The sequence below is a fragment of the Rosa rugosa genome, chromosome 5, assembly GCF_958449725.1.
Source record: "Rosa rugosa chromosome 5, drRosRugo1.1, whole genome shotgun sequence".
Taxonomy (NCBI): domain Eukaryota; kingdom Viridiplantae; phylum Streptophyta; class Magnoliopsida; order Rosales; family Rosaceae; genus Rosa; species Rosa rugosa.
In genome coordinates, this window is record NC_084824.1 from 8,765,586 (window position 1) to 8,902,646 (window position 137,061).

The following is a 137,061-nucleotide window of genomic DNA, read 5'->3' on the forward strand; positions in this document are numbered from 1 at the left end:
TGGATATGTTATATATATGTTCTTATTTTTTATCAGCAATTTACTTATATTAATTGAAATCATTTTTATGATAAATTTTTTTTTTTTCGGCTATAAAAAAAAAAAAAAAAAAAATCCCAACTGCTATATGTGTAAAAAAATAAAAATAAAAATTCCCAACGGCTATATGTGTAAAAAAAATAATAATAAAAAAATCACCCAACGGCTAGTTGCTGACGTCATGACATGTCACCCAACGGCTAGGTGATCCATTTGGCCCTAAGGGCTAAAGGGCTACTTTGAAGGCTAAATTTGCCCATCTCTTTAGCCTTTTAGCCATCAATTTTAACACTTTGGCCCTAAGTTGTTTGCGTGGGAGACCAAAAGGGCTAAAAAAATAGGTTTTTAGCCCTTTATGTAGTTGGGTTGGAGATGGCCCTACTTAGCCTCTATTAATGAATTCTTGTTTCGGCTATTTAATTTGTTAAAGTGGGAAGATCAAAATTTTAATGATCTGACAAAGATGCCCCTAAAAAAGGAATTGGTAGTTTTTCTAGGAACAATTCTTAGGTTCACCACTTCACCCCTAGGGTGAATGAGCATATTCACCCCCATTGTCGATTAACATATTTTTACTTAATAAATTTATAATCCAACGGTCTATATCTTAAATTATCCTTTAAAGATCATCTCTGTAAAAAATCAATCGAATCGGAAATCATTTAATTATCTAATTGAATCAAACAAATGGATGGTTGTAACAACACTTACTTCTACTATGATGAACCGTCCATGTATTTCATAGAAATGAATAACTAAAAAGTCTTCAATTTGATTGATTTTTTACAGAGCTAATATTTATATTACGTTATACAACATGAATGGTTGGATTAGAAAATTATAAAGTTATTATGCGTTAATCGCAAGAGAGGGTGAATGAGTTCATTCACCCTATGGGTGAACCTAAGAATTGTTCTTTTTCTAGAACTTTAGAAAGTAGAAACCAGAAAGAAACGGGCATAATTGATCTCACTGTTACAGTGTTACTGCCTCTCTTCGCGCCAAATGGCGGCAGAAACTTACAACTGTTTGTTCTCTCCCCTGCGTCACACTCACTCACCCATCCATTAAATTTCTTTTGTTCTTTTTCACTTTCACGAATGAAAGGATGCCATTCTTCCTTGCTTTATCTCTGTAATCTGTAATCTGTAATCTGTAATCTCCGGAAGCCCTTCTTCCACTCATGTGTCAAATTAAACACAATCCACATTTCCACACCGGAACTATTTGATTGATCTCCATCTCACTTAATTTTTTTTTTTTTTGATTTCCTCTACTTCTTAACCCAACTGGGTGTTGCATGCATGCATTGTCTTCAGCCATGGTTTTAAAGAAACTAGAGCAGTTTTTCTCACCAAAAAGAAACTTAATTTCTGGGTTTGTTTTGGGAATTGGAGTCTCTCTCATTGTACTAATTTTTGTGAGCAACTCCTTAAAGAGTAGTAGTCCTACTCCTACAGTAGAGGAACAGGGGTTTTATATTGTTTCTGTAAATTCCTCTTTTGTTTCAACTACTGCACATTCCATTGCCCCAGAATTGCAGAGTTCTACTGGAGAATCAAATGAGTCTGTAATTGCATTAATAGACGAAAAATTTGTGGAGGGCAATGAGAATGGTACGATGGTCTTCGAGAAGGCCCAGTTGGGAAATATTACAGAGGAAGTTGACGATAGAATAAGCTTTTGGGTTGAAGAAGAAGGTGTCCAACTGAAAGATGATAGCTTTGATTCATATGGGGAAGGAAGTGTTCTAGGGATTGCCCAGTTGGGGAATGTTACAGAGCAAGTGAAAGGTGAAAGCTTAGGGATTGAAGAAGGAAGTGTTCGACAAAAAGATGGCAACTTTGATTCAAACGGTGAAGGAGGGATTGCCCATTTGGGGAATTCCTCTCAGATTTTGGAATTTGGAAGATTGCATGGTGCAGGTGGGAAAGCAACGGGGAAATCAAGCGTTGCTGGCAAAGAGGAAAACGTTGAAGCTTGTTTGAAAAACAATTCTAGGAGTGGGAATGGCATGGTCACAGAAGATGTAAAAAATGAAATTATTGGCTTTGATTCTCAAACTTGGGAAATGCAGAGTGATGATGACTCTGATCAGAAATGTGATATTTATGATGGTAAATGGGTAAGGGATGATTCAATGCCATACTATCCTGGAGGTTCTTGTCCGCACATTGATAGGGATTTTAATTGTCACCTCAATCGGAGGCCGGACGATGAGTTTTTAAAATGGAAATGGCAGCCATATGGGTGCGACATCTCAAGGTAAATTGCATTTTCAACTTGATGCTTTTGCTGATTGTGAGAGCTAAAACATAAATTTACAGTGTTTTTTGTTTTGGTGAAGCATAAAGTGGTTGCATTTATTAAATTAATAGTAAATGAGTCTTCTAGCTAGGCTGGGTTCCAAATCCCTTTTAAAAAAAAAAAAAAAGTGGTTGAGCTGCACAGTATGTGTGTATGAAAAATTGTATAATTTTGAAATCACGTTAATATTGGGGGAGTGTATTCCATGCACCGTCAGTAAAGCATGCATAGTGCAAGGATGAATAAGACACGCATGTATAACATGACAAAACTACGTACATGTACGTATTGTTCGGATAATAAGTTAATTTCATGAAAACGTGTGTGATAATTAACATGTTTAATTACGCGTACAAAACTTCTTCTTTTTTGTTTGCGGGAAAATATGTCATTATGTCATTGGTTGAGTATATGATTGTTCAGTGAAACATGCATAGTCAAAAATGAACGGGACATGTATAATATGACAAAACTATGCACATATATTATTTGAAAAACGTGTTAAATTCATGAACAAGTGTGTGATAATTAACATGTGTTTAATTACGTGTAAAAAATACAAAAATATTTTTGAAAAATACGTCATATCGTGTATTATTCAAATATGATATGAAAATGTACTACTAAGCGTTAAGTGATACTATATGTTGCTTTTTGAAAATTGAGTATATGTTACCTCTGTGATTCTCAGTCTGAATGCAACTGATTTTCTGGAGAGGTTGAGGGGAAAGAGGCTGGTTTTTGTGGGAGATTCGCTGAATAGGAACATGTGGGAGTCTCTGGTGTGCATTCTACGCCACACCGTCCGACACAAGAATAGAGTTTATGAGCTTTCAGGAAAGTCGCAATTTAAGAAGAGGGGCATTTATTCATTCAAGTTTGAGGCAAGTCTCCAGTTTGATCTCAAGCAATATATACATATATACTATTCTTTTGGTTGAAAATCTCTAAATGTCCACGCATTGCTGCACTTGTAGGAATACGATTGTTTTGTGGAATATGTTGGTTCACCATTCCTTGTTAGGCAATCATCATTCGCCGGTAAAGAGACCTTGAGGTTGGATTTGATGGACCAGACCACATCGAAGTATCGTGATGCTGATATTATAGTTTTCAACACTGCCCACTGGTGGAATTACTGGAAAACAGCTAGAGGGTTAGTGCTTTTTTATTCTTTCCTTGAGTTTCTGATTATAGCCCTACTTTAAATCACGTCATTTTTGGTGGTCTAACAGACTACACTATTACCAAGAAGGCAACTATGTGCACCCAAGGCTAAAGGCTCTTGAAGCATACAAGAGAGCTCTCACCACTTGGGCTAGATGGGTGGACATGAACATCAATCCCAACCGGACTCGGGTTTTCTTCCGAGGATATGCATATACCCATTACAGGTACAGAAATGTGTTTAGTTGTCACATTTATGCGCTTCTTATCGTTAAATTTTCAGTTTTGCTCTTACCTAATAGGAATAATTGGAAGAACAAGTTTGTGAAAGTGTTTGATGTAATTGCAGTAATGGGCAATGGAACTCAGGAGGACATTGCCACAAAGAAACAGAACCAATCTTTAACGAAGCTCATTTATCGAAGTATCCTTCGAAAATGAGAACTGTAGAGTCTGTACTTCAAGGAATGAAAACTCCGGTGACGTATTTAAACATAAGTAGGCTTACTGATTACAGAAAAGATGCCCACCCTTCCATTTACAGAATGGAATACAAGACAAAAGAAGAAGAAATTGCTGCTGAACGATCTCAGGATTGCAACCATTGGTGCTTGCCGGGGGTTCCGGATACTTGGAACGAATTGCTATATGCTTCGCTTTTGAAGGACGGATGGGAATCAGGGCAAAAATGAACTATCTTTACCAACATATAACTGCTCGCCAGAAAAAAATTTAGGGGAGTGAAAATTCACACTCTTTTATGTAATCTACACTTCCTTAATTCACTAGTTATATTAAATATTTCCAGGGCGATTGGTTACATTTGTGATATGAGCGCATATGATCATTCAGCTCAATTTCAGGGACTTAGGGAAAAAGTTTGCCATTCCAAGACCCACTTGTCCAATACTATCCGATTAGACCCATTAGCAAGAAAATTAATGGTTTCATTTTGTTCAATCTCGAGAGAAAAAAAAATTGAGACGAAATCACCTGTCTCAGTTTTCTATCTCAATCATGTCCCCATGTTGTGATTGCACTACAAGAGAAAATGTCATCAGCGACAACTTAAAGTTGTTGTAAAAAGTCTAAATTTCTCGCTTAATTGAAAATGTGACAACTTTGGGTTGTCGCAATCAGTTGTCGCCTAATGTGTTTTACTGATTGTCAAAAGCGACGAAATTACACGGTTGTCACTTTTTCAATATGCGACGCAATTAGTTCATTGCATATTACAAACTATGAGACACACATGTGTGTTACAAAAAACTATATGCGAGACTTTATATTTGTTACTATTTTTAATATACGATGATTCGTTTACATTGCATGTTCCATCTGCGGGGCTTGTATGTTTGTCGCATTTGAAATATGCGACGCAATTCGGTCATCGCATATATGAATATGTGACACATATACATTTGTTGTAGATACTTACATGTGAGACTTTTTGTTTGTCTCGTATAATTTCGTCAAGGAATCAATTGCGTTGCATATTGAAAATGCGACAACTGTGTAATTTCGTCACTTTTGACAATCAGTAAAACACATTAAGCGACAACTAATTGTGACAATCCAAAGTCGTCGCATTTTCAATTAAGCGAGAAATTTAGACTGTTTACGACAACTTTAGGTTGTCGCTCATATCTTTATAAAGATATGCAATATCAGCATAGTTGTCGAAAATATAAAATGGAAGATTAAATATTTGTTGAAAAAAATAATAGGCGAGGTCACATATAATGTTGCATATACTTATTTACAACATATGCAAAACAATTATCGTTTGTTGCAAATGATCTTTGATGAGGCTAGTTGTTTGTCTCATTTAACAATTATTTATTTAAAAATTTCAAAATAATTTTAATATTTGAAAACAAAAATTAATTTATTAATAATATTCTATAAATATTAATATTCAAAGACTTATTAAATCATAAACCAAAAAAAGGCTACAAATATTTTACCCAAAAATAATATACCTAAAATAAAAAAGAAAAAGAAAAATAGTTTACTAAGACTAGCTAAAACCTAAACCAAATATTACTGAAACCCACTTTGTGAATCACAAGTCTTCATCTTCATCAAATGTCTCATCTTTCAAATTGTCTGCATTGTTTCGGACACCATCTTCATCTCTTAGCTATCCTCCAAGCATGTTAAATAAAAGGCATAGCTCCGCCACGATTCGTACTCTTCTCTTTCGGCCCAACTTACGCTGCATTACCAATTTCTTTTGCTCAATATAGAACATGACACTTCTATGGAGATTTTGAAACCTATCAACCAAATAACATGTTCAGGACCATGATATAAGATGTTCTGGACTATTTCTAGTACAGGGACAAAAAAAAAAATACTACGGTCTAGTTTTTCATTACAAAAAGAATACGACAATCAACTTCCAATCAAGCGTCAATACCTCCCAAAAGATTTTAATCGCCAAGGTCCCCTCAGATTGACCACCAGTGTATTGTGTGTTCTTTCTAAAGTCATCAAAATTTATGTCATTGTTCCATCCGAAAGCATTTATTTATATTGTTTGGGTCAAAAGTACAGAAATTTGAAAGGAAAAGTAACTTTGAGAGGGACTTACCTGATTTAATTCCCCGGCATTAAACAATTTTAGCCAAGATGGTGATATCAGATCAGTTACTACATAGAATGCATTTGAAAATAGAAAAATCTGCAATTCAACATTGAAAAAAGCACAATTCTTCAGCAATCAGAAAAATAAGAAATAAAAGGGTGACCTTGGTGTTCAATTAGGAGTATTTTCAAATGTTAAAGAGTATTCAATACAAACCTGTCAGATTAAGGTTATAAACAGCAGTTACATGGAAGTACTGCAATTTGTTCTTCCTGGTCACACTAACATCCTTTCCACCAGGCTTGAGCTTAATAACATGTCATTTTCCAAATGACTTTCAGTTCCTATAAAGTCCAGATAGAGTTCTTCAACATCACCATCATAATGTTGCCAAGTGATAACTGATAACCACATAAACAATTCGGGCCTATTAACAGCCTCCTTTAGACCAAACATGGGCAAGAACTAAATAGCTCAAAAATCAGAGTAAATACCTTTCCTCCACTACGGAAAAGCTCTCGAAGATGATGAGATTGTCCATGATCGAATATCACTGCAGATAGCTATTGGGCTTTTCACAGGCTGCAACACAAAAACCAAAATGGTTAACTAAACCTTAAAACAATGTCAAAAGCATGATGTGATCAAAACCTATACGGTGCAAATGAAAGAAAAACATGAATGCAGCCATCCAAAACACACACAAAAAAAAGATCATGCATATTCTGTATGTCATGATCCACTCGATTTAGATATCGAAATGAAAAACAGCCAACAACATCCATTATTTAAAGCAAAAACATGTATTCAAGATAAACAAAACACCAAGAGACCAAAATTCAACTAGCGACAAATATATCTAGCAAAATATATAAGACAACCTTAAAGCTTTAACTGAACACCAGAACACTCAAGGAAACAAAAGAAAACTACATGTACACTTTCCAGTAATCCTTAATAGGAAACATGAATACTTTCCAGTAATTAATCCTTTAGTTTGTGATTTAAGCAACTCAAAGCTCTTGTTAACAATATCAATGCATATGCTCTAGTTAACTATTGTACTTTATAAAGTAAAGAACTGTGAAAAGATTCTGTCTGTCAGTAAAAAAATTGATATTCTGAAACACAACATTTACCTTATGAAGTATGAGCTGAATAGCTGGATCATGAAGTTTAGACTAGAGGCTGCATCATACCATGTATATTGAATCAAAACTAAAGGTCCATGTAACTTACTGGGAACCAGAAATCATACAAGTCCAAAACAAGATCCAAGGTATATCTAGTAAAAATTTGAAGCAGTAATTATATGAGAGGAATAGGAGGAATATGAAACAAGAGGCTACAACCTTTAAAGCCATCGATACAGCTGTTGCAGTAGTGCATCAGCATACACATTTCCAGATGTATGTCTTGTCTTTGCATGTTGGGACGGTACCCAAGAAATTTGACATGAGCATAGTATATAATAGAATTCACATTGCAGAGAAATGGAACAAGAAAGCAAAGAAAAATGAGCAATTACTTGATAAAAGATAGAGAGGGAGGGTAATTGGAGTAAACTAAGGTTGAGTGCCTAGTTTGAGCAGAAACGTTTCGGTAGTTACTGCCGCGGCAAAACAGAAGACGTCCGGCCCACCGTTTGCAAGGGCGAGGAGCGTGATGGCGGCTGACTTGATACACATTTACGCAAGCGTACGTATCATTGTCAAGATAGGGAAATATTATGCCCAAAGTTTATCGTACCACGGGGATTAGTGGCTAACCCACAATCCTTGGGTAATCGGAAATAAAGACACTTAGCAAATAAAGAAAAGAAAAAGAAAATAAACAAAAATGTTAATCTAAGGCACCAAGCCTTAGCAATGCTCGGCTTTGATTTTCACCAAAGCCTAATCAAAACTAAGAGCTTAGTGGTGGATATAAACAAATGAGTCGAAAATTGTAGGAAGTTTTGAATTGTGAATTAACTAAACTAAACGCAACCAAAAAGTAAATTAAATAACTAATTAACGAACTAGAAAATTAAATTTGGGTTTTCAAATTAATGGGAACATGGGAGTGTTGGATGATTCACACTAACTCTCTTGCAAATATCGATGCCAATTTCACAAATGCATGCATTTTGTAACGTCCCGTCCTCAATTTACCATTTTATTAGTCATTTGGACGGTAAATGACGATTACTTTCACTTTTTACTTTGTTGAATACTTTTAGTGGCCCTAAAAGTTGACTTTTTGTTCGGGTCAAAATTTGAGAAACTTTTCTTCACAAAATTTGAGATACTTTGTTGATTTTCACCAAAGCCTAATCAAAACTAAGAGCTTAGTGGTGGATATAAACAAATGAGTCGAAAATTGTAGGAAGTTTTGAATTGTGAATTAACTAAACTAAACGCAACCAAAAAGTAAATTAAATAACTAATTAACGAACTAGAAAATTAAATTTGGGTTTTCAAATTAATGGGAACATGGGAGTGTTGGATGATTCACACTAACTCTCTTGCAAATATCGATGCCAATTTCACAAATGCATGCATTTTGTAACGTCCCGTCCTCAATTTACCATTTTATTAGTCATTTGGACGGTAAATGACGATTACTTTCACTTTTTACTTTGTTGAATACTTTTAGTGGCCCTAAAAGTTGACTTTTTGTTCGGGTCAAAATTTGAGAAACTTTTCTTCACAAAAGTTGTAGAGGACATTAAACCGAGTCTGCGCATATGTGGTACGCTTAAATCGGAGTTCGTATGCAAAATTTATGGTTCAAATACCAAAATTTACTGTTTATAATAACTTGCTATATATAGAGAAAGTATTGTGGTAAGTTTCCATATTTTTCTAGAAACTTACCGAGCTCTCCTTTCTCCTCTCCACTCCCCATCGCGTTTTTTTTTCTGGGGTCTTCTTTGTCCGGCCATATCTTCCTCCACAGGCCTCCAATCGACTTGATTCCAAAAGCAATTTTTCTCACCTTGACGTCGTCTATAACTTCTCAGAAGACATCGAGGTGAAAATCGAACTGTGGAGGGCGCTGTAAGGCCGAGAAGCTGCACAGCTCGAGCTGGAAATCACCTCCCTTCACCGGCTGATATCTTCCGATTCCGGCAACCTGCAGTGATAAACCTTAGTCCATTGGAAGCGCCTTGGGACGTAGATGATGCTCCCCGAAGCTTTTGCCGAGATTTGAAGCGTGGAGGAAGAATCGACGGTTTGAAGTTGGAGGTTACTATTCACAATTCGGGTTCAACCTTCCCCTTAATTGTTGAGGTACTTCCGCTCATTTTCTAACTTGGTCACAGTTGAAATAATTAATGGGTGTGTTGAGAAGGTGCTACTGCCAAATTTTGGTGGCCATTGGAGTTGGTGGCAATGGCGGCGGCGCCGCCACTGTGGGCGGCGGTAGCGGCGGCTAGAGTAGCTTTTTAATTTCAATTTCTGGCTAGTTAAATGTTATAATTATCATAGAGCTTATATATGAAGTTTGGTAATTTTTGGAGAAACTTGGAATTAATTATGAATTTTGAAGTTTAGGGTTTCGATTATCGAATTACGAGAATCCGACCGTCGGATATCTCTTGGTTCTGCCTTAGAACCTTTAAATTAACGAATTGGTATTAGTGGTATAATTTGGGCTGAATCCGAGGAGAATGGGAGATGTAATTATGAGGATTTGATTTTAGGAATCGCATTAAATTGTTGAATAATTATTCACGGAATATAATCGTGTACAGGATGTCGTACCGAGCTCTGGCTCGATGAAGGAACTCGTATACGTGATCATCGGAATAGTACTGTGAGTGGACTTTTGTTTTTAAGTAAATGATGCATGCATTTATTCTTTGATTATGCTCTAATTATTTATCATTTTACATTTCGAGCATGTGATTTGATTTCGGAGATGGATTTCGTTTTATCTCATATAATTACTTTCGATAATGATTCGTTTCTGAAGTTGCTTATGATTTATAATTTTATTTGACGAATTATTTATTTCCGAGGTGATTTCCGGAATTTTACTTTTTAGTTATATTCCTATTCATGGATTTGAGATTTTTGGAAAGGTTTTCGAAATGGGATTTCGATGGAATTATTTTCTTGTTTATTTATTTGATCCTTGGTTTTGGCATTGGGAATGCCTTAGCAATAATGTCGGTTTGAGAACTTTGATTATTTGAAGATTTTATGGCGTGCGGGGTCACGTCATTGGACTATGCTTATTTTCTTTTATTTACTTTTGAATTTGAGTTTATCTTGGCGTGTGGGACACGTCATTGGAAATTCTTTTACGAGAGATGGGGAAGCCTTATGTATTTATGAATTTACTTGGTTTTCAGATTTTCTGTTGCCATACTTTGGGTGACTATTATCATTGCTAGCATTGATCTTCTTCCTTTGTGGCGAGGTGATGGGATCACCGAAGCCCTCCGCCTTTGTGGCGCTGGTTACTGTCTCTGTGACAGTAATTCTCAAGCCCAGTATCCTATCGCTACACATAGTGGCGTAAGGGTATATTACGGGAGTACTTTAGCCTGGGAGGCTATCACCCGAGCCTGGGAGGCTCACTCGTATGGCTATCGTCTTCCCCTACTCATTATACTATTTTCGACTAGCGGGGCTAGTTCGATTTATTTTAGCCAGCGGGGCTGGTTTTATTTCCTTGAGTATCAGAGTTTCAACATTTTCTTTTAATCGTTTGTGACTAGCGGGGCTAGTCGGTTTTCATGAGCGGAACTCCTCTTATTTTATTTTCACTAATCATTGCATGCATCGGGAATATTTTTTTTTAAGAAATAAATGTGGGAAAGTATAAAATCCATTTGGTTTAAAATTGTTTATTTTTGTCCACTCACGCTAACGTTTTTACGTACTTTCCCCTGGGCCCTTCGATTCTCAAATGCCCAGTTTGCAGGCGAAATTAGATGAGGTCGGGCGTACATGGAGTCGAGGCATAGCCAACAGCATTGCTTCCGCGTACTCATTCTATTCCTGTGTTCTTTGTTACCTAATGGAATAGTATTGCTCTGATAACTTGTGAAATTAATCTTATAATGTGGGTTGAGACTGTTATTTGTGAAATTGGAGTTGTGTTTTTGGGAGCAGGTGGCTCCAGGAGAATAAGGATGAATGTTTTAGAAGTGTAAATGTTTTCCTACAGGTTTTGGGTAGCCTACTTTTAGGGGAAGTTCCGCCAAATTTTTGGTAAAATTTCTTCTAAAGTGGGCCCCGCAGGGCCACTTCGGATTTCGGGGTGAAATCCGGAGCGGGTCCTGTCTCATTTCCTATGTGTCGAGTCCCGTATCTAGTACCGGTTAAGGCTACTAAACCAATTATCCCTTCGGTGTATTGATTATGCCGGTTAAGGCCACAATCAACTCTCTAATTTGGGCATTACGCCGGTTAAGGCCGCAATATCCAAAATTAGAGGCCTAGAGAGCAAGATAATAGAGACTCAAGTAAGCTTAGCTACAATTAAGCTAGCTAATGGTTACCACACTTAAATCCTAGATGCAACAATACCAATAAGTTGTCAATTTATCAATCCATTCATCACAATTGCCCACAACATAATTTCAAATGGTGACAAAGCCTAGAAACATGCTTCTAAGGACCAATAAATTCGGATTTAAAGCATACACAATGAAAATTGCATTTATTAAAATTAAAGCATAAATATTTATACAAGATGAGTTAAGGCTTCACAACCCTAACTCCTAAAATTGAACTACTCACTATCTATAGTCAATTACATCATCAATAGCAAATAAATTATGGAATAGATAATAAGGAAGAGAGGGGAGAGTTAGCTTGGTCACTTCTAGCTATGAGCTAGTATGAACCAAGCAATTTCTTCACCCAACTATCCAAAATAGAGGTGTTATGCTCTTGATGATGATTCCCTTGAAGCCTTGAGTGAGTCCTTCTAAATTCCCAAAATAAAATATAAAGAAAAGAGGAAAAAAATGGAGGAAGAAGATGGGAAAAGAGAGCAGCCCAAAGGGCTGCCTCTGTTTTGGTGTTGCGGCTGTTTTGGGGTTCAGGTCAGAGAGAGAATAGGGTGAGGTATATATATGGCTGGGAATATGGAAATGTGTGGTCGGCTTCGTCGTGAAAAGGAGAAGCGATAGGTCATGCTGCCGTGTCCGCAGCAGATTGGTTTCAAAGAAAAGAAAAGAAGACAACGGGCTGGCATGCTGGCGCGTGAGAGTGTAGGATGATTATGGACTGCCACGTGTCATCTATGAGTGGCTAAACATAATTAAACAAATAATTGTTTAATTGCTGCATGGCTCTTCACGTGATGATGCTCTCATAATTAAACCTCTATTAATTAATCATTATCCAATGATTAATTAATGAAAAGAACAATTAATTAACAGAAATTCTTCTTTTCATCATTTCTTCATTATTTGCTCCGATTTCGCACCATATTCTTTTGATATCTGTGACTCCGCTTATTTCCTACAAAATAAATAAATTGGATTAATTACATAATAATTTACTTGAGGATTAACTTATGTATAATGTTTTAGATACAATTACATGCATAAAAATGCGTGTAATCAGCGGCCATGGATGGCGTGAGGTTGAGGGCGCTTGGTGGTGATGGAGACAGAGAGAGGTAAAAAAGAAAACGGCAGAGTCTCTAGATTAGAGTCTGAAGTTTAATTAGGTTTTCTTTTTCTTTTTTTTTAGATAGAAAGTTAGGTTTATCTTCTCTTTACTTAGGCCTCATCAAAAAGCCCGCGGGCCAAGTGGGCCGATGGAGCTCGTCGGACCGGAGGGCTAAAAGACCGCCATAGGCCCGGCCCGGTGGGTAGAGGGCCGGGCTTGGTTTAGGGGTTTGAAACCCGGCCCGCCAAAAGCCCGCTAGGCCCGGCCCGTAAAAGCCCGTAAACTATTATATATATATACAACGCTTCTCCACTGCGGACGTCCGCAGTTTTTCTTAGGTACGAATTTTAGGTTTTGACCCACTTTTCGATCATATTTACACATCTTAACCGTTCAGTTTTTAGGTCCTAATGTATAGATCACCTCTGCAAAATTTCAGCCAAATTGGTGATCTATACATTAGGACCTAAAAACTGAACGGTTAAGATGTGAAAATATGATCGAAAAGTTGGTATAATGCCTATCCCTATAAAAGACCAAAAAAATGAATCCCTCACTAGAAGGGCCCTGTATATATATATATATATATGTGTGTGTGTGTGTGTGTGTGTGTGTGTGTGTGTGTGTTTTACAAATTCATATAGACACACACACACATATTTATCTTATGTCCACGGACATCCATCGATGAATTATTTACAAACGTGATGTAAAAAAATAAGCAAGTTTTGTGGTCATCACGCCATCGGTCAACCAAGAAAACATGCAAGTGACTACAGTTGACCAATCCGATCGGGTTCGAAACTATGGTGAAATTGCCTAAATTTCGCCTCACTCAAATCTATCTTGAGAGATTTTACCATGAGACATTTTTTCCAAACAGATTGTGTTGCCTCTCTATTAGGCCATTTCCTGACCAGAAACCATTCTTAAATTTTACAACTCCACATAACCTTCATATTTCATAATGTATGTTTCTCTATGAATAATAGAGTAACTTTTTTATTTTTTTCTCTTCTCACATTTTACAGATATTTCTTTATTTTATCGGGATATAATCTAATAATATATCGGAGATATTTGACGATATCGGAGAAATTTCAGAGAAACAGTGAAAGATAAAATATTTTTCCTCTATGATATATCAGTCCCTCCAAAAAATAATATATTGGAGATTCTGTAGATATTTTAATCCCTTGCTCCATACCTATTTATTTGATCAATTTATTTCATTTATACAAGAAAATGATGATTTTGTACTCGTTATTGATCCTCAATAAAATTTTGGACTTTCCCCTAAAATAAATAAAAGTTTACTAGAATTAGAATCATAATCCAATAAGAAATACATTATCTAATCAAACTAGTCTAAGTAAAATAATTGGAAAGAAAATTTTTACATTGACAAGAAAATACAAACAATATGCTATGAAGTTCTAATCGCATCACAAACAATAAACGACAATTCGTTCTAATACAATAGGTCAGGCGTGGGGTTGAGCCTCCCAGCTTAGCTGGGTTCCAAACCCCTTAAAAAAAAAACTGACAATTCATATAAATCGTCGCCTAATTGGTTTTTAGCGAGAAAGTTTAAGTTGTCACATAATCATTAAGCGACAATCCATAGAAATCGTCGCCTAATTGGTCTTTTGTGAGAAAATTAAAGTTGTCACATAAACTTTAACCGACAACTCGTACAAGTAGTTGTCTAATTGGTTTTCAGCGAGAAAGTTCAAGTTGTCACATAATCATTAAGTGACAACCTGTAGAAATCGTCGTTTAATTGGTCTTTTGCAAGAAAATTAAAGTTGTTACATAAACATTAACCGACAACCTGTAGAAGTCGTCGCCTAATTGGTCTTTTACAAGAAAATTAAAGTTGTCACATAAACATTAACCGAGAACTGATAGAAATCGTCGCCTAATTAGTTTTTAGTGAGGAATTTCAAGTTGTCACATAAACATTAAGCGACAACTCGTTGAGGTCGTCGCCTAATTGGCCTTTTGTGAGAAAATTAAAGTTGTCACATAAACATTAACTGACAACTCGTAGAAGTCGTCGCTTAATTGGTCTTTTGCGAGAAAATTAAAACTGTCACATAAACATTAACCGACAACTGATATAAATCGTCGGCTTATTAGTTTTTAGCGAGGAATTTCAAGTTGTCACATAAACATTAAGCGACAATTCGTTGAGGTTGTCGCCTAATTGGCCTTTTGTGAGAAAATTAAAGTTGTCATATAAACATTAACCGATAACTAGCAGAAATCGTCGCCAAATTAGTTTTCAGCGAAAAAGTTTAAGTTGTCATATAAACATTAAGCGACAACCTGTTAAAAATGTTGCCTAAGTGATTTTCAGCAAGGAAGTTAGGCCATCTCCAATAAGAGGGCTATATGGTAACCTATAGCCCTTTTTGCTATAATATGGGCTCCAACAAGAGAAGGGCCAAAGGTGAAGAGGGGGGTGGAGAGGGCTAAACATAGCCCTATGGCTTGCCCTTTAGCCCTTGGTGGGACCCACGGAAATCAGCCCAATTAAGGGGTGTGGTGCAATGCATGGTTTGATCCAATGACCAATAATAGATAACCGTTGCAATCCAACGGTATGTAATTAAGCATAATGTAATATAATATATATATATATATATATATATATATATATATATATATATTTTATATGTCATTTGATAAAGATGAATTTTAGTTATATAAATTAGTTTCTTTTAAGTGCATGTATTTTTTAATTTATTTATTTTGTATCATGTTAATGAAGTTTATGTAATATTTTATTTATGTAATATTTTGTATCATTCAATCGGGAATCTACATATTTGCTTCCGAAATGGCACGTGACAAGAAAAATCTATTCAAAAATGTTATCAATAATACAACATAAATACCTCATCCAAATATACATCTTAAAAATTAATTTTTTCCTCAACAATTAATTTTAGTCTAAATTATAATATTATTAAAATAAAATAAAATCATACAAATTGAAAAACATAATGTAAAATCATAAAATACTTGAAAGGGCTAAAATTTAGCCCTCCCTTACTGGAGATGATTCACTTGTTCATGAATAAACAATAATATTTATGGGGGCTAAATTATAGCTCTGGACCCAATATAGCCCCTCCTTACTGGAGATGGCCTTAAGGTTGTCACATAAACATTAACCGACAACTCACAGAAATTGTCGCTAAATTAGTTTTTAGTGACAAAAATCTAGTTATCACATAAAAATTTAGTGACAATCTGCAGAAATTGTCGCAAAATTAATCTTTTACGAGGAAATTAAAGTTGTTACATAAATATTAACCGACAATTGGTAGAAATTGTCGCCTAATTGACATTTTGCAAGGAATTGAGTGTCGCATAATGTCATATGGGCGACAACTTTCGATTTCTCGCAAATACCTACTTTATGCGACAAATTGGTTGTCGCTAATGGGATCATGTGTGACAACTGAAATTTCCTTGTATTTGCCAAGCTTTTGCGACGAATTTTGGGTTGTCACAATGAAATTCCTCGCTCTTGCTATTTTCTCTTGTAGTGTTGGTTCTCATGGATTAAAAAAACATTTCCCTAATCTTTTGTTCTATTTTTTAATCCATGAGAACCAATCACAACATGGGGACATGATAGGGATAGAAAAACTGAGGACAGGTTTCACCCCAAAAAAATTCCAGGTACTGGATTTTATGTGTGCTTTTCCAAGGGAGGGAGGAGGAGTTTCTGGTCTGTAAGCTGATAACAAAGTTGCCTTTGTCAAGAAGCATAACTGTGGTGGAATTGGACACCGATATACGTCTAATACTTTGACCAAAGGAAGTTTCCATTTTCAAGGAATTTAAATTGTGCAGAAATTGGTTCGAAAACGGTTTCGTTTTTATTTGCTAATAAATATATGACTGTTTCATTGGGTATGTGTGTTTACCAAATGCTTGTGTAATAGCTTCAAGAGTTACCAGGTTAGCAGAAACCCGGTTAAAATTTACGACTTGGAGATGTGATCTTGGGTCCCCAACGCCATTGAGATCTGAGCTATGAAGCTGATGAACTATAACACAAGCACATGAACAAACTCTGGACCAAGATAGGACTAGGGAAGACGAAGCAAAGGTGATGAAGTAGTGTTAGCTCAGTGGTTAGAGCGCCCACAATCTAGGATCCAGGTCATGGATTCGAGTCACCATGGGATATGAGTGAAATCATTTGATCTTTTAAAAAAAAGAAAAAAAAATGATGGGACTAGGGAAGACGAAGCAAAATAGATTGGCTGTGAGGGTCATTTGGAAATTTTCACCTAATTAGTGGGATAAAGGAGTGTAGTTTGTTCATTCTAAAAAAAAAAAGGAGTGTAGTTTGTAAAAGGAGAGTACTTCCCAAAATTTACTCTTGATATAAATACTCGAGGTTTAGGCTCTATGTCCCCTTCGCAGTATAATCCTTCTAGCAATAATAACATTTGATGGGGCTTCTTTCCCCTTAAAAAAAAAAAAAAAAAAAAACTGACAAATTATCTCTCTTGTAAAAAACAATGTGTTTTGTTGTCACATTGTGAGGTTGTAGAATGTTGTTTATGCAAGGTGAACATCTGTATATGCATTTTTGGTTCAAAAGACACCAAAAATGCAATGTACGTCATTCAATTTTACTTGCAATTTTTTGAATTGACGTTATATATCTTATATAATTAAGCTAATTCTTGAGGAAATTGTTAAATTTTTGAACTACCATATATGCCTTCATATAATATAGGTATTAATAAATAAATTATTTCTAGATGAGGATGAGATAGTTAATTGACTATATCATATTTCAAAAAATTGCAAACCTCCCACGAAAAAAGAAGAAATTTCCCTAAAATCAAGAAAGATAACTTTTTTTAATTTAAAAAAATTAAAATAAAAGCCAATTGACATGTGCGAAGCACATGTTAAGTGGCTAGTATTTAATTAATTAGAATTCGAATTCATTGACATAATTGGTGGTTTTATAAAACGAACTGTAGGATTATAGAGTGGTTCTAGTTGGACCTCTAAATTTGATATTTGGACCTCCAATTTTTTTCAGTTATTAATTGACTTTGTCAACTTATATGAAAAGACAAATAAGGACAAAGAGAGAAAAATGAAAAATTAAGTAAGTAAATAAATAAATACTCTTCTTACCTCCTCCAACCAAATATAACATTCAATTTAACTTTTTTTCCCAATATTTCCTTATATTGTCTATATAGTTTTATAATTTACTTAAAACAATTAAGTAAAAATAATAATTTCTATACATGACCTATCATTTATTACAAAGGTAAATTCAAAACAATCTTATTTGAAATTTTCTTAAACTAAATTAATTGAATATTATGATATAGTTATTACTCGATCTTCCAACCCAATACCCTTGAAATCATTCTTTTAGCAAATTCAAAGGGGTTCCAACAACATATCAAGATCGAGAACCAACCATTTGATTAATTTTGGTGGAGGAGAGACATACTCACAAGAGAGCAATGTCATGTGATTTTGATTCATTTTTCTTCTCATGGTTGAAGATAGAGATAAAAAGTAGAATAACAGATTGTTGTATCTCATGTTCAAGGGCATTTTGGTAAAAATAAGGAGGTCTACTTAGCTTTTCAAGTATTCTAAAAAATAAATTAGAGGTGTACTAAGTATGGGAGGTCCAAATAGCAAATTTGGAGGTCCAACTAGTAAATTTGGAGGTCCAACTAGAACCATCCTTATATCTTTGATAAAAACAAAAAAAACAAAAAAAAAAACTGTAGGATTATAAAAGTAAAAGATGAGGCTACGTTAATCACAAATATTGAAATGAACCTATCCTGCTTGATCCGCGAACCTAATAAGTCATTCTAGTTATTGACTTTTTGTGTTTAGAGATTTGGAAAGCCTTATTTCCTTGTAAACCAAATAGAACAGACCAACCCAAAATGGAGTAACATGAGCAGAAGCCCAAATTCAACTAAGCCGAGCTTCAAATGGCCACATGAGACTCGCAATTCATAACAAAGGACAGGAAAAAGGGATGGGAGAAATTCTACTTTAGAGCCGGAATGGCTAATGGAGTCAATCTTTCGCTAATGTTAGTAAACTTGTCGTAATACTAATGGATGGGTTAAATATTTAATATGAAAAATATAAATCCTATCTTAGACAGCTTAACATCAATGCTACTTCCACTGTCTGTTAATTTGACTTCTTGAATAAACTATCTTTTATTTATTTTCTTAAAAGCAATGATTAATCATGCAGCAGTGCAGCACTTATCACAGACGAGCATTGTAGCTATATAATAAAGGGATTATACTCTGAAATATCTTAGGGTTATCAGATAGAAAATAATGGCAACTTTTATATATTTATATGATAAAGATAACATTCCATTTTTGTCTCTTAAATTGGCTTTAGAAAAACGAATACTTTTCCCCCAAAATAGTTAAGGGAATCCTGCATTCTTTTGACCAGAAACAATCCCTTTCTCAGCTGGCTTTGGTAAAAATCCGATCGTGTGACTCAGAATGCTCTGAGCTTAGGTGCAGCTTCTTTTTCTTTTCGGTTAGAATTATAGCTCACTGTTCATACCAATCCTAACCAAATTAAAGCTTCTCAATTTAATTTAAAGTATTTAAAAATTAAAACTATGGTTTGATGATAAAAGAAGTGCAACTACAGAAAAATCTTCTTCTATATATCTTTGACTAATGGAGATCCGTGTCAACCCAGGTCAGCCTTCACCTCAGCCACTGACAATCATGAATTCTTCTTTAATTGACTGGCCAAAATGAAAACGAGAGCTCTAGGTTTCAATTATTTTTAATATAAAGTGATATAATTTAGTAAGCAAATTTGATGATTCAATTATTCCTCAAAATTATATTTCACAGAATTTCAAACGCAAACAATTATATCACCCAGTCGACAAACGTTGTTATTAGTTACATGTCAAATCGTAACAAACTGCAAGCACCAAGATTTGGTATCATTGATCTTGATAAAATGCTCCATAGATAAAGCTCCCTTAGGTGTTGCCCGTTTTTAATGTGGGACTAGGTAATCCACTGTGTTAAAAAAAGTCAATTAGTAAACAATACGGGATTGAGGTGTGCATTTTATCATGTTTAAATGTTTAATCGGGCATCTTTTGAAAATGACTTGAAATTCTACATGAATATATGATTAAGTAACACGTTTAATCGTTTGACTCGATAGATCATCAAAATAACTTTCTGAAAAGCATCGATCATTTAGGATTGTGGTTCTCCTACGTTTTGGCTGATTATTAATTATCTGGAAATTGATTATAATCCAAACTTTAGGGTGCTCGGTTAAAGTAGTAACACTTGTCATTCCTTAGGTCAAGTTCTTATTTTTATACTTTCTATTGTTATATTACCTTCGACTATAATTCATAGGTCCTTTGTCAAACATTGATCACGTACATATAATATTCTCTTGGTCAAATATATTCAAACTCTTAAATCACACGGACTCACAAGCATTACATACCCGCAGCACAAGATGGAGACCTTTTCCTAAAACTATGGAATAAACGGGTTTATATGAAAATTTTATAATATTTGGGAGTATTGAAATGCTGGTGTTGAAAATTTTTAGATTTACAAATTATTTTGCGATGTTTCTCATTATGAACTAATCTCTACAGAGAACTGAAAAATAAACTTTGAGTTTGTCTAGTAATTTTGATCTTAAGAAGACGTTATGTTATCATTGTTTTTCTGGTTTCAGGGAGTGAAAAATATGAGTACTATAAGTTCAACTGTTCATGACGATTGTTTTCTCTCTCGGTGGATCTAAAGCCTGTTAAGCAGTAAGATAACTTAACCCTGTGCCTGTGTAGCCACCAAGCAAGATAGGTTAGAAAGAGGGGGATGTTATTGAGAGTTCACTTGGGGTAAATGGGTAATACAAATCACCCATTGGATTCTCTGAAAGTTTCTTTCATTTTTAACTTTACTACTCAGGTCTCAGGGAGAGGAGGCTCTCCTTTCCTGTCACTTTTTTCTCCGAGATGATCGATCAATCAATCAATCAAATCAAACATCAAAAATATAATAATAGCTAGGAAGCAAAACGAACAGTTCGTTTACCAATGAGCTTGGTCCACGATACTCGAGATTGAAACTCCGTGATACTAAGTTACTAACAACGAGCTTCAGACAAAGTTTGATTCAAACATGAAACAAAATTATATATTCGTATGAGATTAAGGAAGCAAATTAATCACACACGTACTATTGAAGTTGGAACTTTGCCCCCTCTGGTCCTCTTCTAGGTCTAATTGTTGGCCTCTGCAGGGGTGGACATACTCCACAGTATGCGTAAGTAACTTATGTACGCACATATACAGTATATTTACCCCCGTTCTGTATTTTTCTCTTTTTTATTTTACATTATTACTCACCACTATTCATCTCTTATATGTTTTTATGGCAGTGAGATTTGAACACATAATTTATATAAATTACATAATATTAGTTATTCCAAATAAATAACATATCACAGATCACTGTATTTTGCGTTGTATCTTTATTGACCAGTCAAATTAGCTCGAATTTCAGGGCCTACTACGTATTCTAGTCAAAAGCAAACGTTGTATATACACACGCCTAGACATATCAAATTGGCTTTTGTCCACTGGACCTGTAGACAGTAGTGCCATTAATCGCGGACCATCCTCATAGAAGAGAAGATAGTTGGCCTTTGAGGAGACACAGAATGACCCCCTTTATCTTATCCTTTTCTTTCTTATGCCCATCTTTATTTCATTCAGATCGATCATTGGTTGATTTGGTTCTTGAAGCCTAACAAAACCGATGACTTGTATCCATAATGAACTAGGTAGTTCCTTTTTTCAGTTACCAGCAACTGCGGATTGCTCTAGTTAAGCTAATAAGTCTTTTCATGTATAATTCTTCAAAATTTTACTGTATCCCCTGGGTTTTTCATTTTTACCATTTCAGGAGAAATTACTGCCACAGCTCCAGTTAATTATCGGAAATTAAGATTAATTGGCTAATTGCCATGCATATCGGTCAGGTGGGTTACTCACTTACTCTATTGAAAAGGACAGCGTGCCCTTCACGTGTGAGAGTCCCACAGGTGATGGCCGCCTCTCTCAATCCATGACCTACCAACTAGAATTCGTTTTGACTACATTAAACACACACCATCGTCATTACCATTGTTAAGTTAATTATCAACAACAGTAATACAGTACTAATGTAGAAAAAGATAATTACAATTTAGTAAACTATACGACTCGTTAGAAGATCTAGAAGGAGATCTATCAGTTTGAGAAATTAATTAGTACTTTTGAATGAGAAAGTTTTGAGAGACGAGTTTGTAATGAAACTAATATGTTTTACTTGTTCGGTTCTCAACTAGCCACACAAATTATTCATTAAGTTTATAACTGGAAGCACATCCAGCTAAAAGCACATTTAAGGAAATAAATTGCTTTCTTGACCTAGTTTAGAACCTTGCAACTTACAAAGTTACAAGGGATGACTGCGTGCAGTATATAACTTAGCGTAGGCTTTTGATCTTAATTAATAATGCCGTTTTGCTGTAATTAAACACCCATTAATAAGAAAAGGAAAGAAAAAAGACAAAAGAAAACAAAGGTGGAAAAAAGAGGGATGATTAGCTATATATATCAAGTTTATCCGACAAATACAATCACACCCTCCAAGAACACTTGCAGTTACTCCTGCAACTCCAATTCCATCTCAGTTAAAAATTCAATTTCTAAGATAACTTGATTGAAAAAAAAAAAACCAAATAGTTTCAACAGGTTTAAATTTATATTGTTTATTGTTGGCTTTTATTCTTTTCCGAGAAGCAGAGATAGAGAGTGAAGATAACCTTGTGTACCTTCTTCATGGAGGAAATGTACGGATTGCAATCAGCGGTGGACTACGGGGATAAGTCGACGGACTACGCCGACAAGGCCCTTATGACGCCGGAGAACCTGATCCTACCGATGGATTACCAGAGCCTGCTCTCCTCCGGAGCTTTCCGCGACCATAGGGTCCCGATGATGTTCGGATCCGACGCCGGCGACTTGTACTCGGCCATATCCTCCGTGCCGGAGTTTCGGCGCGGAGAGGAAGATGTTTTTGGAGCCATCAAAGCCAAAATTGCTTCCCATCCAAGCTACCCTAGACTCATTGAGGCCTACATCGATTGCCAGAAGGTGAAACCAAACCGTCCATGGTTGATTCAACTATTCTGTTTGAGCTCGAAAACGGATTAGACGCTTTTGTTTGGTTCATTTCTGTTAATCATTAAACGCCGACTCAGTGAGTCAGTACTGACTTGTACATATTGATGACAGATACTCTGTGAATGTTGTTGTTTGTTCTAGGTAGGAGCGCCTCCGGAAATAGCGAGCTTCTTGGAGGAAATCCGCCGAGAAAATGACCTTTATAAACGAGAAAGAGACGCTGCTATGTCCACGTGTTTAGGAGCCGATCCCGAGCTCGATGAGTTCATGGTAAGTAGATAATGGTCCCCCCCAGCTTCACTTCTCTCTCTCTCTTCACTTTTTAGATTTTGGGCGTTTAGTCTCTGCTAGATTTCTTATATTTTATCATGTAGGAAACCTACTGCGATATGCTGGTCAAGTACAAATCAGATCTAGCAAGGCCTTTTGATGAAGCCACCACGTTCTTGAACAAGATTGAAACGCAACTCAGCAATCTCTGCATTCGAACTCTCTCCGGTCAGTCTCTCTCTCTCTCTCTATTTTTTTCTTATGTGACGTCATCGATCGCTGTGAGCCGGAGTCTCTCCGGCGGCCACTGTTGCATGTTTTGTTCTATGTTGATGACGCACAATATGGTTAGGTGAGGCTCATGCCCCACCAGGCCATGTCACAGGATTTAATAAGCAGCAGCTAGCTATATATGCCGCGGCTGGTTTTTTCTTGGCTAAGATTAACCTTAGTGAAGGTACTTGCATGTTATTCTTCTGAGTTCTGAGAACACAAAACATACCCGCGGAATAATTATCTTTTTATCATGATAATAGGGGCCTGGCAATAATGAGACACGAAACAAAAGCGAACAAAACCCTAGAAACTGATGATACAGACCCTTCATTGACATACATACACATTTCCAAACTTTATTACTCTCTAAAACGGTACCCGGAATTCTAATCTGGAAAATGCTTTATTAGGAGAACACGTTATCCTTCGCCTGCATTCTCATTTATCTCTCTCTCTCTCTCTCTTCTCTCGTGTATATCGATATATATGTAAAAAAGGTTCAGGTTGTGGAGTACTGGAGGACTTTATTACAGTATTCATATCTTTCTTTCAGTTGTCTTTGGTGTGATGATCAGGCTACCTTGGTACTACGTTTAGTTGAGTTGTCCGTACCCACTATGGTTTTTACTGACGGTGCAAATGACTAACACTTATAAGATAATCTCGACCATTGATATTTATAATTAATATTTTTATTAATAACTTAAGAGTATATTTAATATAATCTAACTATTCATTTATGTCGGTGCAAGTGCACGTCGGTGCACTGAATCCTCATCTTTTTATCTTTACTTATCGAAAATGCACGCCATAGGAGAACTAGATTGAAAGTAAAAACTTTTCTTTTGAATAAGAGATTCTGATTTGACGTTTCAGAGATAGCTAGATCTGCTGCAGATATGACATCTTAAATAGTTGCTTTGATTGGTTCGATACAGTGACATTTCAAATAGTAAATGTTCCATGAACTTAGTTTATCAGTATTCTTCAGATTAATGCTGATTATTGGGGAAGATGGATGTTTCTTCTTTTTGTTTTCCTAAGCATGAATTATAATCTATCCAGGTTTAGAATTTTAGTTCATCTGGGTGAATTTTTAAGTAGGTTGGATGATCTTTTTGTTTCCATAGTTCATTAATGCCTGTTTTTGAGTCATATATTTCTAATAGCTTGAGTGATGACCACTTGCATATAGATTCACGTTCGTTTATTAATTCACGTTCTTTTATTAATGTGCTAGATTAAATGTATGCATTTTGCATTGCCTGAATGTGATTGAAGATGATCTAACAAATTGGTGGCAAGTATGAGGTTGATTTCCAAACAATTCTTTTAGACCAAGCTTCTCAGTTAAGGTAGCAGTTTGACTGTATAACTATTGGCTTAAATGTTTAGGGGAAAGTAAATAAATATTATCCATGTTAAGTATTGTAGATATTTTGAAAAAAAATTGATCATATAGCTTATAGTAAATAGTTTTAGCTTCTTTTCATTAATAATTTATAGTAGGCAAATGAAAAAGTTTTCTAATTCCATCCAATGAAAACCCTTTTTTTTTTTGGGCCAATAATGACAAACCTAATTACAGAATGTAAATAGTATGTAGTTTATGTTTTGTAGTCTTTTGACCTTATTTAGCCTCAAAAATATAAACTAGTTACTTCACATTTCTGATTTCAGTATTTCACACTACATGCATGATATTTTTTGTGCCATTACTGTGATGTAAAGGTAATAGCTAGGTTTATATTGGATGATATTGAATATAGCTGTTGGATGTTAATAATTATTTTTTTTGTGATCTTCACGTTTGGTGATGGGAAGCAATCATGTGTAGGCTCGATCCTTTATTGATTCTCATTAATTTTTCAAGTTCCAAGGTACATGTGTAGTACATATGGTGGTTTCTGATATGTCATAGGAAATTGTCCAACTAGTATCCGGCTTCTTTCCAGCATTATAATATTGGAATGCTACATTCATATATATCTTCTTGAAATTTGTTTTCGATCTAAATTAGATAAAATAATTTCTACTAGTTTAGTGGAAATTATTTTATGCACCAACGGTGCAAATGATCCAACACTTATAAGGGAGTGTATTCCATGCATGGGTACTTGCAATATGAATGAATGTAATTTTTTTGATATTAAAATATATAAAGGAGTAGATTAGATGAGTGGCTGTTATTTTTTTAGAGATTAAAATAACTGACAGTGCACTTGCACTGTCGGTGCATACAATCCTCTTCCATCTTGCTGATGCCTAATTGCGTGTGTATATGATTTACTGCTGAATTCTCTGTCTGTTATATGTGTAATAGCCCAGCAGCAGATGTAGACTCGGTACATATCCCATTTGTAGATGATAAAATACAGTTGCTTTTGTTAATTCATTACCTCTTTTAGCAAAGATCTGGACATTTAGGCATCTCAGTTGAGAGAAAAGCTTCATTTGCATATGTAGGCGTGGGGTGGAGTGGGGGATGTAACTGCCATGCATGCGAATAGCAGCTTTAGCTAGCCAGGATGATATAATTAATTAGAATAACATTATCTCTCTGGTAAAAGGTTATCGTAATGCTGGTTGGCAACTGTTATTTGTTATTTGAATGGAATTACAGAATACTTTTCCAGTGATCAGTGATGTGTTTTCCATATTTAATTAGGCCTCGTGTCTACTGCTGCATCAATCGGTTCACCGTAATCCTTTTTGTCTAACTAGGGTTCTTTAATGTACTGACCCTAATTTTTAAAATAGAGAGAGATCGAGGAGAGAACATTCTTTAAGCAACAGCATGCGACCATAGCACACGTCCCACTTGGAATGTTATGGTGGTTTAGAGGAGAGATAATATTTGGCATATATTCACGTGCTATGGTGGTTCAGGTGATCATCTGGTTTGCTGCAAAGTGTTCTTTGTTTCCTTTTCAAGCATAGCGTTTTGAAGCAAATCTTTCTTAATCTGTATATATTATTCTCTTGGTCTTGGTTACTGTGTGAGGAGAACTTCTTTGAATAACTTGGAACAGTTCCTGATCTATTGATTCCAGTTACTAGCTAGCGATCTCTTCTTCTACCTCTAGTTTTATATATAGTTTTGAGTAATCAACCTCTCGATTGAATACCATAGCAAAAGATTTATGATTGATTTAATAATTTAATTTAACCCATGTATTCTGATATAGTATTTCATATGGTGTCAATTACATAATATTGTTTTATTCATAAACCATAAATATTATGCAAGTAAAAGATGCGCTATGGTACCAGCAATTATTCATTTCACATTTCTTGTGAAACAGTCGAACATAATATGCGCTTCTGTGTCTTATGGTTGTGTTCATTTCTTGTTTTATATCCCAATCTGGGCGCACGGCCTTTATAGTTACATATGAATATGAAACTAGTTTGGCTTGTATACCATAAACGTTAGCTAGCTAGCGAGGCATTTATTTCTTCCACATGCATTTGTCTTGTTATCATGGTTTTCATAAGCTAGCTAGGGTTCAGTTCAAATTATTGCTGCCAAACTCGGCCGTGGTGGTGATGGAGTTCGTTAGGGGCATTATGGGAACTTGGAGAAAATACCTAAACACACAGTGCTGCTGGAGATGGAGATAAGAGAGAGAGAGAGATGTAGAGAACTTTTAAGAGAGAGAATGAACTTTATAGAAAGCCAATCCAATTCAATCAAATCGAAGCCCGGGTTGAGCGGGTGGTCGAATTTTTCTCCCACACACAAATTCACATGGACTCCCGCAGTTTCCGCTGCATGTCTTCCCAGCTTTTCTGTAATAACTAATGAGCAAAGCAATGTCGTCTTCAGTCTTCACCATGCGCTTGGTGCCGCTGAAGTACTTGTGTCCATGGCGTCTTCCTTGTGCTTTCTCTGTGGGTCGTTCCCCTTTTGATTATTGCACCACACGTGTCTCTCTTTACTACTCGTTCCTGCGGGTGCACTCGGGTCCTACATGCTGTCCTTCTTTCATTGATATGATATTAGGGTTTAGGAAGGAGCTAATCGGCTTATCAGGGAGAGAGGCTTTGCATAACCAGGCTTACTACTAGTGATATATGGGGTTGGGCGGTGGGACTTCGTATCTGTACCTAGAGACTGGCTTATTGTGGTGGTTGTGGGGTTGTGTGTGTCAATTTGGATTTGATGGATGGGCTCTACCAAGTCTTGTCCACTCTCGGTCAGTCTCTGACGCAATCAATACTACCACTCTTCTGGCTGGTCTACACTTTAGTGTGTTCTAGAAAAGAGTTCCGGGTCAGGCTTCGGGTCTCCGGAAACTTGCATGGTATTTTGGAGTATTAAAATTTCAAAGTCTGCAATTGTCAAAATACGCTCGTTGAATAGATTTACCGAGGACTTGGTTGTGTTCTCATTGAGCTTTCATGCATGTGTTTCAATTTTGATTAAAGACCTGTACACTGATATTAACAACTCCCTAATTAATTGCATAATGGATTATATAGAGATTCATTTCAGTTCAGAGGGTGGATGATCCTCAACTTTGTTATGATAAAAACGTTGATAGGATGCGGATACTGAGTTTATGTTGAAACTGAATGCTGTTCATCACATGTGTATCTTCGATTCCCGTGCCAGAAATTCTCACAATGTACGTCAAAATGTGAGAAAATACTGATATATTTTTAATCACTTTTCCAATGCTGTATTTGGTCAGATGAAGGTGCTGTGTCATCAGAGGAGGAGTTCAGCGGAGGCGAATTAGAGGTACAAGAAGCTCAAGCAAGGGGAGAAGATCGAGATCTCAAAAATAGGCTTTTCCGTAAGTTTGGCAGTCATATTGGCACCTTGAAGCTGGAATTCTCCAAGAAGAAGAAGAAGGGAAAGCTTCCGAAGGAAGCAAGACAAGCGTTACTTCATTGGTGGAATGTTCACTATAAATGGCCATACCCGACGGTACTACTTCATTATCTCGAACGGTCTTATATACAACCAGTGATAGAGAAGATGTACTCGATATGTGTCACACTCATATTCATAGCTGTCGCTTTACATTGCAATTCATGACAAAATGTAACAATCAACATAACCTGTACTCTCTCGTTCATGCATTCAGGAGGCTGATAAGATTGCACTGGCGGAATCAACGGGGCTCGATCAGAGGCAAATCAACAACTGGTTCATCAATCAGCGGAAACGTCATTGGAGACCATCTGAAAACATGCAATTTGCCGTCATGGATAACCTTTCTGGACCATTCTTTGCCGACGATTGAGGTGGTACTTGTATACATGTATTCGCAAATGCTTCACCTCATGAATTATGATCATAATCTATTTATGCTACAAATAGTCTGTCCTACCTTAATTCAGTGTACATGATGATCTGAAAATGTAAACTATTTACCGACATTGATCTCCGTCCTCAACATCAATAGGGGAAAACGTCTGATAATTATTGTAATTTGCTATATCACCAATTAAGGTTGAAGATAATGAAACGCTTACCGTGTCATTGTCTACCAATTTTCAAGCTCTATGTAACTAATTTCTACTACTATAAATGGAAATCAAAGTTTAGTGTCAAAGGCTTAACCAAAATTTGGTAGTTTACAATACCCTTTCAAAAAAAAAAGTAAGGAAAAATGTTCATTTATAACTTCACTTGCACAAACATCTTATAAATTTGTCAACTTACTTAATAAATTACATATTTTTTACCTTAATATCCAATTAAGTTTTTTTTTTTATTGTTTTTATTTATTTTTGTGGACAATTTTGGAGAGAGAGAAGTAATCGAAGATTTCGCCGGAATCTGGTGACTGGCTGCAGAACTTTTTTGAAAATCTCGCCGAATGTCCCAAAAGAGGCCGTCAGTGATCTCATAGGTCACTTGAGAGGTTATTGGAGACTTTTATTGCCCCCTAATAAAAATTTCAATGACTTATAAGATCTTCGACACCTCTTTAGGGACCTCCGACGACCGATAATTGAAGTCCGGTGATCGGTGACCGATGATCGGTGTCCGTTTTTATTGTCCCCCAATAATACCGTATAAACTTTTATTGCCCCCCTCCCATAAAACCCAATAAACTTTTATTGAACCCTCAATAAAAATTTATTGGATTTTATTGGGGGTAATAAAAATCTCCGGTGACCTATAAGATTTCTGATGACCTCTTTGGAGATCTCCAGTATGAGCCCTGAGAAAATTTTAAGGACTTAAGACGAGATTAATTTTATTTTCCGATAAGTGATAACGATACTCGCTGAATTTTCTGAAAAACATTACGGAAATGAATCTTCAATTTGTTGACTCGAGTGTAACGTATGCATCACGACGAGTTCGTGGTAATTTTCGTGGAAATTTTCGGACGTCGGAACTATTTGTTACAAATTTTGGAAGTCGGGAATTAAGAAATTCATTATGATGAAAGGAAATTCATTTCGGTGTGATCTAGGCCGTCGGTTTATCCACCGCTTGATCTACGGCGTCCATTTAAAATCTATTTTAGCCTATATAATGATCGAGATTAGACGAACGGCCCAGAACGTTCGGGAGGAAGTGAGAGCTGGAGACCCGTTTCTCGAACCCGGAAGCCGCAAAGAAGGCCCGGCCGGAAATCTTCCTCCGACGAGCGGCGCACAGGTCTCATTCAACTCCTCTCGACGTCGCGATCAATTCTATGGCTTGGGTTTCCACCGACGAGCTCCAACGAAGCCAAATGGAAGCCGAGAAATTTCTACGGTTTCAGCGATTCTTCTGCATTTTCCGGCGATGACGACATGCAAGGTAAGGAAATTAGTCTTCTCATTGAGCTCTACGTTCTGGTATAACTTTTTTCGACTTCGATTGAGTTTTGAGGAATTGTGTTTTGAGTATAATTCGTCCACCGCCGTGTACAACTGTTCAGATTACAGATTTAAATTTCCTTTGGTCATTTCGATCTTCAGTTGGAATTCTGGGCTTGAGTTAATCCTAGAATATATCTTAAATGCAGAATGGTCGTGGTGGTGAGAATCCTAGAAGCGAGCTATCTCTGTGAATGGGAAACAGAATAGCTATTATTGCTGCTGTGCTTGACAATATCAAACTCGTTGTTGCCATGATAGTCACAGACATTGCCTTTGGGGTATTGAATTGAAGCGAGGGGTGAGAGTACATTATTATCAAGAATTTTCAATAAAGGTAATAGTCTCAGACTACACATTGGTTTGATATGTAATTGTTAAGTAGACGAGATTGAGTTGGACGCTATTAATCATTTAGCTTGGAGTTGTGAATTTGATCTACGATTAATTGTATAATTGGAATCAAATACCCAGTACATGCATAATTGCATTTGGTCTGTGACTATCCACTGTTAGTGGAATTCATGGTTTGAGTACCAAGTTTTTTTTTTTTTGGCTAAAATATGAACCGAAAACAGAAGAAGGGAGGACATTGCCCATATCCCTAGCCAAAAAACAGAAAAGCTAAAGAGGTTCTAACCTCTAGTCGATCAACAGATTAAAAGCGACGTCAAGAAAACTACAATTCAAATGAACCGAAAACAGAAGAAGGGAGGACATTGCCCATATCCCTAGCCAAAAAACAGAAAAGCTAAAGAGGTTCTAACCTCTAGTCGATCAACAGATTAAAAGCGACGTCAAGAAAACTACAATTCAAATAAACCGAAAACAGAAGAAGGGAGGACATTGCCCATACCCCTTCAAAAATTGGGAAGACCAAGTGAATCTCGTCGACAAAGATCCAGAAGAAAATGAGGAGTCTCATTCCACCACACCAAGCCTGATGATGACAAACCAACATTAGCAAGCGCATCTGCCACCTGATTTCCCTCTCTAAAAATATAAGAAGATTTAAATTGCATTTGCAAGATACGGTGCAAACAATTATCCCAAACAACACGGAACCTCCATGGAACAAGATGGGGTGCACGAAAGAAATTAAGTACCATAGCTGAATCCTAGAAATTCCTTAGTATCAAGTATAAACTTGAGGTATGTCTTGGAAATGGAGTCACTCTAGTAATGGTTGTCAACATACAACGAAGGTGCTGGGTTTTAAATATATGTCGTCAAGGTGAGTTGGGTGTTTGGGTTAATTGTAAAGTTTGAATTCGAAACATATATGGGTACTGAGTAATAAAGAGAAAGGCCAAATTTAAGCAAGTGGTTTTCTGGGCATAAGTTGCTTTTGGTAATTTAAAGCAAGAAAATGGTGTCCAAAGTAGTCAAGTATGAGGAGATACATATATTTTATCTTGTCGTTGATCAAAAGGAAGTTATCTTGAAAATACTCAATATTTGGGTGTCCATAGTAATTGGAAGAACTACACCCAACGAGAAAACTAATGTACTTTCTTGACATTGATCTAATGGAATTGGTTGCCTTTTGATAAGAGTTATTGGTCGGAAGTGCTGATCGGTTATTTTTATGCCAACAATTTTCCTACTACCGATTTGAATGTCAATTGTAGAATAAGGAAGTAGGGTCTCCCGCAGAGGACTTATGGAACTAATTGTAAGACTTTCAGAGTTTAAGAGTTGATTGTGAAGTTTGTGAATACAATTGAAAGTAAATAACAAATAATGAAATTGCTTAAGGTTGAGAATCAATAGAGAAGCAGAAGTCAGGGAATGTATCCACCACCAATCAATCAAGTATGCAAACCATGTCTAACCTAGTCTTATTTACCTAAGGATGAAGATGCTCAAGTTAACCCAACGCCTGAATTAACCTATTGTTTTTCCTTACTTGTATGCTAGGTGAGAGACGCTCTACACCTAACCTATTTCCTAAAATGCAACCTAGGTTGACGGAACTCTAGATTTAACACTTAGAAATCATTAAGATTAAGAAAAACGAGACATCACAAGACATCATGAGTACGACGCGTCTCAATTAATCTAGGAACCTAATCACTCACCTTATAGACGATTTACTACTCTAGAACTTTCAACGGAACCCTCTTAAAAGGAACAGGCAATGATCATTCATAGCAATAGAATCCTAAACATGCAATCTAAGTTGGCCACCAAAGAAAGCATATAAAGAAATCATCAATGTAAAAATAGTGATTAAGTTCTCATCCATTGAATAAACAAAAACTAATTAAATGTCATAGCATGACATACAATCATGATTGGGGCTTCAACATGCCCTAACTACTTAGAATTTAGTTGCACATGGTTTGAATTGGAAGCACAAAAGAATTCATAAGCAAAGTAAAACAGAAAAACCCTAAAAATCAAGTTGGAAAAGTCGTCAGAACGACTGGTCGGCGGGATCTGCCGACTGGTCGGTGGATGGCTGATCTGCTTTCTTCTGCTCGGGTTTCTTGCTTGATTCTCGCGCGTAAGAGTCTTTTCGTTAGCTTTTCTAGCCTTTTTATAGTGCTCTTGAGTCCTCCTTCATTCCTTTTTTGGTTTGAGAGTCCTTAACGTGTAGAGAATATCAACTTCTTAATTCTCTGATTGAATTAGGATTTCTCCACATCACTTTGTCCAATGAGAATTCGTCATGTCATCATCAATATCTCTGCGAATATCTCCATAATTTTCTGCAATATCTCCATGGATTGGGCTTCTCGTTCCGTCAAGGTCTTCTGCTTGGGCTAGGACTTCAAGCTTTTCCTTATTTGCGCATCTTTCCTCAATATTATCTTCTTTTTGTATATTTGCTCCGAAAAACCTAATAAACACAAAAATAAATAAATAAAGAGAAAATAGAATAAACTAACAAAAATTAATATAGGGATTAACCATATACATGTCGCATAAAATGCTCCTATCAAGTGCTAACACTCTAGTACTGTCGGACTAGGACTCCAGTTACCCAGAACGTGAGATGAGGCGGTGTTGGCCTAGGAAAGCGAATGGAGTTAAAGCCGCGGTATTTCAGGTAGGGGATTATGGACATGCCTCAGTTAGTGGTTTTCTATTTTATAATGTGTATGTATGAGTCATTTTATTTTAAGTTGCAAGATACTTTAGTGCACCTAATTATGCTAGCAAATGAGTATGTTGTGATGGCTTGAGAGCGAAGGGTGGCACTAACTTCTTTGGGTTCGATCCCCTTAACCTCCGGAGGGTTAGCTACACCGGTCGGACGGTGCTTTCGATTGTAATGACGACCCAGTTCCGTGTGTGTAGCTAGGTAACGGACACTCTTGCTACGCTTATCTGGTTATTACTTTATTTGAGGTAAGGTCGTGTAGTTGGTCTATAGGACCGGCCATCATGTTTGTTTTTCAGACTCTGGTGCATTAGTGTTGGATTTCTTAAAGAAAGTTTTCTTATAAATGATTTTCACTACTCGCCGGTACTTATTTTTAAGTTAGTTTTCAAACCTAGTTGGGTAGAGTCTTATTGAGCAGCGATGACGAAAGCTCACGCCTATAATAGTTTGTGGATGCGAGTACTGTGTGCGAAGACAGGACAGCTGGACGAACGTTGAGTGTGGCCTAGTCACTTGATTCCTTAAATTGTGTCATTGCCGGAGTTTGTTCCGCGTGACAGGTTTTTCGATTTTCCCTAGTTTTGCATAACTCATTTGACAAGATCTGAATTGTGCGTAAATTGTATCTCTTTTGAAATCTTGGACTTTCGACTATGAACCGGATCTATATTCGTGTATTGCTCTTTCTGGTTTTGAATGACCGGTTCTTGTTTCAATAGAACTTTAACATTTCAAAAAGGCTTTTCACCTCATTTAAAGTAAAAGCTTTCTTTACCCAAAATTTGGTAATTCAATTACCAAAGTATCCAAATTTTATTTATTTTGCCTTGTGGCTTTTAGGATCTAAGTTAAGAATATCTTAGCTTGGGTTCTAAGAGTTCGCGACACTGTAATGACTTCGATTTGGTGAGGTGCAAATTGAGGCGTTACATCCAGCAATCACCGACGGCGGGTGACGGGAGTTCGGCGTAAGGTTTTATTACCCCTTAGTATAAATTTATTGAGTTTTATTGGGAGTAATAAAAGTCTCCGGCGTTCTCTTTGGTGACTTATAAGAACTCCAACCTCTTTGGGGACCTCCGACAACCTCCTGTGACGGGAGTCCGTTGTCCGATTTTATTCCCCCCCCCCCCAATAAAAATTTATTCGGTTTTATTGGGGATAATAAAAGTCTCCATCGATCTCTATGGTGACCTAGAAAATCTTCGACGACCTCTTTGGGGACCTCCTGCAATCTCCGAATTCCTTTTTTGTCGAAGTCTCCAATGACTTTTTAATTATTCAGAGGCCAAACTTGCGGTTTACTTTTAAATGGGTAAGTGGACACACAAATCTTTTAGTAGAGTAAGTGGGCATTTGTTTTGGGCATTTGGTCAAGAGCCTTAAAAATAAAAGCTCATAATGAATTATGTAAAATTGCTATTATGGTAAAATAAATTAAATACACAAAGATCATAAAATGAGAAGAAAACTCTCACGTTATCTAGGAATAACATGTGCGATGCACAGGTATGAGACTAGTTATTAATAGAATAAAGAAGATTGATCTTGGTACGAGTAAGTCCACCTGTTAGGTCTCTGGGTCTTAACACTGTTCACCTTATTATTATTATTTTTATTTTATTTTTTATTTTTTTATGTTTGTTTTCACTAGTTGGGTTTGGTTGATGTTTGCTTCCACCCGTTGGGTTATTTCTCTTGGTCATGACAATGTGCATTTAATATTCAAATAATTTATTCAGTGTATTTGATATAAATATATATGATGTCAATAAATACTAATAATGAATATTTAGGAAAATCTACTGACAAATTCATCAAATATTTTAGAAGAAAGAAAAGGCACCCAATTTTTTATTTTCATTTTTTTGGCTAGAAATTTATAGTAATTGTTTTTACAATTTCTTTTGGAATTTTTTTTTTTCAATTAGTTTATAACCATTGGAACAGAGTTTTCTACAAGACAGATTTTCAGCGGATTATTTTGAAAAAATGGAAGAGATCTACGGCCTAGATCTTTAGACTGTTGGAATTCAAATTCCAAGAACCCAACGTCTCGCTGACACGTGTACATGACCGTTGATGTTGCTATGTGAAAAACAACTCAACTGCAGACTGATCGCCTTGTGTCACTCCCTCCTGCATTGATGAGGTAATGAAATGCTTAAGAGTAGATATATTCTCTTTCCCTTAGAAATGCACTACATTACCCATATTTCTCTAACATGGACATATCTGTTGATACATGTTAATATTTAAGTGCTAATATATCCGTAATAACTGATTAGTTGTTAGCTTAGTGGTTAGGACATCTACTACCTAAAATCGAGGTCATGAGTTCAAGTCATCATGGAGGTAGGAGTGAAATATTTTTACCCTAAAAATTTCCTCAGTTCCTCAGTAATGTGAGAGACGATAATATGAACAAATTATGGGAGTAAAAACCGAGCGCAAAACTCTATTTTAGTCTTATAAGACATCCTACAGCAATGAATACATTGTACTCCTAAACCAATTGATCAATGATTGCAACTGCAATAAACGGTTTTGGGTTTACTTTGGAGAATATCTGTAATGGGCTAGCCCAGAGTGCACACTCGCGTTGGGCTTTTATAAAACATCTCGGGTTTCCTTATCGGAACACTAAACCTCTCGGGTCTATCTTTTCGTTCTTGTGCTTCTGCGCTTCTGCTTCAGCTTCACCAGCAATGGCTTCGCTCCAGCTTTACCTTCCATTCTCCACCGGTCCATCTCTACCCAATTTCCGGTTCAGACGCATTCCGGTCCGATCCTCCAGCGAGCGACAGGCTCTCTTCAACCGCATTGCCCCTGTCTACGACAGCGTACGGTTTTGCTCCTGTTCCTTCAGTTGTTGTTTGTAAACATTAACGTTATTAAAAACCTGTTTCTTTTTTCTGTTTTTAGTTAAATGATTTGCTGAGCTTGGGTCAGCACAGAATCTGGAAAAGAATGGCTGTGTCATGGAGTGGGTAAAGTTATATACTTTCTCTCATTTTGTTCAATGTGATCATCTCATTTTTTTTTTTGTCACCTAAGTTTCAATTTTTGTTTTGTTTTTGGAATTTTGGGTATTACAGTGCAAAAATGGGTGATAGTGTATTGGATTTGTGCTGTGGAAGTGGGGATATAGCGTTTCTGTTGTCTGAGAAAGTTGAGGTCAATGGCAAGGTTTGTTATATGTGCTATACAATTATGTTACTAGAGTTTAATTTGTTAAAGATGGTAACTTTGTTTGAGTCTCAAGTTAAAGATGGTGACTTTATCCTTGGCAGGTGATTGGTTTGGATTTTTCAAAAAAGCAGTTATCGGTTGCGTCTTCCCGGCAGAAGGTGAAGTCCAAAGCCTGCTACATGAACATTGAGTGAGCACTGGTAAATCTATTGGTGGATCAACTATTATAGTTTGGAATCTAATTCAGGATTTTGAAAATGTACCCTTAAAAGGATTCCATATAAATCACATCAATGCCCATAATTAACAATGTTTTGCAATTGCGTATTAAGGTGGGTTGAAGGTGATGCACTTGATTTGCCATTTTCTAATGGTCAATTTGATGCTATAACTATGGGTTATGGGCTGCGAAATGTAGTAGACAAACATAAGGCAATGCAGGAAATTTTTAGAGTTTTGAAAGCAGGTTTTGTTCTCTCCCTTTCTCACTCCAATGGCATTGAAGTTCTAGGTTGTTTAAGATATCTAATTCGGCTTTGGCTTTACAGGCTCAAGAGTGTCCATCCTTGATTTTAATAAGAGTACCAACCCAGTAACTGCCTCATTTCAGGTACTCTGAACTTGATACAATAATCCTTTGCGTTTTAAACTTTTAATACTTATAAATTTTTTTATCATATATATTGTATTGACAATTTAGACGTGCTGAATGTTTCTACTTTCGCTAGGAAATGATGATTGACAATGTTGTTGTCCCTGTGGCTTCTGGTTTTGGCCTTGAAGAGGATTACAAATACTTAAGGAGATCAATCAGGGAATTTTTGACAGGTGCGTTTTCCTTGGTTTGCATCTAGCATCATGCTTTTACCAGAATTTTAGGCATCTGCATCTGAAATTGTTTCTGTTAGTTGACTCTCTTTGTCCTAGGCATTTAGGCTTGGTTTAATAACTAGTTGAGTAGATTAAGAAATTTCTGTGAATACAGGGGAGGAGTTGGAGAAGCTCGCTTTAGATGTAGGTTTTTCTGATGCGAGATATTATGAGATTGGTGGAGGCCTTATGGGGAACTTGGTAGCCACCCGCTGAGTTTCATGCTCTCTTTTATATTTCAAAATTGTGTTTTGTTGAAGATGATGCATGTGTCTTCATAAATAAGAAAGTTCTTAGGCTTCAAACATCTCTTCACTTCACTTGTTCTCTTATTGTACCAATCTTTAAAACCATGATTAATGTTCAATGTTACTTCGAAGAAATGAGAAAGAAGAAAATGGACAAAAATATTGATATATTTGGAAATCTGAGCCAACCATTCTGAATATATTTACAAATCCTCAAATGCCATTTGCACTTTATTCACAGTGCATAAAAAATATGGCTTCAGATTACAAATTTAGATCCCTTCAAAATGCCTGCAAGAAGCTGAGCGAAGTGCTTGCAAGGTGTAAGCACTGCTGTAATGGTGTTAGTGTGTAAACATTTCACCTCTTATTGTCATCACCTGGGATAGAAAGAACTATGTGTAACACTAGCAACTGAACCAGAACCATCTGCATTTGGGTAACATGGGTTGTCGTATGTGTCATTTAGTTCCATGGTCTTTTCATCTATGAAAGGTGGATTGCTGGGTGCAGGAAGGTTCTCCTCTTTCTTTGTTAGCATCTGTAATGCCTTTGACATTGTTGGTCGTAATGTAGGGATCTCTTGGGTGCATAACAGTCCTATTTGTACCACTCTCAATATTTCATCCTTAACTTTGTCACCGTTGACATTCTGCAACATCAAATTTGGGTCGTATAGTTCCTCCACAGTGCCTGCTTGAAAGTGCCTCCATGTCTATTTAACCAAATTACACAGCAACAACAAAGTAAGAGGATGAAACTACAGAATCTGCTTCGTAAAGTAATAATTTGTGAACCCTTACAATTGTAACTAGGCTGTCTGAGTACTCTGCAGATTTGCTTCTGTTGTTCTGCCTCCCAGTTATGATTTCCATTATCAGTACTCCAAAACTGTAGACATCTGCTTTTTCTGTCAACTGGCCATGAGCTAGGTACTCCGGAGCCATGTATCCCCTGAGCGTCCATAAAAGAAATGATTATGACTTAACTTACAACCTTCACTGTAACATCGGAAATGTGTTAGCATACTTACAATGTTCCTGCAATAGCTGTGCTAATGTGACTCTTATCTTCCTCGAAGGACCTAGCTAACCCAAAATCGGCAATCTTAGCACGAAGCCGTGAATCCAAAAGGATGTTACTGGCTTTTATGTCTCTGTGAATGATCCTTGTTTTAGAGTTGTCATGAAGATAGACTAAACCTTCTGCTGTTCCCGTAATGATCTCATATCTCTTCTCCCAGTTCAGTGTTTTGCCTCTTTGTTCATCTGCTAAAAGTGAAATAAAATCCAACATTTAAAACCGGGCGCAACTCAAACTCATGCTTAAACATGAAAGTGAAGTAAATTACCGAAAATGAAGCGGTCAAGACTCTTGTTGGCTAGGTATTCATAGACCAGAAGGCTTTCTGGTCCTGAGCAACTGCAACCCAACAATCTAACCAAGTTTTTGTGTTCCACGCTGCTTATAATGTTGATTTCATTATAGAAATCTGCTGCTCTATGCCTATTGTTAAAGAAAAGCCTCTTTACTGCAATCTCTCTCCCATCAGGCAAAACTCCCTGCAAAGATGAAACTAACCAATTAGTTTCTTTCTGCAATCACAGTAACATGTTGTGTTCCAGTGCAAAGCATATGGAGAAAAGCTAACCTTATAAACTGTTCCGAAACCTCCTTGTCCAAGCTTGTTGGCACTGCCAAAAGATTCTGTGGCCTTTTCAATTGTGGAGTACTTAAAGTTTAAGCTACTGTCATTGAGGGTTTTCGCCATCTTTTCTGCATCATTGGAACCTAAGAAAAGAACCCGTGAAAAAATACAATATGAAAACATTGCAGAATTACTACTACTTGCTCATGAGGGGATGGGGTTGGGTATTAACCTTATTCATATTCAATTGTAGGAGAAAAGATTTTTACCTCTTCTTTTCTTTTGTATATATCTGTGCTTCCAGATATAAAATCCAATAACTCCTCCAACTACCAAAACAACCAGGGAACTGACAACTGAGACCACTATCACAATAATGGTACCTGCAAAATTCATATATGCAAATTCATGATCAAGCCAAACTTTACTACCAATTTATGTAGAAGAAAAGCAGAGTATAGTAAATTAGTAATTCATTTACCTCTAGAACTCCCACTTCCCAATTCCTTGTTGAGAAAATCTGTATCAGAGTACCTCATGAAGCAGCCAGTGTTTAATGCCCTCCCCTCAGACCAAGGCAAGCAACCCAATACTGATTCAGAAGCATTTTCCAAACATTGTCTGCAAGAACTCTCATTCAAACTCCTCCAACAATCACTCAGAACATAAACTGTTTCATTCACAGTCCCACTAACACCCACCTGAGCCCTTGCATACCCTCTGTTGCTCGGCGCAGATTGAACAATACTCATCACAGCCTGCCTAGCTGAAGCTTCAAACAACGAACTCTTTCTAGTTGTGTTCCCACACACAGCCGTGTCGTTTGGTCCTCTAAACTCCTCATAAAAGCTGTAATTTTCAGACCTCATGAAGCACCCGTCAAGGAAAATCCGACCCCCGTTATAAGGGTAGCATTTAGGTAGCACTGTACGTGCCTCGGCGTAACACAGCACACAGTCTTGTAGAGAAAGATCTCCATAGCATTGAGCCAGGCCATAGTTAATATCAGGACCTGAACCAGTGACTGCCACTCCGTACCCAGAAGCTGTCATTTGCCCACTGATGTTTGCCATTGTAGCAACGAAATTCGGAACAAAGACAGTGGAGTTGTGCTCAAGTTGATTGCCACAGGTTACTTGGACTGTTTGTGTTCTTGGATCTGCCAGAGCTATTTCTGGCAATAGCAGGATATTGATGAGAGAAATGAATAACTTGATGGAGTTCTTCATCATTTTTGGTGATGAATGGAAACTTTGGTCAAGTTGTCAGCTATCTCCAATTTATATGATGAGGCTGTTTGACAAGGAATAAAACATTTTAGTGATGCTTGAACTAAATTGTTTATGGGGACAGGTGAACATTATTGGGTAGGCAGAGCATATGAACAACCAAACCAGCAAAGCAATTCAGACATTTCAGGATACAAATATCAAGTTAAACCTTCACTCTTGGATTCACTTCGACATTTCCAATCCAAATTTGGATCTTGAAGCATAGAAATAGAGGGTTTTGCTCAAATAACCGAAATTAAGGGGGAGAATTGTTATCTAGGCACCGGCTTTAAAGTTTGATTGGGTGGTTGGTGGACTGTCCTGGATAACCAATTCCAAAGTCAAAAAGGGTGGACTAATTGGCTATGTTGTTTGCACGCGTAAAAATGGTTACAGACCCAAGCTTTGATGTGGGTTCATACTATCACAGCAAACTAAGAAGAAGAATCGTATGAGATTGGAAGTAAGGGGGAAATGAAGAAACATCTACCTGTACGAGTAGTCAGATTAAGTTTAAAAGAAATGACTTTTTGATAGAAAATTGAGATTGTTTGGTTGGAAAGAACAATGTAATTTATCATGAAAAAAATGCCTTCATACTTTTATTGAGAAAATAATATGTGAGTTTTTTTTTTATCAGATAAACAATTCAAATGCTACAACTAGTCTTTCGTATTACTAGAAAATAAAAGAAAATACACGAAAAGAATTGTATTGAAATTTTTTTTCGACGTTAAGTCAGACTTAATTTACAATGGATTTGTATCTTTCGTATACGTATCATGATATAGTTTGTCTGCATTCGTAGGATGTCGACTAAACGAATGTGAAATTGAAGACTCCAGAAGAATGTGCAGTTTTTTAAAACTATAAATCTACAATGATCCAAGATTCCAAGCCCCCATAAATATATATCCAACAATATCAGACCCCAGCATTCAATACCAAACCATGAGGTCATGCCCACCACTGCCACCAAAATCCAAAGGTCAAGGACTAAATATTTAAATGTTAAGCATCTAGGCTCTAGCTAAGGTAGGATGCAGGGTATCAAAGTATGGCAAAGAAACAGAAAAAGGCAGCTTCTACTTGTCTAAGAAGCACCGTTAAGATAGCTCTGTAACCACATATAGGTTGAAGACGATCACTCACTGCAGGTAGCTAGCTAGCTAGCTAGGCTTGACTACTGAACCACCGAGTTCAGAGAAAAATAGATTAATTAACCTGAATTTTTTTGGGAGGTTTCAAGTCCATGAACGGTAAATTACACAGGTTTCATATATAAACTACTTGCATTTATATGTGATACTATTCAATCCCAGAACCTCACGTATATATGTATCGGTAGCTATACACTTGATGATGGTATGAGAAAAATAAATAGTCATGGCTATCATGCATATATATGAAACTCGAAGGTATATATGAAACACGTACCTTTTGTAGTTTTGTTTTTGCGTTGGATGTAAGATCGAGCTAATCTGACTTGTGCTGAGTGAGCTAGCTAGGTGAAGCAGCTCATGCTAGCTTCTGCAGAAATCTGCTGTAGATGTTGTGAAATGAAGCCAGCTGCTAATAGCTACAGAAACAGAGAGAAAAGCAACTAAGCAAGCAGCAGCTATTGAAAGTTGGAAGAGACATTGTTTGGAAAAGTCAATTAAAACGAGAGACAGTCAGGAATTAATGGGAGTACTAGTACCGAGTAATATGATTAGTATCCTCTTTGTTCAACGTCAAAGCAAGACTAAGCTACTAATGATCAGACAAGACAAGAAAGTGGAAACAACGCGGTCACCGGAAATCCGATATCGTATGGCAAACTGGGTGCGTTTCTGACTTTGAAATTTATTATCTTTGATACTTGAAAGCTCTAGCTGGACCATAGAACAGTATTTCCGTGACTACTACGCATCAATACTAGTAGCTAATATAGCTTAGCCAGAGGATCGATCTTCATTATGAATTAGGTGAAGTAAAGGACAAAGAATTTTTTTTTTTTTGGGGGTAATGAGAGAAATAGAAGAGGAGGAACCTCTCTATCACTCCATGAGATTAAAAGAAAAAAGAATACAAAGGAGGGGGACCAAAAACCTAAACCTCCCAATCCAAAAAACAGGCATAATGAAATTCTAGGTAGTTAACGAAAACGAAATTGAGGAAGACCCCGACGATCATTCTCGTAGTGCAAAAGGATCAATGAAGGAGGTGAATCCCACCACACCATTTCAGAAGAAGATGAACCATAGTTTGCTAAAGCATCTGCAACTTTATTCCCTTCACGAAAGATGTGAGAAGACCGAAATGTCATCATAGAGGTTTTGAACAAACAATTATTCCACCGAACTCGAAGATTCCAAGGCACAAGAGAAGGATTACAAACAATTGTATATATGCACATTGTATATATTCACCCAAGAATAAAATGAAAGAATAATGTTTAATACGTTGAACAATTCCAAACAATATTCAACTGGGGAAATTAAATAGGACAAATTCTATATATATATATATATATATATGGGGTACAGTCCAGTTCCTCAATGATGGCTCCTCCTTCCCTTGGTCATGTGCATCTTTCTTTATACATCTGTGTCCGTTTTGAGTCCTTGACTTGCAGAAATTTTCGGCGCCATTTGATAATGTTGAATCCACCAATTAATTATCAACTATTAGTCGACTTGAGTTTTGTTTACGCGAAACCCACCTAATTCTAAACATAATATGTCTTGAAATTCTTTGCAATTTGCAGTAAGAAAGCACTAATTGCTTAGTGCTGACAGCTGCTATGTATGTATCTTTCAACAAAGTCAAACATCTTGCTCATTCGCCTTACTTAATTCACTTACTGATTTTGATTAACAAACACATACATTTACCGTACAAGAACATTTACCCCGAGAAATAGTAAAACATATTTACATGTAGTATACATGATTTTGGCATTCCTTTCTGCTCTGCCGATGTTGTGACAACAAAAATACTGTGTACATTTGATTTTAATTCAGAATTTAGCAGACTCGCAAGCTGCAGGGTTGAATCGATCATCATCTGATATCAATGGTTCAATGGGGATTGTTTCAGCTAGTCCATTGCTTGAACCAGCTCTTCCCAAAATGTTGGTGGAGATTTAATTCAGAACCGATGGTTTGGTGTAGGTCTTGTGAGGTAGCTCATCTAGGCTCAATCCAGCTTTGGGTCATACTATTCCTTGAAGAATGTGTGTGAGACTCGGGCTGTGAATTGGAAGTCCCAGAAGGAATATTATGCCTGCTGTATTCTGCACTCCCAGAATTGAGAAATGGTGGCTGTGTCGGCTGAGGAATTTCAAGATTCTGATCAGTGAGCATTTTCACTACAAATGACATTGATGGTCGCAGCTCTGCAGAGGCTTGAACACAAAGTAGTCCAACTTGAAGTAATTGAGATGCTTCACTATTTATGAACTGACCCTCTAGAACTGGATCAACTGCATTACATAGCTGACCCGTTCCATACAAGTCCCAAACCTAAATGATATGAAGACATAAACAAGAAGGTTAAGTTTTGCTAAACTGGAAGTACTTTGTAATGAAGCATAATGATTATATGACTTACCGTCTGTAGGATAGAAACAGAATTTGATGCAAAGCTATTGATCCTCTTTCCGGATATGATTTCAATGACAAGAACTCCAAAACTGTAAACGTCTGCCTTCTCCGTCAACTTGCCACGAGTGACATACTCAGGAGCCATATAACCTCTAAAGAAGCAAATATTTCAGTTCTCTACATTGTAAAACAGAAAAGACATCTATGAAGCAAACAGAAGCAGTTGAGGAACTTACAATGTACCGGCAATGGCAGTGCTAATGTGAGTTTTATCTTCAGGAAACAACCTAGCAAGTCCAAAATCGGCAATCTTCGGCATGAAGTTCTCATCCAGCAGAATGTTGCTTAACTTTATATCCCTATGAATAATTCTCACTTTTGATTCTTCATGAAGATAGGCCAAGCCCTCAGCTGTCCCCAATATGATCTTATATCTCAACTCCCACCTTAGTGGCTCAAGATTATTTTTCACTAAAAATCAAAGAAGACATTGATAGTAACAATTAAGTAAATGGACTGATGATGTAAACCGACTTATATAGTCTTATTAACCAAAACACGACATAGAAGAGATTATTACCACTAAAATAGTCATGAAGGCTTTGATTTGGAACATACTCATAAACAAGAAGGCTTTCAGGGCCAGTAATACTGCATCCCAATAGCTTTACAAGATTTTTGTGATGGATTCCACTGATCAAATTGACTTCATTGAAGAAATGATCCACCCATTGTCTTGTATTGAAGAATAACCTCTTTATGGCAACAACCTTTCCATCTGACAAAACTCCCTGTATTGACAATAGGATGATTCACCTAATTAATTCCATATATTGAATCATATTAGAGTAGGAAAGAAATTGCTGAAATGAAAAATTACTTTGTAAACTGAACCAGATCCTCCTTGTCCAAGCTTGTTAGAATCATGGAAGTAATTGGTGGCATTTTCAAGAACTTCATATGAATAATTGAGTTGGGACTTGTTCACAATGGAAAACAGAGCACCTAGATGCTTTTTCTCTAAAAAGAAGAAAAAAAAAAGTGATGTCAATTTAAAGTTCAATGTTTAGAGATGAATGTCAAGAGCTTGTACCTTTCCCTTTCTTCAGAAACTTCTTCCTTCCCCAGAAAGCAAAGGCGGAAATAGCCAGCACAAGAGCAAATGCAGCAGATGTTATAGCCAAAATTATAGCCAAGTGATTGTGTCCTATCAAACATTTACACAATGAAATTATCATCCAGAAACTTAAAATAGCACTAACAAGATCAAATTAGAACCGAAGTAACCAACCAACCTCCATTTCCTCCTCCATCCGTCACCGTATTGTTGTTATAAAACTTCTGGGTGGAATACCTCAAGTAACAGCCAGCATTCAAGACCCTCCCTTCTTGTTTCGGAGGGCAGGACCCGATTCTAGTGACTGTGTCACTCAAACACTTCTCACAAGCAGAGCCATTCAGCAATTCCCAACACTGAGCCAACCCATAAACCGTTACATTCCGCCGATTCACAGACCCAACAAAAAACCCATCATTCTTGGCAGCTTCCACGCTCAAATTCTTCACCAATTCCAATGCATTAGCTTTAAAAACCGTTTGATTCCCACCAAAATTGTTAACCCCACAGACACTCGTGTCTTGGGCGCTCAAACTCTGATTAAAGAAATTGAAGTCGTCGTACCGGAGATAACACCCGTCGTAGAAAAGCCTACCCCCACGAGTGGCCTTCTGAAACGGCAGGCACCTCAGAATCTGTGTCTTGCACTGAGCAAAGCAGAGGTTGCAGTCTGTTTGAGAAAGATCTCTCATGCACTCGCCGAAAGCGTATACGGTGGTGTTTCCGGTGCCGTTGACGACGGCAGCGTACTTTTGGCGGGAAATGAGACGGGTCAGCGTGTCCAGGGCTGCCAGGAAGTTGGCTATGAAGGACTGTCTCTGTGCCACCAAAGCGGTGTCGTTTGTACATATCAGAGCCGCCTCTGTCGCTCGTGGATCGGCCAGAGCGGAGTTGAGTAACAGAAACAAGAGAGAAATGAGCAGAACTGGGATGCAATTAGACATTCTAGAGTTGCACTCAAAGTTTTAAGCTTTGGTCCAATCTCTGTTATTGGGTTACTGAATATGATTAATTTAATTACTTATGATGATGATGGTTAGGATGACCAGGTGGTGATGGTGGGAACTGGGAAGTGAGAGGAATTAAGGTGTTTGTGAAGGTGATAAGGGCAGGCTATTCATGATGGCATGGGTTGGATTTGCGGCGAAAGTCAAAGTCAACTGTCAAAGGCGGGGGGTGACGGAGACGGAAGCTTGTTACCGTGTAAGAATGAACGTCTAGGATAAGACTAGCAGGTTTCCAGATTTATTTGACTGAGAAAGGGGGAGGACTGACTCAGTCCGACTGAGGAGCCATGTGGGCTACTAGTCTACTACTGGCTGATGGAGATGCGGCTACTCCCGCCGTAGTAACTACGGTAGGCCTCGTCAATGGACGGGTCTTGTGGGCTTTATTTATAATAAATATTTAAAGACACAATTTTTTTTATAAATCTATATTTATATATCATACATTTCAAAGAGCAACCTCTATCAATTCAAAGAAAATGGGAAAACCAATTGTTGGATGTGATTATTACAATAAATTATGTGTGTGGTTAAAAATGTAGTAAATTTCACCGTAGTTTCGAACCCGATCGGATTGGTCAACGGTAGTCACTTTATGTTTTCTTTGTTGATTGATGGCATGACGACCGCGAAACATGCTTATTTTTTTGACATCACGTTTGTAAATATTTCATCGATGGATATGCGTGGACATAAGATAAAAATTTCAATTTTAATTACAAATACGTTGGTCTATAACAATTTGTCTCCTAAAGTTGTATAACTTATACATTGCATTTAAATTGTTGAGGTTCATTCTAAAGCAAACATGAAGTGGAAAATGAATTTGGAGAAACCAACCGCTCGATGGAGAGATTGTAATGTTTTATGGTGGTTGTAAAAATTTCAGCCAATTTGGTTCTCGTTTCGAATTCGATCAACTAGATCAAACTTAGTTACTCTTATAAACCTATATTTATAAGAGCAACCTCTATCAATTCAAAGAAAATGAAAAAACCAACCGTTGGATATGATTATTACAATAAATTATGAGTGTGGTAAAAAATTTAGCCAATTTCACCATATTTTCTAATCCGATTGAATTGGTCAACCGTCGTCACTTGTATGTCTTCTTAGTTGACCGATGGCATGACGACTGCGAAACGTGCTTATTTTTTCACATCACGTCTGTAAATATTTCATCGATGGATGTGCGTGAACATAAGATAAAAACTTCAATTTTAATTACAAAGATGTTGGCTTATATCAATTTGCCTCCTAAAGTTGTATTGACTTATACATTGCATTTAAATTGTTGAGGTTCATTCTAAAACAACCATGAAATGGAAAATGAATTCGGAGAAACCAACCGCTCGACAGATTCGAACCGGAACAGTTCGTATTCATTGTTGTAAATTGCAGTTTTGAATGCATTAACGATCACCAATTTGGCTGAAATTTTGCAAAGATGATCTATACATTAGGACCTAAAAACTGAACGGTTAAGATGTAAATGTGTGATCGGAAACTGGAGAAAAAATGGAAATCCGTACCTTTTGCTTAGGTACGGACGTCCGCACCTGAGAATGGCTGTATATATATATATATATATATATATATATAGCACACATATATAAACATGTCTAAAAGTCTTGGATCTTCAATAATGATGATGTGGCACACTGAAGATTTCCAAATATATGTGCTGAGCCTTCTAGGCAATAAACTTGTAAAAGATGTTGCAGATTCCCGTCTAAGCTGCACTGCCTTCACTTAAATTGCCATAACTCGTTCTAGAAAATTCGGAATCGCAAACCATAAAATTCTTCAGAAACTACACACATGGGGCTTTCCGTGCATATAGGGTAAAGCTCCTAATTCCATCCAAGTAGTGCCCAGTAATTCAGCGAAGTTCGGTTCTAGACATGAACTTGTAAAAGATGTTGCAGATTCCCGTCCAAGCAGAATTGTCTTCACTTAAATTGCCATAACTCCTTCTAGAAAAGTCGGAATCGTAAACCGTAAAATTCTTCAGAAACTAGACACATGGGGCTTTCCGTGCATATAGGGTACAACTCCTAATTCCATCCGAGCAGTTCCCAGTAATTCAGCGAAGTTAGGTGTTCTGCACAACAGTTTCTGTGTTATTTATATAATATTTTTTGTTTGCGGGCTTTTACGGGCCGGGCCTAACTGGGTTTTGGTGGGCCGGGCCGGATTTCAAACCCCTAAACCAAGCCCAGCCCTCTACCCACCAGGCCGGGCCTATGGCAGGCTTTTTGACCGGCCGGGGCCTCCATCGGCCCACTTGATCCGTGGGCTTTTTGATGAGGCCTAAACTATAGGAGATTATACGACATGTCGTAGCAGTGTTATCTTACTGGCCCAACAAAGTGTAAGGCCCAATAACCAACCAATTTTTTTTGATTGAACAATAACCAACCAATTTCAGATCAACATGAGAGAATAGAAACTCTTCTTAAAATATAACTAGCATGGGTCTACAGTCTACACACATTATGTGTAGGGTTGTATTTTTTTTTTCTTTTTTCCCTAAAGATTGTGTGTGGAGGCCGGTAGTTAAAAATAGTGGGAGTTTCCTCATAGAAATCCACCATGTTTCCACTTTTCACTACATTTATTTTATTTTATTTTTTGTTTTGTAAATTGAATTTATTATCCCAATTAATTATTTCTGATTCAAAGTCTTTTAACATATGAAGGGTAAATTGCTAAAAATTTTAGTTATGGAGAACAAGCTCTCTTCTCCTAATAATAGTATAGATAAATAAATAAACAACCTTGAGAAATGTCTAGCATGTTCTTAATAAATTTTTTGGATGTTTAAGTTGAAGTACCAACACTTGGTTTTCAAATTATTATGTGAATTTCATTATCTATGATAGAGAAGATGATTTCATTATCTATAATAGAGAACATGGAATGATCTTTTTCTGTTTTTCATCTACAATAAAATATATCAAGTAATTCTTAATTTTTTTATTTTTATTTTATTTATTATTTATTCTACAATCGATGTGAGTGACTTTAAACTTTCTAACTGTTAAATAAAAATGAAAACATGATATTTTACTTACATGAGCATTTGCCAAGCATAATTAGCTATAATGAGCTACGCTCATATTACTGCCAACGGTACCGACAACCATCAACGATGTGACCTACGGAAACACAGCCAAGCAGGCTATCGCCTGAGCCTCGGCTCACCCCCAGATCATTGCTGACGCACCGCCACGCGCCGCGCTAAGATCACCTCGCTGAAGCATCAGAAGCTGGGAACTGAAGCATATCAGTCCCACATCGAAAACAAGGAAGAGATCAGTCTCTTCCCCACCTATAAAAGGTTCACTCCTCTCTCCTCATTAATTACGCAATTACTACTTACCTACTGTTATTCTATAGTGCATAGATACTATTCTTTAGATGCTAAATTTTCTCTTGTATAGAGTTGTTTGTCATGTTAAAAGTACCGACATCTTTACGGCATAAAATTAGAGCCCATAAGTTCATAATCACCTTCTGCGTGAAGTAGTTGGTTATGAACGCTAATTTGGATAATACTTGGCTAACTAGCCCAGAACCATAGGCGAAGATGATGCAGCTGCACAATCGCACCGACCCGTGACCCACGTGTGGCCCCAAGCGTGCGAGAATGTCACGCCCCGAATTTTAAATACAATTAAAATCCGAAAACATGAATTATACAACTTAATAGAATAAACGTCCTGAATTTTTTTCTCACAACAACCACACTTCACAACTCTCAATAATACATCTCACAATTTACAAAGCTGTAAACTGAAACAAAAACTCTAACCCGCACGATCTCCGCCTTGATCTTCCTGACCTGTAGGATTTCCCGCTACACCATTTGAATTTAATAGTGCACCGGGAATTGGCAACAACACAAAACCCGGTAAGCTTTAAAGAAATCTTTAAAGCTCGTATGAGTAAACAAGAAATGAACGGTTGATTTATTAAATCATATTTCTTTTAACTCAAGCAAAACAACCAACAATCACAACAACCACAAAGCAATCCACAATCCCCAAAATCAGTCACTAAAATCACCACTCTAAATCACCAAAGATTAATACGGGATCTAAACTCACATATTTCTTTCCGAAACCCCGAAAGCGTATTTATACAAATACGGTGACTGACAGACTAGAGCTCTAACTGAATCGTAGCCCATCACCTGGCCTAGGTTATGGCATCCGACATGATTATCAATATCGTAGTTCATCAACATAGGTTAGAACATCCGATACACATACTCAACTTAGCCCATCACCCAATAAGGGTTGGGGCGTCTCTTACACTCGACCAATCGTAGCCCATCATCCGCCTAGTATTAGAGCATCCGATTCCCCCATACTGGTCACTATGTTGACCCTAAACTCAACCAATCGAGTACAATAATATTCTTTCACACAATAGGATCAATAATACCATGATACGTACTATTATTGTGTATATATATGTACTCAAAATACAACTCCAAAAATCACCAATCCATACTCAATCATATCATCACTCAATACCACGTCATTCATAAATTTCCAATATAATTTCACCAATCACTATCATCATAAATGAATATGGTAAATCACGTTTTCGATTTCACATCACTTAAATCATTATAAAATCACACATCTCCATGTCACACCAATCCATATATAACCACGTAAATATATATATACGTAATTATCCGCTCAGGGATAATCACTAATACCAACTATAGTTCAAGCATAAAAATCGTGAAATTCATTTTGTATAATTAAAATCGTTTTACTTACCTATGGACCGTAGTTGATCAAGTCCATATGATTTTAAAACAAATATTTATTCCACAAATATTTTCACACAATTGCGACAAATAAAGTAATTAAATTTATTCGGTTCGTAATATGAACCAAATGAGCACAGTGAGGTTTACTCACCTCTATATTCCCGCTGCGTCTTCTTAACAGCTCAAAATACAATTTCACGAATCGTCCGCCAAATCAAACCGTCGATCACCTAATCAAACATGACCTTAACTTAGCCAATAACTCAAAAACATAATCAAACGACAATCCAACGGTCGGATTGAAATTAAATGATGATCCAACGGTCGGATCCTCACGGATCGCCTTCCTAATCACTGTTTTGCATTTATACGAAGATCCAACGGTCGGATCTTCGCCCATGACCACACAAAGCCACTGGGACAGTCATAAGATCATCATATCAAAACTACAAGTCCATCTGACGGTCCTAACTTCACAGATCACAAATCTAACGATCGAAATCGATCTAAACTTAAAAATTCATAACTTAATCATACGATATCCAAAAATTGCGTATAATATATCGAAATGATCGTATTGAAATATAGAATCTGAAAATGTACAGAAACCATATTTTTGATCCCCGGAGGTGGCCGGAAAGGGCCGCCGGAGTTAGTGGCAGAGCCGCCGCCGACCACCACCAATGGTGTCGGGGCCGGGCTGCTCTTCTTCCTCTCATCATGCTTGACAACTTTCATAACTAGCACGAAGTCTGAAAATGACCGGAAGGGGTCGAAAATTACCTTGAACAGTTGGGTTTGGCCGGAAATTTTTCAGAAACCGGCGGGTGCTCCATTCGACGTAAAAAGTTCCACCACTCAGCTCGATCCCTTCATGAAACTTGTTCATATCCTCAATCTGAGTTCACCAGTCCAAGAATATTGAAGATTGGTCGCCTAGAACTCGAGATATCGGCGTTGACTCAAAATCGAACTCAAATCGGGCCGAGCTTCCCTCCGCCGCTACAGGCCGCGCCGCGGTGCAAGGCTGCCACAGACAGGTGCGCAAGGTCAAGGCGAAGCCAATGGAAGAAGTCTGATGAGGATTGGTGGCCGGAATCGAGAGATATCGACGTTGACTCGGTTTTGAGTTCAGATCGGACTCTCTCAGATTCACCGGTTTTCGGCCCGTGCCGGTGGAAACTACCACGTCCAGCAGCTGCAGGTAGTCGAGGCGAAGCCGTGCAGTCCTCAGGGGCAGCTCGCCGTGGCCGGACGACGGAGAAAAAGGAAGGAGAAGCCGACAGGGGCGAAACGCAGGGAGAGAGAGGAGAGAACCGACAGTTTCCAAAAATGGAAATTGGAATTTATGAATTAATTTTCGGAAAAATCAATATATACTAAAATGTAAACTTTTTCTGATGGCCATAACTCCTTCATACGAACTCCGTTTTCTGCGTTCCACATATGCACGAGATCGTATCGACGAGCTCTACAACTTTCATGAAGGAAGTTTTCCCAAATTTTGAACGTATAAAAAGTCAACTCCTTTGACCTCCCCTAAAACGTTCAGTTTTCGAATAAAAATTGTTCGAACTAATTCCACAACTTCTCCGAGCCTCGTACTCGCTCCCACTATCGTGAAATCATTTCTAAAAATCCACGGAAATTAATTTGGATTTTTCGGGGTATTATAATCTACCCTCCTTAAAGAAATTTCGTCCCGAAATTTGAGCGTAAGTCAATTCCTCTCGATTAAGGTTGACCTAACCATAGAATCTCCATCTCTTCCAAATCTGTAGTAATCTACAGAGCCTCAGCTCTTTGTATAAAATACATTCCTATGGCCACTAAATCCTTTCATCACAAACGTAAACTCACACAACAACTGCTCAACAACACTCCACATCACATACACAAGATCATCACGTGGATCATCTCATAGATCCCCACATAGATCTTTACATAGATCATCACTCTGTACTGGCATACAAGCACAGTAAACACTCCCACAAAGTGTTTTGCTACTCAATTAGCATCACGGTAAATCTCCATAGTAAAACTTAAGCATGCACTATTCTACACAACAATAGAGATGCATCACTCAAAACAAATCATCCCCAAAAGCACGCCAATAAAATATGTCACCCCGTGACGATGACTTGGGCTTGTTCAATCATTGGGCTAAGCATTAGGGCTGGCCAATTGGGCCGAAGAACCGAACCATCTACATTTCGAACCGGCCCAAACCACTTTGGGTTTAACATTTGGGCCTACTATTCGGGCCGAACAATTGGGCTTACTATTTGGGCCTACCAATCGGCCCACCAACTTCCAACTCGGCTACGGTATGAAATTGTACATACCGTATATACGTATACATACCGTACAGATCGTATATACGTATGCATACCGTACAACTGTATATACGTATGCATACTGTACAGACCGTATATACGTATGTATACCGTACATACCGTATATACGTCCGTATATCAAGCATATACGAGACCCAAAAATATTTGTAAGAGGTAGGGTTCGAACTCCCGACCTCAAACACGAAGGTTTTGCTCCCAACCACTGAAGCAAGAGCTGCCTTCATTAATATATGCTCACGTGTTATATTTATTATGTCATAAGTGACATAAATAAATAACGGGGAAGGCAAGGTTCGAAACCTCAACCTGCCGCACGAAACCTTTGTCCCCCAACCACTGGAGCACAAGCTGTGCTTAATATAATGTGTACAAATTTTATACTTATTATGTCATAAACGAACATAATAAAAATAAACGAGAGGCGAGGTTCGAACCTCAGACCTCTTGTACACAAACAGTACACTCAACCACTCGAGCACGGCTGCTCACGTTATTATCCATACCAATCCTTTTATTTAAACCAACTGTTTCAACTGTTTCAACAATTCGGCCCAAAACATCCAAGACTGTTGCAGAAACCCAGCCCAACGTATCCAAAACTGTTACAGAAATCCGGCCCAACTCATCCAAAACTGTTTCAGAAACTCGGCCCATCATGTCCAAAACTGTTTCTGAAACTCGGCCCATCAGGCCTCCACCCACAGCTACAGTGATGCCTTGATCCGAGACAGGCCCAAGTACGGCCCACTTGTGTCACGGCTTATCCCTTCCGTGATTCACGGCAGTCAAATCTGCTTTCGGCTACAGCTGTCTGCCACAGCGCCTCGAGATTCCCTCGGTCCCCTTACACGCTCTCCACGCGCCAACAGCTTTTCCGGGTTTCGGGGCGACTTTAATCCAACGCGTGGATTGAATCTCAGAGATCGTCCATCCAACGGTGGAGATCTGCTCACCTCGTTCTATAAATAGGTGCATTCTGGAGAAAAACTGTTCACTCCAAAAGAAAAGAAATTTTCTTCCGAGCTCAAGTCTTTCTCTCTCAACTCTTCAGCCTTTCTCTTCTCAAATCCTTTCTTCATCAATTTCAATCCTTCTCTTCTGATCTTCTCTCCCATCTAGTTGATTCAATCCCATCTTTCCTCTGAACTTTCAGATCTTAAATCTTTTCCTCCAAATCTTCAATCCTTTTTTCTCAGATCTTTTCTTCCATTTGAAGATTCGATCTCATCTTTCCTCTGAGAATCTCAGATCTCCAATCACCAGTTCAACAACTCCAATCCTTCTAACAAAATCTCCCTCAAACACTAAACCATGTATTCCTCGATTTTCACATCCTCTCACCCCATGACCCAAGAGCCACGAACTCTGCAACTAATGGAGCTCCAAACCCCGCAACAAATGGAACCACAACGACAGCAACCAACAGAGGAGGGAGGAAACACCCAAGCAGCTGGAAGTAGTGCCAACGTGGATTTCTGGCGAAGCCGTACCAGATGGATTCCTACTCCAGAACAAATAAGAATCCTCAAGGATCTTTACTACGTCAAGGGATTTAAGTGCCCAACTACAGAGCAGATTCACGAGATCTGTCTCCAGCTGAACCAGTATGGGTATGTTGAGGGTAAGAACATTTACTTTTGGTTCCAGAACGTCAGGGCTCGAGAGAAGCAGATGAATAGGTGTAATCAGGCTGCTCCAGTGCCCATGAGAACTAGTTCTCTTGGTACTGGTAGATCCATTGATCTCAATTTTGGGTCCACTGGTTCTACTGGTGCTGGTGGATCCATCGACATCAATTTTGGGCCAGCTGGTGGATCCATTGACATCAATTTTGGGTCCACTAGTTCTACTGATGATGGTAGATCCATTGATCTCAACTTTGGTTCCACCTATTCTACTGGTAATGAAGGATTTCTTGATTTAAATTCTGTTTCATATTCTTCCTCACACTTCAACACTAATACTAGTACAACTCTTTTGGCACAACAGGAGGACAAACATCCCTGCAACAACGAGGAGGAGATCACCAGGAGGTTCAAACTCTTCCTCTGTTCCCCGTGCACGGCGAGGACGTCTTTGGTAACCTGAAGACTACTTCCGAGGAAGGTAGTGCACATGATTACTATTTCGGTGGCTCAGGCGGTTACAACCGTGGATCTCCAGTTTCTCTTGAGCTCAGCCTCAACCCATCCGGAGCCACTGATTAGGCTTAGTATATCGTAGTTCCAATTTCCTTTTTGTAATAATAAATCAATAAGATGGTGTGCATGTTGTTTCTTCTTTTTGTTTAACCAACAACAACACCAAGGATCGAACCTTGGTCACCCAATACTATTTTCAAAACCATAAACAACTCTACTGCACACATCTTTCATAATGATGCAATAAAAACAATCACTCAAAAAGAATCCAACAATCAATTAAGTCGCATCGAGGTCTAGCTAGTATCCTCTGAGTCAAACCAAACACAACAATTTCGTCGCTAGAATTCAGGGATTAATAAAGCTAAACACTTCCCATTCAGAAACACCTATAGAGCACCAAACTTAACACCTCTTACGCTCGTGATCTTTAGAACTAGAACACTAACATATCCTTCACTGGGCAGGAAAGTACATGTCTCAAAAGAATGCTACAAATTCACTCCAAGTCATTATCGAGAATTCATATCCTTAGTACCAAATCTAATCATGGTCATGTTTCACCTTAAAGAAGGAACATAGTCACATTCTTCTTCTTTCTCAATACAGTACCATCATGGAAAAATACTAGCTCTAATGAATCTCTACTCAAGTAAACTCTCACCTTGAACTTTCAACTCCTTAAGTTCAGTTTCATCCAATAAGGCGACATTAATATAGGTATCTAACCTGGTATCACCTCGATAACAAACTCCACCACCCTCCTTATAGATAACCTAAGTATCTCCAAATTACCTCACTACACTCAAAAATTTATATCAATCTCTTCCCAAACCACAGAGTCAAGAATCCTGTTCAATGGCTAACACCTTAACCAAGGTGAGTTCTATCAAATGGTTACATCACACAACTACCACTAAAGCACTACAAGCACTGCCATAAAAACTGTTATAAAATAAACACTACTGGCACCACCACAAGGCTGCCATATGCACAAGTCTGCTATAGACATCAGGGAAAAACCCATACTTTTACTCATAACTTTTCCTTCTAAAAGTTCATCACGTAGTGTATATAAAATCACCACACAACCTTCTTAGTCTACACTAAGAATTCAATCTCACACAAGGTCAGCATAATTGCCTCAGAGTCACTTTAATCACGTATCACATGTCAATTACCAAAACTCCACTAAGACGTCTATTTATAAAACAAGATATCTAATCCTTGATACGTACACCTCATCTAAACATCTGTACGTCCAACTTAAGAAGACAAAATTTATAACAATTCATACTCGTATCCACACTAGGTACGTGCATAGGTCCACACCATGTCTTCAACCAAACACTTCAACAATCAAAAGAACCTCATTTCCATAAAACAATCCTCGTTGACTTAACAAAGTTGAATCAAGAGGTTCCTATTCCTCAAGGATTGTAACTCGCGGCCACCGAACTTATTCCAATACGAACCTACAAGACAACTGTAAGGTTCTAAGTACAACCCCTTCGAATCTCCATCACCTAAGGAGTATAGTATGCTTGGCTAATACATGTATAACACTTAAAACACAGTATAAGTCAAATACAAATTCATATTAACCAAGTCAATACTATAGGGAAGGTATTCACGTTCCTAAAACGACCTAGCGGCCTAAACAACTCCCAACACTCACGCATACCCAATGACTTAGCCAATACCGAAGAGCACACGATGGGGATCCGCTGCAGACGGGCCATCACTCGGAAGGTATTGACACATCACCAAATATGCACCTTACGCTCTGATACCAAACTGTCACGCCCCGAATTTTAAATACAATTAAAATCCGAAAACATGAATTATACAACTTAATAGAATAAACGTCCTGAATTTTTTTCTCACAACAACCACACTTCACAACTCTCAATAATACATCTCACAATTTACAAAGCTGTAAACTGAAACAAAAACTCTAACCCGCACGATCTCCGCCTTGATCTTCCTGACCTGTAGGATTTCCCGCTACACCATTTGAATTTAATAGTGCACCGGGAATTGGCAACAACACAAAACCCGGTAAGCTTTAAAGAAATCTTTAAAGCTCGTATGAGTAAACAAGAAATGAACGGTTGATTTATTAAATCATATTTCTTTTAACTCAAGCAAAACAACCAACAATCACAACAACCACAAAGCAATCCACAATCCCCAAAATCAGTCACTAAAATCACCACTCTAAATCACCAAAGATTAATACGGGATCTAAACTCACATATTTCTTTCCGAAACCCCGAAAGCGTATTTATACAAATACGGTGACTGACAGACTAGAGCTCTAACTGAATCGTAGCCCATCACCTGGCCTAGGTTATGGCATCCGACATGATTATCAATATCGTAGTTCATCAACATAGGTTAGAACATCCGATACACATACTCAACTTAGCCCATCACCCAATAAGGGTTGGGGCGTCTCTTACACTCGACCAATCGTAGCCCATCATCCGCCTAGTATTAGAGCATCCGATTCCCCCATACTGGTCACTATGTTGACCCTAAACTCAACCAATCGAGTACAATAATATTCTTTCACACAATAGGATCAATAATACCATGATACGTACTATTATTGTGTATATATATGTACTCAAAATACAACTCCAAAAATCACCAATCCATACTCAATCATATCATCACTCAATACCACGTCATTCATAAATTTCCAATATAATTTCACCAATCACTATCATCATAAATGAATATGGTAAATCACGTTTTCGATTTCACATCACTTAAATCATTATAAAATCACACATCTCCATGTCACACCAATCCATATATAACCACGTAAATATATATATACGTAATTATCCGCTCAGGGATAATCACTAATACCAACTATAGTTCAAGCATAAAAATCGTGAAATTCATTTTGTATAATTAAAATCGTTTTACTTACCTATGGACCGTAGTTGATCAAGTCCATATGATTTTAAAACAAATATTTATTCCACAAATATTTTCACACAATTGCGACAAATAAAGTAATTAAATTTATTCGGTTCGTAATATGAACCAAATGAGCACAGTGAGGTTTACTCACCTCTATATTCCCGCTGCGTCTTCTTAACAGCTCAAAATACAATTTCACGAATCGTCCGCCAAATCAAACCGTCGATCACCTAATCAAACATGACCTTAACTTAGCCAATAACTCAAAAACATAATCAAACGACAATCCAACGGTCGGATTGAAATTAAATGATGATCCAACGGTCGGATCCTCACGGATCGCCTTCCTAATCACTGTTTTGCATTTATACGAAGATCCAACGGTCGGATCTTCGCCCATGACCACACAAAGCCACTGGGACAGTCATAAGATCATCATATCAAAACTACAAGTCCATCTGACGGTCCTAACTTCACAGATCACAAATCTAACGATCGAAATCGATCTAAACTTAAAAATTCATAACTTAATCATACGATATCCAAAAATTGCGTATAATATATCGAAATGATCGTATTGAAATATAGAATCTGAAAATGTACAGAAACCATATTTTTGATCCCCGGAGGTGGCCGGAAAGGGCCGCCGGAGTTAGTGGCAGAGCCGCCGCCGACCACCACCAATGGTGTCGGGGCCGGGCTGCTCTTCTTCCTCTCATCATGCTTGACAACTTTCATAACTAGCACGAAGTCTGAAAATGACCGGAAGGGGTCGAAAATTACCTTGAACAGTTGGGTTTGGCCGGAAATTTTTCAGAAACCGGCGGGTGCTCCATTCGACGTAAAAAGTTCCACCACTCAGCTCGATCCCTTCATGAAACTTGTTCATATCCTCAATCTGAGTTCACCAGTCCAAGAATATTGAAGATTGGTCGCCTAGAACTCGAGATATCGGCGTTGACTCAAAATCGAACTCAAATCGGGCCGAGCTTCCCTCCGCCGCTACAGGCCGCGCCGCGGTGCAAGGCTGCCACAGACAGGTGCGCAAGGTCAAGGCGAAGCCAATGGAAGAAGTCTGATGAGGATTGGTGGCCGGAATCGAGAGATATCGACGTTGACTCGGTTTTGAGTTCAGATCGGACTCTCTCAGATTCACCGGTTTTCGGCCCGTGCCGGTGGAAACTACCACGTCCAGCAGCTGCAGGTAGTCGAGGCGAAGCCGTGCAGTCCTCAGGGGCAGCTCGCCGTGGCCGGACGACGGAGAAAAAGGAAGGAGAAGCCGACAGGGGCGAAACGCAGGGAGAGAGAGGAGAGAACCGACAGTTTCCAAAAATGGAAATTGGAATTTATGAATTAATTTTCGGAAAAATCAATATATACTAAAATGTAAACTTTTTCTGATGGCCATAACTCCTTCATACGAACTCCGTTTTCTGCGTTCCACATATGCACGAGATCGTATCGACGAGCTCTACAACTTTCATGAAGGAAGTTTTCCCAAATTTTGAACGTATAAAAAGTCAACTCCTTTGACCTCCCCTAAAACGTTCAGTTTTCGAATAAAAATTGTTCGAACTAATTCCACAACTTCTCCGAGCCTCGTACTCGCTCCCACTATCGTGAAATCATTTCTAAAAATCCACGGAAATTAATTTGGATTTTTCGGGGTATTATAGAGAACAAGAAGACACAGACAGAGAAAGAGAAAGTAGTTTATCTTGGGCCTAGGAAGCCTTTGGGTCTCCTTGACAAAGTAAAAAAAAAAAAAAAACTAACTAAAAGGCCGTGTCGTTTTCTGCTTCCTTTTCCCCTTTTCATTCTCACTAGCTTAAGCTAGCTTTGCCTCAATGTGTGAACCACCATGCCCTCTTCTCTACTTTCACCAGAAAAAAGAAGCTACAGGCCGGCCGGCTACACTAAAATAAAGGCACGACCGAACCAGGAGTATTATTGTAATGGCTTCAATTCTCCAACTTGTAACTAAAATACCTGCCACTCCTTTTGTTTATGCCCCAAACAAAAAGAAAAGGGAGATTCACCACTTTCTTTACTGCACTAGTCTTCTTCTACCTAGCTTTTTGCCATCCCTGTGCAGCATTATATATATTCTTCTGCTGTAGGTTTAGTTTCTAACTTTGACACTATGATATATGGCCCTCACAGCAGAAATTCGTCAGTGCTCGAATCACCGAATCACCAACTCTCATTTGTCTGCTTGAACTCAAAACCTAGGACCTACCATCATCCTTCTCAATTTATATTCTTCAAATTTCTACTAAAAAAGTAAAGTATGCACTTTGGGGATGACCCTGATTCTATTATACAAGTTAGGTCATAGTGGCACCCCTTATACAAGTTATATATGAATTGGTGTAGGAATCCAGATCATTTACCCTTTAGATTGCAGCAATTTCTTATGAACTATAATACTAGATCACCAAGGCTTACGAGTGCATGTTATCCTAATTTCTATCTATCCACACAAAAATAATTGTTCCTGATCCAGCTTCCGCTTAACAAAAAATAATGGTTTGTCTTACAATATCCAATAATTAATTTAGATGGAGGCTAACGAATAGACCAGCTCATCAATGATTTATATGCAGCTAGCTTAGATTTAACAGAGGATTGAATGGAATGGTTAACTACGCACAGATTTAAATGATCCTATATATCAGTTAAGAAGCATGCAGTCTGGTGTTATTGGGAAATGACAATGTTAAATGCAGCATATAAAGACTATAGTTCAAAAGATCTTGCTAGGTTTAGCTCTGGTGTTACATGAGAATAGCTGGTCATTCAAAGAGAGAGCTAATACAGTTCATCAAGATCATTGTATAACAATCTTGGGAGAGTTTAGTGTGACTCAGAGCACACATAGAGATAATTATTAATACAAATTTCATCATATTGTATAAAAAGTGAGCACCTTATTGCTAGTGTAGTACAGTGTGTATATTCCAGGTAGCCGGCCAAGGAGTGCCATGATCAGTTAGACTTGAATGGATTTATACATAACAAAAAAACTAGCAGTCTCCCTTCAAAAAAAAAAAAAAAAAACTAGCAGTCTAGAAAGTACTACTAGAAATAAAGGGTATTTTATTTATGAGCAGTATTAATTAATTAGAATCCAAGCAAGGCCAATGACCCCTATATAAACTGTCCATAACTGCCTTAACCTCCATCCTGCTTCAAGCAGCAGAGTACTTCTAGCTTCCTGAAACTCGGAAGCAATAACAGCTCTCTGCTATAAGATACACACATAAATCTTAAAATACAGATGACTTCATCCACTCTACTACTGTTTTTCTGGATTGTTCTTGTCACATTTTCCATAACTTCGGTTGAGGCAAGAAAGCACCAAACCAAGAAGAGCAAACCCCAAAAACATCAAAAAGGTGGTAATAACACTCATGATTCACATTTGCCTCGTCCTGCTCCAACTCCAGTTCCTCAGTATGGTTCCTTTTCTGTCTTGTCCTTTGGAGCCAAGGGTGATGGTGTCTCCGACGATTCTAAGGTAAAAGAATGAGTGTACTTATATGTGCTAATTGCATTCGTCTTTGTGTGTTTTCTGGTAGAATATCTTCTAAATGTCTTAAGATCAATGCATGCCAACCAATCAGGCGCTCATAGCGGCATGGAAAGCTGCCTGCAAAGTGAATGGGGCTAGTGTAGAAATCCCTTCAGGATTCAAGTTCCTCATCAAGCCAATAACTCTTCAAGGCCCTTGTATGCCTGACGTTGTTCTTCAGGTTAATGAAATTGCTTTCTCATCATCTCTTTAATTTTGTTGTTCCTAAGTTATATGGAAAGAAAGTGATTATTAACATGATTTGGACCATACAGATAGATGGAACTCTAATGGCTCCTCCAAAAGTTAGCTCATGGTCAAAGTCCAGTTTGTTTCAGTGGATAAACTTCAAATGGGTTCATAACTTCACCATCCAGGGCACCGGAGTTGTCGATGGCCAGGGCTCTGACTGGTGGACTAGTAGTTCCTCTTCCTCTTCAATCTATAATTACTTGCAGAAGAAGTCCAACAAGCATACGCCGAATTTCAAACCCACTGTAAATCTTTTTTACTTTTACTCTGTTCCAAAAAACAAATATAATTTGTACCTTAATGACATGCTTATTTGATGATAACTTGCTCCTTTGTACACATTGAAATGCAGGCTTTGAGATTCTATTCAAGCTATGATGTGACAGTACGAGATATCAGAATCATAAACAGCCCTCAGTGCCATTTGAAATTTGACAGCTCGGGAGGGATCATAGTTGACAACATTACCATATCTTCACGAGAGAATAGTCCAAATACTGATGGAATTCACTTGCAGAACACCCAAAACGTCGAAATTCATCATTCTACTATTGGTTGTGGTAAGAATTAATCAGTTAGTAACTTCCACCTTTAAAGTAGTCAGTGCCAGTTAAACTATAGTGAGTGCCAAGCTATATATTGTGTGGCGCACTTGGACTTGTACAGCAAAAGATATCTGAAACTCTTTTAAACCGTAAACTATGACTGAACCATAACTTCTAAAAAGTCAGCACAGAGAAAACAAATACAACTTGCCAAACTTAAGACGGCGACTCTTAGAATCCAGATTATTAAACTCTAAAGTTGTTTCTTTTTCTAACAGGAGATGACTGTGTATCCATACAAACTGGCTGCTCCAATGTTCATGTTCATCATATCAATTGTGGCCCTGGCCATGGCATAAGGTATATCATACTGTCATTCACTTCGAAACGATCATAGTCTTTAATTCCTAGAAAAAATTTCATAGTATGAATTTTCTGATTCTGCAAACCTTTTCTCTTTCCACAGTCTAGGAGGACTTGGAAAAGACAGAAGTGTTGCTTGTGTCTCAAATATAATTGTCAATGACATTACATTTCAAAACACTCTATCTGGAGTTAGGATCAAAACATGGCAGGTATTAATTATCAAATTAACAAATATATAAGCACCATAAGCACCTGCTCTCTTTTCTGATTAAACCCTTTCGCAGGGAGGCATTGGGTCTGTGAAGAATGTATCTTTTTCCAATATCCAAGTTTCGAATGTGAAGGTTCCGATAATGATAGACCAATACTACTGTGACAAGAAGTCCTGCAAGAACCAAACAGGAGCTGTAGCAATCTCAGGTGTGAAATATGACCAAATAATTGGGACTTATTCGGTGCAGCCTGTTCATCTTGCTTGCAGCAGCGACATTCCATGCACAGATGTTGACCTCATTGATATTCAGCTCAAGCCCTCAGCAGGGTACCAGAGATTTCAACACGCTTTGTGTTGGAACTCTTATGGCAAGTCACAAGCTCCTTTGGTCCCTTCAAGCATGGACTACTGCTTGAGAAGAGATGAAAATCCAGTCGAGAGAATAGCGAAGTCACATGATCGTCAGCATCTGTGCTAGGAAATTTGGATTAACCTCCTCTTATTATAAGCTTCCCTTCGACAGGATTTTTTCACTGTTTGAAGGTGATGGTATAAATGCATGTTTCCTGATCCATCCTTGTATTTGTAATGTACTTTCGACCCATTTTAGTGCATCTGACTTAGCGTTTTGGTGTCCGAAGATTGTAATGTTTTGGATAGAAGTACCGGAGAGAACTTTTGTTGGTAAATATATGATTGAGTGAAGTTGAGAGCTACTAGCCACTCTTGAAACTCGATCTTTTAAGAACTACAACTCCAGAATTTCATCAAGAACTATAGATTGCAGCCAAGGCTGGGCTCCTCCCTTAATTCCTATCAAGAGGCTCCTTTTTTTCAAGAATAATATTTCTCTACATGGGATACCTTTAAAACTAAAGATACTTTATGTAAACTTGTCCATTGGGATACACTACATGAACTATAGAAAATGTCAGAAATCATAAAGCTACAAACCGATACATGTAAGATAAAAGCTCAAGACCAAAATCTCCAGGTATCCAGAAAGCCTCCTTCCAGTTAGGGGGGTGGATTGAATAACTAGAGTGCTTCATCCTCCCCTATCAAATCAACCTGACATAGAGGGGATGAGATGGGAATCCCATGCCACCTACTTTAGGCGCAACTTCTTCTTCTTTGGAGCAGGCTGATCATTAGTGACCTGCAAAGAATCAAAAACATGGATAAGTAACAGAACAAAGAAATGCAGACTGGTGTAATATTACGTACAATTGCAGCAATCCTAGATAACACACAACAGACGGTAGAATCTTACAATGTCTGGGCACTCGTACTCAATACCAGCAGCCTCAATTCTCTTTTGACGCTTCAGATCTCTCTTCTTAATTTTCTCCACCAGCTTTTTGTGCTCTTCCGATGTTCTTTCCTGAAAATCATCACCCCGCAATGAAAAATAAGTGGCAGGTTTGTTTGGTAATGTAAATGTTGTCAGCGTTTTTCATGTATGCAATGAATACCTTATCATGCCTCTTGCGCTCAATTTGAACCCAGTTCAAGGGTTTGGCTCGAACGTTGCAACCTTTCCACCTAGAAAACAAACAAGACAGACACTTAGTAGCTTCAGGGTAACGGACAAACCACAATTAGAGGATTACACAGGTCACCCTATTTCACATTGATCATCAACCTAAACTATTCGGGTTGGATGTCATTTTGATGCCAACATTAACTTTTGCTTGCCTAAATAAGATACAAACAAGTGAGTATACTCATCTCCTCCCTCCCTTCTCCATTTCAAGGGCCATCCCAAATCATTTGGTTCACTTTGAATGCACCACATTATATGAAATTCTTTGGTGAAAAAATTCAAGCCACTAAACAACTTAACCGCCATTTGATCCCATCCTAACTATAATATCATAATTAAAATTTAAAAATAGATGCAACTTCTTACAACTTCGGGTGAACTTTCTCTGGAGGAATAAGACGGGTTTGCAAAAGGTGTTCAAACAACAAATAATTATCCATAGTTTCAGCTACAATTTTCGCAACCTGCATACAAGGCAACAGAATGTTAGCAAAAAGGAAAGTTATTTGAAACAACAGGCTTTGGAAACTAGAAAATCATCATAATAAAATATAACCCACCCCAGGGTCCTCAAACTCGATGAAGCCAAAATGCTTGGACTTTCCTGTCTATTGACATTAGATGAAGAAAAAACGTTAATAATGTCACACAAAAAAAATCGACTATAAGAAAAATACAAAAGGAACAATCTCTAGTTTGCAAATGCTCAAGATTCTAAAGAGAAAAGAAAAAAGGCGTGATTCTGCTCAGGTAATACATGCTCAACTGAAAAGGAACAATCTTTTGTTTGCGAATGCTCAAGCTTCTAGGAGGAAAGAAAAAGCAGTGATTATGCTCAGGGGAAAAACTTACTCATTAACTCACTTAAAAGCACTCTCTATTCAGGAAGACTAGAATTACGCTTGCATAAATTTCTTAATGCAGAACATAAAACCTAATTACAAGTTGTCAGGAAAATCCTAGAAGATGTGATATGCCTCCAGTTAAACCCTCAAAGAAAATCAGATAAGTGATTCACAGACAAGCTGTTGGTAATTGCTACCACAAACTCAAAGTTTTAAGTCATCAGTCAATCACCCAATTATAGATTCAATCCCGGCATATTTACCTTTCTGTTGCGTACAATTCTTAATCTCTTAATTACACCAAACTGCCCAAAGAAACCTGCAAAAGATAGCTAATTAGCCGGAACTCAATCTAGCAACCTTCCCCAAACATTAGACAATTTTCTTCATTCATCAAATTCTAAAATCTACTGTACCTTGCATTTCTTTTTCATAGAAGCCATGCGGTATCCGACTGATGTATACAACCCTGGCAACATCTTCCTTCGGCTTCTCTTCCGGGAGCTTACGCGCAGCACCGCCTTCTAATGGCTTTCCTCATCAAAAAAAAAGAAAAAAAAATCATCATCAACAAATAAGAAAACAGCTAGAAACTCAAAAAAGGAGAGCATAATTCGAAAGTAACTAGGTTGATGGAATACCAAGAAATCAGGAGCAGCAGTAGCGGAACTAGCAACTGGTTTTTGAGCAGAAGCAGAAGCAGAAACAGCTTTGCTCAGCTGCTTTTTCATGGCCTTTTTCGCCTTCGCCCCCATCTCGCTCTGCACCAAACACAAACACGTCGTCTATTTAGAGCAATCAATCTCAAGCAATACCAAAACCTCAATATCTGGATGAAACCAAAATCTAAGGACCAGCACAGGAAAAATCATACCTAAAAAAAAAAACTTTGAAAAGGCGCAATTAACAAGCACAACCCAGAATCACAAACAGACCGGAGCTATGTCTATGAGAGCAGGGAAGAAAGAGGGTTTACCTGAAGAAAAGAGAGTACAGAGAGCTGGGGTTTTTGGAAGAGGAAGAGGAAGAGGCGCGTTTTGTGTTTTAGGTTTCCAGTTATACTTCTGATGTATTGGGCATGATATTGGGCTTTTGCATGGGCTTGGGTTACAATCACATATGATTGGGTCTTACGGTTCTGGATTTTGTCAAATTACAAAATTTATTTTCTTCTCTGAAAAAAAAAAAACTAAAAGCTAGTTATTATACTATATACTAAAGTTGGTGGGATGGTTACTGTTACTAAGCCGAGTAACAGTAGCGGCTCAAGCTGAGCCGATGACTGAAATTATGGTTTTGCCCTCCCTTTTTTTCCATTTTTACAGTCATGCCATTAGCCTTAGGTATAAAAGCCTTTGATCAGCCTGTGCTTTTTTTTTTTTTTTTTTCTCTTTTCTCTCGCTCTCCTCCACTTCTACCTCCGACCATGATTGAAGCAGAGCGTATATACTATATTGCTCAACCATGCATTAGAGGATCCTCTTAATCAACCTTTACTTTTGTTTCTGATGGGTGAGGATTGGCTTGAGAATTTTTTTCTGCTGGTCTCTTTTTCAGTTTATCAATCTCGATGGTTTTCATTATCTAACAATATTTCAGTTACTTGATTTGTTTTCAGCTGCATCCCTCTGTCGATTTCAACAGCCCATGTTCCACTTCCCAAGTCGAGGTGCCCTTTTCTTTTATCTGGGTAGATCTAGGATTCAAAGATTGTGAATTTGGAATACCCAGTTGGGTTTTGGTTTTGATGTTGTTCCTTTTGTTTGATTAGGTGCTAAAATTCAATTGGTTTCAGAAGCAATCAAATGGGAACGATGAGGTAAATTTCGCGTCTTTTTTTGTTGGTTTTTGTTTTGGTGGTGTGGAATTTAGTTCGAATGTGATTTCAGTTTGGTGTTGGGTTAATTGGGTTTTCGATTTTGATTGCTTTAGTCTCATCAAGTATTACTGGTGTGTTCTGAATTTAGTTTAAAAGTTGAGAACTTGAGGTTATTGTATTTATGGAACTTGGTTCAACAGGCGATTCATCTTTTTCATTCCATTTTGTTCAAGCTAACCAACTATAATACCCCCAAATCTTCATTAGCATAGTAACACCAAAAGATTAAGACTTTGTGATCCCAATACTTCAATGTCAGAAGCAGAGACTGACTTAATTCTCAACAAACTAATGTTATCTATGACTTAAACAGTGAAGTTACAAAAACTATGAATTAATTCTCAACAAACTGATCGGGAAGTAAGTTTCCTAAATATCTCCTTCCTTCCACCGAGAAAGGTTCATTTCGAATCACAAGAGAAGTAGTGTAATATAATTGGGTGCATTGCGTTTCAAAAGTTTCCAGTACTGGGTTTCTTGATTAAGAATTGAAATTTTAAGATTATTTTCGCCATAGGGCTATCTCCGGTTTTGATAATTATGGATATTATTGTGCTATCTGGGGTTTCAGAATTGTGTGATAGTAATGGTTTCATTGCGGAAACAAATCATCATGGCCAGAGATGGAGTAAGAATTGTGAAACAAATATAATTGGGTGTAGGTAGACTCAAGTCCTGCTCAATTTTTTTGATGAAAAAATTCTTTCTGGGTTTTGGTATTTGTGGGAATTGGATTTGGATTGCTTTTATATATATATATATATATATTGTGTAGATACGGCAGGATCACTACCAGTACATGAAGAAGAGAAAAAGGGCTCCTAAGGAAGTTTAGACTTCATGCCAAATCCCAGATCTATGTGGTTTTGGGATTTTGATGTTGTTTTCCTTTTTTATCATTATTTGATCTCCGTTTTGTTAGGACAAGAGTATTCGTTCCGGTAAACCTGATAAATTTGGATGCAGGAATAATTAGTTTTCAGTACTTAAGGCTGTTTGCTGATTCACTAACTCCTCTCTTCCTTTTTCTTTGTGCAGTGCGTTTCAAAAAATTCATACAAGAGACTCTTTTTTCTACGATGCCTGGCAGGTACTTAGACTTGCATTCTCTCTGAGTTTTCATCAGCTTTGATCGATGAATGAAGTTTGTCAAAGTTCAGTAATTGATTTTCATTTCAGCAAATCATCAATTGGAATTAGATCAGGCTTACGTTTAGGTTCAATAATCTGAATCGAGTGATGTGTGTTTATATGAGAAGGAATTGATTCAGGTGCATTTTTGTGAGAAACTTCATGATTTTTCAAGAGTGAATGCATGCAGGAGAGAAGACTACCTTGCACAACACAAAGATGTAATTGATTATGGAGAGGCTTTTGTCATGCGTGGTTTGATTAATGTATAAGATATGTTAAATTCTCTATCTAGCCTATTTACACATAGATTTAGAGATTAATCACAGTTTTAGTAAGTTGAATTTAACTTTCGTTATAAGGATGCAAATGTGTGTGGATATACTACATTACCACAACGTGGGATTCTATATTTACCCCTGATTGATATAAAATATGCTGAGTTTTGGTTTTTTCTTAAAAACAGTATATATACCAAAAGTACTTCAAGAAAAGCCGGATAACCCCAAGATTCAAAAAAGCTAGGACAATCAGGACATCCCCTATTTTCTGTAATTAGTTTGAATGTACTACTATGTTTTGTAAAGAATTATATTTGCAAGTAAAAAATTTTTAACTATAGAACCCGCAACATCGTGCGGGCCTCCTTTCTAGTTTAGTACTATTTAAAATGCTTAGTACAGATATTCAAAGAAATCCATGGTTAAACATGAGGGATTTCGGTGTTTCATGATACAGAATTTGCATGATTTTAAAACTCTTGCATTGACACAGATTCTCCAATAGTTTCTTCTAAAATTTCGACTAATAATATGTTGTTTTATTATTATTATTATTATTATTATTATTATTAATTTGTTGCATCGAGAGGGACGTAATACCAATACTTCGAGCGCTCATAGATAACCTACATAAATTTTCATAGAGGACATTCTTAATAAATTTCGGTGCCTTATCTAAAATAAGATCAATAGTATAATCTAAAATAGCAAAGTGTGCTAATCTGTCAGCAACGCTATTTGCTTCTCTAAAAATATGTCAGACAAAAACAAACTCAAAAGCTTGCATATATTCTTTACAATTATCAATTATTCGACTTACCTTAGAGTTATTTTCCCCTTGATGGTTCAGTGCAGCTACCAGCAACAATGACAACATATTTTAATCCAATTTTTACGGTCCAATACATCATTTATGTCATCTCGATATGATTGCCTAATTTAGTCTTTTCATTCCCAAGCACTAGTTTGAGGGGGGATGTTAAGAAATGGTCAATGTCAACATAGATAATAGTCAAGTTAGTATAAATATGGACTCTTTTCATTTATTGAATCTTATCCTTTATTGTAAACAATTTAGGTCCTTTTGAAACAATCAGAATCATATCAAAGTAGCTCTCAGATTTTTCTTTGTTTTCTTCTGCTTTTTCTTCGTCTTCAACCTCTCACCATCTTCATCAAAAATCTAACATGGTATCACAGCAGTTTTTCTTCTCCCAAGATTTGGGTCAATGGCCCCAGCTACCACTGCTCCGACCTTGAATTAGGATCAATTTAGTTTTGGTTGCCCCTCTCGTTGTAATTTTCCTTTCTTTTTCAAAAAATAAAAAACATGTGCTTTTAGTATCCACCAACATCTTTCGAGGGGTAAGGTTGTTGTCTTTCCCTTACCCGTCTTGATGTACTTGTTTCTCTTTTTCTTTCAATAAATTTCCCTCGTTCTACATTATATAATCTCTAATCACGTTGAAGTTCAAGTACCTTCACATGAACTTCAAGTGAAGAGAATGCATTGTTTGCCGTTACTTATCCAACATGGAAATTAAAAGTATCAAACGTGATGTGTGGAGTTGTGGTGTTAAACTTGTTTGAATGGGCATTCGAAACATGTTTTATGGCATCACAATATCACATACTATAAATGATAAAACAGCTCTGCATAATATTCAGAAACAAAAGGAAGAAACAACTCCAAGTAATATCTACTTATTCAGACGCGGTTCTTCACTTCTTTGTTTTCCTTCTTTGACAAGCCATTTCCAACGGGTTTGGCGGATCTGAAAAGGAGCCATTCAAAATTTGTTGGAATATCCATTTGTTGGCAGCCTCAGTGAAATGCGTCCCATCCCAATTAATCCTAGTCATTGGATCCTTGCACGAGTTAGCGATTACTACCTCTTTGCCGTTGATAGTCTTCTTCGCCCCACACTTCTCATGTAGGTTGTAATTGTATTTCCCACCACGACCACAACATGCTACGAGTGGCTTCTCAAATCCTACAAATTCATTCAAATTTGCAACTTAATTTACAAAACAGCATATATATAAATACATGTAAAATTCGAAGTATACATAAAACTAGTTAAGGGATTAAGGGATGTGAACTATTATTACCATATTTCTTGGCTTGAGTAATGAGGGTGTACTTTAGTGAGTAGATATCCACATAGGTGAATGCAGCCATGGGAAGATCTTTCTCAAGCTGAACCACAGCTTCCTTTAATCTTTGGTTGAAAAATTGGGCCACATCATTAAACGGACTTGCACACCCATACCTATTATATTGGGCCGGGTTGACAAAGAACCGATCCAGAATATAGGGGTAGCAGCCCACTGGGCCTGTGTTGTGGATCCAAAATGTTCTTCCCCCTTCATTGTATACATTCTGTTTCACATGGTAACAGGTCCGGTTATGGAGTGATGTCTACTTGCACCATACACATAATTCAATTTGGTCAACATCATTCATTCCTTGGGTCCCTGCAGCAAATGAGCCAAATCGAAAAATTGTTTAACCGTTTGATTATGTTATTATAGTTCAACGTTATCTGATAAATTGTAACTCATATGATTAAACAGTTTTCGATTTGACTCATTGTATTCGTTGCACAAAGATCTAAAGAATGAACAATTTCAATCATTTAATTGTATTATATGGTGGCAAAAAAAGATGGATGCTCGCATTCTCTTTCTTTTCCGAACATCCACCCTAGATCCACCTGGTAAAATCGGGGGATCTCATTTCCATAAGTCCATCGAAAGTGGTAATACCAAAACAAAAAGAGAGAAAGGAAGTTGAACCTTGATGACATTAGAGAACTGGCCTAGCACATCTGGAACATAGGCCTTTATTTGTTCTATGGTCATGTTAAGCTTGTAACCAGCAGTGAGATCATTTTGGCCAATGTCAAAGGTATAGAGTGCTTGAGAAAAGTGCTCTTCTCTGGGAAGCAGTTTCTCAAATAACTCTCCTACACCAATTTGCAAACAATCCCAACTTCATCAACAACAGTTTGAATGCAAAAGTTTACTGTGAAACAAATCAAGAAGGGAAAAAGAGTAACCTTTTTTGCGATAAATTTGCGATCTCATATGGAAGTTTGAGAATTCAACATACTGCACATCTAAGGAAATGGGACTAGGTCCATATTGGATGGTCATGTTTGGGGGTCTAATGGTTGATCCTGCAGTAGCAAAATTTGCTCCATGGCTGAAGTTTGATCCAACCGAGTCCAAAAATGCACTCAGATGAGGTAATCTCAAGCTTTCAGCTTCGAAACAACAAGAACAAGAAGATTCATATACCTTAGTAAATTAATTTGCACATGTAAAATTAGTTCAAAGTTAGAGAATTCACCCTAGAATTTAGTTAAGAAAACTATGTTTCTATGTTCAGGTCACGAGTGGCACTTGTACTGTGTTCATAGTCAGTATAGGATAGGAGAGAAGTCAGAGAACCCAAATTTTGGGCATACATGTCTGGCATTGGAATTCTAAATAATGCATATGCAAAAGCTGAACTACTGGTCCTGTTTTTCAACTTTATATGATCTAATCCAAACCCTTCGTAAAATGGCAGTCACATGTATAACAGTTCCAGATTTGATGCTAGCAAAAACCCCAAATTCAACAGAATCCAACAAGAAGATGAAACCAGTAATATAATGATAGGGGAAACAAGACGATGAAAGAGATTGAAGTTGGAAACATACCTATGAAATCAATTATAAGACGACCATCGGAATAACGTCCCGAAGGTGTTCCAAAAAATGTCTCTCCATTGGGAAAAGGAGCTTGTCCAAACGCTGCGGACAGGCCCCCGGTGTCTGAGTTTGAGTCTCCAAAGTTGAATATGGCCGGAAAAGAACATGGTTTTGAACTAGTGCTAGGACTCAGAAGCATTGTTGCCCAAATCACAAGCCCAAAGGCAACATGTCTTAGAAACATCTATGTCTTAACAGTCTCTACAGAGAGAGAGAGAGAGAGAGAGAGAACTACAGTGAAAGGTATCAAGAATTCAAGATCATGAAATGTGGAGAGAAGATGGAAAAAAGAGACCAGTGCCCACTTTTGGGTCTTTCTTTATCCTTTTCCTGCTAAATGATTCTTGCATTGACCTCTTTCTTAATTAGCATTGTCTATATTTGCACGAAAAAGAAATGTAATTAGTACTAATCCATGATTGATCCTCCTGAATTCAAGCAAGCAAGCCTGTAAGTAATTTTATTATTCGAACAATGTAAGAGTCCCATGTGATCCATTCAAGAACATGACATCCAACAAAATCGAACGATACAGAGAAAGAGTCGCGCATGTGGTTCAGTGAGAATAATTACTCTATGGACCAATGATTTTATCTAGACAATCACGTGTACCATGACTCGGAAGCTTAAAATAATTTTTCGTTTAGTGGTGCTTATGGCAAGCCATTTTCAAAGGAACTGGAGGGTTCGAAAATGAACCATCTACAATCTGATCGAAGATCTTTTTGTTAGCTGCTTGAGTGTAATGTACCCCATCCCAATTTACCCAAACCGAAGGGTCTTTACATGACTTTCCCACTAATATTTCTTTGCCATGTACCTTGATCTTTCCTCCACATCCAAGGTGAGGATTGAAATTGTACTTCCCACCATGGCCGCAACATGCTCTTATCGGTTCTTCAACTCCTGCAATATAATGTTCATATTAGATAAACAAGCTCATTCACCAGCTCCATCCACAGATGGAAAGTGTAGGGTTAAGCACTTGCCATGTTTTTGTGGTTGGCTAATGAGGTTGAACTTGGCCTTGTATACATCAACATATGTGATTGCAGCTGAAGGTAGCTCTTTCCTTAACTGGACCACAGCGTGCTTTAATCCACGGTTGAAAAACTGAGCAAGTTCATTGAAAGGTGTGGCGCACCCGTGGCGGTCCACCTCCGAGGCTAAGACCGGTAGGCGGTCCAATACATATGGTAGACAACCGACCGGTCCCGTGTTGTGTATCCAGAAAAATCTACCTCCTTGACTGTGTACATACTGTGTACGGCAAAACCCGAAATTAATGAACACTAAAATTCGCTTAACATTACTTTTAGAACTGTTAAAAGCGTGCCATATATGTCATGTATGTTTTTAGGAAGAACTTTGATTTGTTTCGTTACAAAACACTTTCATGTTCATGCTTCTAACAAAAGTGCTACCGAGTTACCTTGACGACGTCTTTGAACTTATCGAGTACATCAGGAACAAATGCTTTAACTTGGGCGACGGACATGTTCAAGAACAAACCGGCTGTCAAGTCGTTCTGACCAATATCGAAGGTGTACAAGGCACGAGAGAAATCCTCAGCTTTAGGCATTAGTTGTGCAAAAACTCCACCTACATTGCAAGTAGTAACACTACTTCAGTATACTATAGTCAATGTTGTATTCATTACAAATCAATAAAACTAGCAAATCAAAATATTATAACCTCGATTCCGAGCAACTTGGGACCTAGGAAGAAAATCATAGAACTCGTTGTACTGAACGTTTAAGGAGATGGGACTAAACCCACTCTGTTGAATAGTTGTGTTCTGAGGCCGGATGGTCGATCCGGCCGTCGCGAAGTTGGCTCCGTGAGTGAAGTTGCTTCCCACCGAGTCGAGATATGCGCTGAGATATGGTAGTCCAAGGCTTTTAGCTGAAACAGAGCATTCATCCTTAATTATTAGATAATCTGATTTGCTGTTTTGCTTAATGCCATGTGATTAATAATTTATAAATATTGTTAATGATTTTGGCATTTTGGGAGCTTCCAAATCGGCTTCAATTATATAATAAAACGTGTGTTATCTGCTAAATGTAACAGTAACAACGTAGGACCGACAGATTTCAAGGCTGCAAAACCGGCCTTGAAAATGTAAATTTAATACGTGAATGACGAGAAAGATAGACACGTATATATGATCGTTGTTAATTAGTTTTCAAAGACAAATTATTGGTAAACTGAGATACCTATAAAATCAATGACGAGGCGGCCGTCACAGTACCGGCCAGCCGGGCCGTGGAAGAAGGACTCGCCGTGAGGTGAACGTGCCTGGCCGAAGACTGCAGACAAGCCACCGGTGTCGGAGTTTGAGTCGCCGAAGTTGAATATGGCTGGGAAGTTACATGAATTAGTTGAGGCCAAGCTGACTGCAGACAGTGACACCAGAAGAGTGAGAACTACTAGTATTGTTGAGGAATGTGATTCCATAATGAGAGAGGGATAGAGAGATAAAGAAGAAGAAGAGAGCTGGGGGAGTGATGCAAACTGGAATAGTATAGTGTTCTTTTATAGATGAGATGAGAACTGACACAAGGATGAGGTGTAATGTGTATGATTGACTGGATAGGCTTAAGTACTAATTCAGGTAATTAATTAGGAAGCTCTAACTCAACTCTTGAGAATTATTTTTACAATTAATGACACTAATATCTCTCAACAGCTTTTTTTACTTGAAATTGACTGATAGAACACCTTTTGTGACCGAATTTGTCACCTTTTGAAATTTTTGGAGCTACTTTTAAGAGTTTTGACCAGAAAGCCTTGCACCCACTAACTGGAAAAGTTTATGGAAATCAGCAAATTGACTTCATGGCCCAATGGATAAGGCGCTGGTCTACGAAACCAGAGATTCTGGGTTCGATCCCCAGTGAAGTCGCATCTTACTTTTTTATGATTTTGTTTTAGTCCCACAAAAACAAAATCAAACCCTGCAACATGCAAGAGTAGCACCACTAGAGAGCATCCAAAAATCTCAGTGCCGTTAACAGTACCTTTCATCCCACATTGAAGAGGGTAATCACCGGAGCTTCTTCAGCAGCACTGTGCTAGAGGATCACTAAAACCTGAAGTTCCCCACCACAAGGAGAAAAGAAGGTTTTGAACATGCCAAAGGAGGAAGCATAGAAATGCTACCTTCACTTTGTATAGGCTTGAAGGCGAAGAAACTTACCATACTTTTGTGCTTCACTAATATGTGTATATTTTGCTGCAAAGAGATCGACATAAGTAAGAAGTGCATCTGGAAGTTGGGTTCTTAGTTTAAACACTGTATCCTTGAGCTGTCTGTTAAAGTCTTGAGCTACCTCATTGGAAAGCTTTAGACAACCATTCTGGTCCAGGTCACCTGCTTCCGGCAGTTTATAGAACATTATATATAGGACTGACATAACCAGTTGACCATCAGTTTATATATGACCTCCAACTGGTTCTGTCAGTTTATATATAGCAGGTGACCATCAGTTTATACCCACACTCGGTCCATATGACCTCCAACTGGTTCTGTCAGATCTTTCAGCAAAGGGTTATATAATGTGAGTGATTCTGTGAAGCAATTATCAATGAGATCAGTCTGCCATATCAATTAAGACTATCATACAAAGAATCACCTCAGAAAAGGATATGTATCGATACAAATGATCAAACTCTTGGTTTAGCACAAAACTAATAAAAAACAGAGAGAGGCTGTGTCCTGGAAAATAGAAATTATGAAGCTGAGGCTGAAACTTTATGTTATCAATAGCCGAGTGTATGGAAAGGAGTGAAGGGTTCACAAAATCTGTAGAGCGAGTCTTGGATTTGAGGTCTAACTGGCAATAGATGTGAAGATAAACGATGAAAAAGACAAAAAAAAAAAAAGCCATTGTGATATTAAGATGACCGTTATATAATCAGCTTCCATTTTTCTAAAATGAGAATCTATTCATGCAATAGTAGCACCACTAGTTGAAAATAATCATATACAACATGAAAATGTTTGTAACACAGTCAAAGTTCCAAGTGATCAAAGGTGTGAAGGCTTGCGACATGCTTCAGTGATCGAAATTGGAGGGTCTGAGAATGAGCCGTCTATAACTCGTTCGGCTACCCATTCGTTTGCAGCATCCGAATAGTGCACACTGTCCCAGCTAATGTACTTTGCAGGATTACTACAAGAGCCACCAAATACTTCAGTGCCATTGACAGCAGTAGTATTCATCCCGCAATGGAAAGGAGAATCACCTTGGCGTCCACAGCATTGAGCTAGAGGATCACTAAAACCTGAAATCTCCAAACACAAGGAAAAGAGAGTTTTGAACATGCCAAAGAATGAAATACAGAAATGCAACTGTCAATTTGTATAGGCATAAAGACGAAGCAGCTTACCATGCTTCTCTGTTTCACTAATAAGCGTGTATTTTGCTGTATAGAGATCAACATATGTAAGAACTGCATCCGAGAGCTTGGCTCTTAGATTAAGCACTTTTTCCTTGAGCTGTCTGTTAAACTCCTGGGCCACCTCATTGTAAGACTTCAAACAGCCATTCTGGTCCAGGTCATCGGGTTCTGGCTGATTATGTGCAAGACACATAGGCAAGCAGCCGAGTGGACCTGTGTTATGGATCCAAAATATTCTTCCGCCTTGCTGGTATAGTTGCTGCAAAACTACAATCTCATTATGCTGTTTGAGAATATAATCTATTGAGTACATCAAAGCTAAAACAGATATATAGCTAGGCACTCTGCTGACAGAGCTGTCATTATTTAACATTACATATTACGAAATCATGTGACAACTACATTGAAAAGAATTAGTACTGGAAATCGTCTGTTGTCATTGTAACCGGTTTACTGCTCAGATAAACTACAAGTCTACAAGGTATACCCCAAACAGGCAATCATGAAATGACTATATGCTTAAGAAACTTGTACCTCTATTGTCAAAGCTAACTGAGCTGTCATGTCGGAAATGGATTCCAGCACTTGGTCCACCGTTTTAAACCTTAATCCAGCATGAATATCGTTTTGTCCCATGTCGAATGTGTACAATGCCTTTGAGAAGTCCTCTGGTCTTGGGATGCTGGAGCTGACATATGAGCTTTTATCTGAAAATCAACCACAACTGAGTGCAGCATAACCTATATGATTGAGTAACTCCCCAAACTCCATATCACAAAAAGGTTTATTTTCAGAAAATGTCTCTAACCTTGACTTAGAACCTCATTTACACGAGCTTTAAGCCGTGCAAATTGCGAAAACTGTATGCCAAGAGAGATGGGGCTAAATCTTCCTTCGAACAATTTTCCGTCTATTGGCAAGATTGTAGATCCTCCCGTTGCGAAATTTGCTCCATGACGGAAGTTTGCTCCAACAGAATCAAGATAAGCACTCAAAAATGGCAAACCCAACTTCTGAGCTGCAAGATTGCCAAATAGAACATTTAGATCCCAATAGGGTGCAAACACAATGAAAACATGCTACAGAAGGTTGCTACAAGGTTATAGCACCACAAGGCTTGAAAGCATTATGTAAGATTCTAAGTTATAACTTTTATTAGGCCATGAAAAGCTACCACTTAATGTCATTTTAGCATCTTACATGCAAAGAACCATACTAATAAGATACTGAGAATCGTTACATAGAATAGTCACTATAAGAAAGATGCATACAGGAGATAAAGAAGAGCATCCAAGACTTTAAAATCACAATCCACACTTCTACATGCCAAAAGTTGACATACCGACCTATAAAATCGATCATGAGACGCCCATCGGAGAACCTTCCCGAAGGTTTGCCAAAGAATGTATTGCCATAGGGAGAAGGAAGCCGATAAAACACAGCTGATAAAGCACCTGTGTCGGAATTTGAATCGCCAAAGTTATAGATTGCCGGAAAGTGACAACCACTTGATTGAATCTTTTGGGGTCTGAGGCCCAGAAAAACTGAAACTACACCAACAAAAACAACTCCAACTGCTACTGCTTCCACACTCCTCTTCAGTCCCCAGTGCCCTCTCACAGGGTCCATACGAGCCTGTAACTAGTTCTGTCACACCTTTCAGCAAACAAGAAATATATATATATATTGTCATGCATGTCTGAGAATCATAGAATCAATTAGTACAAATCTTACAGAGATGAAGGCTGAGAATCAATAGGTTGAATATATGGTTGTGCTTGTGTTTTGTAGTGCATTCGTTGAAGAAACTGATTTGGAGGATTCATAAAATCTGAAGAGGGAGTCTTGGATTTAAGGTCAACTGGTAGTAGATGCAAACGTAAACGATAAAAATTAAAAGGGCCATAGAGATCCCGTCGTCATTACTATATTCGGCTTTCATTTCATCGTTCAAGACAAAGCTCACCTCGTTGAGTTGGTCTTCCCACCGACATCATATATACTTTGTACAAAAAAATAGCGTCGGAATTGTAGCTGACAAACAGAGCAGTTTTCTTCACCAAAATAAAAAAAAGCGTTGAGGTTCCCTCCTCTGAGACAAACGAAAACAGAAGGAAGCAACTTGAATGTCTTTGTACGTTAGTTATGACATAATAGCAGTTTTGCTTTCGGGTTGGAAGTTTAACAGCTACTAGTAACTCCAAAGTGATTAAATTGGTTTAGGTAAAAATTGAACGCATACAAAAAAATTACCAGGACTTGGTGCACTAGTATTGAAACATGTTTTTCTTTCTGTATTACAAAAGTCGAGCATTCACACAACAAAAGGAGAGAAGAGAACCAGTCTGCAAGAACCTCCAGAACAGTAGAACCAAATCATCTGTATAACACAGAGACAGTCGTCACAAAAATAGTCTAGCGAGTCCCATAGTGTTTAGTAAAATTGGATCCTAAGATCAATACAGGCTCCTTGATACAGAACAGACAAAAGAAAAAGAAGGGAAAATTGCAATTTTACATAGGTTCAAGATGGAACAATAGATCAACGCAAGAGTTTCTCCCGGTGCCAGTAATCAATAATGCTTGCTCCATTTCCCGGAGCAAAATGAAGAAAACAAAAAGAGAGACGCCAAAAATTATTTGATTCTGCTTGTCAAAGGTAGAAGATTAATTCAATGAATCCATAGACAGTTGTGTTGTTCACCATCGCTCTCTTGAACTTGACCTGACAAATAACAAGGTTCAAACATAATGTGCATTTTGAGTCATTCATAATCAAACTCCTAAGAGGCTGAACAAACGCATATTAAAGGAATCCTCACCTGTGGAAGTCTCTGTTCCCTAGAAATCCTCCTTCTCTGCTACCTTGGAATCCTCCTTCTCGGTTACCTTGAAATCCCCTTTCCCTGTTACCTTGGAATCCCTTTCTGTCATCAGAAGGCCTTCCCCACGCATCTCCTTTGCCATGCGATCGAGGTCTATCCATATATTCCATATTTCTGGAATCTTCAAATGACCCAGAATGAGAAGGTGTTCTTTCAAGAAAGCTGCCAGGCCTGCCTGCCCCGGACCCAGGCCTGCCTGCTCCGGACCCAGGCCTGTCAATGGCTTTCTGCCCAAAGCGAACTTTGTCATCCAAATCGTGGATCAGCAACTCCAATTCCCTTTCCTTTTGAAGTACAATATCATGTAGACTTGGCTGGGTGCCACTAGAGTCTTGCACAGTTTCACTGTTCACGTTATTTTTAGATTCAAGTTCCTTCCTTAAGCCATCTATTTCTTCCTTTAATCTTTTTTCTTCCTCAGTTTCGGGCCTGCAAGATTTTTTCTATAAGAGCTCAAGAACACAAGCTTCCATATAAGCATGCAATCCACCAAACAGAACCAAAGACAAGAAAAATTAATATTACAAGTTAGGCTACTGTATAGGTTTGACTTGCAAGGTTTCGTATTCCCAGATTTATCTTTAATGCAACATTCATTAGCATTAATAATATTTGACCAGCAATGTTATTCAAAGTTCTCAAGCTTCTTTAAGTTATAGTAGACAAGCAAGAAAACACAAGAGCAGAATTCAAATCAAGGTGTGTGATTGCCTACAATAATCTTTTCAACATCTTTAGCACCCAGAAAATTATTAGCAATTATGTCAAAATGCCCCAGAACCAGTTCCCAGACCATCAGGCAAGTTGAGCTTTACTAAGTCGAGGAACTCTTTCACAACAAGTAAATCTTCCAAGTGTCCATTCATTATCAAATAGGAAAATTATAAAAGCACAGAGCATTGAATAGTTCAACAAACAAGCATCTTATTATAATATGAAACTCCTGACTGTAGAAGAAGACACCAAGCTATACAAGCCTAACATCCAGACAATTCCTAATCCTCCAATCACATTGTTATAAGAAGTCCAAAGGACATCCCCTTCGGCATTTTCTTTGCACGGTGCTCTATGATATCCTTCACTACAGATGGCGAAAAGAAAAAGAAACAACCTCAAACTATCTATACAAAATCTTGATATATTCACTGCCCAACAATGGTAGCACGACAAAGTGGCATGTGTGTACCATAAGAAGAGTGGGAAGGGTATAACAATCCCTGTATAGAAAACTGTAAGCATATAATGGGAAACTGACACCGATGAATAATATCCAATGGCCAATATACCAAAGCCAGACCACGAGGAGGTTGATAACCCTAGGACAAGTGCTTCTTCATGCACATATATGTTTCTTCCTAAGCTGGGATATTTGGCCTCTAGGAACAAATAGATTGATTGTCTTCTGTCTCAGTTTTGGTTAGGTACAAGCTTGTGGAACCAACTCCCAGACAACTTATCAGTTAACATCTCAAGCGCACACTAATCTATTATGTCCTTGGCACATTTGAAGTCCAACAAAACTCAATATATCTAGCCCAAAAGTGGTCAAATATTCTCCCAATTACTATTATGGCAGCTTATTGCAAATGAGAGACTGTTTTTTTTTTTTTGGGGGTGTGGGGAACTGAAGTCGTTAAGAAAATAAAGAGGTCCGAAAACAAGAGACTGAGAATGAATTGCCAAAATCTATATTGTTAGTAGAGGATCTCATATGGCATGCTCGGAACAGCTTCATGACAAGCTATTATGTCAGCCTTTTCAGTTTAGAAAAGCACTCAGTGAAGTGTTTAGTTGCCAGTTCAGTAAATCCAAAACTAGACAGATCATCTCGACTAATATACTACACATTAACCCTCCCTCAAGCATTATACAAGATCAACATTAATGCTGTTAAGAAAAGTAAGTCACTACGACAAAAGATATAAACAAATGCAAAACTTACCTCTAAACTGATATACGAGCATACAATAACAATGCAAAACATACCTGTCAACAGAGCGATGCTCCAACTGTTGATCAATCTTCCTCCAATCCTTACCTCGCTCCTCCAGTAACACTTCCCTCGGCTTGGCATCCCCAAAAGGGTTTACTTTCGGCCTCGGCTTTACCACATTCTCAATCCCATGCAGCGCAGGACCCTCAGACCTGCTCGATTGCGCACTCGAAGGCCGGCTTGAATGTGCACTGGAAGGCCTACTCGTCTTCTTGGCCCCGATTTCGGAGTCCAGTTTCTTATAATCCAAGCCCTTCTCAGCCAAATTCTCCTCTCTAGGCCTTGCTGCCCCAAACGGGTTTGGCTTATTGGTCTTCACCACCGCAGGTGGCTCATTCAACCCTACGTCTCTCCGGGGATCCAAAACCAATCTAGGCCGCTCTCTCTCAACCCCATCACCACCACCTCCTCCTCTAGCCCAGCGATCAGGCTCGGGACCCGAATCACGAAACCCGGACCCAAATGTGGATGATCTAGCTGGAGGGCCGGGCTGGACAGGCCTTTTCCCAGTAGCCCAGTTATCAACCTCGTCAGCCCTAGAAAAAGCTCCACCAATAGCACCACCACCAACACCTCCACCACCACCACCGCCTCCGCCGAGCGAGCCATACCGGTTTTGTCGACCGGAATCGAATGACTGTATAGGCTTCTTCGTCGAGGCCCAATTGTCGACCTCGTCAGCCCTAGACGGCAAATCCAAATCTGAAACCCTAGAAGGCGGACCCCTCCGGTCGTCTTCAAATCCACCGTAGGATCTTCTGCCACCTCCTCCCCACGACCCATCTGAGTCCTCGCGGTCCCTGCCCCGACCCGGATTGGGCCCGGGGCGGCCGTAGGAGGAGAACCCGCCGCCGAGGCGGCCGCCGTACTGCATTTCGTCGGCGGAGCGCTCTTTTGGGCCGGTGGGGAGGCGGAGCATCTCGTCGGGAGTGAGGCGGGTGGAGCCGGCGGAGGAGAAACTGCCGCCCATGGTGAATTCGGAGAGGGTCACGGTCGTCTTCTTCTTCTTGGGCTTGGTGGTGACGGCTTCCTTGAGGCTGGGGAAGCTCTGGGACTCGGCGGCTTGGGCGGCGGCGAGCTCCTCAGCCTCGGCCCGCTCGGCCTCGGCGGCCCAGGCGCCGATACCACCCCAGGGTTTGGACATGTTCGACGGTTTAGCGAGAGATCTGAGAACACGAAATCAGAAGAAATGGACCAGAAAAATTTGAAAAACCCAAAAAGGGCGTCCTTTTATGAAATATATAAGAAATTAAAAAATCAACAGCCGGGGCTCCGTTTAGTGAATCCGGAGCTCCGAGAAAAAGCGAAGGAGAGGGAAAAGGGGTTCGTGGCGTGTTGGAGCGTGCGCGTGTCGGATTGAAATGAGCCCGGACCCACCAAGCCAGATGCTTCAGTTCTTGGCCGTCGATCTCTTGGACCTTGAGGGACTCGTGGAATTGGGAATTATATTATATTTAAAAGGTGGTGTGTGACTGTGTGAGTTGCTGGGTGTTGTGGTGTGGCCCACCTGGAGCTGCTTTTTGACTTCTCGGTAGTTGACGGTTGTGATTAAGGTAGTTGACGGTTGTGATTAATTTTGTCCGTCATTACCCGGACAGCGGTTCTGATTGGTCAGTGAAACTATTTCCTTCTGATTTTTTTTATGGGAAAATGCTAAAGCTACTTTTGTGTAGGGATTTTTTTTTTTTTTTCGAGTGAAACTTTTCTTCCTCCGTAAGCAAAAGGAAAATATTCTCAACAAAAAGAAGTATGTATGTATATATATATATATATATATATATATATATATATATCTACAGTTGTCTCACTTCAAATAAGTATTATTAACCATTTGGATGAAGTAAATCAAATTTGATCGAATTTTTTTATCGATGTGATTTCTGGAGAGAGCAAAAACCGACATCTTATGGGCACTGCAGTGGTCAGTATGGTCAATGATTATGATGTTCAGTTATCGATTTGGTGAATTTATCTATTACAAATATTATCACGCAATTCGAGCACCAAGTCAAGACATAGTTCAATAAGAGTTCGCGAGCCAAAACTGACGGATTATTAATACACAAAATAAGATTCACGTGGTGTTATTGACCAAGAATATATTGTTCAACCACTCTCGGATGTAAATCCAATAGTGAAAATAATTATATTTAAGTTGAGTTGTTTTATTTTTCATCTTTAAATTTACATCCAATAGCGATTGAACATAGTTTTTATAATCAGTTACTGACCAGATGAAAATCACTGTTTATACACAAATCCAAATAAATTCCCTTTCATTATCGAATACCCCCTTTAAAACGTGTCAAGTAATTTGAAGTCTTTAAAAACAGTGTAGTAGATTAGATGATCGATATGGGCTAGAGTAGTGGACTGTAGATTAGATATTTAGATCAAAGCCTTGGGCCTCGGGCCTCGTTACTCACAGATCCACTGGTCCACTGTCAGCCTCTGTGCTGTCCTTGCTCATAAGGATAAAGTGCTGATGTCAGATTGTCAGTGATTCCCAATCTTTGAAAATTGAAATGATGGGGAGCAATCTATCTATCTTCAGATAACTACACACGCAACTCCACTAATGTTAAGAGAGACCATAATCTACTTTCTTCGAGTCTATTGCGGACATTCATGAGAAGATTGGTTCCGAATGCATGGTATTTGATAAGCGAAAGGAATCGATTTCTACTGCTGCAGTATTGCAAGGCTAGCTATGCAGAAAGGTTCAAGCTAATACGAAGAAAAAAACTAGACAGGCACAGCAGTACTATACAATCGCATGCTTACTTCCAAGCACAACGCTATGCAATTCTGCTGATAACGAAAACCAAATGAAGCAAGCCAGCAAGGTATAGAACTATAGACTGAGATGGAGAAATCACAAAACCAACTAACATATCTTAGTACCGGCCACATGTGTTCAAACTTGGCGCTTAACAACAACAGATGCCTGCAACGACTAGAAAATTTTAATTAAGCTGCTTTGTGCAGCTTTCGCCCGGAGCAAAATGAATGAATGATGTGACATGCACACAAGCTTATTAAACCCCTTTTGTTGATTGCAAAGAACTCCACATAATCTGAAAAGAAATGGTAAATAGGGTAAAACAAAAAGAAAAATATGAAGATCTGTACTTACTACTCGGTGTTGAAGAGCAATTTGCTGACCAAAAACAGCAACAAACCGAAACCAGAAGGACTAAGACTGGAAGTGGCTTCATGACCAAATAAGCATGAAGCTGCTAGCGTCACAACTCACAGATACAAATAATGATGCCGGAGCATCCTTCACTCCTCGTAAACCCAGCTAATCACAGAAAATAAAGTTCATCTAATATGACCGAAATCAATGTTTGTCATATTAAACTATTGATATTGGCAACAAAATAAATAAGAACTTTTTGCTGTCTGGGTGGCCCGCTTAAAAGAACTTTGTTATCTACATACTAAACACCCAGCTCATCCCATAACAAGTTACATCAAGATTTCTATAGGTGACTAGCTACAAACGTAAAGAGGCATTCTATAGTAATCTTTAGTGAATAGTTTCCATAGTAGTCTCAGAGGCCAGAAGAAGTAGAACATATACTTGCACAACATATTTTGCAGAAATCAAGCTAGATAGAGATCTGAACTCTTATTCTCCAGTGTAACTAGATGTTACATCAGTATATATATCACTTTTTCTTCTACAACAATAATCTTGATCACATAATATAATTTCCTTTTGTGTACAACAAAGCACTATTCTACCTAACTAATGGTTTCCACTTCACCATTCTCCTATTTTTATATCACAAACACAGCATCTAATCCTGTAAAGCATAGAAAATGTACATCTATCTTGCCCATAACACCGGAGCCAATCCCATTCCATGTCTTTGAGAGTTTTAACTCAAAATCAAATGGTAAGAATTTAACGCTTATAATACTCCGGACTGCTATAAAACTTCCGAACAGTAATATATAGCTTAACCGCTAACCTCATTGGTAGACACAACAAACAGAGCAGGTCAGGCTAACCTCATTGGTAGACACAACAAACAGAGCAGGCCACAACAAACAGATCGAGCAGGCAGAACCTCCAAATTCGGCCGCTCCTATCTCTCCGCCACCGTAACCAAAGCCTGAGTCTTCCTCTGCATCGCCAACAACACGTTGTGCCATGTGTTCACTCTGGAATTGGCCTTTCCGTACAGTCCCACATTCACATCCTCCAAATCTTTGGCCTTTATTTCCAAGACCTCCCTCGGCTCGGCGCCGTCGAGCATCCAAATCAGGCACGAGCAGAACCCTTTCGAGATCTCCGAGTCGCTATCGGCCCAGAACCTCATTCGCCCCAGCTCGTCCAGCTCGGCCTCCAGCCACACCTGAGTCGTGCAGCCCGGGACCCGGCTCTCCGGCTGCCGAGCCGACTCGCTGCACGGCGGCAGGTTCGCCGCGTAGTGTAAAAGCCTCTTCACGCGGTCTATCGGCTCCGTCAGAGACTTGAATTCCAAAACCAGCCGTTGCATCTTATCCGCAACCATGTCAGAGGTCCGAACCAGAGCTGGAGCCTCCGTCAAGCAAGATGACAGCGCGGCAGGGTTTCGAATGCTTGATTTGCAAGGAGCATACGAACCAAAACCACTATGGACGCATTTGATTGATTTCGACTCATTTCGTTGCGATTTAGGGTTTGAGGAGCGAGTGAAGAAGAAGAAGGAGCAGGGGGGAAGAGAGGGAGACAAACTAGGGAGTGTTGGTCTTAATGGGGTGGTGGATGAGTTCATGTTCGTTTGGATGGAGAGGGAAAGAAAATTAAGGTCAGGAAATGTCAGAGAGGAGGGAGTTCGTTAGTTGGTTAGTTGAGGAAGGAAAGGAGAGAAAGGAAGGGAACTGAGATAGATCGAGCAAGAAAATTGGAGATGGATCCTTGAACCGCGCACCGTCTGTTTTGACTGACTGTGCAGAGATGAAGATTTCAATGGGGGTATAAATAGCAGAGGCCGCAGGGGATCAGTGAGACCCTCTGCCACGAGAAAAGTCGAGACGAGGAGGCGCCAAAAATTATGGATTTTGTAAAGAAAAAAAAAAAAAAACAATTTAGAGAAAAATTATCTTTTAAAGCATAGCTCGGTGGCTCGTGATGTCATGTACATAAGTAGAGTATAAATTTTGATGTGTAAAATATTTTGAATGATTTATTTTGATAAATCGCATTATAGGTGGTGCTAAAACTCAAGTTGGAATATCTTTTAATGGGTGTTATTTTCTTGAGCTAAATTATTTAAATGTTAAATTTAACTTCTATATTGCTATTTTGTTGAAGTGATGAATTATCTCAAGCTTAATTAAATTTTTAATTTTTTATTAAACTAGCTAGTTTGTTTGAAATGCCTTAAATCATACAAAACTCAAACTAATTGCTTGTAAAACGAAATTATTAGTCTGGTTGTTTGTTTTGCCTTGTTATTATCTTGTTCCTCATAATAATCTTCCTCCATGGCTCTAAAGTCTTGATCCTTTGTTCTTAACCACATCTTCTTTCTTGAAAAACCTAACCACCTTGAAAGGACTTTCGTTTGTGGACCGATCGAAGTCATTTGCCTGAATAATCCATCTAGAGTGGGTATGCGATCCAAATTCTTTTGCATTAAAGCAATTGACCAAAAATGTAAGGCACTCGAAAATCAAGACAGAGACTAGACTTCTGCAGGTTTAGATAATCGAGGAAAGATATGGACAGTGTTAACTAGCTACAACTACAAGAAGCATCTATGCATTATTGCATTGCAATGATTGCATATAACGTACATATAACAAATTCACATCAACGTGCTTACCAACTTATCACTTATCATCGGCAAGGGAATATAACAGCTAATATTTTGGCAAATTACGGTACATTGTGTCTTAATTTGGTATTTGGTGGGATGAGCTTGCACCTTTTATAATATCGTATATTAATAACAACATTAGAGGCAGTCTTCTTTAATTTCGTTTTAGTTAGTCTGTTTTTATATTTTATGAGGTATTGGTTTTGGTCTCCCTCCTTTTATTCTTCTTCTTTGATTAATAAAATAGAGTGATAGGGAGGTTTTATTCCTCTCCCATCCTCGATCATTAAGCAAAAAAAAAAAAAAAGTATCATTGGTTACTATTACGTACTTTCATTTAGTATTTGGGATCTAGTTCTCGGCATTTCAAAAGAATTAAACCCTTATAAAATCATGCTTTTGTACTACTACCCTACAAATTAAAAATTGATAAAAAAAACTCTAATGTCCCGAGTAAATTATTGTTAGATTAAGAAAGTAATTAACTCCACACCTATTCTTTCCTTCATCATACTCAAGTCCATACTAATCATTCTAATTCCTACCGGTCAAAATCACAGATTCTAAATATCTGTTGTGTTCGATTGTGATATATGAGTACAGAATCAGTTACCTGAATCATGATGATCAATGAATAGCTTAATATAAATGAGGTTAAAAGTTCCAAATTTATTCTTCGCATATTCATCAAGAGGTTATTATACTCTGGTTTTTCTATTAGATTCTAGACTATAGCCTCTAGCCGGCCCTAATCACTAATGAAAATTGAAAGAATCCACTTATTTAAAACCAAAAGGAAATGGTAGTGGACTGAATGTAGCTAAACAATGATTCAATATTAGTTCATGTAAGCGCTTACGTAGCAAATTCGCTTAATTAGGAGAAAAGATCGGATTTTGGGTGGAAAAAGCCATCTTTGTAACAATCATGTTTTATCCTTTGTTATTCCACTTATTCTTGTAATTACACGACTCATGATTGAAATTTAAAATCTTACCCCAGCAGCCCAGCTTACTGGGTGAGGCCCTAATAATGGGAATTGACCTGGAGCCATCGTGTTACATGGATATATCAAATTTAAATAATTATATAATAGTAGACCATATCAAATTTAAATAATTATATAATAGTAGACCATATCAAATTTAAATAATCATATAATAGTAGAGGGGTCAGCATCATTAATTTGGGATTTGGGATTTGTGGTTTTTTTTTTTTTTTTTTTTTGGGATTGGGAGTGAGGTAGCAAGTCACTTCGCTTACGTTAGCGAGTTAGTAACACACCCACCTAGTCAATATTCAGACCGAGGTCCATGAGAGTATCCCAACAAAGTCAGACTAATCTCCCGCCACAGGCGCATGAATCTGAAGACCCCTCAAACCTGCTTGCCATAAACTAGTGGGAGTTGGGACTCGAACTCTAGACATAGAAATTTCATACTAGACAGCTCGACCAACCTTACTACACCAGGTGATTAATTTGAGATTTGTTTTAATAGTGTTAACTTCTTTTAGTAATATTTTTTAATAATATGAGATGCTATTAGTTTGTTAATAAACGAACATGTATAGATAACAATTTGGTTATGCTAAAATAATTGGTTTATTTTAATTTCTCATTGGTACATCTCCTTAAACCTTATTAGGTTTATCCTCCACTAACTACACTGTAGAACAAATAGAGCAGCCCCATGAGTTTCTACACCAAATGATATGGTCTGGTCTATAATCCCCAAATCTTGTCCGCTCCATACTTCTGCGGCTTTGCAGGAACCTGCAGTTACTCTCGAGCCGGGAAGTGCTTTTGCCAAGTCTGATTTTTGTGCAGTTATAGTAGTTTTTGCTGAGTTCAGGTTGAAAAAAGCAACATATATTTCTCCTGTAATTCCAGAAAGACGTATACTTAGATCTACAACAGAGAAATATGCACTTGTAGTCATGGTGGATCTAGTAGTGGACTCCTACTGGCTAAGAATCTGTTCTAAATCGAGTTTGAAAATGACTTTACCTTGTCTTCCGGTGGCTATCCAAGCACGAGCTCCTTTAGAATTGGCTTTAGCTGAACAGAGGATACAACTTGTAAGTTAAAACCATGATATAAACAACAAGCTTCAATTGACCAAAAGAAAAACAACAAGTTTCAAGATTCACTAAAGAATCAAATCGAAAAAACAAAGACACTCTGTTTCAAATTTATCACTACCTTTAAAAGAATTTACTGTTGCACATAGGCCAGAATAGCTATTTGCCAAGGTTCCATTGGGGTTCAACTCCCACATCTGTTAATATCAAGTATGTCAGGTTCCACTTGAGCTAATATAAGTTAAGAAAACTACTATCTTGAAAACATTTAACCCTCAGCGGTGTATGCAAGAGACATCACATTTGTATAGATCTATGAATCAGGACTCGAGGTACCTGATTTGCATCCCATCTGCAAGGTGAAAAGAAACCTCTCTTTAGATCTTTCGAAGTAAGCTTTCGTTTTGGAGAACCATGCAAGCACATGTCCTCCCTGTCACTAGCTAACAAATTGACCTTCCCCTGGTATTGCTGTTTGTGCATTATGTCGTCCTCGCTATATAAGCATTGAAATAAGAATCATCAAATTGTAACAGAGAAGTTAACCATACTACAACGGCGACCATTGGATGAGGGATAGATAAAGCACTCTTACAATGCCAAAAGAGATTCTCTCTTGTTTAAGCAAAAAGGTGTCCGGTATTTCTTTCTCGAGTGTTCTTTCCAGCAGATGTGTTCAAGATCTTGGTCAAGAGCTTTAGCGGACCACCCAATTGCTTTCTCATCTGCACAGCTAGTGAGACCTAGAACATGTGAATCTGAAGTCTTTAAACTTTTTAATTGTCTTCTTGATTGCCAGGTGTTAACCAGATCATCATTCTTGACGTCCCTTTTACTCGAAGTACTTGAAATCAATGGAAACTGTAGATGCAAAGTAATAAGCTTCCTGTTATCATTACTAAGATTTTTTTTTCTTGGGTTCTTGAGAAAAGGGTGGTACATACCTCCTTATTGTTGGAGCTAAACGAATTAATTTCCAGCAAGGTAGGATTTGTGATGAGGCTAGTTGTGGCATCATCAAGCTTTCTCACATCCCCTCCAAACATGAGAGGAGACTTGGCAATAGACCACAAAGTCATCTGTGAACATAATTAAACTTGGTCAAGCACTCAAAGATTTCTCAGCAAATTATAAGGACTAAAGACTTATTTGTCTTTCTACAGCAAGTACCTGAGTTCTTTGCTCGTCTAAAGTGAGTTTCGTTTGTCTGTGTGGACCGTCATTTGAACCTAATACATCAGAAAACCAAAGAGAAATTATGTTTCTCATCCATCAGAAGTAGAACTCGAATTTAAACAGTGCAAACTAAGGTGTTCTAGGGAGCTTCCAATGTGGCCGGGACATAAGTAAACATATAATGCCATATGATGAACAACCTTGGTCCTATTTATTGAACTGGTGGCATATATCAATCAACATCCTTCGTCTATCTAATGATATTGAAAGGAAATCCATTGCTATAGAAAGGAAGAAATTTTGAGTCCTATCACCTGGATCGGTAAGCCATCCCAGGGGGAGCATATCTAAGTCAGGCCATGACTTTCCCAGCAAGCCATTAGCTCCTATCAAATTCGCAGCAGCAAAATCCCTAACATGGAAATGTATCATGTGATGATGACAGGTTACTAAAGATGAAAAAGAAATGTATTGTGTGAATTTAAGCCTCAACTGAAAAAAACATGTTATTCACCTGGTAACATCAAAATGGGCTACAACATCGCCCCATGTGTCCCAATCATCCCCTGTTATACGGTACATATTGACTATACCAGTTAGATCTTTGGCCAGCGCAGGTGTTGCTTGGGTTCCAGGAGAGAGAGAATACACCACAGGATGGTCAAGTTGCTTTAGAACCTGGAAAAAAAAACATGCATTATTTATGAATTTTGAGCACCCACTTTCCACCAGAATATTATGGAGGTTATAGGACGTTTTTGGCCTAGAGTGAGAAGGGGGGTGGGGTGTAGCATACCTCCGACACAACGGTTATTTCACCTACATCTATGTCTTCACCAAACACACAATCATTTTTCACTGCAAGAGGGTGAAGGAAGAAGCAAATCACTAACAAAGTTAACATATACAGTATGGACTTGGCAACCGTATGAGGAGAAATATCTCTATTATATGTTAGGGATAATAAATAACAGAAGCAATGACAATACTGTACCCAGCAAAAATAGTTTCCGCTCATGACAACCTACTCACCAAAATCAACACCCCACTCGTCATACTGTCGATAAAGTGATCTTAAGAAGGCCTTCCCAGCACCCAATGTAGTGTTCACACTCATGAAACCATTTTGCATCCATGCGCAACGCCTTTCATTGATCCCTATGTCTTTTGCAGTCCATGTTCTTCCAGACTCTTCATAAGCAGTCCCCTGATAAACATAAAAAATTACTTGAGCAATCAGATCGATTCTAATAACTAGTCATGAAATTCTCTTGTTGCATGACTTGCATCAGTTATGCTTTAGATGACATATAGTATTCGTATCGTGTGTGCCTTCAGTTTCTTCATCAATTAAAAACTACCAACAGATGATGCATCATTCGAAACTCATGCAAAATATAATGATAGCGACAATAACGAAAATGAAGGTAATGGTGGGATCCTAGGATAAAGGTTTCCTTGTGGCACAAAGGAGCAATACCTTGGTGACATCCAAGATAGGGGTATTCGCATTTACTGCCTGAGTACTAATTCCTCTCATAAGATGAATTCCAAACTTCAAACCCAGCTGATGTACTTTTGATGCCACTTTAGTGAACCCATTCCCACCTTTGGAGGAAGGCCACCTACCTGGGTCAGGTATAGGCCTCCCCCATTGGTCGATTACATCAAATCCTAGAGAATCAACGTAAGCGCCTGGAACCTTTCTCCTGTACCACAGGTAATCGACAACAGCATACTACATTGAAGAAGAAAAAATCACATCACAAGTTATAACACTTCTCATACTTGGAAACAAATAAAGCAAAACAAAAGGAAATTCAGTTCTTGTGCATCCATAAGCACCTCATATCCATGTGGAAGTAGCTGCTTAGCTATGATATCAGCACTTTCCAAGAACTCTTCCTCGGAAATAGTCCAACAAAAGGAGTCATAGGAATTCCAACCTCTGGGTGGGGTGCTAGCATGTTTTTGTGATGATACCCTAAATCAAGAACACCATTTAAATTTTGCACAGATAGTTTGCATCATGAAACCCAAAAACCTTGAAATGATTCACTTAAATTCATCAAACAAAAACATTAAAACAGTACTAATAACACGAATTCATTTTCAGCCGCCATGATTCTTGGGAATGACATAAAAAATAAAAAAAGATATATAATAAATAGATACATTTAATGTTTCCAATAAAGAGCATTGATTCCCAGTTCCAAGAAATTTGGAAACAAAGTTTCGAAAACTGGGTATCATAAGAGCAATGATTTGGGCTCAGAATCCCAAAAAGACAGAATATTTCAACACCAGAATATCACCCAGATACACATTTACAATAAACAAATGGAGTTGACATTTCTCAAGCGTGATCATGAAAACAAATAATGGGTCATTGACATAGTGCTCATCTCTGTATTTACAATCCAAACACAGAAAAACTAAGCAAGATGATGATGGCATGGTAAGGATATGAGTGATTTGATTACCTCTGGGTGTGAAAACCCAGGAACAAGCAGAGAAAACTGAAGGCTAAGATTTTCTTCATTGCTGAAACTGAGCTGAACTGAGCTCAGCTAGAGTAGTGTTGGGAATTTGATTTGAGGAGAAACGAAAGAATCAAAGAGCAGTTAAATGGAGGCAAACTCTGATCCTGACAAGTTACTGGCCTTGGAGACCAGTATTTATACCCACTTTTGGTCTTATCTGAATTTTGCCGTAATTAAATAACATAATTATTGAGAATCTGAACTACTTAATTCCATCCCACAGGAAAAAAAAAAATACACAAGGGAAATCCCAGGATAAAGATAAAAGATACAGAATGGAAATTTGGATTTGTTACTAAATACTGATTCTGTCTTCATACATATCCTTTTCTGTGCTATCATGTTCGCTCTGAGTTGGTTTGAAACGCATCATCTCATTCTTTTGAGGCAGAGTGAGTTGGTATGTGATGCCCATTCCTTTACGTATTAGCAATAAATTACACAACCTGCCAGAGCCGGCTGTGCTATTCGGAAGTGGACTGATTCTTACAATCGAAAAATCGGATTTGGAAATGATTCTACAATGTTGTTTTAGATGCACATTGTCTTCGATGCAGTCTTATCCTACTTTGAATGATTCAACAAGGTACTGATACATGACAAACATCTTTCACATTTCTCTAATAATTTACACAGTTATGATGATACATCGAAGCTATCTGAATTTCTCGACACGGACCAAAAAGATTTGTATACCCTAATTTTTTTCCTCCTTGAGTTGTCCAGGACACATTTCATCTCACAAATATGGCATCCGAGATCTTGGAGGAGATGCTTCTAATAATCAGTGTTGAGTTTTTTTTTTTCTTTTCCATTTGATATCCTTGTACTTCAAGCTTTGCACATGCAAGGAGTTAGAGGATTCTCCCACAAGTCATAGTTAGGAAAGGTCGCTTCTGGTAATCCGGTCCGTGTTTCATGGGTGATAACCACCTCCTCGGCAAAGGTTGCCCACCCCATGTAAGGGTCTCCAAAGGATTTAGACATCAGCCCCTTGTCTGGTTTTATGGATTTGAGACGGTGACCCATGTACCTGCGTGCCCCGATGATCAGCTTGGCAAAGTTGCCTCCATGGGTCATTACAAATACATCAGACTTCAAGCACACCAGGAAATCAAGTGCGGCCAAGCTAGTCACATGCTTCCTGAAGTGATCCAACTCCTGCTTAGTTGCCAACTCCTCCTTGGTTACCTGTTATGAACAATTATAATGAGCATATCAATGAAGTGGGAGAAAAGGATTCAAAGAGAAGCAGCATCTGTTTAACCCCTAATTTTCAACTTTCAAAGGATTATATGGTGATCTTAAACAACCCCAGCTACAATTATCGGGAAAGAATTTTCAACACTGACAAGTCACTTTCAAAATATTTGAATAAGTACTTTTGAAGATATAGTTTTTTCAAAATCAATGAACTGTCTACAGCAGACAAGATCACCAGTAAAACTTCCTTAAAAGTACATACCAGATTTGGAAACATGTTCCTGAGTGGTGCCATTCTGTTGTGGCCACCATAGACCTGTCCTGAAGCAACGTAAATTTGAGTTTCTTTGGGATACCCCATTGCTCGTAGAATCACAGCTACTTCCCCAGGCTCAAGGGGGCATCTCCCTTCCTTCCGCTTCTGCAGGGCTAATTGCCAGAGATGGGTACCATTCTGCATACCAAAATCATCAAGAAGAGTTAAAGAAGAAAAAGGGAAACGACCACCATAAGACTGATGTATTTTAAGGTTCCAACTGATGCCAAAAGGTTAGCCAACTGCATATTCTATGTACCTTATATCGTCTTGGCCATTCTTTTTCTCTGTACTTTGCCATTAAAGCTTTCTCTTCCCTTGTCCCCACAAAATCACAGAAGGATAGACCTACCATCCCCTTCTCAAACCTAAGATGCAGGGCCCTGCCAAGTGGAAAGTTGTTAGTGAGATCCTAGCAGGAGTTTGACCGGTTTTTCCTATTAAATGGAAAGGTACATACATATAAGGATTGGAACTTCCAGTGCGGTTTCTCATCCTTGATGCCAATAAATCAGCCATCTGCTCTATCTCAGGAAGAAATTTAAGAGCATGATAGTTCACCCTGCACCTCAGCCTGTTGATTTCTTGAGGAACATTGTCATACCTGAAACAAAAATGGCATGATATTGTAAGGTTAAATATAGTTGAGTCATTCCCTAATAGCTTAAGCTTATATTTGGAGGAAATATAACAGCTTTATCCAATCAATAATCAGATTTCATAATAGAAAAGCTGCATGTAATTCTTTTTTTCTTTGAACCAAAAGGTAACTTCTGAGTTCAGGGCAGCCACACATGTATAAAATTTGTGACTAACCCGAGTCGATCAACAAAAGGCTTCAGGGCCATTATCTTCTTCTCCTTGATTCGAGGCAGAACATTGTCGATGTAAAATTGCGCTGGTGCATATTTTGGAATGTTTTTAACTGTTCGTCTAAAGAAAACATTTCACAGATATATGTCAGTTGCAGCTACAATAACATATATAATACAAAAAGATACTTTAGAAGAGAATTAAAAGAAAACAATTCACATATATATGTCAATTGCAGCTACAATAACATATATAATACAAAAAGATACTTTAGAAGAGAATAATAAATACTGTCACTATGGCTTGATTTACTAAGATTCAAAGAGTGTTGTTTAGGATTTCTATTAGCACAGGAGGAGTACAATGTAAAGAATACTCCTTTCATTACTTTACATTTTCTCCATTTTCAGTAAAAAGGTGTTTTGTCATCAGAGAGAGAAAGAGAGCGACTAACCTTATGCTAGAGAAGAGCTCCGTTCTGTCAGTAAACCACTCTGGAATGTCACGAACAATTCGTACATCATCCTTCAGGTAATCAATGAAATGATCAACATCAAAGATATCTTCAAATTTCCTGCAGATATTATCAATTTTTTTTAATGAATTCCAAAGCAGTACACCATTAAGAAATGAAAGGCAAAGTTACAGAAGGATTTTTTGATAAATCTAAATATAGGCAAAAGTCTTCTAAAGGAAAAAAATTGAAAATTTTTAGAGGGGAGATCATTTCAATTTTTTAAGATCAGTAACAGAGACAACTAACATAAAAAATGATGTCCTTCTGTTGTTAGATTCTGTAAACACTGTTTAAGAACTCATCCCGATGATTATTATGAAAATGACAGTAAACTCACGTTTGGTCTTTCCAAATCTGGTCTTGCTTCAACACTGGCAAAATAAGAGTGGCATTCATGATTTTGGCCACACCTACAGCATTGCATATCTGCATCAAAAACGCACAATGGTAAAATGTTGCAAACCATGGCCAGCCAGTTTACACACTACAATACAGCAGAATCATCCATAGATTATTTATAAAACCCAATTACAGAACAATTATCTCATACCAATATGCAAATAACCAACCAGACTAGTGCACATCTCCACCCTTATCCTACTCTTAAGGAAGTTATCTGTTTTCCCCATTTACTTCTAAAAAAGGATAATTGATGGAACACAAAACTGAAAAAGTAAACTAGTGAACAATTTGTGTGTAAGAGAGAAGCTCAGCCAAGCTACAATGTCAGAAGCAAAGACCAACCAACCTCTCCTCGCCACAGAGAGAGTAGCAAACATAATGAGATTAGAGCACAGAAAGTGAGATAAGCCGATAAACAAAGAGAACAAACTGACTGTTTATTAGCAGACAATATCTTATCCCTCTCATCAAGCCATCCAGCTGAACATCAGCTGAAAAACATGTTATCGTTCAAGCTGTAACAGACTGACAGTTAAAGCTAATCGCTTCTAACTAGTCCATACCAGTCTCTAAACATCATTTAACTAACAGGCTAATCTCTCTGCTTAGAGGCATTGTGACCAAACTGTTAGGAGATTTGACCAAGTATCTTAACATCTATCTACTTCATTCTAACACTGCACAAATTTACGAAAAGAAAGGACATAAACTTTCTTATCACCGTCCAAGTAAAAGAGTAGAACTTACCGCAATTCTTTGTTGATTTAGACCACCCTCTGCGTGAATAAATATGTAGCCAGTTGTTTCATTTTCAGGTGGAAGATCTGCACATAACCAGAAATAGAAACTTTACGACCCAAAGAGAAGCTTCACTGAAGCTTCAAATTGTGCTAACAAACATCATAGATCTAGTGTACATTGCAGTCCTAAGCAACCGAAACAAGCTTAGCTTACCTGAAATCCCACCGGCGCGACGCTCAGCGCAGGGCTTCCAAGATGTGGTTGCTGAATAAGGATTCTCCCACAGCGACGGCGCTTCCTTGACCTAAAATAGTAAAGAAAATTGTTCAATGTATGCAATTAATCACAGGCATTTGAAGTTAGCAAAACCAAAACAGCTTCAAACACTTACATGAGGACAGTGAAGAGTAATGCCATCCTTTTTACACAAGTAAGGAGCATTCTACAACTCACAATAAGAAACAAGTCAACCACCAAATCACATCAAACAACTAAATTTTCCAGAACAAGAAAAGCACAAAGAGAATCGATACCACGCGCTTCACGATTGCGAAAATGAAGACGAATCCGAGGAGCGCGACTACGATGAGCGCGAAGAGTGAGATCTTAGAGGTCTTGGCGTCGTCGCCAAGGAAAGGACAGAGAGATTGAAGATGGGACCAGAACGGACGGTCGCGATCTTTGTAGGGATGGCGACCGCGACCGTCGTCGTCGTCTTGGTGAGGCGGCGCGTCGGAAATCAACGGCGAGGAGTCTTCGTCGCGCTTCATCGGCGAAGAAGTGGCGCGCGGCCCAAGGGAGATGGAGTGCCGGAGCTCCGCCATTGCTCGCTTCGGACTGTAAGTCATGTTTTGTGGGCTTTCGTGTGGGAGGAGAGTGGGGCATAAGCCAAAAGTGCGTGAAAGAAAATCACAATGATTGAGTGCGGTAGGGAGCATGGGACTTTCTGTGGGTGAGCAAATAAATGAAGGGTAAAATGGTCAATATATTGCATCAAATAAAATAAATATTTGGCCATGCGAATGTTGATTTTCACCAAAATCGTCTACTGTTTGACTTAGTTAAACTAGAAATCTTTACACACGCAATGGGTGTGGGAGAGTAGGTGGTTGTAACTTGTAAGAGGTGGAGTGAGTGATAAAGTAATTTTGTATAATTTTAATTTTATTTGTTGCTATCAGTAAACAGATTTTCTATGTTTTTTAATTTTTAGGGGTTTTTAATTATGATTGACAAAACCTCATCTCTTAAATACAATATAGATAAGTTATCGATTTTCAATTCGGATAATTTTTTTCAAACATGATTTTTACAAACTAATTTAAAAAAATAAATAATTCAAATTATGGAACTATATTGCCGAAAGTATGCAAAGGAATTAAGTGAAACAATCTGAATTTTTTTTTTTTTTTTTTTTCAAGTTCTCACGGTACTATAGTTCAAATATAGTTTTAGCACTTACGAATATTTAAGCAGTCTTACGGTCCCATAGTATCCCTCAGTTAGTCACTTATGAGTACCTGAAATATCTCTATATGGACATAAGAAGCCAAACAGGTTAGGACGTAAATTTGTCTCAAATCTTCATATGATACTTAAACTATCACGATATTCAAATTTTGATACTTAAAAGTTTCCCATGTCAGTCACTTAAGTACTTCCATCTAGTCACCAAAACCAATACCCATTATTTTGGAAATAGATTCACTATTTGCGATTAAGGATCTGTTTGGTGAAGGTGATGATTGGTATGTGGAGGGGAACCTAATCAAGAAAACGAAAATCCTTTTCCTTTTCTTTAGTTCAGTTATTTGTATATATACTCCACGGAAATGTAATCAAACAGCGCATAGGCACGTACTTATGTTTCCTGCATTTCAAGCTTAGTAGAGAGTGGACCACCTTGACTAATATTAATATCTGACGTAAACATTTCAATTGCTTAATGCAATGCAATTTCTCAAAAAAAAAAAAAAAATGCATTTCCCTTTTCTGATAAAATATATATATATATATATAGTTTTTTACGAAACTAATACACCGCACGAAAGTTTACAGTTAGGATATAAAATTTTTAATTTATGGTGAAACGGCCGCGTTTGGAAGGGGATGGGCCATTTTGGAGATTCAAAAGGTCTACCGGCACTAACCGAAAGCCATCAGACACAGCGCCTAGCAAGCCAGCAAGCAAAGCACCGCTTGTACTTCGAAGAAGCCACAAAGCACGCTGTGACCGCCACATGGCGGCCACTGGAGCTTTTCCGTCTTCTTACCAAAACCGTAACCTCCAATTTCCCAAACCCTTGTCCTCCTCCGCCGCTTTTGTCATCATCAAAGCACCGAGCACAAAGACGAAGAAGCACAGCACCAATAGCATCAGGTGCGAGATCACCAGCACCAACAATTGGACCGTCGAGCCGGACCGTCCGGTTCATTTCTTCAACAACAACTCGCCGGACCACCTTCGGGTGCCAATGGCTTCCGAATCGGCCGTCAAGAAGGTCTGCCTCTTCTACTGCGCCGAGACCAAAGAGCTCGCTCAGAAAGTCGCCGCCGAGTCCGACGGAATTGAGCTCCGTAGCATCACCTGGAGGTGAACCTCTCAATCTGCATTTTGAATTTATTCAAAAGAATTGAGATTTCATTGTTGCTGAAAATTAAAAAAAAAATTCGGTGTTCAATTTTATTTTTTTGATAGGAAATTTGCTGATGGATTCCCTAACATTTTCATACCCAATGCTCATGCGATTCGCGGACAGCATGTGGCGTTTCTGGCCTCGTTTAATTCTCCGTCGGTGATTTTTGAGCAGCTCTCTGTAATCTATGCATTGCCCAAGTTGTTCATCGCCTCATTCACGCTTGTGCTTCCATTTTTTCCGACTGGGACGTCGGAGCGTATGGAGGATGAGGGAGATGTTGCCACTGCTTTCACACTGGCAAGGGCATTGTCGAATATACCGATTTCGATGGGAGGGCCGACTAGTTTGGTTATCTATGACATCCACGCCTTGCAGGTAGAACTGCGCATTAGAATACACAGTTCACTTGGTTAATGAATTTTTCGACCAACTCTGACCGGATTGTTGTTGTTGTTGTTGTTGTTTTGTGCATGTGTAGGAGAGGTTTTACTTTGGCGATAATATCTTACCGTGCTTTGAGAGTGGTATCCCATTGCTTAAAACTAGGCTTCAACAGCTTCCTGATTCTGACAATGTGAGGCTTTTTTCCTTTTTTGCCTTCTTGTTTTTGATGTATGAGTTATGGAGTGTAGATGTTTATAAGAACAATAAATTTTAAAAGCTGTTTTATCCCTGACATGCTGTGCTGGTGTTTTCATGGGTCAGGTAACCATTGCTTTTCCTGATGATGGTGCATGGAAACGATTTCATAAGCAGCTACAGCACTTCCCAACTGTATGTGTTTCCTTATATCAATGAGGATCTGGTGCTTATCGTATGTGCCTGTGCTTTGGATTATTTTGACTCTAAGGGTTTGATCGTCGAGCTCTATGAATTGGTTATAGTGGAAAAAAATAGGATGGATATGCCAATAAGCTGGACAAAAGTTTATCTTTGCAGGGTGCACTAATTCACACACTGTCCTTTTATATCATCCTTAATATTCCACCTTAGTTTAAATAGTTCCATGTTCCTTAGCTGGCTGTTTACAGCTGTGCATGTTACTGCATGAAGGCTTGCTTATCTATGTTATCAATTGAAATGCAGATTGTTTGTGCCAAAGTTCGGGAAGGTGACCAACGCATTGTTCGTATTAAAGAGGGAGACCCTAAAGGACGGCATGTTGTGATTGTTGATGATTTGGTTCAATCTGGTGGCACATTGATTGAATGTCAGGTATCCAAATCCTGAATTAACTTCTTGCTGGCTGGCTCATATTAATAAACCTGAAAAAAAAAAAGTGGAAAGGTGGGGATGATTGGTTTGCTTAATTGGATGCCTAGTGCCTAACCGTTTTACCATATAAATTTGATCATAATAAAATGAAGAATTTAATTGAGGTAGAATAGATACCATTGGCCAACAGGGTTGGAACTTCAATCTAAAATGGATGTTAGAAACGTTTGCTTCTTTCTTGCTGGTTGTCACATTGTCCTGCTTTAGGTTCATTTTCCAAGGGAAAAAGTTTGTCCACTTGTTGATAAGGTAATCTGAATTGCTATGTTACATTCTTGTCTTGTTTTAGAAAGTTTTAGCCGCCCATGGAGCAGGAAAGATAAGTGCTTATGTAACACATGGGATTTTCCCTAATAGATCATGGGAACGCTTCGGAAGTGATAAAGGAGGTATTACATTCTATACTACTTCCTTTTGCTCCTTTTGCCTCTGGTGTTTTATTGCTTTTCTTTTGTGATTCACTTTCTTTCTCATCTAACAGAAAATAAAATCTGTAGTCTTGGTGTGATAACTTTCAAAGTACAAGTTCTAATCTCCTTGTGCAACCTTTCTTGTTACAAGCAGGGAACCCTGAGCAGGGGCTCACATACTTCTGGATTACAGACTCGTGTCCCACCACAGTGAGAGATGTGATGCACAATCCACCATTTGAAGTTCTTAGCCTTGCTGGTTCCATAGCGACTACTCTTCAAATGTAGGTGAAACAGAAGCATTGAATAAATGTTCTTTCTTCCTGTTTTTTAGTGTCGATGGATTTTGGAGTCATTAGGCATAGAGAAAGTATGCGGCTTTGAGTACTTATGCGGCTGAGAAATTTCACTTCTTGCAGCAATTAGACGACCAAATGATGCCAACTTTCAGCGGCATTGAAAAACTGTTGTGCATTTTTGTTTTCTTTGGCTGTACAAACTGTTGTGCACTTTCATGACATTAAATGTTAGCTTTACTTAGTGTGAGTTAATAAATGGGGATTGAGAGCTTAAACTCGGGGGTAAAGCAATATTGATAGGGCTACTTGTGATGATTGTTACTATTAAACATCAAATATCAACGGATCAAGGGCTGAGACTATTGGATCAAACGTGGAAACCCGTTAAAATGTAATTGTTGGATCAATAATACCAGGCCCGTGTACAGACTACAGAATGAGCCAGGCCTGTTGAAGGTCGGTCTGTTTATCGACCCGGCATAAAACTCCATAGCTTGGGCACATGTCAAGGTTCTGAATCCTGATTCCTGATCCCTGAAAGAAGACTACCAACATCTAGTTTGATAAAAGGACAAGCCAAGAGGGTCCATAATTCGATTTTGACACTATGCCAAACCTCCTTCATCTGTATACCAAGAGCAGACTTGACAAGATGTTTTAAGTTCCCAAATAAATCTTAACGTTACTTAATCTGTATTAACGATTCTCAACTCAACGTTAATGGAAAAGTTTACATCAAATTCATACCAGTCAACTTCTGACTGGTAAAAAAAGGTGTTGCACTTTTGTCATTGCATCATGACCTTTATTCTTGTACGGGTATCTCAGGTGAGTCTCTCCAACCTGACCTTTATTCTTGGATTCTGAACTCAGGTGAGTCATACTCAATACACGGAAACAATGCTTGGCTCCATCATGCAAGTCCTTCCTTCTTACAAGTCGATCACAATTTGACATGGATAGACTTGTAAGAAGCAATTGGTACAAAAAGAAACGAATAAATTGAACAGATAAAAGAGCCAAGCACTTACGGTGCGTTTGGATGAGAAAATTATAAAAACCGTAGGAATTTATAAATGATGGAATCTTTAACTCCATCAATCTAAAATTTCATTTGCAATTTCTATTGTTTGATTGCATTTATTTAGGATTTGAAATGTGTAATAAATTAAAAAAATTTGAAACAAATAAAAAGATAAAATAGAAAAAAGTCTTGTTTTGGAAATAAAAATTGAATACTGCAAAGGAATTCGTAAATGACACCTATTTTGGTGGAAATTAAAGTGAGGTATTTAAATAACAAATTCCTTCGTTTTTTTCCACAGAGAAATTTCCAATCTGATAAATACCAAATGAGAGAATTGACTGTTAGGAATTATGAAATCCTCACTTTCAATTAAATTCCATCATTTTTTCCCTCAACCAAACACACTCTTAATGTACAGCCGTACAGGGCAGGGTGTAAGTAATTTACAACTGGAATGACAAATCTCAACATAAACACGAAAAGTTTCTATTTCCAAAACGAGGCCATCTTTAGACCTGCAGAACAATAACAGAGAAACAAGGATGTGCTTTAGATCCGGGTACAACAAAAATATTCATTTAATTGTCAAGGAGTCAGTTACTAGACAATATATATGCTACCAGCTACCTCAATGACCCAATGCAAAAAAATATTCAATTCAAACTGAAGTTTTATTGTTAATCTTGCATAAAGAGGTACTTACATAAAAAACAAAGCATTGTTGGATGCCACCTGCTGTCGAAATCTGAGGAACAAACGTATGATCTGTATGCTACCTGTAATTGGAGAAATACTAAACCATATCCCTCCTCTATTCCTTTATCTCATCTACTCATCTATTAAACACACATGGCAGGCCTGTGTCTCACTTGTTTAGATACCTTTATGTAATTCCAGAGCCTTTCTAGAGCCTTGCCACTGTCAATAGCCTCTCTGGCTCTATCCAGGGCCACAGATATGTCTTCTGCACCATCACATCCGAGCAAGTGATCAACCATTCCAGCATTCAAGACTATTCGATCATAAGCCGGTCCCTTTTGACCATGAAGAGCTGTTAAACCCAACTCTATATTCTTCAAGACCTAAACTTGAACAAAATGAAATTACATGTCAAGAAAGAAATATGAGTATCCTACTCATGCCCCACAAGAATTCTCTCTCTCTCTCTCTCTCTCTCACACACACACACACAGGAGGGAAAGAAAGGGGTTTGTAGGAACTTCAATTAACTTACCGATCTGTCAGTTCTTGGCGTATCAGTGGGTTCGAAACCGTAGTCTACGGCATTAACCTCCAGGTTAAAACTCTGACGTGAAACCCCTGCAACCCAAACTTTCCGGCTTCAGTTTTCATGGCAGGAAATTGATTCATAAACCCCTATAGTTATAGATCTTAAAAACTGCAAACTAGATCCAGTTGAGTGAACAAAGGAGCACAAGATGATATAGAAACAAACCATCAACTTCACAAGCAGAAGCCATGCTCAGTGAACGGAACCCTGAACAGTAGTTTACAGGAATTCCTTTTGATGAATTTACTGAGCGCAATCTCGTTGTCATTGAGAGGGCCCCTTCCTCACCCTGCACTAACAGTAAAGTCAAAGTTTAGTTTATTTGCATCAGACAATTTCTGAAATTCTTTTAAAGTTTTGATATATATACTTGAACTCAAACTTAAATACAATATTTTGTATTTCATTGAATTAGGATCAACAATTGGCAAAATTCCAACCTTCACCACCAAGCCAGAATGAACACCTCTTCTTTTCATAAGCATTAAGAGTGAATCCTCATAACCTTCATGATAAAATCCGGTGACAATTGCTTCCTTCCCCCGGGCCTGTCAACAAATGGATACATATTTCACATTCTGTATAGTGCGCAACCGAAACTTCCATGCTAATGCTGGGTATTTGTCACTTTAGTTGACACAGTGTGATTTTTTTTTTTTTTTTTGACTTTGTCAAGGGGAACCCAAAGGTTTCCTAGGCCCAAGATAAACCCCTTCAGCGCATGTGAAATGCTCCAACTGTGCATTGCAGCACAGTGCCTGACCACTTTGACAGCTTCGAGGTTCGAACCTAGGTTGGGGAGCATACCCAACTAGGCAAGAACCACTAGGCCACTTGCAGTGGTTGACACAGTGTGATGGCATGTACACATTTTGTTATTATGGCATATTAATGACCTTACTAGTCTCTTAAAGTTAAATTAGATAAACCAATAGAGGACAAGTATACTAGAGAAATCCCATCTGTTATGAAATATATTACACAGTTTTCTCTCTCCAAGATGGAGTCGGGATTCTCATTTGACAGCTTCTTTTCCAAGAATAGCAAGGATCTTAACTTACAAACACTTTTTTTAGAGCAATAAGTGATGAAAAATACCTTCACAAATTGCTGAACCTTTTCAGATGTTGCCAGTGGGGGGCGTTTCTTGATATGCTCCCTCAACTTTAATAATGAATATCTGCAAATGTATATAAGTATGGTTATCAGTTTCATTTAGATTGCAGTACATCCATAACTTATTCAGATATTGGTGAGAGATTGAGATTCACACAGAGATGGGCGGGCTTCGCGATGACTTATATAAGCAAACCCAACTTCTTCATCCTGAAATAAGAAGTTAGAAGAATGTAAACCCAACACAAAGGAAATTAGCGAAACAAAAAATAACGAGCAACTGTAGCCAAAAGTATCTGGGAACAACAGAGACCTCTAGAAGTACTTTTGCCTGTGACGGGGTTAAGCTCGTATCTGCTCCCATGAACTTGAGCATTTGTTCTTCAGTAACACCTCCCTGGAAAACATAAACCTGGTCAACAAGAGCTCATTTGATTTCCATTTTCCGGTCAATTTAGGTTCCCAGAGCCGAAAGCTTACCTTTGGAGGCATCCATTCAGCACCATGAAGCAGGGATGATTCAGCATAACAAGACCTAACCGCAGAAACAAACAATGTGCTACGAAAGAAACGAGTGTTTCCATCATAAGGTTCACCATAGTGAGTTAATGATTTCACATCAGCAATCGGAGTTTCACCTAATCAATCAATGAATCAATACACAAGTAAATCATCCACCAGAAAAAGATAAAAGAAAAAGCAAACACTATCTGCTACAATCAAACTAGAGCTATTACCAAGTTCATCATCAAATGCAAGGCAGTAAGCTTTTAATTCACGGTCTGTTTCTCTGTTCATACGCTGACCTATTAACAATGCCGAAAGCAATGATTCACTTACTCCGGCGGACGTCCCATCCTCCGTCGTCGATTTCAACGGCAGAACGTCTTTCAAAACACCTTGCACTTCCTCATACCCGAGGTGGCCGCCGGCCAAGACCTCCCGGAGAGCACCGACCAATCTCATATCACTCGTCCCGTTCCCAACGAATTGCGGCCCGATCGAGCTTCCTATCCCCATCAACGACCCCTCCGGGTCGGCGATGAACACCACGTCCGGCGGCAGCTCCCGGACCAGAAGCGGCCAGTACCTGTCCATCGCTCGCGTCTCGCCTTCGCTCCATTGCGTCGCCTCCGGGAAACAATTGGCGCGAATCGTCATGGCGGCGAAGAACGCTCCGAGCTGCGCCTTGGAGACTGGCTCCTCATCCTTCAGCGCTCCGGTGGCGGATCTGAGAATGGTGTCAAGTACCTTCATCGCCTGGTCCTCGCCGAGAGGCTTGGTCTGGGTAGGGCCGGTGCAAACCCTAGTTTGAGCTTCCAGCACCGTCGGATTCGGCCTCGGCAACTTGAAGTCTCTATAAGAAGATGAAACCGTTGGATTTCTGGCATCCGGCAATGAAATTCCGGATTGGTTAACGGCCGTGACGGAGTCGAGAGCGGCTCTGACGGTCAGAGCTGGGTTTCTAACGGCGGAACGGTCGCCGTGATTGGCCGGGAGTTTGAGGAATGTTCGGGTGTGGGAGAGAGTGAGGTGTTGGGGTTTGGCGGTGGAGATGGAGGTGAGAGAAAGAGGGTGTGGATAGAGAAGAGATTTCATCGCTGGAGAAATGGGAGTGGTGCTGCTGCACCTGGTTTCGTTTTCGTTTTCGTTTTTGTTGGTGTTGGTGTTGATGATGATGGTATGGCCTGGTGCTTCGGGAAGCTCGCAAAACTGGTGCGAAGATGCTTACGCATTTTTATATTTGGACTTTGAAATTTTTCGGATTTAATATTTTATCCTTATCGCACACAGGCACAGTATCATATTAAAAAGATTTACTATAGTGGATGAAAAATTCTGCAGAAATAGATATAACTTGAGAATGATTGGAGATTAAGTCTTAATTTACCAAAATTTATCAGATTCTCTGAATTTCCAAACAGGTATAACAAGCATTTTTGGCAGAAATTATTGACAAAATCCTAAAGATTGTTGAGCAATTACACTTTTAGTTTTTTATGCTTTGTTGTTTAGATTTCTGGACAAAAAAAAAAAAAAGTTTTACACACCTAGGTCATGATATTCAAAAGTATATGAAATTTCAAATTTGTCACGTTTAACACGATAACGACTATTTGAGTTTATGAGCGAAAACTGAAAAAAAAAAAAAACTCAAACTCGACCATTTAACTTTCATATTAATTGTGGTGTTCGTTGAATATTTTGTATTGATCGTTTTAGTTTTTGAAAATATTTAAACATTTTAGTTTGACATTCAAAGTGTAGTCTTTGAATGTTTCTAGCCCAAGATAATGGGTGTGTTTTATGGTTAGAGGATGGTCCTCCTTGACTCATGTCTATTATCGCTAGCGATATGCCTTTGACTTCCAAATTACGGATATGAGTACCTCACGTACCTCTGTGCCTAGAGAGGGTGCTAGGAGTACACAAAATCATTCTCATGCTTGTATTGATTTAATCTAATGAATAAAAGTTTATCTTTATCTCAAAAAAAAAAAAAAAAAGGGTAGTCTTTATGTGACTTAGTCAGTGAAAATGTATATTTTATTAACTAAAACTTAAGTATGAAAATTGACATAATGTGAAACTTAGAGATCATTTTGGCTATTAAGTAACATTGACAATGCGGTGAAAAATGCTATATATGGACATATGGTCATCCAATCTTTAAGGTTTACTCTTCAAAACAAAAAAAAAAAAAGATATAAATAAAGCTGAATGACAATATAACATAATTGAACTTGTGTAAATCTAACCCAACAATTTAATAGAACTATACAAGAATGTGTGAGAAGATAATTAACAAGTGCCTGAAACTCTCATTGCATTTAGGAATTGGTTGATATGACAAATTTGAGATCGTGTAATTCAACCTATTGACTTTCCATCAGCTTTTTCAGTATTGTTTTAACTAATAATTGTGACGTAGGGGCAATGTAAGCTAACTCTTGGGTTGTTCGAAAGGGCAGAATAGAAAGAAAGAAAACAAGTGCATCCTAAAAAAAATAGCTGCATATATGAGTTACTATTTACTACTCAAGTACTAAATTACTAACTATTACAGTATTACCATTGGCATTGACCAAGATTTAATAGTATCCTATTGGACCATGCATGGTCTCTCTTTCTAGAAAGTGCTGGGGACGTGGCGACCTGGTCCAGTCACGCGATCCGCACCTCAGGCCGTTACCATAAATTCACTTGCACTCCATTTCCTCACCATTTCAATTTTCAAACACGTTTCGTTTCTCCAAAAATCCAGACAAGCACAGAGGCTGAAAAAAAATGGCGGGCACTCTGGCTTTGATACCAAGCAATCCGCCGGTGACGTCATCGTCTCTGAGCTCCATCCGAGAGCGGTGGGAGGTCGAGTTCGCTCGCTTCTTCGGCTACCCTCCGCTCACCTCCACGTGTCCAGATCTCGTCCCTCTGCCTATGAAGGTCAGGAATCGACGGCCGGTCGGTAACTGGATCTCCGCCGCCTCCGCCGCCATGCTTCAACTCATTTATGACCACTCCAGCTCCGACGTCATCCTCACCGTCTGCTCCAGCGGCAAGATCATGGTGACTCCTCCTCCTCTAGAACCTTCTCCTTTGCTTTTTTGAATTTTTGTCGTCGTTGTTGTTAAGCTCTGACGTTTCCGACTGTTGATTCCGTTTGGTTGCTGAGAAGTCGAAGTGAAATCGGACTTGAATTAGCATGAATTGAACTTAGTAGATATAGTTTCTCGCACATATATACGTAGTACAGTTTCACGGTGGTGACCAAACGGCACCGGAGATAAATATTAACGGCGAGGGGGTGTGAGTGACATGATGTAGAAAACTTTTACTTTGCGACAGTGCGACGTCGTTTTTGCGAGAATGATCAACTCCATAGTTGTGACGTTTTAGACTCGCGCGTAAAGTATTCGATGAAAGTCCACACTCAATGATTGATTGTAACTTTTGTGAATTGGCGTTATAGTTGCTTAAATACTGTTTGGATTTTCATGAAATCTGGAATACTCGTAATTTAGAGGACTTGTTGTAATGGCTTATTTGATGAGTTTCACTTGGGAGAAGAATCAGTATCATTCTGTGTAGTGCGGTACTGAGCTCTGGTTACTATTTTTGGCCCCCCTTTTTTCCACTTTAACAGAAAATTTCTTAGTGCATTTTACAGTGCTTTAACTGTTATGGTTTAACATGTTTCAGGAGGAGCACTACGTGTCGAAGCTACTCTTTGCCTGGCCTCAGGTTGCATGCATGTCTGGATATCCTGCCAGGGGCAGTAGAGCCATCTTTGCCAGCTACAGAGATTCTTTGGGCCAGGTAAGCTGCTCAGTGAGTTTTTGTAAGTAGTAGTTTTAGTTTGGGGTATGAATAAGGCAGTAACAGTCATTTTAGGCTACATGCATGAGATAAAATAATCAAAAACTCACTATATCCTTGTGTTACATCTTCTTTGCAGATCCAGAAATTTGCTTTTCGATTTTTGTCAGTCAATGAAGCAGAGAAGTTCATAACTCTTATGAAGGTGATTTACTGCCAACAATGTCGAATGTCTACTTATGATGATATGGATTTCATTCCTATTGTTATGGAAGATTTTCTCCTTTGTTTTGAATTGGGGGTTTTATGCTTAATTGGTTTTTTTTTTTTTTTTTTAGGAGATTTTCAAGGAAGGGAGGGATATTCAACCTCTTAATACTGACTATGGATCTGAAATTTCATCACAATCTGAGTTCATGTCTTCTGATATACCTCTAAACAGGTAAAATTAGTACCTACTATCTCCTTAAATACTTCAAGAAAAAGTAGTGATAGGGTTCTTCTCTGTGTTTCAGAACTTCCAAGGACTTGGTTGTCATGACTCCTGTTCACAGTCATTCTCCTCAAATATCACCAAGCTTAATGACGGCTTATACTCCTCAAATGTCACCAAGCTTAATGAAGGATTATACACCTCAAATGTCACCAACCTGGAAACATGAAGCAGCTCAACACAGACAAACTCGGCACATGTCACCTATTCAGAACTTTCAGAGCAACTTTGCTGCCTTTCCTCCTAGTTTCACCTCATTAGTGTCCAACTGTCAACCTCTGGTTGAACAAGGTTGGTATTTTGGTTGTCTCAGCACTAAACAGGAAACCTTTTTCCGATTCCTTATGATGACCCCTTTTCCATGATTCAATGTAGCTCCAGCACAATCAACTGCATCAAAGGAAGTCGATCTCAAGGCCCTAATTGCGGTATTAATTTATGCTTTAACTGAAGGTCTTAGGGAGTAGTCTTGGGCAGAAAAGTAATGTCATTGTTGTTTGAGAGTACATAGAATTGTTCTAGGCTTAAGATCATAAGAGTAAACAATGTATCTGTTTAAGATCATAAGAGTAATTGATGTTTGAAAGAACTGCTGATTTACTAACTTAATGTTTGTTACTTTGTTATTTGGCAGAGATGTATGGAAGACTCTTCCTTCCAAGGTAACTTCGATTTGTTTCTATTTATTTCTTTTGTGATGAATCCATGTAAGGTATCTTATGTTATGCAAACTAACAACTTGTTCGATATAACTATACCTACGCCAGCTGTGAGCCATATCTGTTTTTGTTCCATCTCCAATCGCAAACACCTTCGAAATTGCATATTCAAGGTTGATTGTTCCTAAATGTAGATTCTAACTTGAGTTTGATGTGTCTAGTGTTTATTTCCACACTAACAATATGAAGAACACCATGTTCATAAGCTGCTAATATTATTGGTAAGAGTTTATTTCCACTATTACTTAAAATGAAAATTTGTTTCTTCCCTCCAGATATATTGGGGCAAGTTGAGACAGTTATGGGCGAAATGGGGGCTGATTTGAAGCTGTAGTTGTCATGTACCTGTATCATCTACGGTGGTCCACATCACTTCTATCGTTCCAACTTCCCAGCCATGAGCTAGTCTCAGCCACCTACATCCCATAACATGTTCATCCTGAATTGTTCCCCATCTCTCTTATTTCAAATGTTATACTTGAGTAGTTAAGTTCCTTGTTAGGGTTTTATAGCTAAGTGGACTACTAGGGATTTATAGCTCTGTCTCGAAAATGGTACATTGTCTAACCATTTTGTTCTATCGTAATAGAAATTTACCATAGAAAAACAAATCAAATTATAATATTATTTGGTAGTATAAGCTTTGTCCAGGAACAAATAACTGTTACACACTCTTACACTTTTACACAAGGACAAGGTTTTGTTTCTGGAAATTTCTTACACAAGGACAAGGAAATGAAAGTGTTTTACAAAAATAGAGTACAAGGAAGGTGGAGTAGTGATCGATGATCCTCTTCTTACAACAAGCAAACCTATATATACAATTGAAAACTAACTCTGGTTTACAAAAATAACTCTAGTTTACATAAAGTAACTATAGTTTGCAGTTTTGCACGGTGTCATAGTTAAGGTAATTTCTTAACTTCTACATCATTTTAAAGAATCTTTATGTACAAAGAAAACAAAATATCTTGTGGATTCTTTTCTTACACCTGTACAACCCTTTTAGAGATACGCCCGGCAGTTTGTCCTTATCACTCCTTCATTTTTGGTGAGGACATTTATTCTTCCCATTTTGATCATGGCCCTGATAAATCTTTTACCCCAAGCTTCATTGCTAGCAGCCATTTGATCCACAATTGGTCTGGTGCCGGAATCAGTAGCCATTAGCTGATCCGACTGAAGCAAGCCTCTCCCTTTCTGCAGGTTCAGATAGTACTGATTGTCGAGGACAAGTGGTGTTGTGGGATCAAAGTCCACCATAAAACGTAATGCTTGCCCCGGAGGCTGCTCTGCTGGGCACTTTCCTGCTAGCTCATCAGCATAGGTTGGGTTCAGGGAAGGGTCTCTGGGCACAGCTGGGGTAAACTTGTATAGTCTGTCTGTAAATTGGGTGCATTGTGCTTTGCCAATGGAGTGTGCACCGGACAAGACAACCATATCTTCTTTCGTCAAGCCTCTTCTTGTGAACATGTTTATAATGTCTTCCAGAGGCGTTGCAGGTGTAGGGAGGTTGACATCGACATCAGAAGCACGTGAAGTCCTACTGTCACGGCGACCGGCTGGGACATTATGACGGGGTAGGCCGGCGAGATAAACGGCTTCCCGAGCAGCAAATGCTAATATGTCGGCGCAGGATACAGTTTTGGGGCACTCCTGCTCTACCTGGGCCTTGATCTCATCAACAACCTCAAGACCTCTAAGTACTGTTTCACCATTAGCTGTTGATGCTTTCTCTATAGGCTCACCAGATGATGTCGCGTCCAACAGGATCGAGGCATCACAACCCTGTTGCACACATGAATTGTTAGACATTCTTCAGAGTAATATTTATATACTTTTACATAAGGACAAATACAGGCAGAATTCTACGATAGAATCGAGCATATTTAGACCTACAAGTGAGGGAGTGCGGGTTTAGACCCGCACTAATCTCCGTAATTTAAATATTTTTTCTATACATTTATGAGATAGAAGTTATATATATAATCGTGCATATAGTAAATTTTTCAGAAATTGCTTACCTTGACAAAGCAATCATGGAAAAAGAGGCGGAGAAGGGCAGGAGGGAGCTTGGGATCTTGCTCATGAACACGGGCCACAACCTCAGCAACAATGTCCTCAACCTTGGGGCAACCGGAAGCGTAAAACCCGACTTGTAAGTCGTTCCCTCTGCCTTGTCCCTGGGCCTCGGAGGGAAGGATGACGATGGCGAACAAGGTGAAGGTGAGGATAGTTGCGGCAATTAGAGGACGAACCATCTCTATGTCAATACTCAGTATATAAATTGATTGATGACTACTGCCTTTTTTCATCTTGCAATCTCACAACTTGTATATTGTGCGGGGTTCTTTTATATGCCCATCACAAATAGCGTGGTTATTGGAATTTTTGTTTTTGGTTTTGGAAATGGTACTCACAAGAACATAAGAGAATGAAACCAAGAAATTCGGTTTTATATTGATATAAGTATAACCACTGACCAATTGCCAAATATGTTTTTTCCCGTTTCCGGTTCTAGAAAGTTGGTAAATTTCATCCGTTCAAAAATTTGTTAGGCTGTTGTTCTCTTCTAAAACTCAAGTTTGGAGATTGGTACGTGGAACAAATCAGTTATGTATCAATAGTTGCCTTCTTTGGACAGAGAGAGAGAGGTAACGGCCACCAACCATAACTATATATGCCTTGAACCTTAAGGTAGGTAGTTGCCTTCGAGCATGGTTTTAACTAGTACTTTTGTTGTGGTCTTGTGGAGTCAGTGTACCCCAACTTTCGGTGGCTGGTAGAGCAACTCCAACAGCTTCCCTATATTTTGATTTTTATCTACTTTAGGAAAAAATGAGCCTCTTTTGCTCCAACAAATTCCATATAACTATTCCTATTTTAGGGAAAGTGAGGAAAGAGAAAACCAAATTCCCTATATTTACAGCAATCTCTAAAATTTTAAGGAAGAATATGAAGATTTTAGAGATTACTGTAAAATAGAGAATTTGTTGGAGTTGGAAAAGAAAAAGATGCTAAAGCTTTGACTTTTGCTTCCCTATTATACAGAAATTATAGGGAAGCTGGACAGCTTCCCTATATTTTGATTTTTCTCTATTTTAGGGAAAAATAAGCTTCTTTTGTTCCAACAGATTCTCTATAACTATCCCCATTTTAGGAAAAGTGAGGAAAGAGAAAACCAAATTCCCTAAATTTACAGCAATCTCTAAAATTTTAAGGAAAAATCCATAATTTTTTAGGGATTGTTGTAAAATAGGGAATCTGTTGGAGTTGGAGAAGAAAAAGAGGCTAAATCTTTGACTTTTGTTTCCCTATAATACAAAAATTATAGAGAAACTGTTGGAGTTGCCCCTGGATCTCCGCCGCCATGCTTCAAATTATTTATGACCACTCCAATTCCGACGCCATCCTCACCGTCTGCTCCAGCAGAAAGTTCTAGGTGACTCTAGAACCTTCTTGTCTTTTTTTTTATTTGCCTTTTGAATTTTGTTTTAAGCTCTGAGAAATCTAAAGGGAAATCGGACTTGAATTAGCATGAATTGAAGTTAGTATACAGTCTTTCGCATAAATATGTAGTACAGTAGGAGAAAGCACGGGTTTTGTTAAAGCGTGACTTTAGCTTTGCTAGTTTGCTGGGGCGTAACCCTAAGTTCGCTGGTTTCAACTAGGTTAAAGGTTTGCTCCGAAGAGACTTTGGGTAATCTGTATAATTAGTTGATTGAGAGGTTGTGTGTTGCATTCCCTTGAAACCTAGTATATATATCTAGGGTTTCGGTAGTTCCTTGCCATAGAAGGATTATTAAATGAAGATTCCTAATTGGTTTCTGCTACTTGATCCTACAAGGGCTTGTTTTCCTTATGGATCCTGGAATGGGCGAAGTTGTAACCCAAAACCATAGTAGACTTATTTTTAGGTCGCAGGTATCAGCCCGCTACGCTAAATCCTCTTAAAGATATTGCCAAAATTACTTTTGGGCTCAAACAGTAACCTTTTAGCCATGCACACAAATTAAGTACTCGATGGAAGTCCTACAGTGAAACTGTATTTGCTTCAGCTCATGATTGATTATTTTTTTGTGAATTGGAGTTATAGTTGCTTAAATACTGTTTAGCTTTTCGATCATGATTATTACCAATCTGGATTCTAATAGTTTTAGAGGCCTTGTTTTAATGGCTTATTTGAGTTTTACTTGGGGGGAGAATGAATATCATTCTGTTGTGTAGTGTTGTACTGAGCTCTGGATACTAGCTTTTGCCCCATTTGAATTCCCAGCAGTATCATAGAAGGTTGCATATTATTGCCTTCTACAGTCCTTTAAATTGTTATGGTTTAACATGTTTCAGGAGGAGCACTACGTGTCGAAGCTACTCTTTGCCTATCCTCAGGTTGCATGCATGCATGTCTGGATTTCCTGCCAGGGGTAGTAGCTAGCAAAGAAATGTGCTTCCTCTTTTCTCTAAATTTTTCCCTCCGTATCCATAAGTTCAAACCCAGTAGGAGATTCAAGAAGTCGAACTCTCAGCACTGCAAATCTATGGATCTCCTGCTTAATTTGGCTTTTCTATAGAGGCATAGAGTCTCACTCTTCACTATCCAATTAATACTATTGCTTCCCTATAATATGAACAATTCTTGATATACGATTCCCTATAATATGAACGCAAGGTTAAGGAAAATAATTTATAGTTTAATGAGTTTCTCCAACAATTGTTTGAAGGGGAGTGTTAGCGGGCTGTCTTGGACGATCAATGTGAGGGAGGAAAAACAAAAATATAGGAGAGAAGAGCAGCTTGCATACAGGGGCGAAGGGAGAAATTTATGTGGGTGGGGGCGGGAAAAAAAAATTTGACGGCTCACTACTAGCATACGCCTCATAGGACACTGTCATTTTTCTGTATCTTTTGCTCTTGAGGATAAATAACCGTATTTAAAAGTCATTAGATACGGTGCAGCCACAGAATGAAAAAGAGTATTCTCTATAGCAGGCTCCACTAACCAAAAGCCACGCTTTTAACTTTAGTGTGTCAGTTTTTTTATTTTATTTTAAATATTGTATTAATTTTTTTTCTCTCTCCTCATTTTCTTTTAATTTCAATTCTTCATGGGGTCCACGTTAATTATCATTTTTATCTTCTTTCTTTTCATTTCATTATTTCTGCTTCATTTTACAATATTAATTGTATTTCTTTTTGGTCTAAATAATTTTAATTTTAATTTTTGTTCGATCAAGCCGCCGACATCGAGAGCTTCGCCGTCTCTCTCTCTTCCTCCTTCTCTTTCTCCCTCCTCCCCCTTCTTAACTTCCTCCGCCACACAAATCTCCTCCGTTGAACGTACCCATATCTCTCTGTTGTTGAATTCACCCAACCATATCTCTCTCCCAGATTGAGCCTCTAAATTCTCTATGTCCACTGTTCAAAAAAAAAATTACCTATGATCCTGTCTCTCTCTCTCTCTTCCTCTTTCATGTCAAAATCTGAAAACTTTGAAGTTTTTAACTGCTCTGGACTTTTGAAGCTTCTCAAACTGCCCCAATCGCCCACCAAGATTGATCCACCCTACAATCACGTCACACCTTATCAAAATCATTGTAATCTCTTAGGGAAACTTCATTAGGGGACAGGGGCTTACACATTACATACCTCGTGGATTGATGGACAATTTGATGTTCACTGGGCAGATCTTTGCTAAGAATGAAACCAGATGCAGCAAAGAAAATGTTATTGAGGCCTAGAACAACTGAACAACCTAATAGGAATTTGCCTTGAAGAATTAAACCCACCATTTAAATTATTACGGATAAGTGGATAACCATCAGCTTTTAATTAAGATTTTCGTATAATAGTAATTATATACAAAAGTTACTTATTCTAGAAATACGATTAATTTGAATGTTAAATGAAATTTTATTATTTTATGCTATTATAAAATGATATATTAACTATTTAATATTGAAAGATATTATATTTCCATACCGATTAAAGTATCAAATAGCAAACATCACAGTTTTCGGTACATATTTTAGACACGTAAAACAGTGTTCAAAATCAAAAGACAGAAAAAATATTTTAATTTAATTTTTTATTTTCTAATAAATACGAACTTGCATATCATAAAGTCTCATAATATTATTTTTCAATTTTTTTCTCTCTGTTGATACGGCTGCAAGAAAAAGATGATTAATTTGTAATTTTAAATAAATTAATAAATAGTTAGATAATATTACTTCACACCCTTAACTGTATCTATATAATATATTTATTTGAATATTTAATATAATACATTAATTTAGTATTTTACTTAGCAATGAATACAGGTTTTTGTCTTTAATAGATATATTAGATTATTTTGTTGATTATATTTTTTATTTTGTCACAGTTATCAGTATCCATTAAACAAATAACACTAAAAGTATAAAAGGGTGCCATTTGCTCTACTTAAATGATACGGTTAGAAAAGTGTATCCAAAGGGGGTGGCTACTAGAGATTTTTCTAGTAGTGGCTCTCTGTCCATTACCTCTCCCTCCATTGATTTGCAGCTCATTAGCTAGCTCCATTAATCTACATACAATTCTAATATATTCACCCCAGCACTAAATTGATTCTGAAATATATTGAAGTCTTTTCCACCAATCATATGAAATCCTAACCAAACACAATAAAATTGCAGCCTTTCCAACATCAAAACAGGATTGAAAGAATCTTTCAATCCAATTATGTAACCAATGTCTAACCTGACCAAGTCAAATTCAACCAGACTTCCCCCAGATCAATACAGCAAAGATGTTAGATCCAAAAAGAACCCAAATCAATATTATTCACCAAACTTAAAACAGACCCATTATTCCTTTTATAGAAAATAACAGGATTCCAAATTCACCATTCATTAATCCTTTTATTATTGAAATCTAGCAGCAAAGAAAACCCAGATAAGAAAAAATCAACAAAAATCAGGGATCACACAAAGATAGAAAACCCAGAAAGTTGTTGAGCAGCCACAAGTTTTTGAACCATTCAAGTAAAGATACATGAGTGAATATGCTTGGAAATAAAATGATGCAGAAGAAGACAAACGTTTCTGCACTTAACCTCCTGTTTATGGGAACCTTCAACCTAAAGTTGCGGGATAGCAGATTATTTTTCTTTGTTAAGATTACACAACAGGGGTTGTATAATTATGGATTCATGGGTCTGTGAGGATAAAAATGAAGCTACTTCCTAAAAACAAAAAACTCACTGGGGGCCACTGCCCCCACTGGTTGCTGAGTGCCGGGGTCTTGCGGGGCCCATGTGAACGCTGGTGAAACGTGCCAAATTCACGGGTGTGTAAGTCATCTCGAGGCTTGATTGCGGATACATGCGGGTCCTACCACCTGACCACTTCAGTGTGGTAGTGTGGGCTTTGGGACGTTGCGGGGTCTGTCTACTCCCAATTGATTGTAACCGGTTCGGGGCCCAGATGTTAGTTGGGCTCTTGCCAAGGCCTGCCTCGAGTAATCGGGGCAAACGGTCGATCATAAAGTTCCTGAGCCGGGGGGTCCTGCCTTCCCCCCTCTCAAATACTCTTTGCCAAAAAAAAAAAAAAATGCTTGCATAGATGTGGAAATTAAGAAAGATGCGTAAAAATAAGATTGGGAAGGTGGGTTACCCAGAATTATAATTAGGGGTATGGATAAAAGTCTATTGTAAGGATTAAAATATGTTATATATCAAAATTTCTCATATCTCTATGTCTACTACTATAAATGGAAGCCATTCTTTTGGTGTCAAAGGCTTCACCAAAATTTAAATTGACATATATGCCTTTTGAATAAAATAAATACATCTAAAATGTCATTATGGTAAAATATCAAAATCAAATAAAAGAATATCATAAAAGAAGAAAAGATTGGGTTAGAAACACAATTTCAATCCATAAATTGTTGCAGGTAGTTTCTTAACTTTTATTCTCTTTAGACCATCTCCAACGGAGTGGTCATTTGCCATGTGGAAGTCCAACAAATAGTTTTGACAGACCAAACTCTCCTCCAACCCATATGTCATTTACACGATGATTTGACATAAAGCTTTCCCCTGTCAAATTTGATAGCTTGAACTCTTTCGGTCATTTATTTTTTTATTGTTTCCCTGTCTTTCCTTCTCGCCTCTCTCTTCCTACATCTCACACAGAACATAGAAATTCCAGAGAAAGAAACAATCTTCCTACAAAATTTCTTCTCTATTCTTGAATATCATGAACATGGATTGAAAATTTATGAAAGTCGTCTTCAGATGGTGCAAATGAGGAACTTTGGAATCTTGCTAAAGATGAAGAATTGATGAATTTGCAGATTAATGCTCTACAAGAGGATGGAAGGAGAAGACATACTGATTTCGACCTTGTGGTCACCAATGCCCAGACCAATGAAGGTTGGTTCGATTTAGTTTTAGTTATTCCCTTCTTAACTTATTTTCTAATTGAAATATGTGTCCTGGGAGTATGAGTTGATTGGTAATTTATGATTTTGGGGTTGCCTTAAATTTTGAGTGATCTTCGGTACTTTTGTTGGCTGGTACAGGTGTACAAAATTTGGCTATCAAAACTTTAGTGGTGAGTTGGATCATTCTTAGAGGGGATAGGTTTTGTGAGATTGAAATCTGGGTTATGCGAAATGGTTAATCTGACTTTAAGTTCCTAGGAACAATGGATTATGCCTTTGGGAAACGCATTTTGGTTGCTTTTGTTTTCATAGATTAATGTAAATGCATATTGTAAACCCATGGCTATGCTTTTTGGTTGCTTTAGCTGATTTGAGTTTCTACAAACTGTGCAGGATAGACAAATATCTTTATTCTCTGCAACTGAAACCTAATCCTCTGTTAATTTAGAAAAAAAAAAAAACTAAGAAGGTTTGTGCATTATCTCTATCTCATAGCAGTTATTCTCTGTTGTTCTGATAAATGTTTGTGTTAGTACTTTCTTATGGATGTTCAAATGGTATGAAAGGTTAGTTCATTTCATAATGAATTTGATGTAAACTCTTTATGCTTGGTAGGCTAAATACTACGTTGATGAAGTGAAGGCAAAGAGTGGGAAAGACATTGTGTTCTTATTGAAGTACTATATTTTTCTTGTTTTCATCTGTTTGTGTTTGCTGCTTTGTATTCCCAACTCAAAGTTTATGTTTTCAGTTGTTTCTGATTGTTGCTCTATATTCCCAACTCAAAGTTCAGATCTCAAGTTCTCACCCTCTCAATTGCATCTCTTGAACTAGTAGCTAGCATTCATTGTGTGGAGTGTGGACTATGAGATCTTTGATTTACAAGATAGAAGAAAATAAGGGAAAATAACATAAATAGAATGATATATATTAAAATAATACTCAATTTTGACATCTCCATTGGAGCTAAGTTTAGTCAAATTATTAACATGTCAATTTTGCCATGTCATATGTCAAATTTGAATTTGACCAAATCCAAAAGACATCTCCATCTCCATTGGAGATACTCTTAGTGGTTGAAATTTGAGACCAAAACGTATCAAGATTTTTGTTATTACTCTGGGCATCGCACGGGTATAACGCTAGTTCCTATAAAAGGAAGCGTAGACTTTGGTGTCAAAAGCTTCACTAAAAAGCTGATCTTCCGGTATTGGCCATAAATCCCATAATAGAGATAAAGTTCCACTAAAATAGAATAAGTTATTTATTGTTATAAAGTAGAGGAAAGATAAAGCGAGAAAAGTTGGGAGGAAGTAGAAGTGTTATCATTGAGTCTCATTAGTCTCCTTTATATAGAGGTAGAGTTTACATCAAAGTACATAACTAATGAGTATTTACATGGACATCCACATAGATAATAATATTTACAACACTCCCCCTTCGATGTCCACCAATGAATAATGGTATTGGACTCGCTTATTGTTGCCTCGTTAAAAAACCTTGCCAGGAAACAAAAATCCAGTGGGACAAAAATAACCCTGGTCGAAGGACAAAAAGAGCACAACGCGCATATGTCCTAGGTAGCATGCTTCTGGATGCTCCCCCTGATTGTTGCAAGCCTCATTCATGTATGCGATAAGCTACATGTACCATGTATAGTAGTTTGATGTGTCTATCACTGAAGTGAGACCATGTGTGCTTTGCATATAGAGGCTCATCACAAAATTTTCATACCTGTAAAGTTTAAGAAATACCAACAAAGCTAGATGATTTTCAATAAGCCTTACCTCATATGATAAGGTTAGAAACAATCTCATATGCTCAAATTCATACACAAAGTAATAGCTAAACAATATAAAGAAATTGACACATTTAACTTTGTATAGTTTAAAACATTGAAAAATCATCATGGCATACCTAGCCATACACATCAATATCTTTGTGTATTGATATGTCCCGTATAAGCTCTTCAAGAGCTCTAAGTAATTCATAACTTTGCGAAAGTTAGAATATGTTGCAACATTATAATCATAGTTCGAATTCGATTTCGTAGTCTTGTCATAGTACTCATTAAGGCAATTTAGATCTCGTTGACTAGAACGAAATGAGTACATATGAGCTAGCTTTAGACTCTTTGATTCCATGAGTGAGCTTCATGCTCTTTCAACCTTTCATGGTGTAATACCCCGAAAAATCCAAATTAAATTCCGTGGATTTTTAGAAATGATTTCACGATAGTGGGAGCGAGTACGAGGCTCGGAGAAGTTGTGGAATTAGTTCGAACGATTAATTTTCGAAAACGAACGTTATTTAGGGGCTCGCGAAAGTTGACTTTTTATAAGTTCAAAATTTGGGAAAACTTCCTTCATGAAAGTTGTAGAGCTTGTTGATACGATCTCGTGCATATGTGGAACGCAATATTCGAAGTTCGTATGAATAAGTTATGAATATTTGAAAATTGGGAATTTTCTATAAATATGGAAAAATTTCCGATTCTGTCATTAAGGACAGAAAAATCAGAAAAATTGCGTTTTGGCCCCCGGAATCCTCCGTTCTCTCTCCTCCCTACGCGGCCGAACCGCTTGACCCGACCCGGACCCATCTTCGTTCTCCGCCGTCCTCCGGCCACGACCCGGCCGTCCCTGGCTTCGCCGTGAGCCGCCCAGTCGCCCTGTGGGAGCGCCTTGCCCTGTCGCCGCCCCCAGACCTGGATCGAAGCCACCCAGCCTCCGATCGGTGACCCGGACGGAAATACACTTTTCCGGCGTCACCTCGGCCGATCCTTTTCATTTTCGTGATCGTTTCTTCCCCCTGATCATCCTCATATCCTCCTTGCTCGACGATTTTGAGTGCGGAGTGAAAGATCACGAGTTGAAGATTTCGACGTCCCTGATTCAATCTGGAATCTGATCAGACGCACCAGATTAATCCAAACTTCAAAGCTTGATCTAGGACGATCTAGGCCAAACCAGACTTAGCTCCAGGTATGGAAGTCGATCACCCTTTCATTTTGAACAAGTTTGTAGTTGGTCGCTCTGCCATCGGAGGTGGTTGACCCGGAGTTGACCGCCGCGTTGACCGCCCACTGACCACCGCTTGTGGCGGCGCGTCAGACCATATTTCGAGTTTTCATTATCTAGGCGATGATCTATGCATCCATACAAGCGTTTTGATATATTACAAGGTCATTTTAGAAAACGTTGATAAATAGTGGATTTACGTTTTGACGTTACTATTTAACGTTTTTACGTATTATCTTCGGTTTACGATCCGCTAAGATCCGACCGTCAGATTTACTTCAAATTTGAATATGTTGATCGTATGACTGTCCCGATGACTTTGTGTGGTCACGGGCGAAGATCCGACCGTTGGATCTTCGTATAATTGTGAAATAGTGAAATAATCGTATGAGGTGTCGAGTTTATTTGTTCAAGAAACAATAAACTGTTGATCTGTGGAGAGGTATTGATCAGTGGTGATCAATAGGTCACGGGGGTGACCATGACATCTATTAGTGAATCACGCTCTCGCGCTGAGTCGGTGGTTATTAATAATATTAAATCGTAATCACGTCTGTGGCCGGACGAGTGGTTACGTTCAGTTAGAGCTCTAGTCTGTCTGCCAAATGTGGAGTGACCTTATGAGTGAAATTGAGAGTAACTCATAAGTGTCTATATATATGTGGTAACCTTATTAGGGAAATTGAGAGTAACTCATAAGGGTCTATATATATATATGAGTCTGTCTGCCAAATGTTGGGAAATCTTATGAGCGAAATTGAGAGTAACTCATAAGTGTCTATATATATATATATATGAGAGTGAGAAAGTGAGGTGGTTTTGTGGTAATCTTATGAGGGAAATTGAGAGCAACTCATAAGTGTCTATATATATATATATAGATATATATATATGAGAGTGAGAAAGTGACGTGGTTTTGGGGTGGTCTTGTGATTGTGATATTTCTACAATTTCTACGCTTGAGTAGAAATTGTTTAATTTAAAATTGTGCAATTCCTTCGTTTACTCATACGAGCTGTAAAGCTTACCGGGTTTTGTGTGGTTGCAATTCCCGGTACACTATTATACGGTGTAGCGGGTTAATCCTACAGGGCAGGAAAGAACCAGAAAGGTGATCGAACCGCGTAGAGTAGCTGCTTGGCGATACTCTGATTTTCTGTTGTGAGGTTCGTTATGCTCAATTGGAGCTTTACCAATTTACTTTGTACAAGTGAGTTGTATTAATTAAATTGAGGAGTTGGTTATGTAATATCGAGTGGTGTGAGGTGTGTGTTTATGAAAAAAATTCAGAACGTTTATTTGATTAAGTTGTTTAATTCATGTTTCGGATTTTAATTTGTTATTCAAAATCCGGTGCGTGACAGTTTGGTATCAGAGCGTAAGGTACATATTTGGTGATAATCAGTACCTCCCGAGTGATGGCCCGTCTGCAGCGGATCCCCATCATATACTCTTCGGTACTGGTATAATCATTGGGTATGTCTTAGTATGGGGTCTAGACAGTGTGTAAGTCCGTAGGACGGTAGAATTGTCTTGTAGGTTCGTTTTAGAATAAGTTTTGCTTCCGTGAGTTGCAATCTTCGAGGAATGGAAACCTCCGGATTTAACTCTGATGAGTCGGTGAGGATTGTTTATGGAAATGAGTTTCTTTTGTACGTAGAAGTGTTTGGTTGAAGGCATGATGTTGACCTATGCATGTACCTAGGTTGGATACGAGTATAAATTGATAGAGATTTTTCCTTCTTAAGTTGGATATACAGATGTTTTTGGATGGGGTGTACGTATCAAGGATTAGATATCTTGTTTTATAAAGAGACGTCTTAGTGAAGTTTTGGTAATTGACATGTGATACATGTTTAAAGTGACTCTGAGGCAATTATGCTGACCTTGTGTGAGATTGAATTCTTAGTGTAGACTAAGAAGGTTGTGTGGTGATTTTATATACACTACGTGATGAACTTTTAGAAGGAAAAGTTATGAGTAAAAGTATGGGTTTTTCCCTGATGTCTATAGCAGACTTGTGCATATGGCAACCTTTGTGGCAGTGCTTGTAGTGCTTTAGTGGTAGCTGTGTGACAAAGAATTTTTGTGGAACTTGTGAGTAGTATTGCGTTTAGGGAAGAGATTGTTGTGATTTTCGAGCTTAGTGATGTAAATTTGGAAATACTTAGGTTACCTATAAGGAGGGTAGTAGAGTTTATTATCGATGTGAGGTAAAGTATGGTACCTGTAGCAATAGCATCTATGGTGTGTGCTGGAGATTCTAAGAAAAGAAAAGTTGTATGGAAAGCTTGGGAAGTGTTTAGCTTTATTAATCCTTGATTTTAGCTAGACCTTTGAGTGACTTGATTTACAGTTGCGTTTTGAGAGTGATTGTTGGGGATATATCTCTATGATAGATTTTGTGTATGGTTTGACATATGGAAAGATTTATACGATCTTGTGATAGGGTTGATTGTGAAGAGACATTGGGTTGATGTATGAGCTTAGGTAATGACGTTTTTTTCAACCCTAGGAGTGCTAGTGTTGTATAATTAAATTATGGGGCCGGATATTGTTGTGAGGATAGGATTTTGAATTGTGGTGTAGTCAGGGTGAGATATTGGGTGCTTTACTAGTACCGATTGGTGAATCAAGTTATGTCTTACGTAGGGGTGGATACTAATCTAGAAAGCTTCAAGGAAACTAGAAGTACGAGTGCAGCTGAGCTGGCTAAGGTTTTGAAAGAGCATTGGGTGACCAATGTTCGACCCATGGTGTCGTTGTTGGTTTGTTTTTAAAGAAAAGACTACCACATACATTCAGTCTTATTGATTTAGACATTTAGTTACATTACAAAAAAAAAAAAAAAAAAAAAAAAAAGAGAGACTACATACATACAGTCTTATTGATTCAGTTATTTTACAAAAAAAAAAAAAGGGACTACGCTATACTAAGCCAAGTCAGCAGCTCCGGAAGGATTGAGGCTGAGCTCAAGAGAAACGTGAGAGCCACCGTTGTAACCGCCCGAGCCACTGGAATAGTAGCCATATGCGCTACCTCCCTCGGAAGTAGTCTTCGGGTCTCCAAGGACGTCCTCACCGTGCACTGGGAACAAAGGAAGAGTTTCAATCTCCTCGTTGTTCCATGGAAGTTTGTTCTTCATTCCTGCCAAAGAAAGTAGTACTAGTACTAGTAGTGAAGGGTGAGGAGAAATACGGGTCAACACTGCCTGACCCAAAATTGAGATCAATGGATCCACCAGCACCAGTAGAACTAGTGGACCCAAAATTGATGTCAATGGATCCACCAGCTGGCCCAAAATTGATGTCGATGGATCCACCAGCACCAGTTGTAATACCCCGGAAAATCCAAATTAAATTCCGTGGATTTTTAGAAATGATTTCACGATAGTAGGAGCGAGTACGAAGCTTGGAGAAGTTGTGGAATTAGTTCGAACGATTTTATTTTCGAAAACGAACGTTATTTAGGGGCTCGTGGAAATTGACTTTTTATACCTACGGAATTTGGGAAAACTTCCTTCATAAAAGTTGTAGAGCTCGTCGATACGATCTCGTGCATATGTGGAACGCAATATTCAAAGTTCGTATGAATAAGTTATGAATTTTTGAAAATTGGGAATTTTCTATAAATATGAAGTTTTCGGATTTTTTTTCATTAAGGACGAAATAAAATCTATTTTGCTGAACAGTCCCCCATTCCAGCGATTCTCTCTCTCTCGTGCGTCCCTCAGACCCGACGGGTCTTCGCCGAACCGACCCGGCCGAAAGGCCCTCCTCCAGCGTCCTCCGGCCCCGGACCCGGCCTCCACGGTGATCGCCGCTCTACTCCCAGTCGCCTGGTTCCGCTGCCTTGCCCCGCCGCTGCCCCCAGACGGAGATCGGAGCACCCCAGCCACCGATCGATGACCCGACCGGAAAACCTATTTTCCGGCATCACCTCGGCCGATCCTCTCGGTTTTGGGTTGTCCTCCTCCCCCTGATCATACCCATATGAGCCTTACACGACGATTTTGAGTGTGGAGTGAAAGATCACGAGTTGAAGATTTCGACGTCTCTGATTCAATTTGGAATCTGATCAGACGCACGAGATTAATCCAACTTCCAAGCTTGATCTAGGACGATCTAGGCCAAACCAGACTTAGCTCCAGGTATGGAAGTCGATCACCCTTTCATTTTGAACAAGTTTGTAGTTGGTCACTTTGCCATCGGAGGTGGTTGACCCGGAGTTGACCGCCGCGTTGACCGCCCACTGACCACCGCTTGTGGCGGCGCGTCAGACCATATTTCGAGTTTTCATTATCTAGGCGATGATCTATGCATCCATACGAGCGTTTTGATATATAACATGGTCATGTTAGAAAAAGTTGATAAATAGTGGATTTACGTTTTTACGTTACTATTTACGGTTTTTATGTTTTATCCACGGTTTACGATCTGCGAAGATCAGACCATCGGTTTTGCTTCAAATTTTATTATGTTGATCGTATGACTGTCCCAATGACTTTGTGAGGTCACGGGCGAAGATCCGACCGTTGGATCTTCGTATAATTGTAAAACAGTAATTCGGAAGGCGATTCGTGAGAATCCGACCGTCGGATTTTCATATAAAATTATGGAGATATTAGTAAGAGCGATTCAGGAAGATGATCCTAAAGGCGATCTGTGAGGATCTGACCGTTGGATCATCATTTAATTTGAATCCGACCGTTGGATCGTCGTTTAAGTACGTTTATGAGTTGTTGGCTTAGTTAAGATCATTATTGGATTAGGTGATCGATGGATTGATTTGGTGGACGATTCAGATGGATATATTTGGCTTTTTAGAAGACGCAGCTGGATTAGAGGTGAGTAAACCTCACGTGGTTCATATTACGAACCGAATAAATTTAATTACCTTATTTTGTCGCAATTGTGTGAAAATATTTGTGGAATAAATATTTGTTTTAAATCATATGGACTTGATCAACTACGGTCCATAGGTAAGTAAAATGATTTTATTATACAAATGAATTTCACGGTTTTTATGCTTGAACTATAGTTGGTATTAGTGGTCATCCCTGAGCGGATGATTACGTATATATATATTTACGTGGAATATATATATTGGTTGACGTGTGATTGATATGATGAAATGATTGAGAATGGATTGGATATTATTCAAGCTATTAATCTCGCATTTAATTGTTGAATAATGAAATGTTGATCATGTGGTGTGAAAGCTATTCTATATGCCCAATTGTGAATATGTGGAAATTATTTTAAGAAATAAAGATTTGTCTTGAAATAATATGTCTCTTTATGTGGGTGTACATATACATATATACGATCTATAAACTATAAAGATTGTATTTTGTGAATTTGATTATGTCTGAAAAGTACAATTGTGAAGCCGGGTGTTATCTACTACCCCGTGCTTAAGTGAATTACTGGTAAATGTGCTTTGATGTTATGTGGAAGTTAAGCTGTGGGCCCTAGTCCCTTCAGATAGTGCACTATTATACTCTTAGGAAGGTTGCTTACTTTGAGTATACATACTTGGGTATAGTACGTTGGACCCTGGTATGCTGCGGCTTACCCGTACTTTGGGTATAGTACGTTGGACCCTAGTACGTGGATTTGTGATTTGTTACCAGTCAACCTGGCTTACTTGTGCTTTGGGTATAGTACGTTGGACCCTAGCACTTGTATTTGTGATTTGTTACCAGTCAACCTGGTTGTCCCATGCTTTGGTATAGTACGTTGGACCCTAGCATGTGGATTTATGAATTGTCAACCTGGCTTTCCCGTGTTTTGGTATTATGGACCCTAACACGTGGATTTATGATTTGTTACCAGTTAATCCGAAAATTCACTAAAATGAAAAGTATACTTATATTATTTTGATCAAATATCTATCTGTGATATATTGTTAATATGTGAAGGTGTTAGTGAAAAGAGAATCAAGCATGCTTTGCTTTAATGTTATTTCACATATTAATGTTGCAATAGTTGTTGGTTGTGATCAGTCAAATGTTGAGTTTTACAAGAGAGTATCGAGAATATACTTGCTTTTATGTTTATGTGATTTTTGGAGTTTCCGTGTGACTGTGTTGATTGTTTACTTGAGTTATAATAAATATAATTGAATAAATCAACAGTTCTTTCTTGTTTACTCATACGGGCTGTCAAAAGCTTACCGGGTTTTGTGTTGTTGCAATTCCCGGTACACTATTCAAATTGTGTAGCGGGTAATCTTACAGGTCAGGAGAATCAGGGCAGTGATCGTGCGGTTTAGAGTATTAGTATTGGATTTATATCATTTGTTTTTATGAGGAGAGTTATGCTCATTTGAGCCTTACAATTTGATTTGGTGAGAGTTTGGTTTATGTATTATTAAGAGGTGTAAGGTGTGGTTGGTTTTGAGAAAAAAGTTCAGAACGTTATTTGTAATTGTTATTAATCATGTTTCGGATTTGAATCCTTTATTCAAAATTCGGGGCGTGACACCAGTAGAACCAGTGGACCCAAAATTGAGATCAATGGATCCACCAGTACCAGGAGAACTAGTTCCCATGGGCACTTGAGCAGCCTGATTGCACCTCTTCATCTGCTTCTCTCGAGCCCTGACGTTCTGGAACCAAAAGTAAATGTTCTTACCCTCAACCTGTCCATACTGGTTCAGCTGGAGACATATCTCGTGAATGTGCTCTGTAGTTGGGCACTTAACTCCCTTGTCGTAGTAAAGATCCTTGAGGATTCTTATTTGATCTGGAGTAGGAATCCACCTGGTACGGCTTCGCCAGAAATCCGTGTTGGCACTACTCCCGGCTGCTTGGTTGTTTCCTCCATCCTCGATTTGTTGCTGGGTTTGGAGCTCCATTAGTTGCAGAGTTCGTGGTTCTTGGGTCATGGGGTGAGAGGATGTGAAAATCGAGGAATACATGGTTTAGTGTTTGAGGGAGATTTTGTTAGAAGGATTGGAGTTGTTGAACTGGTGATTGGAGATCTGAGATTCTCAGAGGAAAGATGAGATCGAATCTTCAAATGGAAGAAAAGATCTGAGAAAGAAGGATTGAAGATTTGGAGGAAAAGATTGAAGATCTGAGAGTGAAAAACTGGGGATTTGAGAAGAGAAAGGCTGAAGAGTTGAGAGAGAAAGGCTTGAGCTCGGAAGAAAATTTCTTTTCCTTTGGAGTGAACAGTCGCGTCTCCAGAATGCACCTATTTATAGAACAAGGTGAGCAGATCTCTACCGTTGGATGAACGATCTCAGAATTTGAATCCACGCGTTGGATTAAAGTCGCCCCGAAACCCGGAAAAGCTGTTGGCGCGTGTTGAGCGTGTAAGGGGACATGCCGAATCTCGAGGCGCTGTGGCAGACAGCTTTAGCCGAAAGTGATTCTGATTGCCTTAAATCACGGAAGGGATAAGCCGTGGCAGGTGGGCCGTACGTGGGCTTGTCTCGGATCAAGGCCCTCACTGTAGTTGTGGGTGGAGGCCCAATGGGCTGAACTTCTGAAATAGTTTTGGGTGAAATCCTTGGGCCAAATTTCTGAATAGTTTTGGGATGAAATTCATGGGCCGGATTTCTGCAACAGTTTTGGGTGTTTTGGGCCGGATTGTTGAAACAATTTGAAATAGCTTGGTTTAAATAAAAGGAATGGTATAGTTATCATCGAGAGCAGCTTGTGCTCGAGTGGTTGAGAGCGAGATTCATGTGCAAGAGGTCTGAGGTTCGAACCTTGCCTCTTGTTTATTTTTATTATGTTCGTTTATGACATAATAAGTATAACATTTGTGCACATTATATTAAGCACAGCTTGTGCTCCAGTGGTTGGGGGGCAAAGCCTTTGTGCAGCAGGTTAAGGTTTCGAACCTTGCCTCCCCTGTTATTTTATTTATGTCGCTTATGACATAATAAATATAATACGTGAGCATATATTAATGAAGGCAGCTCTTGCTTCAGTGGTTGGGAGCAAAACCTTCGTGTTCGAGGTCGGGAGTTCGAACCTTACCTCCTACAAATATTTTTGGATCTCGTATATGCTTGATATACGGACGCATATACGGTATGCATACATATATACGGTTTGTACGGTATGCATACGTATATACGGTTTGTACGGTATGCATACATATATACGGTTTGTACGGTATACATATGTATATACGGTTTATACTGTATGCATACATATATACGGTATACCTACGGTATGTACAATTTCATACCGTAGTCGAGCTGAAAGTTGGTGGGCCGAATGGTAGGCCCAAATGTTAAGCCCAATTGTTCGGCCCGAATGGTAGGCCCAAATGTTAAGCCCAATTGTTCGGCCCGAATGGTAGGCCCAAATGTTAAACCCAAATTGGTTCGGGCCGGTTCGAAATGTGGATGGTTCGGTTTCTTCGGCCCAATTGACCAGCCCTAATGCTTAGCCCAAGGATTGAGCAAGCCCAAGTCATCATCACTGGGTGACATATTTTATTGGCGTGCTTTTGGGGATGATTTGTTTTGAGTGATGCATCTCTATTGTTGTGTAGAATAGTGCATGCTTAAGTTTTACTATAGAGATTTACCGTGATGCTAATGGAGTAGCGAAACGCTTTGTGGGAGTCTTTATTGTGCTTGTATGCCAGTACAGGGTGATGATCTATGTGAGGATCTATGAGATAATCTCTGTGAAGATCTAAGTGATGATCTATGTGATGATCCACGTGATGATTTTGTGTAATTGATGTGGAGTGATGTTGAGCAGTTGTTTTGTGAGTTTACGTTTGTGATGAAAGGATTTAGTGGCCATAGGAATGTATTTTTATACAAAGGGCTGTGGCTTTGTATATACTACAGTTTTGGGAAAGATGGAGATTCGATGGTTAGGTTAACCGTAATCGAGAGCAATTAACTTGCGCTTAAATTTCGGGACGAAATTTCTTTAAGGAGGGTAGATTGTAATACCCCGAAAAATCCAAATTAAATTCCGTGGATTTTTAGAAATGATTTCACGATAGTGGGAGCGAGTACGAGGCTCGGAGAAGTTGTGGAATTAGTTCGAACGATTAATTTTCGAAAACGAACGTTATTTAGGGGCTCGCGAAAGTTGACTTTTTATAAGTTCAAAATTTGGGAAAACTTCCTTCATGAAAGTTGTAGAGCTTGTCGATACGATCTCGTGCATATGTGGAACGCAATATTCGGAGTTCGTATGAATAAGTTATGAATATTTGAAAATTGGGAATTTTCTATAAATATGGAAAAATTTCCGATTCTGTCATTAAGGACAGAAAAATCAGAAAAATTGCGTTTTGGCCCCCGGAATCCTCCGTTCTCTCTCCTCCCTACGCGGCCGAACCGCTTGACCCGACCCGGACCCATCTTCGTTCTCCGCCGTCCTCCGGCCACGACCCGGCCGTCCCTGGCTTCGCCGTGAGCCGCCCAGTCGCCCTGTGGGAGCGCCTTGCCCTGTCGCCGCCCCCAGACCTCGATCGAAGCCACCCAGCCTCCGATCGGTGACCCGGACGGAAATACACTTTTCCGGCGTCACCTCGGCCGATCCTTTTCATTTTCGTGATCGTCTCTTCCCCCTGATCATCCTCATATCCTCCTTGCTCGACGATTTTGAGTGTGGAGTGAAAGATCACGAGTTGAAGATTTCGACGTCCCTGATTCAATCTGGAATCTGATCAGACGCACCAGATTAATCCAAACTTCAAAGCTTGATCTAGGACGATCTAGGCCAAACCAGACTTAGCTCCAGGTATGGAAGTCGATCACCCTTTCATTTTGAACAAGTTTGTAGTTGGTCGCTCTACCATCGGAGGTGGTTGACCCGGAGTTGACCGCCGCGTTGACCGCCCACTGACCACCGCTTGTGGCGGCGCGTCAGACCATATTTCGAGTTTTCATTATCTAGGCGATGATCTATGCATCCATACAAGCGTTTTGATATATTACAAGGTCATTTTAGAAAACGTTGATAAATAGTGGATTTACGTTTTGACGTTACTATTTAACGTTTTTACGTATTATCTTCGGTTTACGATCCGCTAAGATCCGACCGTCAGATTTACTTCAAATTTGAATATGTTGATCGTATGACTGTCCCGATGACTTTGTGTGGTCACGGGCGAAGATCCGACCGTTGGATCTTCGTATAATTGTGAAATAGTGATTCGGAAGGCGATTCGTGAGAATCTGACCGTCAGATTTTCGTATAATTTTGAGGAGATGTTTGTTAGAGTGATTCAAGAAGATCTGACCGTTGGATCTTCGTGATAATTCTGGAGGATGATCCTAAGGGCGATCCGTGAGGATCCGACCGTTGGATCATCATATAAATTCGATCTGACCGTTGGATCATCATTAATTTAGAATCCGACCGTTGGATTGTAGTATTTGTGTGGTTTGTGAATGATTGGCTAAGTTAAGATCATTATTGGATTAGGTGATCGATGGATTGATTTGGCGGACGATTCGTGAAAATGTTGGTTGTGCTGTTAAGAAGACGCAGCTGGATTAGAGGTGAGTAAACCGCACATGGTTCATTCACGAACCGAAGTTCTAAATATTTATATTTAATTTTATGATATTTTTTTAACTGATATTAATAGGCATTCCTGTGTGAATGTCTATGTACATATTTTATTTACGTGAAAAATATATATGTATTGATGGGTTGGGTTGAGGAAACTATATATTGAGTGAGGTGTCGAGTTTATTTGTTCAAGAAACAATAAACTGTTGATCTGTGGAGAGGTATTGATCAGTGGTGATCAATAGGTCACGGGGGTGACCATGGCATCTATTAGTGAATCACGCTCTCGCGCCGAGTCGGTGGTTATTAATAATATTAAATCGTAATCACGTCTGTGGCCGGACGAGTGGTTACGTTCAGTTAGAGCTCTAGTCTGTCTGCCAAATGTGGAGTGACCTTATGAGTGAAATTGAGAGTAACTCATAAGTGTCTATATATATGTGGTAACCTTATGAGGGAAATTGAGAGTAACTCATAAGGGTCTATATATATATATGAGTCTGTCTGCCAAATGTTGGGAAATCTTATGAGCGAAATTGAGAGTAACTCATAAGTGTCTATATATATATATATATATGAGAGTGAGAAAGTGAGGTGGTTTTGTGGTAATCTTATGAGGGAAATTGAGAGCAACTCATAAGTGTCTATATATATATATAGATATATATATATGAGAGTGAGAAAGTGACGTGGTTTTGGGGTGGTCTTGTGATTGTGATATTTCTACAATTTCTACGCTTGAGTAGAAATTGTTTAATTTAAAATTGTGCAATTCCTTCGTTTACTCATACGAGCTGTAAAGCTTACCGGGTTTTGTGTGGTTGCAATTCCCGGTACACTATTATACGGTGTAGCGGGTTAATCCTACAGGGCAGGAAAGAACCAGAAAGGTGATCGAACCGCGTAGAGTAGCTGCTTGGCGATACTCTGATTTTCTGTTGTGAGGTTCGTTATGTGAGCCCCCGAAATTTTTGTTTAATTTTTAGAATGTAATTTTTCGCCAATAAGATTTTCGCAAGGTGATTTAAGTGAAGAAATCGATTTTGGAAATTTTTTGGTGACGAGATTCTTTAATTTGGGCCTTATAATTTAAGTTTGGGCCCAAGTCCTTCGTTTTGGGCCCAGAAGGTTACAAAAGTTTAGTGAGGCGACAATTTGTTGAATTTTCGAAGACGGTAAATTGAGTTGTAACAAAGTTTTGGATTTTGGATTTTTACGAGATCGAGTTTTGGGCCTTGGACAAAGTGAAGAATTAACTTAGGAAGTTTTCGACGAAAAACGAATAAAAGAAAAGTTACGAGCCCAAAACCCGAAAGGAACCAGCAAGGGGATTTCCGTAATTCGTCGCAAGGGCAAAACTGGTATTTCACGCACACAACTATAAATAGAAAAATTGGAAGCCCTAGTCCCATTTCTCCCTTGCAGCCGCGTCCTTCTCCTTCCCTCTCCCCCGACCTCTCGCTCTCTCTCTCTCGTTCTCCCTCTGCCATCACCGGAGACTCCATCTCCGGCCACCATCTCACCACATCACTTCCACCAGTCGACGCAACACCTGAACCCGACCAAAACCCACCCGGAATCACCGACATGCATCGCCGGTAGCCTCCAAACGCGACCACCAAAAGCTGCGACACCACTGCCCTTTCTCCTTCGTCGATTTCCGACCATCACCATGCCACACCGACGCCACCGCCTGACTCAACAAGCAACGAGGAGCAAAAACACGGAAGTTCTGCCAACCACCGAGGATGGACGACGACGCCGCACGCACATCGCCGGAGTCATGGCTCTGCTTGTCTCTGTTCTTCGACTTCCGGCGAGTTCAGGCCACACCACCCCTATGAATGAGTTCAGGGTATCACGATTTGCCATAGCCCTCTAACTCCGACTCCCCAATTCCGGCCAGAACCGCCGCTGGCGTATGAGCCACCGCAGCTCCACCACTCATGGATGCCGGATTTCCAGATAGTTTCGATTAGGTAATTATCTTACCCTCTCTTGGTTAAAACCCTGATTTTCGATGTGGATTGAGAAGCCCTAATCAACTGCTGTTTGATTTGAGAATTGAGGTTGGAGGAGTTCTGCATTTTTGGAGGACTTCGGGTATGTGGAGTTCGGGAATTTGGAGTTTTGGAGGAGGAGGGGCTGCTGGGTTAATTTCAGTTGAAACTGGAGAAGGTAAGAACCATGTACAGGTTCTGTTTGCAATACGAAAGTGATTAAGGGTTGGTTACTAATGATCTGATATTTGTTAGGTGTTTACATGACTGTTGATGGTGAATTGCAGTGATTGGAATTAACTTCCAAATCTGGTAAAGAAGAATGGTAAGGTTTGGATGCTTGGATTTGTTACTTGGTGAAGTTGTTAAAAATCAGCAGAATGTTGTTTGTAGTCTCGTGAATGGAAAAGTGTTAAAATTGGGATATTGATATGTTGTTGAATTTATGATGATTAAGAGTAGTTTGTTAACTATCATTCCGGATACCACGGTTGTAAGAAAAGAAGTGAGTTGGTTATTGTTAAGGAAAATGTAAATTGCTCAAGTTCATAAGAAATTGGTATCCGAAATGAAGTTATATTGGCTAATGATCATTGGGCCGAACTTAATAAGAAATTCGTTTAGTAAAGAGTTTGACGATAAAAAGGGAAATTAAGGAAGCTAAGGTATACCAAGAAAATAGAAAGGTCTAAAGAGTTTACCAAAATTTAATTTCGATCATAGCTTTGTCAATTTCTCCATGTCCCGAAAGTTTAGAGAAATTTATTTAGTAGAATGTTCGGGAATGGAAATTGTCATTTGTTTTTCTAAAATAAAAAGCTAAAAGAAATAAAGGTCAAAGTGCTAAGCATAATCACCATATCTCAAATGGTTCAAATGCCATGTCATTGGATCATTCGGGAATGGTGAGTGTATTTGTTACTTAAGAAAGGAATGCTAGTGAATGGCATCAAATATTTAACTAGAACTTTATTATCGAAAGAAGCATGATCACCAATCACCATATCCCGAATGAGCTTACTATTCTAAGTGAATTATTCGGGAATGGTTTCTACTAATTATTGATCATAGGTTGTTTGGTGAATTTTAAAGTGAGTTATGAATTAATTACTTATCGGATATAATTTTATTATAAAGGACCCGAGCGTGTGCACTTGGATTTGGATAAAGGATCGAAAGTCGGGAACGAACCCGAATGTGGGCAAGCACTCCAATTCCAGGTAGGGTGAGCTGTCCCTTCCTTGTTAGAGGCTTTTCAGTATATGTGGAATACTATACTAAGATAGTATGTTGCCTGCAAGAACGTTTTTGGTTGTTCATCAGTCGATGCCTCGTGATACATGTGTTTTCAGAACTGATAATTGCAAATTGCGAAAACCGAGGCTAGACTTGCATGTTGAGATACTATACCCTTGTATGTGTGTACTTGTGACCTGAAAGTGAATGGGACCTAGACGCGTAGATTCCTAGGGATCCCACGGTGTCGATAACCGTGAACCTCCGGAGGGGGCTGTGCTCCTATGTTTGTCAAGGAAAAGCAAATACAGACAGTGAACCAGTCATAGGAGACTCAGA

General features: G+C 38.5%; 18 protein-coding genes, 4 long non-coding RNA genes and 1 other non-coding gene across 33 annotated transcripts; 10 read left to right on the forward strand and 13 right to left on the reverse strand.

Moving 5' to 3' along the window:
• The first annotated feature begins 1,163 nt into the window (after positions 1-1,163).
• Positions 1,164-4,337, forward strand: LOC133710910 (protein trichome birefringence-like 2). Its single transcript, XM_062137051.1, has 5 exons — positions 1,164-2,304; positions 3,038-3,230; positions 3,324-3,502; positions 3,582-3,740; positions 3,863-4,337. Exons 1-5 carry the CDS (start codon positions 1,340-1,342, stop codon positions 4,203-4,205), a joined length of 1,839 nt encoding a protein of 612 aa, XP_061993035.1. The 5' UTR covers positions 1,164-1,339; the 3' UTR covers positions 4,206-4,337.
• A 1,139-nt stretch (positions 4,338-5,476) lies between these two features.
• LOC133712468 (uncharacterized) lies at positions 5,477-7,770 on the reverse strand. Of its 3 annotated transcripts, XR_009847425.1 has the most exons (7): positions 7,632-7,770; positions 7,456-7,523; positions 6,598-6,685; positions 6,320-6,504; positions 6,110-6,199; positions 5,936-5,999; positions 5,477-5,792 (listed from the first exon to the last, which is right to left on the reverse strand). It is a non-coding gene; the product is annotated as an uncharacterized LOC133712468 (long non-coding RNA). The 3 variants fall into 3 exon arrangements; XR_009847426.1 differs by having other exon boundaries at positions 6,320-6,447; positions 7,456-7,770; XR_009847424.1 differs by having other exon boundaries at positions 7,456-7,770.
• Positions 7,771-8,777: 1,007 nt separating this feature from the next.
• LOC133708115 (uncharacterized) lies at positions 8,778-11,351 on the forward strand. Its single transcript, XR_009845577.1, has 3 exons — positions 8,778-9,378; positions 9,843-9,904; positions 11,014-11,351. It is a non-coding gene; the product is annotated as an uncharacterized LOC133708115 (long non-coding RNA).
• An 11,104-nt stretch (positions 11,352-22,455) lies between these two features.
• On the forward strand, positions 22,456-29,034 carry LOC133710936 (homeobox protein knotted-1-like 6). Its single transcript, XM_062137090.1, has 5 exons — positions 22,456-22,972; positions 23,144-23,272; positions 23,377-23,500; positions 28,246-28,484; positions 28,645-29,034. Exons 1-5 carry the CDS (start codon positions 22,658-22,660, stop codon positions 28,801-28,803), a joined length of 966 nt encoding a protein of 321 aa, XP_061993074.1. The 5' UTR covers positions 22,456-22,657; the 3' UTR covers positions 28,804-29,034.
• A 7,125-nt stretch (positions 29,035-36,159) lies between these two features.
• Positions 36,160-37,860, forward strand: LOC133710132 (2-phytyl-1,4-beta-naphthoquinone methyltransferase, chloroplastic). The gene is made up of 8 exons (XM_062136129.1): positions 36,160-36,334; positions 36,417-36,481; positions 36,590-36,680; positions 36,785-36,873; positions 37,016-37,149; positions 37,232-37,293; positions 37,412-37,511; positions 37,669-37,860. Exons 1-8 carry the CDS (start codon positions 36,200-36,202, stop codon positions 37,767-37,769), a joined length of 777 nt encoding a protein of 258 aa, XP_061992113.1. The 5' UTR covers positions 36,160-36,199; the 3' UTR covers positions 37,770-37,860.
• Positions 37,861-37,951: 91 nt separating this feature from the next.
• LOC133710131 (cysteine-rich receptor-like protein kinase 2) lies at positions 37,952-42,697 on the reverse strand. 3 transcript variants are annotated; one of them, XM_062136126.1, is made up of 9 exons: positions 42,420-42,697; positions 42,158-42,299; positions 39,931-40,742; positions 39,719-39,832; positions 39,453-39,592; positions 39,153-39,363; positions 38,835-39,072; positions 38,605-38,755; positions 37,952-38,516 (listed from the first exon to the last, which is right to left on the reverse strand). In XM_062136126.1, exons 3-9 carry the CDS (start codon positions 40,679-40,681, stop codon positions 38,178-38,180), a joined length of 1,944 nt encoding a protein of 647 aa, XP_061992110.1. In that variant the 5' UTR covers positions 40,682-40,742; positions 42,158-42,299; positions 42,420-42,697; the 3' UTR covers positions 37,952-38,177. The 3 variants fall into 3 exon arrangements, with proteins under 3 accessions (XP_061992110.1, XP_061992112.1, XP_061992111.1); XM_062136128.1 differs by lacking the exon at positions 42,420-42,697 and having other exon boundaries at positions 38,835-39,069; positions 42,158-42,397; XM_062136127.1 differs by lacking the exons at positions 42,158-42,299; positions 42,420-42,697 and adding an exon at positions 40,890-41,206.
• Positions 42,698-43,598: 901 nt separating this feature from the next.
• Positions 43,599-46,518, reverse strand: LOC133709714 (cysteine-rich receptor-like protein kinase 3). Its single transcript, XM_062135550.1, has 7 exons — positions 45,603-46,518; positions 45,401-45,514; positions 45,188-45,327; positions 44,888-45,098; positions 44,544-44,778; positions 44,315-44,459; positions 43,599-44,226 (listed from the first exon to the last, which is right to left on the reverse strand). Exons 1-7 carry the CDS (start codon positions 46,366-46,368, stop codon positions 43,891-43,893), a joined length of 1,947 nt encoding a protein of 648 aa, XP_061991534.1. The 5' UTR covers positions 46,369-46,518; the 3' UTR covers positions 43,599-43,890.
• A 15,358-nt stretch (positions 46,519-61,876) lies between these two features.
• Positions 61,877-64,282, forward strand: LOC133709482 (polygalacturonase At1g48100). The gene is made up of 7 exons (XM_062135251.1): positions 61,877-62,178; positions 62,285-62,413; positions 62,508-62,729; positions 62,837-63,044; positions 63,308-63,389; positions 63,496-63,604; positions 63,680-64,282. The coding sequence occupies exons 1-7, from the start codon at positions 61,939-61,941 to the stop codon at positions 64,085-64,087; spliced, it is 1,398 nt and encodes a 465-aa protein (XP_061991235.1). The 5' UTR covers positions 61,877-61,938; the 3' UTR covers positions 64,088-64,282.
• A 188-nt stretch (positions 64,283-64,470) lies between these two features.
• LOC133709481 (uncharacterized RNA-binding protein C1827.05c) lies at positions 64,471-67,068 on the reverse strand. Of its 2 annotated transcripts, none has more exons than XM_062135249.1 (9): positions 66,977-67,068; positions 66,642-66,761; positions 66,417-66,531; positions 66,264-66,319; positions 65,716-65,763; positions 65,522-65,619; positions 65,085-65,154; positions 64,883-64,993; positions 64,471-64,768 (listed from the first exon to the last, which is right to left on the reverse strand). In XM_062135249.1, the coding sequence occupies exons 2-9, from the start codon at positions 66,753-66,755 to the stop codon at positions 64,718-64,720; spliced, it is 663 nt and encodes a 220-aa protein (XP_061991233.1). In that variant the 5' UTR covers positions 66,756-66,761; positions 66,977-67,068; the 3' UTR covers positions 64,471-64,717. The 2 variants fall into 2 exon arrangements, with proteins under 2 accessions (XP_061991233.1, XP_061991234.1); XM_062135250.1 differs by having other exon boundaries at positions 66,875-67,004.
• Positions 67,069-67,381: 313 nt separating this feature from the next.
• On the forward strand, positions 67,382-69,374 carry LOC133710315 (uncharacterized). The gene is made up of 4 exons (XR_009846598.1): positions 67,382-67,512; positions 67,600-67,669; positions 67,772-67,819; positions 68,918-69,374. It is a non-coding gene; the product is annotated as an uncharacterized LOC133710315 (long non-coding RNA).
• A 1,457-nt stretch (positions 69,375-70,831) lies between these two features.
• On the reverse strand, positions 70,832-73,389 carry LOC133710708 (GDSL esterase/lipase At3g26430-like). Its single transcript, XM_062136844.1, has 5 exons — positions 73,002-73,389; positions 72,354-72,560; positions 72,091-72,260; positions 71,404-71,674; positions 70,832-71,285 (listed from the first exon to the last, which is right to left on the reverse strand). Exons 1-5 carry the CDS (start codon positions 73,234-73,236, stop codon positions 71,014-71,016), a joined length of 1,155 nt encoding a protein of 384 aa, XP_061992828.1. The 5' UTR covers positions 73,237-73,389; the 3' UTR covers positions 70,832-71,013.
• An 82-nt stretch (positions 73,390-73,471) lies between these two features.
• On the reverse strand, positions 73,472-76,335 carry LOC133710707 (GDSL esterase/lipase At3g26430-like). Of its 2 annotated transcripts, XM_062136843.1 has the most exons (6): positions 76,076-76,335; positions 75,272-75,451; positions 74,748-74,957; positions 74,485-74,654; positions 74,042-74,312; positions 73,472-73,958 (listed from the first exon to the last, which is right to left on the reverse strand). In XM_062136843.1, exons 1-6 carry the CDS (start codon positions 76,080-76,082, stop codon positions 73,696-73,698), a joined length of 1,101 nt encoding a protein of 366 aa, XP_061992827.1. In that variant the 5' UTR covers positions 76,083-76,335; the 3' UTR covers positions 73,472-73,695. The 2 variants fall into 2 exon arrangements, with proteins under 2 accessions (XP_061992827.1, XP_061992826.1); XM_062136842.1 differs by lacking the exon at positions 76,076-76,335 and having other exon boundaries at positions 75,272-76,003.
• On the forward strand, positions 75,888-75,960 carry TRNAR-ACG (transfer RNA arginine (anticodon ACG)). Its single transcript has one exon. It is a non-coding gene; the product is annotated as a tRNA-Arg (tRNA).
• Positions 76,336-76,793: 458 nt separating the features above from the next.
• On the reverse strand, positions 76,794-79,439 carry LOC133708817 (GDSL esterase/lipase At5g14450-like). 4 transcript variants are annotated; one of them, XM_062134349.1, is made up of 6 exons: positions 79,194-79,439; positions 78,806-79,115; positions 78,268-78,477; positions 77,994-78,166; positions 77,448-77,718; positions 76,794-77,342 (listed from the first exon to the last, which is right to left on the reverse strand). In XM_062134349.1, the coding sequence occupies exons 2-6, from the start codon at positions 79,086-79,088 to the stop codon at positions 77,086-77,088; spliced, it is 1,194 nt and encodes a 397-aa protein (XP_061990333.1). In that variant the 5' UTR covers positions 79,089-79,115; positions 79,194-79,439; the 3' UTR covers positions 76,794-77,085. The 4 variants fall into 4 exon arrangements, with proteins under 4 accessions (XP_061990333.1, XP_061990334.1, XP_061990332.1 ...); XM_062134350.1 differs by having other exon boundaries at positions 78,806-79,094; positions 79,194-79,437; XM_062134348.1 differs by having other exon boundaries at positions 78,806-79,100; positions 79,194-79,435.
• A 366-nt stretch (positions 79,440-79,805) lies between these two features.
• Positions 79,806-83,562, reverse strand: LOC133708816 (eukaryotic translation initiation factor 4B2). Its single transcript, XM_062134346.1, has 3 exons — positions 82,331-83,562; positions 80,282-80,773; positions 79,806-80,184 (listed from the first exon to the last, which is right to left on the reverse strand). Exons 1-3 carry the CDS (start codon positions 83,479-83,481, stop codon positions 80,160-80,162), a joined length of 1,668 nt encoding a protein of 555 aa, XP_061990330.1. The 5' UTR covers positions 83,482-83,562; the 3' UTR covers positions 79,806-80,159.
• Positions 83,563-85,960: 2,398 nt separating this feature from the next.
• Positions 85,961-87,345, reverse strand: LOC133709617 (sufE-like protein 2, chloroplastic). The gene is made up of 2 exons (XM_062135409.1): positions 86,358-87,345; positions 85,961-86,317 (listed from the first exon to the last, which is right to left on the reverse strand). The coding sequence occupies exon 1, from the start codon at positions 87,104-87,106 to the stop codon at positions 86,435-86,437; it is 672 nt and encodes a 223-aa protein (XP_061991393.1). The 5' UTR covers positions 87,107-87,345; the 3' UTR covers positions 85,961-86,317; positions 86,358-86,434.
• Positions 87,346-89,671: 2,326 nt separating this feature from the next.
• LOC133709196 (uncharacterized) lies at positions 89,672-94,176 on the reverse strand. The gene is made up of 14 exons (XM_062134859.1): positions 93,895-94,176; positions 93,257-93,395; positions 92,892-93,149; positions 92,444-92,618; positions 92,208-92,269; positions 91,926-92,089; positions 91,726-91,823; positions 91,406-91,464; positions 91,180-91,314; positions 90,831-91,096; positions 90,572-90,731; positions 90,357-90,432; positions 90,162-90,212; positions 89,672-90,032 (listed from the first exon to the last, which is right to left on the reverse strand). Exons 1-14 carry the CDS (start codon positions 93,951-93,953, stop codon positions 89,812-89,814), a joined length of 1,923 nt encoding a protein of 640 aa, XP_061990843.1. The 5' UTR covers positions 93,954-94,176; the 3' UTR covers positions 89,672-89,811.
• A 372-nt stretch (positions 94,177-94,548) lies between these two features.
• On the reverse strand, positions 94,549-98,824 carry LOC133709197 (protein PECTIC ARABINOGALACTAN SYNTHESIS-RELATED). Its single transcript, XM_062134860.1, has 11 exons — positions 98,480-98,824; positions 98,338-98,388; positions 98,160-98,250; positions 97,953-98,029; positions 97,141-97,229; positions 96,741-96,860; positions 96,290-96,406; positions 95,934-96,077; positions 95,733-95,856; positions 95,420-95,611; positions 94,549-95,145 (listed from the first exon to the last, which is right to left on the reverse strand). The coding sequence occupies exons 1-11, from the start codon at positions 98,792-98,794 to the stop codon at positions 94,786-94,788; spliced, it is 1,680 nt and encodes a 559-aa protein (XP_061990844.1). The 5' UTR covers positions 98,795-98,824; the 3' UTR covers positions 94,549-94,785.
• Positions 98,825-100,057: 1,233 nt separating this feature from the next.
• Positions 100,058-104,111, forward strand: LOC133708028 (ribose-phosphate pyrophosphokinase 4). Its single transcript, XM_062133478.1, has 8 exons — positions 100,058-100,539; positions 100,645-100,960; positions 101,064-101,159; positions 101,291-101,359; positions 101,672-101,800; positions 102,150-102,249; positions 102,425-102,554; positions 102,690-104,111. The coding sequence occupies exons 1-8, from the start codon at positions 100,187-100,189 to the stop codon at positions 102,694-102,696; spliced, it is 1,200 nt and encodes a 399-aa protein (XP_061989462.1). The 5' UTR covers positions 100,058-100,186; the 3' UTR covers positions 102,697-104,111.
• Positions 103,936-107,716, reverse strand: LOC133708027 (uncharacterized). Its single transcript, XM_062133477.1, has 10 exons — positions 106,741-107,716; positions 106,484-106,641; positions 106,317-106,400; positions 106,161-106,213; positions 105,986-106,067; positions 105,328-105,435; positions 105,053-105,176; positions 104,831-104,916; positions 104,300-104,678; positions 103,936-104,111 (listed from the first exon to the last, which is right to left on the reverse strand). The coding sequence occupies exons 1-9, from the start codon at positions 107,600-107,602 to the stop codon at positions 104,436-104,438; spliced, it is 1,800 nt and encodes a 599-aa protein (XP_061989461.1). The 5' UTR covers positions 107,603-107,716; the 3' UTR covers positions 103,936-104,111; positions 104,300-104,435.
• A 1,518-nt stretch (positions 107,717-109,234) lies between these two features.
• Positions 109,235-112,159, forward strand: LOC133708029 (protein POOR HOMOLOGOUS SYNAPSIS 1). Of its 2 annotated transcripts, XM_062133480.1 has the most exons (8): positions 109,235-109,570; positions 110,204-110,320; positions 110,460-110,525; positions 110,659-110,762; positions 110,836-111,104; positions 111,189-111,241; positions 111,448-111,475; positions 111,808-112,159. In XM_062133480.1, the coding sequence occupies exons 1-8, from the start codon at positions 109,292-109,294 to the stop codon at positions 111,864-111,866; spliced, it is 975 nt and encodes a 324-aa protein (XP_061989464.1). In that variant the 5' UTR covers positions 109,235-109,291; the 3' UTR covers positions 111,867-112,159. The 2 variants fall into 2 exon arrangements, with proteins under 2 accessions (XP_061989464.1, XP_061989463.1); XM_062133479.1 differs by having other exon boundaries at positions 111,448-112,159.
• Positions 112,160-112,304: 145 nt separating this feature from the next.
• Positions 112,305-113,945, reverse strand: LOC133708030 (peroxidase 57-like). The gene is made up of 2 exons (XM_062133481.1): positions 113,557-113,945; positions 112,305-113,320 (listed from the first exon to the last, which is right to left on the reverse strand). Exons 1-2 carry the CDS (start codon positions 113,845-113,847, stop codon positions 112,538-112,540), a joined length of 1,074 nt encoding a protein of 357 aa, XP_061989465.1. The 5' UTR covers positions 113,848-113,945; the 3' UTR covers positions 112,305-112,537.
• Positions 113,946-119,612: 5,667 nt separating this feature from the next.
• On the forward strand, positions 119,613-121,002 carry LOC133712268 (uncharacterized). The gene is made up of 3 exons (XR_009847270.1): positions 119,613-119,945; positions 120,350-120,425; positions 120,572-121,002. It is a non-coding gene; the product is annotated as an uncharacterized LOC133712268 (long non-coding RNA).
• Positions 121,003-137,061: the final 16,059 nt, after the last annotated feature.

Bases quoted from the DNA above. Each gene is read 5' to 3' on its own strand.
- LOC133710936 (XM_062137090.1), top strand. From the start codon at position 22,658: ATGGAGGAAATGTACGGATTGCAATCAGCGGTGGACTACGGGGATAAG. The intron at 22,973-23,143 runs GTGAAACCAAAC...TGTTTGTTCTAG, and splicing joins CCTACATCGATTGCCAGAAG to GTAGGAGCGCCTCCGGAAAT. The intron at 23,273-23,376 runs GTAAGTAGATAA...TTTATCATGTAG, and splicing joins CCGAGCTCGATGAGTTCATG to GAAACCTACTGCGATATGCT.
- LOC133708027 (XM_062133477.1), bottom strand. From the start codon at position 107,602: ATGAAATCTCTTCTCTATCCACACCCTCTTTCTCTCACCTCCATCTCC. The intron at 104,917-105,052 runs GTTTGTTTCTAT...TTTGGGTTGCAG, and splicing joins TTCTGCTTGTGAAGTTGATG to GGGTTTCACGTCAGAGTTTT. The intron at 104,679-104,830 runs GTAAGTTAATTG...GTTCAAGTTTAG, and splicing joins CGCCAAGAACTGACAGATCG to GTCTTGAAGAATATAGAGTT.
- LOC133709714 (XM_062135550.1), bottom strand. From the start codon at position 46,368: ATGTCTAATTGCATCCCAGTTCTGCTCATTTCTCTCTTGTTTCTGTTA. The intron at 44,779-44,887 runs GTAATAATCTCT...TTTGATTTTTAG, and splicing joins CCTTCATGACTATTTTAGTG to TGAAAAATAATCTTGAGCCA. The intron at 44,227-44,314 runs GTAAGTCATATA...CATATCATTTAG, and splicing joins CTGTTTCTATCCTACAGACG to GTTTGGGACTTGTATGGAAC.
- LOC133710910 (XM_062137051.1), top strand. From the start codon at position 1,340: ATGCATGCATTGTCTTCAGCCATGGTTTTAAAGAAACTAGAGCAGTTT. The intron at 3,231-3,323 runs GCAAGTCTCCAG...CTGCACTTGTAG, and splicing joins TTTATTCATTCAAGTTTGAG to GAATACGATTGTTTTGTGGA. The intron at 3,503-3,581 runs GTTAGTGCTTTT...GTGGTCTAACAG, and splicing joins TACTGGAAAACAGCTAGAGG to ACTACACTATTACCAAGAAG.
- LOC133710708 (XM_062136844.1), bottom strand. From the start codon at position 73,236: ATGTTTCTAAGACATGTTGCCTTTGGGCTTGTGATTTGGGCAACAATG. The intron at 72,561-73,001 runs GTATGTTTCCAA...GTTGTTTCGAAG, and splicing joins TCTTATAATTGATTTCATAG to CTGAAAGCTTGAGATTACCT. The intron at 71,286-71,403 runs GTAATAATAGTT...ATGAATTTGTAG, and splicing joins TACTCAAGCCAAGAAATATG to GATTTGAGAAGCCACTCGTA.
- LOC133708029 (XM_062133479.1), top strand. From the start codon at position 109,292: ATGGCGGGCACTCTGGCTTTGATACCAAGCAATCCGCCGGTGACGTCA. The intron at 110,321-110,459 runs GTAAGCTGCTCA...TCTTCTTTGCAG, and splicing joins ACAGAGATTCTTTGGGCCAG to ATCCAGAAATTTGCTTTTCG. The intron at 110,526-110,658 runs GTGATTTACTGC...TTTTTTTTTTAG, and splicing joins AGTTCATAACTCTTATGAAG to GAGATTTTCAAGGAAGGGAG.
- LOC133709481 (XM_062135249.1), bottom strand. From the start codon at position 66,755: ATGGGGGCGAAGGCGAAAAAGGCCATGAAAAAGCAGCTGAGCAAAGCT. The intron at 66,320-66,416 runs GTACAGTAGATT...TATCTTTTGCAG, and splicing joins CTATGAAAAAGAAATGCAAG to GTTTCTTTGGGCAGTTTGGT. The intron at 64,994-65,084 runs GTATTCATTGCA...GATGATTTTCAG, and splicing joins AGCGCAAGAGGCATGATAAG to GAAAGAACATCGGAAGAGCA.
- LOC133708816 (XM_062134346.1), bottom strand. From the start codon at position 83,481: ATGTCCAAACCCTGGGGTGGTATCGGCGCCTGGGCCGCCGAGGCCGAG. The intron at 80,774-82,330 runs GTATGTTTTGCA...AAAATCTTGCAG, and splicing joins GAGCATCGCTCTGTTGACAG to GCCCGAAACTGAGGAAGAAA. The intron at 80,185-80,281 runs GTGAGGATTCCT...GTTATTTGTCAG, and splicing joins GGGAACAGAGACTTCCACAG to GTCAAGTTCAAGAGAGCGAT.
- LOC133710132 (XM_062136129.1), top strand. From the start codon at position 36,200: ATGGCTTCGCTCCAGCTTTACCTTCCATTCTCCACCGGTCCATCTCTA. The intron at 36,335-36,416 runs GTACGGTTTTGC...TTCTGTTTTTAG, and splicing joins TTGCCCCTGTCTACGACAGC to TTAAATGATTTGCTGAGCTT. The intron at 36,874-37,015 runs GTGAGCACTGGT...TTGCGTATTAAG, and splicing joins GCCTGCTACATGAACATTGA to GTGGGTTGAAGGTGATGCAC.
- LOC133708030 (XM_062133481.1), bottom strand. From the start codon at position 113,847: ATGAAAAAAGGCAGTAGTCATCAATCAATTTATATACTGAGTATTGAC. The intron at 113,321-113,556 runs GTAAGCAATTTC...TGTGTGCAACAG, and splicing joins TCCATGATTGCTTTGTCAAG to GGTTGTGATGCCTCGATCCT.
- LOC133708028 (XM_062133478.1), top strand. From the start codon at position 100,187: ATGGCGGCCACTGGAGCTTTTCCGTCTTCTTACCAAAACCGTAACCTC. The intron at 100,540-100,644 runs GTGAACCTCTCA...TTTTTTTGATAG, and splicing joins CTCCGTAGCATCACCTGGAG to GAAATTTGCTGATGGATTCC. The intron at 101,360-101,671 runs GTATGTGTTTCC...ATTGAAATGCAG, and splicing joins AGCTACAGCACTTCCCAACT to ATTGTTTGTGCCAAAGTTCG.
- LOC133709617 (XM_062135409.1), bottom strand. From the start codon at position 87,106: ATGAACTCATCCACCACCCCATTAAGACCAACACTCCCTAGTTTGTCT.
- LOC133709196 (XM_062134859.1), bottom strand. From the start codon at position 93,953: ATGAAGAAAATCTTAGCCTTCAGTTTTCTCTGCTTGTTCCTGGGTTTT. The intron at 93,150-93,256 runs GTGCTTATGGAT...TCTTCAATGTAG, and splicing joins TACTTCCACATGGATATGAG to TATGCTGTTGTCGATTACCT. The intron at 90,213-90,356 runs GTAGTGATAAAT...TCCTCTGTTCAG, and splicing joins AACAGTAAATTCTTTTAAAG to CTAAAGCCAATTCTAAAGGA.
- LOC133708817 (XM_062134349.1), bottom strand. From the start codon at position 79,088: ATGGACCCTGTGAGAGGGCACTGGGGACTGAAGAGGAGTGTGGAAGCA. The intron at 78,167-78,267 runs GTTAGAGACATT...GTTGATTTTCAG, and splicing joins AAATGAGGTTCTAAGTCAAG to ATAAAAGCTCATATGTCAGC. The intron at 77,719-77,993 runs GTACAAGTTTCT...GTAGTTTTGCAG, and splicing joins AGTTAGCTTTGACAATAGAG to CAACTATACCAGCAAGGCGG.
- LOC133710707 (XM_062136842.1), bottom strand. From the start codon at position 75,512: ATGGAATCACATTCCTCAACAATACTAGTAGTTCTCACTCTTCTGGTG. The intron at 74,655-74,747 runs GTTATAATATTT...CTTGCAATGTAG, and splicing joins CCAAGTTGCTCGGAATCGAG to GTGGAGTTTTTGCACAACTA. The intron at 74,313-74,484 runs GTAACTCGGTAG...TGCCGTACACAG, and splicing joins AGTTCAAAGACGTCGTCAAG to TATGTACACAGTCAAGGAGG.
- LOC133710131 (XM_062136126.1), bottom strand. From the start codon at position 40,681: ATGATGAAGAACTCCATCAAGTTATTCATTTCTCTCATCAATATCCTG. The intron at 39,833-39,930 runs GTAAATGAATTA...TGAATTTTGCAG, and splicing joins GGGAAGTGGGAGTTCTAGAG to GTACCATTATTGTGATAGTG. The intron at 38,756-38,834 runs GTAAGTATGCTA...ATGGACGCTCAG, and splicing joins ACAGCTATTGCAGGAACATT to GGGATACATGGCTCCGGAGT.
- LOC133709197 (XM_062134860.1), bottom strand. From the start codon at position 98,794: ATGACTTACAGTCCGAAGCGAGCAATGGCGGAGCTCCGGCACTCCATC. The intron at 98,251-98,337 runs GTAAGTGTTTGA...TTACTATTTTAG, and splicing joins TTACTCTTCACTGTCCTCAT to GTCAAGGAAGCGCCGTCGCT. The intron at 96,407-96,740 runs GTTAGTCGCTCT...TGTTTTCTTTAG, and splicing joins GAGCTCTTCTCTAGCATAAG to ACGAACAGTTAAAAACATTC.
- LOC133709482 (XM_062135251.1), top strand. From the start codon at position 61,939: ATGACTTCATCCACTCTACTACTGTTTTTCTGGATTGTTCTTGTCACA. The intron at 62,730-62,836 runs GTAAATCTTTTT...ATTGAAATGCAG, and splicing joins CGCCGAATTTCAAACCCACT to GCTTTGAGATTCTATTCAAG. The intron at 63,045-63,307 runs GTAAGAATTAAT...TTTTTCTAACAG, and splicing joins TCATTCTACTATTGGTTGTG to GAGATGACTGTGTATCCATA.